The sequence below is a fragment of the Malaya genurostris genome, chromosome 2 (genome assembly GCF_030247185.1).
Source record: "Malaya genurostris strain Urasoe2022 chromosome 2, Malgen_1.1, whole genome shotgun sequence".
Lineage (NCBI taxonomy): Eukaryota > Metazoa > Arthropoda > Insecta > Diptera > Culicidae > Malaya > Malaya genurostris.
The window spans coordinates 156334833-156479011 of NC_080571.1; the positions used below are offsets into that span (position 1 = coordinate 156334833).

The window sequence follows — 144179 nt, forward strand, 5'->3', positions numbered from 1 at the left end:
TGCGTGCGTCTTCAAAAGCTTCTGGATGAATTCGTTACCTGGTGTCGAAGGAACTGGCTTATCGTCAGCATAGCAAAATGTCAGGTCATAACATTCCACCGAATTTTGAATCCATTACTTTTTGACTATAAAATTGACGGACAAACGCTTCAAAGAGTTGATCGTGTTAATGACCTTGGTGTTTTGTTGGATTCCAAACTAACTTTTAATTTACATCGTTCCACATTAATTACAAAAGCGACTCGACAATTAGGATTTATTGCTAAGATCGGACGTGATTTTAAGGATCCACATTGTTTGAAGGCATTATACTGCTCGCTAGTTCGGCCTATACTTGAAAATGTTAGCATAGTTTGGAGTCCGTATCAACTAGCTTGGAGTTTACGAGTTGAACGTGTGCAGAAAAGATTTGTTCGATTCGCTCTAAGGAATCTACCCTGGCAAAATCCGCTAGATCTTCCACCGTATCCCGATCGCTGCCGTCTGATTGGTTTGGACACACTGGAACGGCGCAGAAAAATTCAGCAAGCAATTATTGTTGCGAAAATAGTAAACAGCGATATTGACTCTTCGAAGCTTTTATCGAGTCTTGATTTCCGTGCTTCACAACGATCGCTACGTTCTACTGGTTTACTTCAACCGAGATTTCACCGAACGAATTCTATGAACCGATAACAGCATGCATCAGAACATTTGGGACTGTTGAACATCTCTTCGATTTCGGCGAACCTATACATAAATTTGCGCAGAAAGTGTTACGTTCCACTATTTTATAACTTGACTACATTATATTCATTAAGACCTTTTATTGTCGGATGAATTAGAGAAAAATAAATAAATAAATAAAAATAAATTCAAACGGAAAGGTTGTTTTTCGAGACGAAGACAACTGTAAGCTGCAGGTAAATTGGTTGGTTGGTGCTAATCACAAAGGCTGCTGCAAAGCCAATATTCGGGGCGATTCCAGTTTCATAAGAACCTGGAATAGTGGAACTCACTTCACTGAGCAAGATGGCCTAACCGATCTGAGAACTGTTTCATTCTGTAGGTTACACTAGTTCATGCACTAGCTTTCATGTTTTTCAAAAATCAAACAAAGTTGTTTGAAGAATACCTTTTTTATATAAGAATAAGAGATATGAGAAAGGCATCATTAAACCATTAGGTGGATAAAACAGATTTAACTTGATTTCGTGAGATTTTTCGTGCTAAATTCGTAATTATACTTTTTCTTAATTGGTAAACAAGTATATGATAGATTTTCGAGTGGACTTTACTAATATAAAATTCAAGCAACTTTCGAATTCTAAACACTCCGAAATAATTCTAAGTTTGTGAAATTGAAATTTTTATATTCTATCGATTATAATTAATCTCGTTTAGGATAGCGGAAAATTCAAGATATATGTTTTTGTTCTTAATTGCTTGTTTCTTTTTTTGAAATTCATAGAATTTTACGTTTTATTTCTTATTGTACAAAGCTTTTGAAATTATTTAAAATTTTTGTGTTGTCACAAAATTTATGTTGTTAGTTAATCGGATTGCAATATATGCACTTTGATTTGCAGAAACGTTGGAACGTAATATATATTGGAACCTAAAACAAAACCAGAATTTCAGTAGTTATCAATTGCGTTTGGGTTGTGCATAAAAATTGTTTAGATCTTTTGTCCAATATAAAAATATAATTATTTTTAGAGTTTAGCTATATTTAGCGGTGAAGCAGCTCAGTGATCAGCTGGGCACGTGGAAGAAAAAGAGATAGTAGTGCAAGCACGTATTGGTCGATAGCGACGCACGCGCAAGAATACTTGAAATAACGAGCATGCGCGTGTAGCATTTTTTAGAAGGATCTCTGCGAGAGGTCCAGATTTTCTAGACTAGGAATTAGTATAAAAGACCCAAAATTTGTAAATAAAATCATAAGTTTTCGAAAAGTCAAATCGAGTAGATGTTTGAGGCCGAAATTTTTCATCTCCTTGTCAAAAGTCTTTTCGCTAACACAATTGGCGATCCTCCGAATTAGAAATTTATTTTTTCGCACAGAAGAGACAACTAGCCGTTTTCCGAAATTAAAGGTTGTGGTTAGTGCTAAAAAGACTGCTTTCATCTGGTCAAAAACTATTCCACCACAAAAGCATAGGCTCACATTACGCAAGAGCAACTAGCCTGCGGTCTTGAAGATGTTATTTCCCAGCTGAGAGCTTGTACGCTTGAAAGAAATCAAGGTCACTGAACACGAAGGTGAACGGAGTGTACTATTGTAGTTGCTACGCTCCACCGAGATGGTCAATAGACCAGTTCACCCGGATGGTCGACAGGTTGACCGCAGACCTGGTGGGTCGGAAGCCGGTGGTGATAGCCGGAGACTTCAACGCCTGGGTAACGGCATGGGGCAGCCGCTTTACCAATAGGAGAGGACAGACGCTACTGGAGGCCCTCGCCAAGTTAGACGTCGTGTTAGCGAATGATGGACTGAAAAGTACTTCCAGCGGAACGGTATCGAGTCGTTTAACGACCTGACTTTCTGTAGTTCCGGCCTAGCCGGAGATCTTAATTGGAGAGTTGATGATGGCTACACCTATAGCGATCATCTAGCCATTCGCTACACGATCGGTCACTTGGCGAGAAGCACAAGGAGGAGTAATACTCTCAAAACTCTAGCGTGGAAGGTTGCTAACTTCGACCGCGAAACGTTTTGCGCTGCCATTGAATTGGAGGAGCAAAACGCGAACCTGAGGGGACGAGTTGGTCGCTATCTTGTCACGGGCGTTTAACGCAACCATGCCTAGAAAGGCTCAACCGAGGACCAACAGACCACCGGTCTACTGGTGGAACGAGCCAATTGTACGCTTTCGCGCATCCTGCCTCAGGGCTAGAAGAAGGATGCAAAGAGCTCGATCAACGGAGATGAGGATGAAGAGGAACACGACGTTCAAAACGGCGAAGTTAGCACTAAACAAGGCACTAACGCAACCAAAAGAGCCTGGTTCGACCAGCTATGTGAGGGAGCCAACTCCAACCCATGGGGCGATGCCTACAGGATGGTAATGGACAAACGTAGTCCGGCGAGGTTGAAGGAAATCATAATGGTTCTCTTTCCCCATCACGACACGTCCCCCTGGCAGCCAGCCCCGCTACCAGCGAACGAAGTTGAAAATGTGACGAACGAGGAGTTACTCACTGTGGCGAGATCGCTCGATACAAAGAAAGCCCCGGGGCCAGACCGGCGTATAGACCAATCTGTCTGATCGACACTGTGGGAAAGCTCCTTGAGAAAATCATCCTCAACACGCTATTCCCCTTCATAGAGGAAACAGGAGGACTGTCCAGTCAGCAGTACGGGTTTCGCAGAGGCAGGTCGACGGCGGACGTCATAACATCGGTGGTAACCACGGCGAAAGTAGCAATCCAGCGCAAACGACGAGGAATCCGCTACTGTGCGGTAGTAACGCTAGACCTTAAGAACGCGTTCAATAGTGCTTGTTGGGCTGACATTGCTAATTACCTACTTCGACTGGGAGTACCGGAAGGGCTGTACAAGATTCTGAAAAGCTACTTCCAGAACCTAGTATTGCTCTACGAGACCGAAGAAGGCACACGTAACACTCCAATCACGGCTGAAGCACCACAGGGATCTATCTTGGGCCCGATCCTGTGGAATATAATGTACGATGGTGTACTGAGGTTGAGGCTCCCTCCGGGTGTCAAGATAGTCGGGTTCGCGGACAACGTCACACTGACAGTCTACGGCGAATCCATCGAAGAGGTCGAACTGAGTGCATCATATTCAATTTGCTTGGTGGAGTACTGGCAGGAAACTGCAATTCGCGCACCACAAAACAGAGGTGATGGTGGTAAACAACCGCAAATCGGAATAGGAGGCGTTGTTACATGCCGGAGATTGCGTGATCTCCTCCAAGAGATCACTGAAGCAATTGGGTGTGATGCTTGACGACAAACTCAGCTTTAGTAAGCACGTTGAATACGTCTGCAAGCGCGCATCAATAGCGATCGCGGCGCTCGCACGAATGATGGCCAACAGCTCGCCAGGTACGGCAGCCTGGTATGGGCGTCGGCACTTAATGTGGAACGCAACTGCAATTCGCGCACCACAAAACAGAGGTGATGGTGGTAAACAACCGCAAATCGGAATAGGAGGCGTTGTTACATGCCGGAGATTGCGTGATCTCCTCCAAGAGATCACTGAAACAATTGGATGTGATGCTTGACGACAAACTTAGCTTTAGTAAGCACGTTGAATACGTCTGCAAGCGCGCATCAATAGCGATCGCGGCGCTCTCACGAATGATGGCCAACAGCTCGCCAGGTACGGCAGCCTGGTATGGGCGTCGGCACTTAAAGTGGAACGCAACGCACAGATGCTGGAGAGTACTCATAGACTGATGTGTCGTGATCAGTGCATATTGCACTGTATCGAGGGATGCGGCCTGAGTGGTTGCAAGTATGATGCCTATCGGTATGATAGTGAAGGAAGACGCGGAGTGCTACAGCATGCGAGGAGACAGGAAAGCCCGTAGGGCCTCCAAAGCTGCTTCTTTACGCAGATGGCAACATGAGTGGGACAGCTCAACCAAGGGTAGGTGGACACATCGGCTCATACCTAGAGTCTCGAGTTGGTTAGATAGACCTCACGGAGAAGTGAGCTTCGACCTGACGCAATTCCTCACAGGCCACGGGTGCTTCAGGTGGTACATCCACAGGTTCGGCCACGCGACATCCCTTGTATGTCCTAGCTGCCCAGATGAGATCGAGACGGAAACGGCAGAACACGTATTGTTTGCATGTTCCCGTTTCGCGGCTCAAAGGAGTGAGCTACTGGAGGCATGTGGCATTGACACCACACCGGAGAACCTGATCCAGAGAATGTGCCACTACGTTGAGAACTGAAACGCAGTGTCGACCGCGACATCCCAAATTGCGGGCATATTGCAGCGGAAATGGAGTGCGGAGCAACAACAGGCAGCCGCGACCGATAGTCGCGTGCAACCGTAGTCGGCTCAAGAGGGATCAGCGAACAAACGTCGGACCGGGAGAACCTCCTTCGCCGGGGAGCTCTTCGTCGGAGTAGTCTAGATCCTTCGTCGGGGACTAGACGAGTAGTACGTAAAACTATTAGGATCGTCGGGGCGCCAGTGAACCGGAAGCTATCCTCCAATCGGAATCACTGGATCGTCCCAGGCATCCTCTCGGTCGGACGTTGACGGGTATTGAAAGCGTCGTTTTAGAGTCGTCGAGGCGCCAGCGAATCGGAAGCCATGCTCCATCCGGAATCGCCGGACCGACCTCGGCACTCCTTCGGGTGTTCCGTGTGGTGTAACAGAGGACTCGATGTCGGGAGAACTTCCTTCGCCGGGGAACTCTCTGTCGGAGTAGTCTAGATCCTTCGTCGGAGACTAGACGAGTAGATCGTGGCGTAATACCGCTAGGATCGTCAGGGCGCCAGTGAACCGGAAGCTATCCTCCAACCGGAATCACTGGACCGACCCAGGCATCCTCTCGATCGAGCATTGACGGGCATCGAAAGCGTCAGTTTCGGGAGAGCCTCCTAGTCGTCCTAGTCGCCACAACACCGATTCGAGTCGTCGAGGCTCTAGCGAACCGGAAGCCATGCTCCAACCTGTGGCAGGTTCTTTCTTTCGAGAAGAAAAGGGGTCGTTCTCACTTCAGTCTTGACTTCAGAATGTCCATTTGTTTTTCCGCATTTTAGTTTTATTGAACATACAAATTTTATCTGTGTACGTGTAAGTTCAACGAGAACTCTTGAGACTTGACAATTACATGTATCGAAAAGATTTTGGTGTGTTTTACAATGTTTTGATTTTTCTTCTGTGTTATAATTCCTAGATTTTGATTTTATTATATTATTGTATAATGTCAATAGTGTAATTTGTGTGATATGATGTTATGTGAAGAAATAACAATAAGATAGTTTTGAATGTAACAAGGATTTGTGAAAAATTTCATTTTTATATTCGGTTCCCTGGTCTGTTCGTATAAAAGACGGGGTCCCGTAAATTAGAATGCAGTGTTCGACAAAAGCTTTGGCTATTGTTCCTGCTAGCATGTCTGGAATTGGGTTTGCTATGATATATTTTGATAAATCGCATTGAATTGTTAACGCGTATCTATTTCCTGAATTTGATTTTGTAAATGGTCCTATTGTGTCCATAGATATCGAAGAAAATGATTTTTGTGGTATTGGTGTTTGAATGAAATTTTCTGTTGTTCTAAAGGTATGTTTATTTTCTTTGCATTTTATACAATTATGAATATAGTTTGGATTTTTTCATATTTGGCCATATATAATGACATTTAAGTTTTCGATAAAGTCTGTTAATTCCGATTTCTTCGCGTTTCGCCTTCGGCTCATCAGTGCTTAAAGCAGTTCAAATTAAACCGCCATCTCCGCCTAACATTTCAATTTGAACCGCTAAGCAGACGCAAAGTCCACACTATTTATGTGACCCTTTAAGGATATGACACTAGGTGGGTGTGCTAATTTCGCAAAATTTTCTATGAAGCGATGATAGTAGTTACAAAATGCTACGAATCGTCTGACTTCATCTGCATTAGTAGGGGTAGGATAATTTATGACCGAGCCTCGATGTGACCTACATTTTGGTTCACGTTTGTTCTGGTGCTCTGATTCGTTTTCGCTGTTCCATCTGGCTGATGACCGACATCTTGAGCACCCGATGTCGGCGCTGAATCGTTTTCCGTATACATTACATTTCTGTTTGGATTTGCGTTGCTAAAATTTGTATTGGAGTTATTTCTCCAGTTGTTTTGATATTGTTGTTGGTTCTGTGAATAGAAATTTGTTGTTTAAATTGCCGCCCCTTGCCGTTATTTCTTTGCTGAGTGGCGGTTTTGTTTGTTTGGATTCTTGCGAGCAATACTTTTTCTTCGCAGGCCGGATTCACTTCCAGCACTTTATTTATTGCTGAAGCTAGGTCCGTGTATGTTCCTGCTCGTATAATAATAGTTTTTTTTTTGCCCTCGGTCATGTGTTTAATTGCTTCTTGGGTAGCCATTTCTTTTGCTACCTCGGCCTGATTTTTTTTGCTACGTACGCAGCTTCAAGCTGCGTAGCGAGAGTTTCGATTTCGTTTGTAAAAGTAATTATGTCAGACTTTTGTTGGCATAATTTTAATTTAGATTGCACTGCTCCTACGGAGGCAGGTGCAATTGTTTTTAATTTGTCCACTATGGACTCGACGTTTTCGGGTTTGGCGGCAAATTCGTTTCGAGCTTTGCCTCTTAGTTTTGATAATATGATGCTAATAACTAATTGTTTGTTATCATTTGTGATCATTGTCTTAATAATATCCAGTGCATCAATGACACTGGTGAGGTTTGTTGGATTTCCAGATTAGTCATTTTGGTTTTTGCCTCACGATTTAGCTTAATTAATTTCTTTGTTGCCCGTTTAAATTTAGGGAATAACGATGGTTTGGCGTATGGGAGTTTAGTGTCTATGATATTGTAAATTTTTTCCGAGAGCAATTTTGCTTCTCGGTTGATTAAATTGAATAGGTCTGACTCTAGATTGTTTTCTAGCTCGGCAAGTTTTTCGTTAATTAAATTTTGAGCGGAACTCGCTTCGCTTCTTTTCAATTGTTAAATTTGGCTCGAATAGGTTCTATTCGGAGCTTTCCTAAAATTACTTTCAATTGCCTTTAATGTATTCAAGCTTTTTTCAATTTCGTCCATTCATATTCATTTGCTAGTTAGTTGTTAGTAAAACCGTTGAATTTACATCATATAATATGGGTGTTTAATTTTTTTTAGAGATTATATTGTGCAGGATCAAGGTAAATTCCTTTCCGTGCGAAATATGCCTTGTTTTTTCGAGTTGCTTCTTTTTTGTCAAAGGACGGCCCCTGCTATACTTCTACTTTAACTATTTCAGTTTTCTCTTGCTGCTCAGGAAAGATTTTAATTTCTAATATTAAGGTGTGATGATCTCATACTGTCACTAAAAGTTTTTCTCGTTTTGAGAGCTTTAAAACACTTTTTTTCAACTGGCGGTAGCACTTTCCAGCAAATCTTCCGTCCATGCTGTTCTCTAAAAGATTTTCTCATACTGTTACTGAAAGTTTATCTCGTTTTGAGAGCTTTAAAACACTTTTTTTCAACTGGCTGTAGCACTTTCTAGCAAATCTTCCGTCCATGCTGTTCACTAAAAGATTTTCTCATACTGTCACTGAAAGTTTTTCTCGTTTTGAGAGCTTTAAAACACTTTTTTTCAACTGGCGGTAGCACTTTCCAGCAAATCTTCCGTCCATGCTGTTCACTAAAAGATTTTCTCATACTGTCACTGAAAGTTTTTCTCGTTTTGAGAGCTTTAAAACACTTTTTTTCAACTGGCGGTAGCACTTTCCAGCAAATCTTCCGTCCATGCTGTTCTCTAAAAGATTTTCTCATACTGTCACTAAAAGTTTTTCTCGTTTTGAGAGCTTTAAAACACTTTTTTTTCAACTGGCTGTAGCACTTTCTACTAAGTCCGTTAACTGGGACTGCTATGCTATGCTATTTTTTATATGTTTTTCCGTGTTCACTATTTTCAAGCTAAGTCCCTTCTTAACTGGGACTTAGTCTATCGCGCGGTGAACACTGTCACGGTCTGCCATATGGCAGGTTCTTTCTTTCGATAAGAAAAGGGGTTGTTCTCACTTCAGTCTTGACTTCAGAATGTCCATTTATTTTTCCGCATTTTAGTTATATTGAATATACAAATTTTATCTGTGTACGTGTAAGTTCAACGAAAAGTCTTGAGACTTGACAATTACATGTATCGAAAAGGTGGAGGCGGAAAATCCACGCCAGCGGCGCGCATGGTTTAAAGTGTTTATATTCATTGCGTTACTTTGCTTGTGCGCTGTAAGCAATTCGAGTGTTTAAGATAGGAGGGTCGTTGTTGGTACCGAGCATAATTTCGGTCATCTCGGTCCAACTCATAAAATATTTAATGTTTATGATTTGTAAAGTGCTGATGCATCAAATCATAAGACTGAATGGCTGGTTTCCATACAGAGTATTGTCAAGAAGACGTTTACAGTGTAACTACATTGTGTCGAAATGAAATGTAATATTGAAATTGTTCTGAGGGTTTAACGTGGAAAACTGGGTGGTTTTGTAATTCCGCCACAAACCGGAATCGCCGGACCGACCTCGGCACTCCTTCGGGTGTCCCGTGTGGTGTAAGAGAAGACTCGGTGTCGGAAGAAACTCCTTCGCCGGGGAACTCTCCGTCGGAGTAGTCTAGATCCTTCGTCGGGGATTAGATGAGAAGATCGTCGCATGGTACCGTTAGGATCGTCTGAGCGCCAGTGAACCGGAAGTCACGCTCCAACCGGAATCATTGGATCGACTTAGGCATCCTTTCGGGTCGGGTCGTAGACGTGTACCATAAGCGTCGGTTCGGGAGAACTTCCCTCGTCGGGGAACCCTCCGTCGGTGTACACTAGATCTTTTGGCGGAGACTAGTCGAGTAGTTCCGCGAAGTAGCATCAATTTTGGGTCGTCGAAGCGCCAGTGAACGGGATGTTACCCTCCAACCGGCATCACTGGACCGACCTCGTCATCCAACTGGTCTATCCCTTGAGAGGAGGATGCTGATCCCCATTCTGCATAAATCTGGGGAGGGTGCTGTGAGCACCGATAGCCTTCCACCCCGAAGCAATACCTAGCGGTGGTGCCGGGGAGTTAGGGTTGGAGATCCAAGGTGTTTTAGTGGGTAGTTCCAATTAACAGTTGGTAGAGTCCCACACTCTGTGCGTCAATTGCATTTACCTTGTAAAAAAAGGACCCTGAACACAAGTTCTAAATCTCGTTTTCGTTTCTGTTTTATTGTTTCGCACGAAAACAATGGTACTGCAAACTTAACGCAATGTCGTCGTTGCCAAGGCTTCGGCCATGGAACCTAAAATTGTCATATGGGTATACGGTGTTTGAATTTTGGTAAATCGCATTCGAAAGACGTTTGTCCAATGAATGAAACCACTGATAAATTTTCATGTTCAAATTGCTATGGAAATCATAAATCCAATTATTTTAAATGTCCTGTCAGGGAAAAAATTTAAACGTTTGTTTGCTTAGACAACAAGTCAAATCAACGACCTCAAATTTACAGAACATACCTGAAAATAAAAAAAAACCGTTTCAAATGCCGCGCCTAATTCTTCTAAGGCACTCTTCGAATTTAAAACAAAAAACAGGTACGCCTTTCAATTCGTCTTCTAACGAAAACAATTTATTGACAGGTAGTTCGACCTCGTCATCATCTAATGACAGTTACGCTTTGGTAACAGGTACACAAATACCTCTTAATTCTTCTAATGTAAATAATCAAAACACAGGAACGCCTTCCAGTTCATCTTCTAACGAAAACAATTTATAAATAGGTAGATCGGCCAAATCATCTTCTTCTAATGGCAGTGTAACACAAGTGTAACAGGTAGACATCTACATACCAATATTTCTCCAATGCCATTCGCTTCTTTAAACGAAGTCGATTTAGGCGATATAACGGAAAATAAAATGATCTACCTACTAGATCAACTTTTTCAAATGATCATCCGAATGAATTCGACTTCATCACTTTTTGAAGCATTTCAAATCGGATGGCAATTTGCAAATAATATTATAATGAATGTAAAATTTAACAGTGATGTTAAATAATTATTTGAATATTTTAAATTGGAATGCTCGATCTTTAAAATCGAGTGAAGATTATCTTATATTTTTTTAAAAGTTCACAAAATTTATTTTGCCATTGTGACAGAAACTTTTCTTAAACCATATGTCAAATTGAAAAGCAATCTACATTATGTGGTACATCGATTTGACAGTTTTACTGTAATGGGTAATGGAGTTGCCATTTTTGTCCAACGGTAAATTTAACATCGAATTTTACCTTCTTTCAATACTAAAGTTATTGAAAGCTTAGGAATCGAAGTTGAAACCATTCATGGAATGTATTACATCACTGGAGCATATGTACCGGCGAACAATTAAATTTCTTTGAAGGCGATTTGCAAAAACTCACAAGATATCGACCGAAATTTTTCGTAATAGGGGACTTAAATGCAAAGCATGTCTAGTGGAATTGTAGACAGTAAATAAACAGTAAAATACTTAATAATCAACGCTCAGCTGGTTACTTCACAGTTCTTCATCCTAGTAATCCGACTTGCCTCTCTTCCGTGAAAAATCCCTCTACAATTGATCTGGTTCTAACAGATCAAAATCACATTTGTAGTGAGCCGAATACACATTCCGACTTTCCAACGAAGCTATAATTAATCCAATTAGTTCTATAGTCAACTACCATAGAGTCAATTGGTTGGATTACAAATCTCACATTGAAAATCATGTGCAATAGATAATTTGAATCATTACATTATCGAAGCTAGAAATCTTTCAGTTTCCAAAGCTCAAACTAAATCAAATTCTCCTATCATCGATGACAATCTTCAACTGCTCATTCGGTTGAAGAATGTTCGTCGACGACAATATCAACGTTCTCGTAATCCTGCTATGAAAAACATAGTTAAGGATTTACAAAAAGAAATTAAAAATAGATTTACTCTTTTGCGAAATGAAAATTACGCTAGAGATGTTGAACAAATTAAACCTTATTCTAAACCTTCCACTTCACAATTCCCTTCCATGCTCCTTTTATCCTTCCCTTCCCATCAGGAAATTGATGAGAAGCCACGGCAAGACAGAAATCTCTAAATAACTAGGGGAACACTTGGGCCAATTAGTTCTGATTCCTGAAGCCATAAAGAAATCACTTAAACTCGCTTGATTAACCATATCCGAAACGCTGGAATCTAGGCCGCATAATTGTCTCATATTCTATAGGATGATGACAATTATGAGTAGAACGGTAGTGTATTCGAACATCGTTCGTACGAATGAAAAGTCCCATTCTTGTTTACAGACGAAATGCAGTGAAAGATGATATGCAATCGAATGATAAATTGTTTTTGCCTTTGGGGCTGTCCATAAAAGACGTCACGTCGCAAGGGGGAGGGGGGTGTTTCAGAAAATGTGACCTTCTGTGACAGGGGGAATGGGGTAGGGTTGTTGGAATGTGACGTCCAATATTTTCAATGAGCGCATTTTTGAAATACCTTTTACTGCTTTGCCCTATTTCCTGAAAAAAATTCTCCACAATAAACGTTTGCATTCTATAGAAAAAAGTGTATTTGTTGATGTAAAAGCTTCTTGTAATTTCCGGAATGAATGATGCATTTCTGTTGTGATCAGCAAAAGTGCACGGAGGGGCGAGTAAATAAGCAAAATTAATAAATTTGCCTAATATGAGTAAAAAATAGATGTCTTCAAACGGTTTAACTTAAGTTATGCACTGACAATTTAAGTAAATGTATATGAGTTTGGGTGTACCAATCGCTTGGAATTAGGGATTTTTTAACTTTCGGAAATCTAATGATAGGTAGTAAGCAGATGTGGATTATGAACCACACAAAGAATGAAAGAATTTCAAAAAGTTTGTTTGGTCGGTCGCATCGAAACTTCATGCTTCTTGGTGTATTTAAAATTCATTCAGGCGGAGTAATATTAATCAAACCAGCAAATAACTTTGACATATATGCTGTGATTATCAATAATTATAATGATTATAATTATTATAATTATAGTCAAAAATTGCAAAAAAGCGCGACGTCTTTTATGGACAGCCCCTTTTTTATATAGAAAGGTTATGCAATCACTGTGAAAACCGACCCGGAGGGCCGAGTTTCATATGCCATTTGACTCGGTTCGTCGAGTACGCAAAATGTCTGTGTGTATGTAATGTTTTTTTGCACTAACTTTTCTCAGAGATGGCTGAACCGATTTTCACAAACTTAAATTCAAATGAAAGGTCTTGTGGTCCCTTATAAAATTCCTGTATATTATTCGGATCCGACTACCGGTTCCCGAATTATGGGGTAAAATGTGCAAAAAATTGTGAAAATAAGTGCACCTTTCTCAGAGATGGCTGAATCGATTCTCACAAACTTAAATTGAAATGAAAGGTCTTGTGGTCCGATACAAAATTCCTGAACATTATTTGGATCCGACTTTCGGTTCCGGAGTTATGGGGTAAAATGTGCAAAAAATGAAAATATGTGTTCTAACTTTTCTCATAGATGGCGCGACCGATTTTTACAAACTTAAGTTCAAATGAAAGGTGCTGTGATCCCATACGTAATTCCTGAATTTCATCCGTATCCGACTTTCGGATCCGGAAATATAGGGTAAAGTGTGTTAAAAATATTATACAATCACTGAAAAGGGCGAAACCCCGTTAAGTTTCCTAAATCGACCTCAAATCTTCTGCAATTGAACCAAACAAACCGATATCGGTTATTGTTTTAAGAATCGAAGAAAATTATTTTGAAGAACACTACAGTATTATATATGATAGTATGATTGATATGAGAAAGGCATCATTACACCACTAGGTGGATTAAAACAGATTTTTCAATTAAACCTTTAGAAGCATTGCAGACACAGTAAAATGCTTGTTTTTTCTGACAAGCATATGAATAAATGTCAAATCCTCAATCATACGCGATTGAATGATCTAATCATATGCGATTGAATGATCTCTGCAAGCCAATACACTGAAGTCTTTTTTTTATGCGAGTTTACGTACCGCTTAAAAAAACTGCATAACTCTGAAAATTCGCATAAAAAACCGTATAACTCATAAAATTCGCATAACTCTGAAACTTCGCATAAAAAACCGCATAAAAGAAAACCGCATAACTCTGAAAATTTGCATAAAAAAACCGCATAACTCTGAAACTTCGTCGCATAACTCTGAAAATTCGCATAAAAAAACACATAAAAAATACCTTAGTGTAATAGAATTGTTAGTTCGTCCTTAAGAAAGTCGAAGAAATGCACTATTTCGAAGAGCACGGGGTCGGACGTTGATATTATTTCGCGGAGCAAAGCAGGTACTTTATGGAAAATACATGCTTTATTTTATATTCATTGTATGATTTTGCCAATGTAATAAATATGTAAACTATCGAAAACAGGACAAGAAAAATACATATTTGTTGCTGACACTATACTGATCGGACTGCTATCTTCAATGCTTTTTATTTACTTTCCACGAAGTTTAATTTCAAGATTTTATTCATCGAATTGAAAAAAAATGATCTTTAGTACATTTATTTATTATGTAACATTCGTCACTTCTTTGATGATGAGAATCTTTCTAGATAATTACTTGCGATGACATTACTTCTTTTCCATAGGAATCGCGTTCGTACGCATTCGAGTGAAAACAAGAATGGCATGTTCGTATTCGTTCGAAAGTACGAGGTCTGTTCAAAAAGTACCCGGAATTCTCATTTTTCTAAAAAAATATTTATTTATTCGTCTACATCTATATGGTCCCCTTCAAAGTAATCCCCCCTAGATATAATACACTTATGCCAGCGTTTTTTCCAGTCTTCGAAACACCCCTGATAGTCACTTTTTGTAATGCTCTGTAGCACTCTCAGCGATTCTGCCTTTATCTCTTCAATCGATGAAAAACGCTGTCCTTTCATGGGTCTCTTCAACTTTGGGAACAGGAAAGAAATTTCAAGTAAATTTGGATCGTCGTTGACGTCGTTTAACAGCTCCTGAGCGATGGTAATGCGATTGTTTTTTTGATCAAAATTCAGCAGTTTTGGAACGAATTTTGCTGCCACTCGTTTCATGCCTAAAACATTTGAAAAAATATGATGGCATGAGCCAACTGATATGCCAACTTCATCAGCAACTTCTCTAATAGTGATTCGGCGATCATCCATTATCATTTTTCCCACTTTTCCCACATTTTCATCGATTATTGACGTGCTGGGTCGACCGGAGCGTTCGTCGTCTTCAACGTCTTCGCGGCCATCTTGGAAACGCTTATACCACTCGTAAACACTTGTTTTTTTCATAGCAGACTCACCGTAGGCTCTCTGTAACATTTCGCACACTTGGTTACACTTTATTTCATTTTTAACGCAAAATTTAATACAAATTCTTTGACTCTTCAATTCATCCATTGTTTAAACTAACAAAAATCACCGAGCTCAAAAAAACACGTCCACACCAGCCGCTACGAGACAGAATGTAAACAATGAATACAGCTGAAAATTTCACCACACATTAGGGACATATGTACCAACACAATAAAAAAAAATTTGACCACCGGACTCTCCAGACGCGCGCAATTAAAAAATTCCGGGAACTTTTTGAACAGACCTCGTATGTGTTCATCGAAAGGTGGATACGAACGTAAGCAAGAATGATTACACAAAATTTGCGAAAAAACTAGTGAAATAACGAATGGATCAAACATTTTTCATTACAACTTAAGTCTGTACCAGAGCTGATGTTTTAAAGTTAGATTGGCGCTGGTGTTATATATGTACGATGCTTGAAAGTGCGATTAATTCGAACGTAAACAGTAATACGAATTTGACATACTTTGGAACGTATCGAATAAGAGTGATTGGCTTTATCTATAGTTCGTTAAGTTTAAACTGATTTATTAAGTTGAATTTGGCATGAGATTCATTGTCAAGAGTTTGACGAGAACGTATAATCAACCTATTTTATATTTTTATCCACATATTTATTTAAATTAACCAATCGATCAAGAAAAATACTCACAATATCAAACTAGACGTTCTGTTATATTTCAGCGAAATAAATCGTGTGGATCAAAAGTTTATTTTTCAGCATTTTTTTCTCTATGTGTACTTGCAAAAATCACAGAAAAATAATGTCAATTACTCGGGTTTTAAGCATTGCATTCGGTGTTTTGTGACATTCACAAAGGCCTATCGTACGTTAGGCCCTAATCACATGTTGGTAATGACATTCGCAAGGGCCTATCGTAAGTTGGTAATGTAATGCTCATTGCTCGGGTTCATAGCTTTCCACATGCACAATAATCAATACAATCTTTTTTTTTTTTTTTAAAAACTATTTATTGGAATATGAGTTAAAATTAAATTATTAAGATTTAAATTGGGTGTTCAGCCACAAGTGGTGACTTTTCAGCCCTGTTATATATGATTTGGTTATTACCATGAAGACATCATTTGCTTCCGCAATTCTGAGATTTTTTGTGTAGGGAAAATTCTAAACCTACTTGTATTGTGTAATGAAAAGGAACTTATATACTAACTTACTAACTAATACAGAGAGCGAATCGATTCAATTGAAGATTGCATCGATTTTTGTAGGAATTTGCTTATAATATTATGTGACATTACATCTAATGGTTCTATATTTGTGAGTCTGTGTAACTCATTTGTACAAAACCAGGGAGGACGCTTCAAAATCATTTTCAGAATTTTATTCTGAATCCTTTGAAGCGTTTTCTTCCTGGTGGAACAACAGCTTGACCAAATTGGTACCGCATAAAGCATGGCTGGTCTGAAAATTTGTTTATAAATTAACAATTTGTTTTTTAGACAGAGCTTAGAATTTCTGTTTATAAGAGGATATAAACATTTAATATATTTATTACACTTTGCCTGGATTCCTTCAATGTGATCCTTGAAAGTGAGTTTTTTGTCATACGTTAAACCTAAGTATTTAGCTTGATCAGACCATGTCAATTCCAAGCCATTCAATTTGAGAATGTGATTATTGTTTGGTTTAAGAAAAGAAGCTCTTGGCTTGTGAGGAAATCAATACAATCTTGTAGATGACGGTGGCAGGAGCATTCACGAGAACTCCTACTGCTGCTTTAAAGGCACTACTGTGCATTAAATCCCTACATGTGTTCCTAAAACAAGAAGCATTATCTTGTGCAAACCGTCTTAGGGTTACAGGGCTTTGGAACAGTAACCCTATAGAATATGCTACTAGTACACACTTAAAACAACTTGAAGAACAAATAGTTTGTTATACGGACGGTTCTCTGTTGGATGGTTGTGCTGATGCTGATGTCTACTGTCGTGAAATGAGGATAGATCAATCTTACTCACTTGGTAGATACTGTACTGTGTTCCAAGCAAAAATTTACGCGATTCCAATCAATATTTCAACAGAGAATCGGTGGTAAACGATTTTTTTGTTCCGACATACAGGCAGCTATAAAAGCACTCTGTTCGAATGATTCACGGTCGAATCTAGTGATGCCAAACTCAAATTAAAGACCTCAGCATTTCAAATGCTGTTTCCTTCTTATGGGTAAACGGCGATTCTGGTATTACTGGAAATGAATGGGCTGATGAGTAGGCTAGAGCTGGTGCAACAAATGATTTCGTTGGTTCTGAACGAGCATTACCACTGTCAACTAGTCGGACAAAGCACCAGATTCGTTCTTGGGCTGCATCCAAATGTGGCAGCCTTTGACGTAACCTGCAAACTTGCTCTCAAACAAAAGCATTTTTACCAGATTTGAATCTGAAAATGTCAAAATGTCTACTGCATTTTTCCAAGCATCATTGCTGTATTCTAGTCAGAGCTCTGACTGGACATAGCAAACTTAATTATCACATGGGTACTATTCAGCGTACTGAGTTCGTGTGATTTGTGTGAATGCGATTACTATACTCCATATCATATAATATGCAACTGTTCCGCATTGACGCAACCACGTATCCTGGTTTTTGGTTTTCCGTATATGGTTGAGTCCGTGTATGCGGAGCTAAAATTAAAGGATATTCTATGGTTTCTCACCCAATGTAGTAAGGAGCTATAGTAAGAGGGGTTCATCGTTCTTCCTGAAACGAATCCTTTCTGTATTGACCTTAATGGGTTTTAGCAGATTGTTTGGCATCCCTTAAGGGGTGCCGAATTTACTTCTACTCAAACAAACTGCGAATCGTTCTGCATTTGGAAGTTTTATTAACTGTGCATTTTGGCACCTGCAGATCGTTTAGCATCTTTTCGGGGATGCAGAACGATTTTTTTCTTTATGTTTTGTGCTGTTTTCCCACCTCACCCACTTCACTTTCCATGTTCCTGTTATCCTTCCCTTCCCATCAGGAAATTGACAAAAATCTCCAAATAACTACGGAAAGCCAATTAGATCTGATTCCTGATTCCGGAAGCCATAAAGAAATCAATAACTAATGTATAGTATGCCATGACAAATTGCGGTAGACATCATTGCACCAGGTCAAGCGAGCTGTAAGAGAATTGCTTTGCACATTTCACCACGAACAACCTTACAGGTAAGAAGTGTACCGCTCTGGGTGATTCCGTTTCCGATTAATAGTTATAAAATGCACAATGGCGATCCTGCCAGGAGTTGCAATTCAAATAGCATAGTTATTCAAAACGGAAACGGAATCACCTAAAGCAACAGAAAATTATTCAAATATTTGGCACAAAGATTTTCATTTTCAAATGAAAAAAAAAGAAGCGTCGGTGGAGATTACGTAACGTTGAAAATAACTGGAACAAGCGGATCATTATGGTCGCACATCATAAGCGGACCAGGAAGGTCGCGCATCATAAGCGGACCAAGAAGGTCGCGCATCAAAGCGGACCAGGAAGGTCGCGCATCAAAGCGGACCAAGAAGGTCGCGCAATAAAATACATTTAAAAAAATGTTGACGATTTTTTTTAATTGAAAAAGGCGGATTCATAAAATCGCGCATCACATAGCGGATCTGGAAGGTCGCGCAAATATTTAAATATAAACGAGCGAACCGAAAACGTCGCGCATAAAGGGAGCAGGCAACGTGGCCGTGCAAATGAAAAAAAAAGAAAATTAATGAGCGGATTTTCAATAATCGCGCATCGTAAAGCGGATCGTTAGATCGCGTACATTTCAGTTATAAGTTATCTCACGCATATATTTTTGTGTATAATTCCAGACCACAAAAAGGCGTTAAACTAAAGTAATATGGCAAACGACGGAAAATATGTCCGATTGGGCAACTCAAAATATATGCCAATATTCGGCTACAATCGTACTATCTGGTACGCAGATTTTCTCGTTCAATTGTGAAAAGAAAATGGCCGAAGAGAAAATGAAATGAATGAAAAAGCGGATCACTATGGTCGCGCATTATAAGCGGACCAGGAAGGTTGCGCAATTTTAATAAAAATGGCGGATTCTCGAAATCGCGCATCACAGAGCGGACCAGGAAGGTCGCGCAAATATTTAAATTTAAATAAGCGGACCGGAAACGTCGCGCACAAAAGGAAGCAGGCAACGTGGCCGTGCAAATAAAAAAAAGCGGATTTGAATAATCGTGCATTGCAAAGCGGATTTTGAGATCGCGCACATTTGCTTCGTAAGTAATCTTACGCGCATATTTTTGCGTGCAATTCCAGACCACAAAAAAAGTGTTAAAAGCAAGATATATGGAGAATAACGGAAAATATGTCCGATGGGTCAGCGGTACGAGCAATGCAGAGAATCAGACGACATTTGACGCATCTGTTGATCAGACTGACGAGGAGTCAACGATTTCAGTAACGCCGTGCAATTTGAGCATGTTATGCTTCAGGTAGTGAAATCGAACTCGAAAACATGTTGACAATGATTTAGAAAATGTACAAACAAATAATGTAGGAGTTTCGCTTCGCCATCATGATACACCACACACAAAAAAAAATTGAATTTTACAGGTGTACTCATAAAGACCTGGGAAATTTCATTTGTAATGGCTTAATTTTTTTCCATAAGTACGTTTATTTAATAGGCAATATGCTTGAGTTTTTCTTCGCCGTGGCATCCACAATACATAGTACTTTAAACGTAATACATTTCGAATATCATATTAGTATGTTTTTATCAAGCGATTTACTATTACTGGGACATTGGATAGTCTACCTTGGGTACGCAAGAAATTTATTAGTTGAGATCTGACATCACGATACTCCACGCATGTCCAAACGACATGATCAATATCGCGATAACCTTCGCCATAAGCACAATGATTAGTCTAGGAAAGTCCAATTCGAAGGAGATGTGTAGTGATTGGACATGAGTCTGGATATCACACGAATGAAGTCCCTACTCACATTCAGTCCCCTGAACCATGCCTTTGTCGATATTTTAGGAATAATTGAGTGCATCCACCGACCCAGATAATCTATATCCCAAGAAGCTTGCTGGCAAGTGTTCTTTGGCGGGACGCGCTATATAATTCGTTGAAAGCAATTGGTCTCTCATGAGTTTCACCCTCAAAAGCACCACGTTTGGACAAACTCTTTCATTGCCTAGAATGGAACAATGAACCGGGAGCCAAAACTAAAGTGATTTGATAATTATTATTCAACATGTCGTTCAGACACTGTTTTATTTTGCCCAAGAAAAATGATTAATTTTTGCCAGCAGCGTTTGAGCGAATGGTTTTAATTGCACTCAGACTATCTGTGAAAAGAAAATAATGGTTTGAAGATAATGTGACGATTACACTCAAACTATAATGAACTGCTGCTAACTCTGCTATATAAACAGATGCAGGTTCTTGAAGCCTAAATGAGGCCGAAACATTATTGTTGAACATACCAAACCCTGTCGCTTTTTCAATTCGCGATCCGTCCGTGTAAAACATTTTCTCAGAGTCAATAGGACTGAACTTACTTGAAAATATTTTTGGGATTTCCATCGAGCGTAGATGTTCCGGAATTCCACGCTGCATGGATGTGTCGAAAAATTAAGTTGAGTCAGGGACATTTAGGAGGCTGTGACGGATAGGAATATATCTTGAAGAGTCGATTTCCTGTAACATATGGATAAAATATACTGTCATGAATCTTGTTTGAGATTGAAACTCAACTAGCCTTTCGAAGTTATTAATAACTAAGGGATTCAGTACCTCACATGCTATTAGCAGTCGCGATGAAAGCTCCTAAAAACGATCTTTCAATGGAAGAACTCCCGCCAGAACTTCAAGACTCATTGTATGTGTCGAATGCATCCAGCCTAAGGCAATTCGCAAACAACGGTACTGAATTCGCTCAAGTTTGATAATATGAGAGTTTGCAGGGGAACGAAAACAAACGCATCCATATTCCATCACTGAAAGTATCGTTGTTTGATACAATTTTATTAGATCTTGCGGATGAGCACCCCACCAAAATCCTGTTTTTTCGAAGAAAATTTACTTTTTGTTGGCATTTTGTTATCAGATACCTAATGTGTCATCCCCACGTGCATTTGGAATCAAACCACAATCCGAGGTATTTGAAAGTCAAATCCTGTTGGATAATTCTTCCCATCATATGAAGCTGAATGCAATGGTTTTTGCAGTTGTCTTAGTGTACATGGGGTTAGCTGTCAATGTCATTTACGTAACAATTATAGAGGAGCGGACAGAAGCAAAATCAAATATCCATCTGTTCGAGTATTCCTCACTCTCATGTCCTACGTAACGATTCCTCATTCGACTGGTCGTATTGACAAACCTTCGACAAAATGTCTCCAATAGCTGCATTTCTTGGCTCGAAGTATGTTCTTGTACTTGGTTTCTAAAACAAGAATTTTTCAAAATTCTGAAGAGTTCCTCATCCTCGTTTTAAAAACGTTTTGAAAGCATTTTTTTCGCGTGTGTAGCACCTGAGCACTCTTTGTCCCACCAAGGACTTGGAGGCCTTCTGTTAGACGATGGACCAAGAAATCGTTTGGTTTGGGCTTGTTCTGCGGCCTCCAAATAATGGCTTAATGTTTTACTAGTTTGATTGTAGTGCATGAATTTTACTAGTTTGATTGTAGTGTGCTATTCGGCTAGCGGGTTAGACTGTATGAATACAGATGTGTTCTTCTGTTGCTCAGTCGATCAATGGACGTATTTTGTAATCCGATTATTCTCAGTTCAAGTCACAGCGGTCGCAATCATAACCTTCTTTTTATTTCAATGAATTTCATGTCATGGAATTTTAGGTACAATATTGAATGTTCTTGCACGTAAAATTGCTCCATTTATGTGCATTTGATAAAATATAAAATCACAGGATTTTTTCGAAGTGTGCAGTGTTAATTCTACATCGTGGATCCGAGCGATATACCACTAAGGGATATACTCGATACACCCAGGGATGCCAAGGGTTAAAAAAAAAAATTTGTGCATTGCGAAAAATCTGAAAACTTGAGTGAAACTGTATGATTACACTGAAACGTTATTCCTTCTCTGACATAAGTTCTCGTATATCGACCTATAAGATTATTTTATTTGTTTTTATTTTGATTTATTAGAAGTAAAGCTAAGAGAACTAGTATTTCTTTTTTTTGAGAAGAGGGTGGATGTGTGGGTGCAAACGAGTTTATAATAACTAATGTATAGTATGCCATGACAAATTGCGGTAGACATCATTGCACCAGGTCAAGCGAGCTGTAAGAGAATTGCTTTGCACATTTCACCACGAACAACCTTACAGGTAAGAAGTGTACCGCTCTGGGTGATTCCGTTTCCGATTAATAGTTAAACATTTATACTATCATAATATTTGAGTGTATTGTGATAATTTCATTGTAAATATAATAAAATTTGTATAATTTGTAATTCCTGTTTATATACCGTCAACTTATTTCCGTTCCCTTTATAGACAAATTTTTTTGTGTTAAATAAAATGATATATGATAATAGTTCGTAATTATCATACTGATACACTATACTGATCGGACTGCTATCTTCAATGCTTTTTATTTACTTTGCACGAAGTTTAGAGCAAATTCAGCAGCTGCAAGATTCATATGGGTAGTCTATAATATAACTGAAACTGAAACAAACGTATCCCCAGCAAGCCGTTTTAGTTTTATTTATTCGAATAGTTCTACTGTCAAATTTAAAACTGGTATACGCTGCCGTTCTTTTTTTTTCTATATTTGAAACACAGATAAAACGCTTCTGAGGCTGCCAGTTTATTTTGTTATAATTTCTAGATTTAAATTTTTAAACTGACATAAATTATGCATCTAGAACTAGACCATTACTGGATATACCCTTAGTTTCATAATTTTATTCATCGAATTGAACCAAATTATCTTTGGTAAATTTATTTATTATGTAACGTTCTGGTATTCGGACTTGTTCGTATATTCGGGTGCGAACGAAGCCGACGCTGCTTCGTTGCTCGCACGAAGATCTATTCCTTGCAGTTGTTATTCGCATTGAACATAGCCCCTGAATGGTATTAAATAGTTTTTGATATTCTTTATTTGTAGTGTATGACATATTATTAAATCTTGCAACACTGTAACGAAGTGATTCATTTTCAGTATAAATTTACCGAGCCAACCATCCAATTTTTCTACGAATTACCGGTTTTGAGCTATCGTTGGAGATTTTTTGGTCCGTTCTCCCGAATCATGGTGGAATTTTGAATGGTTCCGGCGATCTGTGAAGTGTTTATTAGCAACGTTTGCTAATATCGGCGCAAGGCCAAAATACGCGTTGATGGTGCTCCGCCACCAGTATGTGCCCGTGGCACGAAAGACTGGACAGTCGCCATCTAGATGAGATATAATATCGACGCAGCTCGATAAATGTGTGCCCGTGACATGAACAACTATCGATCGTCATCTTGGCGTGCACAAATGATGTGATGATTATGTGTCAAAAGTGGATAAATGTCAGCCATTTTGAAAAAGTGAACTTTGTAAACAAAACAAAAAAGATTAATGAGTGAAAGTGCAACACCACGTTTACCGTCGAGCGAAATTCAGCGACGAAACATTCTTGACGCGCTCACTGGATCGCATAGTAAACAAGAAGACGTAGTGGATCGTAACTCGACTGTTGCCCAGCAGAAGGCTTCACAACAAGCATTAATCACCGAGCGCAGAATGGCACAAAGTTTAGAGGTTCTGTTAGATCGGCAAGCGTTGCTAACAGAGAAGTTACTGCGTATGCGTGATACACTTCTGGAGGAAAACATTAGCGTTCATCTTCTTAAACTTCATGTAGAGACACTACATCGGACAGCGGACGAATTTGAACAAGTGTACTCCGAAATAATTCTTTTGCTTGCGAAAGAACGACGTGCAGCAACTCGGATTGAATACTCAAATTTTGAATTAATACATAACGATATATACGTTACGAGATCAGCAATCTAAAGTGCAAGGATGTCGAAATATTCCATCGACTGCTTTTTCATTGGCTCCGGTAGCCCCTGTGTACGTGCAAGCACCTGCTCCTCATTTGCAAGCTCCATTCCCCACGTTTGACGGTACTCTGGACAATTGGTACAGCTTCAAAAGCTTGTTTCAAAGTATCATGGCGAGATACACAAACGAAACTGACGCCATGAAGATCCTTCATTTGCGAAACTCATTGACGGGGGAAGCAAAGGACAAAATAGACCAGGAAGTGGTTAACAACAGTGATTATGCAACAGCGTGGAAGATTCTGGGAGATGCCTATGAAGATAAACGCTTAATTATGGATACCCACATTGACGCTATTTTAGAATGCCAGACAATCACGAAGGATAATCGTAATAAATCGTTATCAAAGATGGTTGATCTTTGCGTGAAACATACGGATGCCTTGAAGGGTCACAGATTTCCAGTCATAGGTTTGGCAGAGCTAATACTTGTGAATGTACTTTATAAAAAGCTCGATAAGGAGACACAGGAGCAATGGGAGACCAGGTTAGGTAACGATAAGCTTCCAGATTTTCATAAATTCATCGATTTTTTGCGTGAACGAGAACGTATTCTACAGCGAACAAGTCGATCCCAACAAGTACTTGGGCATCAAGCAGCAATGTCCAAATAAGTGGCAACCAATGAATCAAAAATCTCACTTGCCTTTTAACTCATTCGTGTAAATAGCAAAGGAGATTTGTCCATGTTGTAAATCGGAGAATTCTATTTACAGATGTGAGAAATTTAAATGGTTACCTCTGTCTGAACGAAAAGCATTTGTGTTCAAGGTAAAATTGTGCTTTAATTGTCTGAAGTCCAAACATCAGGTCAACAAGTGTCCGTCGGAGCAATGTTGTAAGATACAAGGGTGTGGTTGTGGCAGCTTGCTTCATGAAATGACTCTTCCGATACGGCAAACCCAGGAAAGGAAGGAAACGGTTAAATTCATGAAAAAGAGTCTAACGACCAGTCCCAGAAGCAGCAGACGGCTCCGGATAATCGAAATTGTGCAACAAGTCTTTGTGCTAATAGCAGTGGTTTTAGACACCAAGTTATATTGTCGACGGCGGAAGTATTGGTGCATGGACGAGATGATTCACTCGTAAAATGCCGTGCTCTATTGGATTCTGTGTCCGATAGTAACATCATAAGCGAAAAGTTGGCAGCGAAACTAAACCTAAGGATGACATCCGTGGATTTTCCTATCAGCGGTTTGAACAATATCGAGACTCGAGACGAAACTGTTGAGTGTACAGATGGTGGTGGTTATTATATTCCACACCATGCTGTTTATAAAGCTTCGAGTTCAGAGCTGAGAGCTGAGAGCTGAAGTAGATCGCCCGTAGTTGCACTTCGTGATTGACCGAATGAGTGGTGGGGGGGGGGGGGGGGGGGGGGGAGGGGGCGGTAGCTTGGGAGAAGCAAATCATTTTCACTGTACATACCCACTCACTCCTAACTTTTTATTAAATGATCAATAACGACGCTGGCTACGACCAAAGGCTGTGCTACTGAGGGAAAGGAAGGAATGTTAGTCCGATACTCGTTGTTTCTAGAGACCGCTGGTACCACTGTATCTCCACGAGCATCACGGGATAGGAGATTTGTTAGTAGGGAGGGAAAGAGATCCGGATATGTTTTGGTAAACAATACGATCTCAACAAAACCTGATTTTCGATACTCAGGAGAAATATAAGAAAAATATAAAATATCTCCAAGGAACGATCTCACCAGCATCCCTTTTCTCCGGCTAACTCTGCTGCCAGCAACGCGAGATGAAACATGACCACTGAAAGAATAAAACAAAAACACTCGCGAATAGGTCCGCTGCCGACCAACACTAAGCCTTCAGTCTGAATGACACGATCGACTTGTAAACTTTCACATACTCCATAGAAATCCGACAACACCGACAATGACATGCAGACGGCGCTTCGATCGGTTAACAGGTTAACATCGTTGAGTTTTCGAGCGGTAAATTCTCAGTTTCCGCCGCTTGAGCATCTTTAGTTCCGGGATCAATATTATTCAATAAATAGCACTCTCACTATAAAACACACATTTGCTACACCTGCACCATCACTCAAAATAACTATTTCAACCGAATTTATAACTATACGTATCAAACAACACATAGAAATTATACTTTTTTGGGAGCAGCACTAGGACACCGCATCAAACTCCCAGTGATGCCAACTCATAGTGTTTGTAAACAACGTACCGCCATTGTTCGTGTGATCGACGCACTAGCACTTTTTATTGATTTATAGTGGTTTTTATTCGTTTCTATTTCCTGCGTTACTCGTAGTCTCGATAAGAATTGGACAGTTTTTTGTGTCGTGGTGAAGTGAAGATAATTTGTGGTGTTTTTCGGTCAGTTTCGTTGCCGCTCTTTTGCTATCGTATCGCGAAGTGACGCCTATCGAAGATATCGTTTTATCAAGATACTCAGTTTCACGCTCTCTCTTACCCGACCGAAGCGCCATCTGAATTTCACTGTTGGCATCCTGAGATTTGTTCACTATGGCTAATGCTTGTGATCGTTGTGCCAAAACTGTAAAATCGGAGGAAGATTTTGTTGAGTGTTCAGGTTTTTGCCATCATTTGGTACATATGAAATGCGCAAAACTCAACAAGCCGTTTCTGAAAGTTTTGGACGAAAATCCCAACCTGTTTTGGATATGCGATGAGTGTTGTAAACTGATCAAACTTGCTCGTTTCCGCGACTCGGTTTCTTCGTTTGGAAGCGCATTTGCATCTATCGCAGAGAGAACAGAATCGATTTTTGCTGAGCTGAAGGCCGAAATTAAAAAGAATAGCCAGCAAATATCTCGTCTCTCGCGCAAAGTGCCTGTTTCGTCGCCGCTGCCGCCGAAGCCCGACGGATTTGGTCCCAATGCGAAGCGTCGTCGGGAAGATAGTTCTGAGCCAAGTAAAACCTTGGAAGGTTGCCGGAAACCATCGGATAACTGTAATATCGCCACAGTTCCAACGCCCTGCTCCCTCGTATGGATTTACTTGTCACGTTTTCACCCCAGCGTTAGTAAGGAGATGGTTTCGCAGCTAACAAAAGATGGTTTAGAGTGCAGCGAAGATGTCACGGTCATCCCGCTGGTGAAAAGAGATGTCGACGTAAATACTCTGAACTTTGTCTCCTTCAAAGTTGGGATACTGCCCAAATTTCGGGAAGCGGCTCTTAATCCCGACACCTGGCCACAAGGTGTTTTGTTTCGCGAGTTCGAAGACAACAAAAAGCAAAACATCTGGTATCCTCCAATCGATATTTCTCCACCGATTCCCGACGAAAATGGATGCAGCACCGTTATGAATGTAGACGAAGTAACACCCAGCCCGCTCCGTTTGATGAGAACACCGCCCCGGCAAACGTTATGAGAGTACAATGGAACCACACCGGGACGCACTGAAGTTGATATTTTGGAAGCTCTCGAACCCCCCGCCACAGTCGTGCCACAGCAGCCAGCGTTCTCCAGTCGTCCTGGTCCTGTGCGTGGGTGTGGTGAAAGAGTCTTCCAAATGTCTCATCTCGGCAAGTATTTGCATATTCCGTCCTTTCCAAGTGCTGATCTCTCTCGCACTTATAGATGTCCTCCTCTCGCTTTGAATCGGATACCGGGATGCACAGATGTTCGCACCATGGAAGCCCCTGATACGTTCCCCACAGTCGAGCTATTGCAGCCAGCGGTCATCAGTCGTCCCGGCCCTGTGAGTGGGAACGCGGAAGGGGTCTTCCAAACCATCTCAGACGGCAAGTACAATTCAGTCTCAAACGATTCAGGCGTTGATTCACTTCCCGTCGTTTGCAGTTATCCATCGCACGATCAATCTAGTCAACCGCTGCACTTGTACTACCAGAACGTTGGAGGCATGAACATGCACATCACCGACTATTTGCTGGCTTGTTCGGATGATTGCTTCGACATCATCGCTCTTTCGGAGACCTGGCTCAGTGATTGTACGCTCTCCGTTCAAGGTTTTGGATCCAACTACGAAGTCTTCCGTACCGATCGCAGCCCCTTAAATAACTCAAAAACTATTGGAGGCGGGGTGCTTATCGCAGTGCATCGTCGTTTGAAGGCGCAACTGATCGAAACCGCATCTGGTAAATGCGTGGAGCAGGTTTGGGTGCGTTTGAAACTGGTCAATTTTTCCCTCTACCTTTGTGTGATATATCTTCCTCCGGACCGATGCCGCGATCTACCGCTAATCGATGCACACATACAGTCGTTGCAAGAAATTACTTCCACTCATGTACTACCCGTAGATGAAATCTTGATTGTGGGAGACTTCAACTTTTCCAGCATAAAATGGCAAACAAGTTCCGGTGGTTTCTTCTTTCCTGATCCGGCGCTCTCCACTTTCCACATTGGCATTACAACCATGCTCGACGGCTACAACCTCAACCTTCTTCGACAGTCGAATCCTGTCGTTAATGAAAATAACCGGATGTTGGATCTTTGCTTTTCAAGTAGAGAAGATGTTGCACCAAAGATTAGTGCTTCACCGTTCCCTCTGGTCAATTCCGTTCGTCATCATCCTCCACTACATATTGTGCTCGATTCAAATCGCTTACAGAACGCCTGCATTCCAATGGACATCATCTGCTATAATTTTAGTAGAACCGACTACACCAATATGACCGACTTCTTGACGCAAATCGACTGGGATGAAGTTCTCGACAACGATGATGTCAATGCTGCTGTGCAGACGTTTTCTAATGTTATGAGCTACGCAATCGACTACTATGTACCGAAACGATCGAGACGGCAGACCCGGCATCCACCATGGCTGACTGCGGAAGCGAGACATCTGAAAACGACCAAAAGAGCCGCTCTAAAGAGGTATTCTAAACATGGAGGATTTTCCCTGCGTAATCACTACGTGCAGATAAATCAGTTGTACAAGAAAACCGTTAAGCGCTGCCATGCCAACTACTTGAACAACGTACAACGAAAACTGAAATCAAATCCAAGGTATTTCTGGAAACATGTGAATGAGCAAAGGAAAGAATTTGGGTTGCCCTCGTCAATGAGCTTTGGAGATCGTACTGGTTCGTGCACACAGGAAATCTGCCAGATGTTTGCGGAAAAGTTTTCTAGGGTTTTTTCAAATGAAATCCTGACTCAGCAGCAAATTGCTGCCGCAGCACTTAACGTTCCCCTGTCTAATAACTCATTGAACTGCATCAATATTGACGAAGACTCAATACGGACGGCAATTGTAGGAATGAAAGCCTCAAATTCTCCAGGCCCCGATGGAATACCGGCAGTTATTCTTAAAAAGTGCTCGCGTGGAGTAATCGCTCCCCTCTGCAAACTGTTTCGAATGTCTCTCGCTACAGAAGTTTTCCCCAATTTATGGAAAGCTTCCTTTATGTTCCCAGTCCACAAGAAAGGCGATAAAAAGGATATAAACAACTACCGCGGTATCACTTCCCTTAGCGCTATACCAAAGCTGTTCGAAAAGGTTATACTGACACCAATTTTCAATCACTGCAAGCAATATATCGTCGATACTCAACACGGTTTCATGCCTAACCGCTCAACAACCACAAACTTACTATCGTTTTTGTCTTATGTGTTTGATGCAATGTCTAACGGTTTACAAACGGACGTTATCTACACAGATCTTTCCTCCGCTTTCGATATAATCAACCACGACATCACGGTTGCTAAGTTGGACAGACTTGGATTCAGTTCGAACATTCTTCGTTGGTTGCAGTCGTATCTTAGGAATCGTCGTTTAGCAGTTAAAATTGACGATCATACTTCCGGAGAGTTCCTCGCATCATCCGGAATACCACAGGGTAGTCATCTAGGACCGTTAATATTTTTACTGTACTTCAATGATGTCAATTTTGCCTTGGAAGGTCCTCGCTTATTGTTTGCTGATGATGTCAAGATCTATCACATCATCCGCAACTTAGAAGACGTAGCCTTTCTCCAGCGGCAATTGGTAATCTTCGCAGATTGGTGTAAAGTTAACCGTATGATTGTAAATCCAGACAAATGCTCGGCCATTACGTTCACGAGGAGAAAAATGCCATTGCATGTCGAATACTTTCTGGATGGATCCTCGATTGGAAGATCTACTAGCGTTAAGGATCTTGGCGTCCATCTCGATGAGCAACTTACATTCAAGCATCACATCAGTTACATTGTAGCTAAAGCTTCCCGTAGCTTAGGATTCTTAATGAGAATAACTAAGCACTTCACAGACATACACTGTCTAAAATCGCTTTACTGCTCGCTTGTTCGTTCAACTCTCGAATATTGCTCGGCAGTTTGGAACCCATGCTACCTGAACGGTGCTCATAGAATTGAGGGAATACAGCGTAGATTCGTTCGCTTCGCTCTTCGTCGATTGCCGTGGACCGATCCTCATCAACTACCTAGTTATGAAAGTCGCGGGTTATTAATGGGTCTCGACACATTACAAGTGCGACGAGAATTATCACGCGCTTTGATAATAGCAGATATATTCAACGGTAGGATCGACTGTCCCGTTTTGCTCAACGAAATTAATATTAATGTGCGACCCAGAGCTCTCCGCAACAGTGCTTTTCTTCGACTTCCTATACGACGTACCAACTATGGCGCAAACGGTTCTATTATTGGTTTACAGAGATCGTTCAACCGCGTTTCATCTGGGTATGATTTTAATGTGTCACGAAGCAGAATACGTACAAATTTTCTGAATATTATTAGGAATTATCATTAGGACCAAATTGTGTCTGTTGATTGTAAATAAATAAATAAATAAATAAATAAATAAACTCTCCTCTCTGTTTATAAAGCTTCGAGTTCGACGACAAAAACAAGAGTGTTGTTTGATGCATCGGCCAAAACCACCACAGGTTTATCGCTTAACGAAACACTTTTAGTGGAACCCACAGTACAAAACGATATCGTTTCGATCATACTCCGATGAATGATGAATGCAGAATCAGATTGTTCTAAAAGCCGATATTTCAAAAATGTACCGGCAAGTAAGGTTGTATAAAGATGACTGCAAATATTAGCGAATCCTCTGGTGGAATAGTGACGGCCATTTGAAAACGTATGAGTTGCAAACCGTCACAAACGGTGTTGCTTGTTCGCCACATCATGTGACGAGAGTATTGCTTCAACTGGCAGTAGACGAAGGTGCTGATTTGCCACTCGCGGGGAGACTTATCGTAGAAGACAGTTACATTGACGATTTTTTGACCGGTGGTTCGTCAATTGAAGAAGATATTCGCATCTATTCCGAGTTAACTGAGCTGCTACGTCGTGGTGGCTTTTAAGTGCATATGTTTTGCTCAAACAGGGTCGATGTTTTGAACTCTATACCAACGGAGCTTCAAGAAAAACAAGTCAGCTTTGATGAAGCTGGAATAAGCAACAGTATCAAAATTTTGAGATTAATCTGGAAGTTTAGTGGCTAGCAAATCACGTATTGCCCCACTCAAACCAACGACGATTCCACAACTTGAGCTATGTGGCGCCAAGTTGTTGGCAGAGCTGGTTCTAAAGGTGATTTCTGCAATAAAAATTAGATTGTATGATTTTCAACTGTGGTGCGATTCCCAAATAGTGTTATGTTGGTTGAGGATGTCCCCTCATAGTCTCAATCAATTTGTTGCGAATCGCGTTGCTGCGATTGTCGAAATGACACATGGCTACCAGTGGAGTTACATACGATCGGAACACAATCCGGCAGATGTGATATCGCGTGGTCTGCTACCGAATGAACTTTTGCATAATAAACAGTGGTGGTGTGGTGCACCACTATTAAGTGTTTAAGTCCTGTTTTGTATGAACTTGAACCGTTAGATGAATATAATATTCCGGAGGTAAGGTCGAATTCTTCGAGCATGGGTGTATGTCCATAGCTACATTGAACTGAAGGTGTTTAAACGGCAGAAGTTCGGTGACAATACATCTGATGAAATCAGAGAAGTAGAGAGGTCAATTATTTACGTTAAGTGTTTGGCGATGTTCTGTAGGCGTTAAAATCGGATTCTAATCAACGGATTCCATTTCCCAATTTGGCATTGTTCAATAGCGAAGACGGTCTGATTCGAGTTGGTGGCCGCTTGAAACATTCGACGATCCCTTACGACGGTAAGCATCAAATTTTATTGCCACAGAAACACCACATCACAGAAATAATCACCTGCGGATTACACCATGAATATTTCCATGTCGGTCAGAATGGGCTTTTGGCTATCGTTCGGCAACATTACTGGCCAATTCACGCTAAACAAGTCATAAAGAAGATAGTGTTATCGTGTCAAGTGTGCGCACATCAGCGTCCTGTTCTTGGTGTACAGTCCATGGGAAACCTTCCAGAAGTTCGAGTGAACCCATCGCCACCTTTTTCAAGGTGATAATCGACTACGCTGGTCCATTTATGCTGAAATTGGGAGGCCGTAGTACAAAACTCTACAAGGGATACGTTGTTGTATTCGTTTGTATGGTGGTAAAAGTAATTCATTTGGAATTGGTCTCAAATTTGTCGACGAACCAATTCATAGCAGCGCTATATCGTTTTTCTAGTCGCCGTGGATTACCAAGTGATATACATAGCGACAATGCAACTACGTTTGTCGGAGCACATCATGAGCTAGCAGTCCTCCGGCAAATGTTCGAAGACCAACAGCATAAAAAAAATAAGCTTCTTGTAGTTCTAAGGGCATTCGCTGGCATTTCATCCCCCCAAGAAGTCCACACTTTGATGGGATCCCAGCGATTATTCAGTTTTAAAACCATCTCATTTTTTGATTGGCCGATCAGGTGTGGCTTTACCGGTACCGTCTTAAAAGGACGAGAAAGTGGGACGCCTGAATAGATGAATCAACACTTTCGGAGTAAGTGGTCACGCGAATACCTTCACCATTTACAAGGCCATCAAAAATGGAATAAGAAAGATAATCAAAATTATAAGGTTGGCTCTTTGGTCCTGGTGGTAAAGAAAAATCTTCCATCTCAACATTGGAAGAGGACGAATTGTTGTTCTGCATCCGGGCGACGACAACATTGTACGAGTAGTGGTAGTCAAAACAGCGAGTGGTGAATACAAACGAGCAATAACAGAGATTGCTTTGATGCCTTCTGTTGAAACTGAATTATCAACGGGGGGTGAATGAATGGTATTAAATAGTTACGATTTTGATATTCTTTATTTGTAGTGTACGACATATTAAATCTTGCAACACTGTAACGATCGCAAACCAAAATAAAAGCGAACTTTGTATATAACGGAAGTGATTCATTTCATTATAAATTTACCGAGCCAACCATCCAATTTTCCTACCAATTACCAGTTTTGAGCTATCGTTGGACACCACCGAATGACTTAACGCGAATATGGAACGAATATTCATACAGCGATCATCGTCAAAACCTAATTCGCGATGATTGTTCGTGCTGTCTTTGATACAAGCAAATTAAGACTTTTCCCCCTGCATTTTTACCATAGTCTGTTATGTGATGAACCATATCCCAGCACTCTCCCATTGCTGCTACCTCACGAGATATGATGAATTTATTAGATAAAAAATGCTTCGCGAAGAATGGAAACCAACGATCATCGCAGTGACGCTATTAGATTTTGCATGATGACCACTCGAATGAAGTACCGATAAACTGCCGATGAATCAAATTCATCTTTTGACAGCTATCAGTGGTTTGTTTACATATCCATTAACACGCATTCAAATTAGAATGAACGCAATGAACATACAAACAAACCACTGACAGCTGTCAAAATTGATTCATTTTGTTCAGGTTGTGAGGTTATGTCATGTTCGTGCAAAACCTGATTCGAACCAATTCGAAGAGTAAAGTAAATGAACGAATGACAAACGAATGTATAAAACGAACATGCACGATGTATTAGCTTTGAACAATGATAACACAAATGAACTGCCGATCAATCAAGTTTATCTTTGACAGTTGCCGTGTACTTGATTTGTTTTGCGACTGCAAGATAAAAATTGAAAAATGACGAAAAAGTGCCTGTTTAAAACGTATTCCACAGTGAAAATAACTAAAAAGATTGCCCTGTATATGTTCCCAGCATCAAGGAGCGATATATGTATGAATCTGTTGAGTGTGAGGCGACTTGCAATTTTTACATTCGAACGATGAACTTTTAAACGGTAAACAAGTACACGTCGACAGTCAAACAAAGTTCATTCTGTTCATTTTGTGAGGTTATGGCATGTTCGTGCAAAACCTAATACCAGCAGCGAAGAATGTATTAGTATATTTGGGTTCTCTACGATTATTGCTTATTTATTTTCACCGTTCTCTCTTTCATGCAGTGAATAGTTCAACGTTGTTCGCCCGTCTCGTAAGTAATATTTATTTATTTATTTTGAAGCAGGAAAAAGCCCGATGGAGATGAAATTTGGCAATCTCTCTTTCCAGCAGGCATAAAACCTCCTCATCATTTGTATCAACAGATTACAATGATCCAACAGATACATTTGGGCTTAACACTAACAATTAAAACTAAATCTATAACCCTATCTATAACTAGTTGATGACATTAGGCATTGCAGGGCGGTAATAGCGCTCTTGCTTAAAAGGTGAGAGAGAAGAAAAAAGTGAATAGGTAAATGTTATATAAGGGTTGGTGAGGGGGTGGGGTAATTAACGAGAGTGGGCTAACGACGGTGTTAGAACCAGCATGTAGATCTAATTAGTGACCAAAAAGATGGTGGAAGACAGAGAAAACGACGGGGTAGAATCGGCATAAAGATCTGGTTAGTGATCGAAAAACGGATGGTGGATGACAAAGAAAAAGTAGAAGGGACGACCAAGTTACTTTCAACGAGCGAATCTAGTTAGTTTCCAATAGAGATTGTAGAGAGAAGGAGTGGGAAAGATCACAATAATCCAGCAGATACCATGTCATAAACTTATTACTGATAATTAAAACTACCCCTATTACTAACCTTAATACTTAAGAAGTAGAGAAGTAGTTCAGAAATAATTTTTTCACGGTGTTGCGAGATAAGTGAAAATCGAACAAGTGAGAACATCGATTAAATAGACGGCACATACTAGAAAACGGTTCGATATAGTGCGAGCAGATTGAATTCTGAGAAATGGATGAGATCGGAGGTTGCGAAAATTAATAGCTAGGTTAAGTTTATGTAACAATTCGGGGCAATCAGTTTGAGATTGTAACAAATCCGCCACGAAAATAGATTTACAGATGTCTCGGCGTACGGATAACAAGTCTAAATCAATAAGTTTACAGCGCTCACTATAGCTGGGAAGGTTGTTGGGATCCCTCCAAGGAAGACTACGAGGTGCAAACCGAATAAATTTATGCTGAATAGCTTCTATGCGTTGGATGTCGAGTTGATAATAGGGAGCCCAGACTGCAGCATATTCGAGTATAGAGCGAACCAGTGCATATTAGATAGCATATTAGATTTTTTATCGTGACATCACAAATGAACAAGCATTCATCCTTGACAGTTCAGCGGTACTGTTTACAAACAAGCTTGAACAAAAATCTAAGAACACGTCTTAAACAATTATCTTTACACTTTGCAACTAGTCACTTTTATTTAATAAATCTCAAAAACAAACCGTATCCAATCGTGAACAAATGTTTTAAAACTCTATCTAGGCGATATAGACCGTAGGAACTGTCTGAACTGTCAAGGATGAATACTTGTTCATTTGTGTCGTCACGATAAAAAACTTAATTAAGTTTTGACAGTTCAGCGGTACTGTTTACAAACAAGCTTAAACAAGAATCGAAGAGCACATCTAAAACGATTATCTTTACACTTTGCAACTTGTCACTTTTATTTAATAAATATCAAAAACAAACCGTATTCAATCGTGAGCAAATGTTTTAAAACTTTATTTAGGCGATACGGACCGTAGATGGTCTGATCCAATTTGTCAATAAACAAACAAAAGAAATTTCTGTTTACAAACAGTACTGCTGAACTGTCAAAATGTGTTCATCCGATTGAGGTTAGCAGTGACGGTAAAAAACCTAATAACCTCACAAAATGAACAGAATGAACTTATTTTAAAAGTCGACGTGTACTTGTTTACAGTTTAAAAGTTCATCAGAAATTCATCGTTCGAATGTAAAAATTGCAAGTCGCCTCATACTCAACAGATTCATACATATATCGCTCATTGATGCTGGAAACACATACAGGTCAATCTTTTTAGTTATTTTCACTGTGGAATTCGTTTTTAATAGGAACTTTTTCGTCATTTTTCAATTTTTAACTTGCAGTCGCAAAACAAAACAAGTACACGGCAACTGTCACAGATGAACTTGATTCATCGGCAGTTCATTTGTGTCGTCATCGTGCAAAACCTAATTGCGTCATTTCTTTGATGATGAGAATCGTTCTAAAACAACTACCTGCGATGACAATACGATAGTCCCACGACAAAAGGGCCTAACTGCAATTGAGTTTACTTTTTCTTTTGATTATTACGAAGCCATCATTGCAAATTCTCTAAAGTTTCCAATATAAATCGAAATCTTCTAGTTTTACCTTGAAAGTTTTGCTAAGAGTAAAGCGTCAAATATAAAATCTGTTCGGTAAATCGTAAAAGAAAAAGTTAACAAAGAGAAACTGTCATTTGCAGTTAGGCCCTTTTGTCGTGGAACGGTCGAATACTTCTTTTGTATACACCGATAAAAATTTGCACGATCGATTCATATGTAAACAGCACTTCAATTTAATATGCTTTGTCATGTCAATACATAACCAAAGCGATTTGTTTTAAGATTCCATGAGCAAATTCACTAAGATGCAAGATGAGATTATTTTTTACTTAGCTTTGAGATGTTTTTCTTTTGGATGTGATGTGTTTTGCTATTGAATCGAACTACATGTGTTAAACACTTCATTTTCAAGTGAAAATGAGTACAGCGCAAATGAATGTGAAAAACACTTGATTCGGTCAACTGTGTTTCAATTGAAATCTATATGAAAAACAATGTGACATTCGTATGAAATTCATATAGAATCTAAAAGTAACGATATATCTTATCATTTCTATGTGCATTTCAGATAAATGTAACATGATTTCCACTAAATATCAGCATGTTTTACACTCATTTTATGAGTTGAGTGTATGTTTTCATGAATGTCATGTGTTCTACAAGTAGTGATAGTTCAAATGCTTGGCACATGATGCTAGCGTGCTAATTATTTTCAGTGCAGGAATCACGTTCGTACGCATTCGAGTGAAAACAAGAATGACTTGTTCTATGGGGTATAGTTCATGATCATCCCTATCCTGCGCTCTTCGAGTTGTGTGCGCACCTATTCGTTTATTTCCGTGTTCGCTTCCGTCCACCACAGTTGGTGACCCCGACGTGAGTTTGCAAGTATTGTACGAGTGCGCATTTTCGTGATATTTCGATTCCGGAGTGCTCATCGCGGTTCACCGTCGTTTAAAAGCTCAACTGGTTGAGAGCACACCGGGACGTTGTGTCGAGCAGGTGTGGGTTCGTGTTCAACTGGCTGATTTCTCGCTTTTCATTTGCGTGATTTACATTCCTCCGGATCGATGTCGTGATGTGTCGCTGATTACGTCACATATCGAGTCATTGCCCCGCTGCCCATCGACGAAATCCTGGTTGTTGGAGACTTTAACTTCCCTAGTTTGAATTGGTGTGCCACTTCTGATGGATTTTTATTTGCTGATCCCGCACTTTCAGCATTTCACGCTAGCATAACTACCTTGCTCGATGGTTATAATCTCAACTTGCTGCGGCAATTCAACCACATCGTTAATGAGAATGGCCGAATGCTCGACCTTTGCTTCTCCAGTAAAACCGATATCGTACCCAACATTTGCGTTGCGCCGTCTCCTCTAGTGAAATGTGTTCGACATCATCCTCCGCTACACATCGTACTCGAGACTAAACGTTTACCTCATGACAGCGCCCCCTCCAGCATCATCAGCTATAATTTTAATAGAGCTGACTATAATAGCATGACTGCCTTCCTAATGAGTATCGATTGGGATGACATTCTCGACAATGATGATGTTAACGCAGCTGTACAGACCTTCTCCAATGTACTAATCTACGCGATTGATTACTTTGTTCCGAAACGATCCGTCCGACATTCCAAACATCCGCCGTGGCTAACCGCTGAATTGAAACATCTGAAAACATCCAAAAGAGCTGCTCTGACACGATACTCCAAGTATGGAGGTTACGTTTTGCGCAATAATTATATTCAGATAAATAAGTTATACAAGAAAACCGTGAAGCGCTGCCATGCCAATTATTTAAAGAAGGTACAGCATAGGATAAAGTCTAACCCAAAAGCTTTCTGGAAGCACGTGAATGAGCAAAGAAAGGAATTTGGATTACCATCGTTAATGCGATTCGGTGAGCGTACCGGTTCGAGTACTCAAGAAATTTGTCAGCTCTTTTCGGAACAATTCGCTCGTGTTTTCTCTACTGAAACATTATCCCCACAGCAAATCGAACGAGCGGCCATCAACGTTCCGGTATCTAATTGCTTTTTGCACTCCATTGACATAGACGTGAATTCGGTACAGATGACTATCGCTGGATTGAAGTCTTCGAGTTCTGCAGGACCAGATGGCATACCGGCAGTTATTTTGAAGAAATGTTCGGCTGGAATAATATCACCACTTTATCGTTTATTCAGAACCTCATTAACTACAGCAGTGTTTCCGGATTTGTGGAAAGCTTCGTTCATGTATCCGGTTTACAAGAAAGGCGACAAGAGCGATATGAACAACTACCGCGTACCGTATCACTTCTCTTAGCGCAATTCCTAAATTATTCGAAAAAGTCATTCTGACTCAAATTTTTAACCATTGCAAGCAGTACATTGATGATACTCAACACGGGTTTATGCCGAAGCGTTCAACAGCTACTAACCTCGTATCTTTCAGATCTTACATAACAAACGCTATGTCAGACGGGTTGCAGACGGACGTTATCTATACAGATCTCTCTTCTGCTTTCGATAAAATCAATCACGACATCACAATTGCAAAATTAAATCGACTCGGCTTTGGTGCAAACGTCATTCAATGGATACAATCATATCTCAGCAATCGACGTCTTACTATCAAAATTGATGATTGTTTTTCTGAAGAATTTGTTGCAACGTCTGGAATTCCACAGGGAGTCATCTTGGACCTTTGATTTTCTTACTGTACTTCAATGATGTAAATCTTTGTCTGGATGGACCACGAGTCTCTTTCGCTGATGACCTCAAGATCTATAACACCATCCGCAGCTCAGAAGATGCGGCATTCCTTCAACGGCAATTGGAAATCTTTGCGAATTGGTGCAAAACCAATCATATGATAGTGAATCCCGAAAAGTGCTCAATCATTACGTTCACAAGGAAAAAGTTACCGTTCAAATTCGAATATTATCTTGAAGGATTCATGATTAGTAGATCGACATGCGTCAAAGATCTTGGTGTCTTTCTCGATGAGCAGTTATCATTCAAACAGCACATTAACTACATTGTTGCGAAAGCTTCACGCTGTTTAGGATTCATATTTAGAATGGCTAAGCACTTCAATGATATTTATTGCCTGAAGACTCTATACTGTACACTCGTTCGTTCTACTTTGGAATATTGCTCAGTAGTCTGGAACCCTCTTTACCTCAATGGAGCTCATAGAATAGAATCTATACAACGTAGATTCGTACGTTTTGTTCTTCGACGATTACCTTGGAATAATCCACATCAACTGCCGAGCTATGAAAGTCGCGGATTGCTGATTGGTCTTGACACACTACAAGTACGACGAGAGCTGTCGCGTGCTTTGATGATAGCTGATATTTTGAGTGATAGGATTGACTGCCCCGCTTTGCTCCGTGAGGTTAATATTAATGTTCGTCCCCGTGCTCTCCGTAACAACGCCTTTCTTCGACTACCTCTACGTCGCACCAACTATGGAACAAACGGTGCCGTTTTAGGCTTGCAAAGATCGTTCAATCGTGTATCATCTGGATTTGACTTCAACCTTTCACGGAAAACAATTCCAGCAAATTTTTTACTTAGTATTAGAAATTATCATTAGGACTACAATGTGTCTGTTGATTTTTACAATAATAATAATAATAATAATAATAATAATAATAATAATTCCGGTTTTCTTCGGCCCGGTCCGGCAACTTAACCTCACCTCTGTTTCAATCGGCGCGTTCCGGTACCCAATCTTCATTGTTCAACCATGTCAGCTGAGGAAAATGACACTCCTCGCACTGCCGCGGTTTCAGTAAAACTTCCGGAAATCCAGAAATGCGGTTCGCACAGGCGGAAGCGCAGTTTGTTTTAGGCAACGTCACGAAGGATGAAACTAAATTTTACATCATCGCAAAAGTGGACCATTCGGTAATCTGTCATATCGCCGAGTTGGTTGCAAATCCACCACTACAGGAGAAATACAAAGCCATCAAAGATAGGCTTATCGCACGGTTTTCTCTCTCCACAAGCCCGGTTTGAACGGTTACTGTGATCGTCCGATCTCGGTGACATGCGCCCTACACATCTTTTGTCTAAGATGCAGGAACTCGCAAACGGACTAAATGTCAACGACGATCTCCTCAAAATGCTGTTTCTGCAACGGATGCCAGCCCATATTCGACCCGTATTGACCAGCAGCGATGGAACTTTAGCCAAGCTAGCGGAAATAACCGAAACCCCGCAAACAGCTGGGTCACATCACATTCACACAACGGCATGCCATCCTCAGGCAAATGGAATAGTGGAACGTTTTCACCAAACCTTAAAGGCGGCGTTGATGTGCCGGAAAAGAATCAAATGGAGCGAAGAGCTTCCGGTGGTACTTTTGGGACTGAGAAGTGCATATCGCGAGGATTTAAAGTGTTCTACTGCTGAACTAGTTTACGGACAACCATTACGCTTGCCAGGAGTTTTTCGATCCCCCATCTTCAAGTATCGATCGCACGGACTTCGCACAGCAGCTTCATCAATACTTCTCAGGCATGCGGGCACCCAAAACAAATCACCATTCAAAGCCTTCAGTATTCAGACACTGCGCTCAACTCTTGCAGTCATGTATTCTCTGGAAAAAAGCAAACTATTTCAATAGACAGAGTTAAACCAGCGTTTTTGTGCGAGCAGGACATCGGGCATCACCCAGCGGAGGACACTCGTACAGTCGTTACCCGATCCGGACACCGTGTCCGATTTCTGGTGTAACTGGAGGGGCGCCTATGGGGTATAGTTCATGATCATCCCTATCCCTATCTTCGAGTTGTGTGCGCACCTACAGAGAGAGTGAGAGTCTATCGAAGACAGTTACACAATCACTCACAGAGAGAACAACGCACCGCAGTTATATTAACCTCGAGCGGAAAGAAGGACACTTTCCTCACAAACTAAGAAATATATAAAATCAGTTTGAACTCCCGTGAACGGTTCGTTTTATTCCGTGTTCGCTTCCGTCCACCACAGTTCGAATTAATTCGAAAGTATGTGTTCATCGAATGGTGGATACGAACGTAAGCAAGAATGATGGCACAAAATCAGCGAAAAAACTAGTGAAATAACAAATGAGATCAAACATTTTTCATTACAACTGTAGTCTGTATCAGAGCTGATGTTTTAAAGTCAGATTGGCGCTGGTGTTATATATGTACGATGCATGAAAGTGCGATTAATTCGAACGTATACACGTATACAGTAATATGAATTTGACATACTTTGGAACGTATCGCATACGGCCATAAACAAGAATAAGAGTGATTGGCTTTATCTATAGTTCGTTAATTTTAAACTGATTTATTAAGTTGAATTTAGCATGTAATTCATTGTCAAATTAACCAATCGATCAAGGAAAATACTCCCAATATCAAACTGGACGTTCTGTTCTATTTCAGCAAAATAAATCGTGTGAAACCCAAATTTATCTTCACAGTTTTTTTTCTATGTGTACTATACAACCTTTTAAAAATTACAGAAAAATAATGTAAATTACTCGGGTTTTAAGCATTGTATGAGGTATTTTGTGATATTCACAAAGGCCTATCGTACGTTTGGCCCTAATTACATATTGGTAATGACATTCGCAAGGGCCTATCGTAAGTTGGTAATGTAATGCTCATTGCTCGGTTTCATAGTTGCACAATAATCAATACAATCTTGTAGATAGAAGCTCATAAACCCGAGTAATTAGCGTAGATATATTGAAGGAAAAAACATTACTCAAAGTGATTAAAACAGGTGAGGTTTCAAAATAAATTACACACATTACAATAAACAATAAATATACTAAAACTGTAATATGTCCATGTAAACAAGAACACAGTCTTATTTTTCTTCACGTAGGTATATATGTGTATCTCATATTTACTCACTTTCCAACGAAATTTTCCAATACAGAAGATTTTCCAGCCGATTGTCCACCAACCACTGCTATCTGTGGCAAATCTAGTTGCATGTGAACACCCATTTGAGTGAAAGCATCTTGGAGCTTATTTACAATCGGTATCAGTGTCTCCATGTTGCTTCAGTTTTCTTAACTTTTGTAACTGATAACTAAAGTCATTTGGTTTTACGATACTAAATCTAAATTCTCTAAAAGCGTTTGTTTGATGAAAAATATCTATTGCCACTTATCTTACAATATTGATTTACAAGAAGTGTTCACGAATCACGATAAGCTTTGAACTTGACATAAAGACAAGTACCAGAGATGCCAGGTAAAATTTCAAATATCTTCAGACAGGGTTGCAAAAGTCTGTATATACGGAAAAAATCTGCAGTTTGCAAGTATGTCTTGTTGGTTCTATAAAGTATGATACGCTAACCTGACTTGACGAGCAAAAAAATGGTCGCGATAATTTCAAAAGTCTGTAAACTTTTACCGAAAGTCTGCACAACAAAAAATGTTTGCAGCACAATGTCCGAAATCTGCATTTTTACGCACAAATCTGCAGATCTGACATCTCTGAGAAGCACACGCTTAAAAATAGTTATTCGAAAATAAGTAAGATCTCACTTATCTACAGAAAAAGTGGAACAACCGAGAGGGGCGACACTTCTGATTTGCAGCGACTTTTCAGCGAAATCTGCTTGAAATTTTCTTATTCCTTCGAGTTTTTCGTCATTCATGAGAGCTGTCCAAAAATCTAAGAAAATCCTCAATAATTCCATCAAATCCAGAATTTCCAATCTATCTTTGCTCGAATTCTCATAATACTGATTCTAATTTCGAGCGATTTGGCAACCATTAATATGACAATCATTATTTATTTAGATTTGGCAACAATGCTTACGTGTTGTTTTTATTCTATCAAGCACTTACCAGAGCTGCCATTTTAAAATCTGTTTTTCAATTCGAAAAATATGCATAATATCTGCGACGGATATTTTCGTTTCAAATCAGTAAAAATATGTGAGAAACGTTTGAAAAATATGCCAGTTTCATGAGATATCCCTATAAATTTGCGAATTCCTTAAAATTCCGAGATTTGAAACGCAAAATCTGTTCAGTGAAATATAGATAAAAAATCTTTTGCTGTTAAGGGAAAATCTGTGAATATAGTAACCCTGGCACTCACTACTCAAACAGGATTATGTTTATATGGTTTATATAGATTTTTTTTGTTATTATTATGTTTATATTCATGTTTATTTTGATCATAGTAGTATGTGGACTACCTGTGAAGCTCTCAACGTGTGAGCATATTGCTTCGCGAAGAAATTTTGTGTATTTCTCGGGATAGAACGATTTTTCTCGTTCTGGAGTGAATCAGTGTAGCGACGCCGTGAAACTATCATCGGGAATCTATAGTAATTTTAACTGTCGGCTAGAAAAGATTGCGATGCGATAAGATAGCGACAAAATGCCGCAAAGATAGCGAAACTGTCATTCGCATCGATTCAACCCCTTCGAGACCACAAACCAGAAAAAATATTTTTTAAATTGACCGTTACAATGACTAAGTTTTTATTTATTAGTAAGAAAACTTCAGTCATAATGAATTCATATTGATAATGCATATGTGGCAGATTACGGCTACAACTTGCACGGATTTTTTAAGCGTGTGCTATTTATTTGACATAATCGCCCTTATTTTGAATAACGTCGTATCGTTTTTTCCCTCGTATTTCATTTCTATTCCCCATAACGCTAGCAAAATCAAAGGTAGCTATGATTCGATCGAACCACATTCGATCGAAAAATCAATACGTCGTTATTCAGAATAAGGGCGAATGTACGATTCAGACGATCCGCCTCCTTCCGTCACCGTCATCGGAACGTCAGCTTCCGTCAAAATTAGTTTAATACTTTCTTTACCGGAACGTTCACAAGCTTCGTCCGTCAAGACGTTCCGTGACGGTGACGTTACGTGTGAATAGCTCCATAAGAATGCATGTAATTAATGATGACGGTGCCGGTGACGGAGATTGACTGTGACAAAAGAAGACGGATCGTCTGAATCGTACATAATGGTTATTTTGTGCTTAGTATGTTCCCTTTTCATTTATATTTTGTATTAATCGACGCCTTGGATTTCAAAACCTCGTGCTTTATTCGATTGTGCTAAAAAAAGCTACTCTAAAAAGCTGGTCGTCTTTGACAGATATACATTTGTTGATGCTTTCGATGAACAATGAAATAACAATTGTCGCTAAAGAATTTTATCAGTTAAAAATGCAATTGGCCTCAATCCAACAGCCGATTAATTTTTCTTTTGGCTCTAATGCTAGTTATTTTAAAACAACAGACAGCGAAGGGGTTAAAACAACTGTCCAATTTTCTGGCAGCGATGCCAGGTGAAATTTTATGCGTCTGCTTATTAGAAATGGTCCTATGCGACCTCAATATTTAGAAGTATGACGAAAAAACCGAACGAAACCCCTACAGTAATAGCAAAAGTCATTAAAATGGACGATTGTTTATAAAAATTTCGAAAATCTGCAAAAAAGTCGACTTAATTGCAAAGTCTGCTAACAAACGAAATTGCAAATTTACATACCAATCTGCAAACCTGGCATCAGTGGTTCTGACGCTCATTATTTCGCTATCCTGCGACGATTCCGTCGCATTCTATGTCCAGCTGAAAACCACTATATATAAAAAAATGAACAATACATGTAAAAAAATCGCTATCGAAAAGATTTAAATACGAAATAAAACAATAATCAAACAATACACGGGCAAGACGGGTTATCACTGGCCTGAGTGTAGTGGATTATTCTAAAACTGAACACGTAAGTATTTCAAATGAAAGTTAACATGATTCAACAAAGTAATAAAAGTTAGAAACTGAAATGAGTTTGCGGAGAATCAATGGAATTATATCAAACTCTGATCCATACTTACTAGATTTCTCCTTTTCGTCTTTTTGGTTTCTCGCAGACTAATTTCAACTTCCAGTTTGGATTAATTTCTCACTTTTTATCTCTGTCCTAGCAATGTCCAAAAACTACATTTGACTCCTCGACGACAATTTTTTACAATATTCTACGATTTAGCTGTTTTGAAGATGAAGTGTTCGGAAGTAATTCATTCTATATCAACCGATCTGGTGAATTCTTTCTTCAAACGAAATCCTTCGGTAAGTACTAGTTCATTGATCTATAATCATTGAGTGAATATTCCTAAAGATTCAACTGTACAGATATACTGAATTAGTACTACAGTGAGAAATAAATGAATTTTTATCAATGCTTTATACATACATTTCGAAAGCATTTACATTGCCATTTTTACTAAGTTTATTAAAGAGCCATAGCGGCATTTGTTTTTCTATTTTATCTGGTGCATCTCATATAAAAATAACTCTTATTTCAGGACATCAGGTCACAGTACTATTTTTACCTTGACGCGCATTGTTTCGTGGAGCTTACCATGTTGGCACTCTCCTGGATTAATTTTCGAGAGCGAAACGAACAAAGCAGGTGTATCAGCAGCCGATGAATCCAATAGAAAAGGAATAATTATGTTACAAGAAGAACAATATAGGTTTCATTCAAATCATATTTTTATTTATTGTATTAGCAGAAGTCAATAAAAGTGCACGAATGTATTTCGATGTGTTTAATTTATAAAATATGCCATAAGTGTGAGTTTCTGGCTTTTCCAAATGAGAGATATAGTATTTTGTGTCTAGAGTACGTTCGTTGGATTCTTCATCTAATTCTAATACAATATCCTTTTTACAACAAACAATTGCAGCGGATTGAAGTAAATACTTTATTAACCTCACGCACAACTGCTTCATTGACTGCCGATGTTTCTCGAAATCGATAAGAGCGATTGCTGTACAAAAATATTGCAAACAAGTGCAGTTTTTTTTTTAACGGCTGAGCCATAGTAACCACAACATTACGTCCTATGGGATATTGATGAACATCAGCAATGAGTTTTCGAGGGTTAGTAATTTCAAATAAATCACATTGTGGCATTCCGTTGTTGTCTAAAGGAGCTACCAATCCGCAAACTTTATTTCTAGTAGAATCATATTCGAGAGCTCCGTTGATCTTCGTTGCATCTTCACTCATTATTACAATTATTGGTAGATTATTTCTTATTATATATGCCTTAAGCTCCTCAACTCTAACAATGCCTTCTTCGATAGATTTTGATCTTTTCTGTAAGTCACGTTGCAATGTTCTAATGCTTGGGCATGGTGTATTCGCATAGAAGAAATTGTAACCCTCCGGGCCTTGTTGCATGAATTCATATAAAAAATTTCCCTTTCGACGTTACTGTAACGAATGCCGCAGCTGCGTGTCATGTTTCTCCGGCGATTTTGTACTGACTGCAACAGAGATATAAATGGTGAAGACTGGCCAAGTTCTAGTGCATCAGCAGAGGCCACAGGCTGATGCACTATGCATTTAAATTTTCGGTAGAAGTTCTTTCCTCGTCGCTAGCACGAAGAGCCTCTCTCTCTGGTAACTCCAAGTAAGATGATTCCGAATGTTCTGAACGAATAGTGTTATTATCAATACTTTCAATTTGTTCGTATTCTGCTTGTTCGCCTAGCACGTGGTCGCCATCTAAGTAACTGTTATTCTCTTCATTGATGTTGAAATCAAGAGCTTCCCGCGCACTATTTTCCTCAGACATAATGTCATATGACCGCTCAGCTTGATTTGGTTCGATTTCCAATATATAGGAATTTTCTTCACGCACAGCCATTTCGTTCCAGCTAGCTGAAATCTTTTGGCCCACAAATCTATGCACATTTCTTACATGCGATGTAAAATTTGAAATCTTCCATACACCCTTACAATCCGCATTACAGGTTACAATGTTGGCATGTTGGCAAATAGGACACTGAATATTAGAGAGCATTAAGCAAAACTGTTTTATCACACTAGATTCACTATTCCTATGAGAGAAATAAAAACAATGTTGGGAAAATAAAGGTTTGTCATTTTATACCTACGATAATAGTAAATTACATAAATTACCTACGATCATAGTAATCTCTAATTTTAGCGATGATTGAGACTACAACTGACTCATCTGTTGTCCGTGTGTTTAAAGAATGATTTTTTTTTTATACTTCGCGAAGTATATCCAACCTTTTTGTTGAACACTATCAGCAATTTTTTTTATTAATGCTCGTTCTCCAGCCATAAACCGAAATTTGCTTGGATTGGAATTATATGTTCCTCAATATTGTTGTAGCTGTGGAAGATTCGCTGGTAGATTCATCGTCTCCGGCAAGAGACGAATATCGGTTTCGATGCCATTAATTTGTTCATCTGTCAAACTTTCAATCGCAGGGTAAATGAAACCAGATATTTCTAAAGCATTCTTGAGATGCTTTGGGATGGAGCATGCCAAAAATTTTTCGATTTTCTCCCAGAATAAATCCTAGATGTGAAATTAGGGTACGCAGTGAATAGCTATATATATATATATATATATATATATATATATATATATATATATATATTATATATATATATATATATATATATATATATATATATATATATATATATATATATATATATATATATATATATATATATATATATATATCAGTTATATATATATATATATATATATATATATATATATATATATATATATATATATATATATATATATATATATATATATATATATATATATATATATATATAATATATATATATATATATATATATATATATATATATATATATATATATATATATATATTATATATATATATAGATATATATATATTATAATATATATATATATATATATATATATATATATATATATATATATATATATGTGTGTGTAACTCTACCATTGTATTCTTTTAGTTAGACAATATTTGTTTTTCTATATAATAAGGCCATTCAAACATGTTCAAATTATTTTTTAATTTGGGTTGTCAAACACTGCTTGAAATATTGATAGTAAATCAGTCGTATGCATTTCGAGCAGTTTCAATTTTTCAATCGCACTTATTCTACACTATTTCAAATCATTCTTCTGCTTTTTTTAAAACATTCCAATTTAATCCGAATTATTCGAACAACATTTCAAAAAATCCAATAACTAAACTTCAAACTAAAACTATTCTTACATACAATCACGGAGTGTCGTCCCCCTCGGAAACAACTCTAATTTAGGGTAAATCCGAAGTTATATTTGGGTAAAATCTACTCATTTACTGAGTAATACTTTATTTGTACATGTACCAAAAATAGAGTAACTATCACTCAAATTTTGAGTGAAATTTTATTTCACATATACCAAATTTGCAAAAAAAAATCTTCTTTTCTGAGTGTAGTGTTTTAAAATATTAATTAATTGAACTCAATACTATATCAAGTGGTGGTTGCTTGGAGTAGTGTGTCAATCGCAAATTAACATACATCAGGCACAAATCATACACTTATACACACAAAATACACAAAATATACAACCTGTTGCTAAAAATGGTTATTACAACTTTTAGACTGATCTTGCGAATAGTAACAAAAAACGAGTTGTTACGTTAAACTCAAATTTAGAGTAGGAGTTACTCAATATCATTGATGATAACTACTCAATTTTTTACGTTTCCATGTATCATTTGAAAATGAGTAAGTAGTACTCATCACTCAAATAAAAATTCACGTTCGATTCACTTGAAAAATCACGTAAATTGGTTTCAAATGTCGAATTGAATATTTTACGTGACGAAAATGAATGTTATACGAACATCCCCTAAAATGAATAGAGTCATCACATAAGGTTTAAGTGAATTGACCAAACGTCAAACAATCTAAGTGAATTTCCAGTGTGAAAAACTCGATTAGGAAAATGGCGAACAGTGGCTCTCAAATTGTAAGTAGTGTAAATGTTATTTAATTACAATTTTTTACTACATCGAATGGTCCGTCCAGTATGAAAGTTTCCATGTGTTTAACTGGACCGAGTGCCTGCGTGAGTTCGGAAGTTTGCCGCTCCTTCCGAATGCTTCAAACATGTCGTTAGTTCACCGAAAAACGAGTTCAAAATCGGTATGAAGCTAGTGACACTGGAACCATGTATTACGACTTCAACCTGCATCGGTAGTGTTGTGTCTCGACTTCGGCTTCGGTTGGATGGTAGTGACAACACGATTTCTGAAGGCTTGCCGATTCGAGATCCCACGTTATTAGTTGCTTTTTATTTTCAGCCATTAAAATTCTATGCTAATTTTCTGAAATAAATGTTTTATTTTACATTTCCTAGATTTATATAAGAATCTGAAATCTCCCTTTTGACTTTAACCAATATATAAAATAATAATTCTCTGGTATCTAAATTTGATATGAACTGATAGGTAAATGTGATATGAGCAGTACATTACATTTTACCTATGAAACACGTAACTTTTACTGGATTATGCATTAAACAGCTTTTAAATGTCAGTCCATTAAAACCTACGTGAAAAGTAGGGTGGAAAATATTCACATAACTTTTCACGTAACTATAACATGATTATTATTTTGAGTGTTTTCAAATTTCACGACTTACACTCAAAATAATAATCATGTTATAGTTACGTGAAAAGTTATGTGAATATTTTCCACCCTACTTTTCACGTAGGTTTTATTTCCATAAATACGTTTATTTCTTCATGCAGTTTACATAAGTTTTTCTTCGCCGTAGCATCACTTTTACATAAAATTCTTATCCTAATTTAATTCTAACATAGTCACAACGATTTGAATTTATTAAAACATATTCCTCTTATTACTTAAACATCATCTTAGGTAACTCGCCATTATAAAATAAGCTGATATTTTCAGACATTTTGTTGATAATTTCATAAACTGTTTCGAGTTTGTTTGTATCATTACATAATTTTTATTCTAATTTAGCTATTGGTTGAACTCATGGACGCAGCTGGAATCAGAACTAAGTCTTAAGAAGGGCCTTTATTAAATTGAAACTCCAATTTTCTTTATGAAATGATAAATAAGTTTCATGTATGAAAGGTCACGACAAGCAAGAATGTCTCGAACTGGGACATTGGATAGTCTACCTTGGGTACGCAAAGAATTTATTAGTTGAGATCTGACATCACGATACTCCACGCATGTCCAAACGACATGATCAATATCCCGATAACCTTCTCCGCAAGCACAATGATTAGTCTCGGAGAGCCCAATTCGAAGGAGATGTGCATCTAACGTGTACTGATTGGACATGAGTCTGGACATCACACGAATGAAATCCCTACTCACATCCAGTCCCCTGAACCATGCCTTTGTCGATATTTTCGGAATAATTGAGTGCATCCACTGACCCAAATCATCTTTATCCCAAGAAGCTTGCCAGCTGGCAAGTGTTCTTTGGCGAGACGAGCTATAGAATTCGTTGAAAGCAATCGGTCTCTCATAAATTTCACCCTCAATAGCACCACGTTTGGCTAAATTATCGGCTCTTTCATTGCCAGGAATGGAGCAATGAGCCGGGACCCAGACTATAGTGATTAGATAATTATTGTTCAATATGTCGTTCAGGCACTGTTTTATTTTGCCCAGGAAAAACGGTTCAGTCGACGACACGACCTGCCACTCGTCTATCAAAACTGTATCGTAAATTTAACTACCCCTCAGTAACTGGAAATGTCAAATCGGAAACGTTAGTGATTTTTTTTAAACTGGCAGCACAAGTTGATTTATTTATTGATTTTGAATAACAGTCACCATAACCTTGGTTACTGCATATCGAAGGCAAGATGAATGTAAACAAAATAAATTTCAGATAGGTTATTATATTACGGAACATTTTAATGGATTTACCTGACTCGAGCGGAATGTAAAAAATTAGGAGTATGAGTTATGTCTTTTATAAAGCCAAGTTCAAAATTGAGGTCTTGACTTGAAACCGTTGTGTGAGAAAAAAGACATGGAAATGACCGACAACGAGCTGAGCGAGGCTTGTGCTCTGCGGTACCTGCATAACGTACGGTAAAATGATTTCTTTGTGGAATTCCACTAGTAATCCTCGAATAGTGGCCAACAAGGAGAAATACTGTTTCCACTGCTGCGCAGTCAACCGACACAAAACAATTTTGACACCGGCATATTACACCGAATCCTACTGCCCAGAAAAGCTAGCAGTGGAAGTGTACGGATGAATCGCTGGAAGTAGATCATTGTCCTCGTTCGTTGGTTTTGTCCATAGTTTCGATTAAATTCCGAAAATGCATTTCTGCTAAATTTGGACAAAGTTTAACACTAATATTCCACCGCTTTCAAAACATGTTTATTTGTTTTGGGGTTCCTTGGTAACCAGTACATAGCAACTTAAACAGTGTTGCTCGAGAAGATTATTTTTATCATTTACAAGGGGTCGCTAGATTTGTGGTAACTGGCGGTGAATCGTTAGCGAACAGTTTTAATGCTGATTTTTCTTCTGAGTGCCTGGTCGTGTCGTCGGTTCAGTCTTGCCAGTCATGTTTGAGCGAATGGCTTCAATTGCACTCAGACTATCTGTGAAGAGGAAATAATGGTTTGGAGATAATGTGACGATCACACTCAAACTATAATGAACTGCTGCTAGCTCTGCTATATAAACAGATGCAGGTTCTTGAAGCCTAAATGAGGCCGAAACATTATTGTTGAACATACCAAACCCTGTCGCTTCTTCAATTCGCGATCCATCCGTGTAAAACATTTTCTCAGAGTCAATATGCCTGAACTTACTTGAAAATATTTTTGGGATTTTCGCCGAGCGTAGATGATCCGGAATTCCACGCACTTCGCGCTGCATGGATGTATCGAAAAATAAAGTTGAGTCAGGGGCACTTAGGATTCTGACACAGATAGGAATATATCTTGATGGGTTGATTTCCTGTGACATGTGATTAAAATATACTGTCATGAATTTTGTTTGAGATCGAAGCTCGACTAGTCGTTCGAAATTATTAATTACCATGGGATTCAGCACCTCACATCTTATTAGCAGGCGTGATGAAAGCTCCCAAAAACGATCTTTCAATGGAAGAACTCCCGCCAGAACTTCAAGACTCATTGTATGTGTCGAATGCATGCAGCCTAAGGCAATTCGCAAACAACGGTACTGAATTCGCTCAAGTTTGATAATATGAGAGTTTGCAGCGGAACGAAAACAAACGCATCCATATTCCATCACTGAAAGTATCGTTGTCTGATACAATTTTATTAGATCTTGCGGTGAGCACCCTACCAAGATCCTGTTATTGTTCGAAGAAAATTTACTCTTTGTTGGTATTTAGTTATCAGATACCTAATGTGTCCTCCCCACGTGCATTTGGAATCGAACCACACCCCGAGGTATTTAAAAGTTAAAACCTGTTGGATCATTCTTCCCATCATATGGAGCTGAAGCTGCGCGGGATCATGCTTTCTTGAAAAGACGACTAACTCTGTTTTCTCCGCAGAGAATTCGATACCAAGATGAACAGCCCAAACGGACAAGTCATCTAAGGTATCTTGCAATGGTTTATGCAGATCAATAGCTTTGGGTCCAGTAACTGAAACCACGCCATCATCTGCCAATTGTCTTAGTGTACATGGGGTTACAAGACAGCTGTCAATGTCATTCACGTAAAAATTATAGAGAAGCGGACTGAGGCATGAGCCTTGCGGGAGACCCATGTAGCTAATTCTGTATGTTGCCAAAGCGCCATGTGAAAAATGCATGCGTTTCTCTGACAAAAGGTTGTGCAAATAATTATTTATAACCGCTGGGAGTCCATGTTGGTTGAGCTTGTCTGAAAGAACATCAATGGAAACTGAATCAAATGCTCCTTTAATGTCTAAAAATACAGATGCCATTTGTTGCTTTTGAGCGAAGGCAATTTGGATGTCAGACGAAAGTAATGCAAGGCAATCATTCGTCCCTTTATTTCTACGGAAGCCAAACTGTGTATCTGACAACAAACCGTTCGTCTCAACCCAAGTGTCGAGACGTCGCAGAATAATTTTTTCGAACAATTTTCTGATGCAGGACAACATCCCAATGGGTGTATATGAGTTGTGATTGGAAGCTGGTTTCCCCGGCTTTTGAATGGCGATAACTTTCACTTGTCTCCAGTCAGGTGGAACAATAGTTTGCTCAAGAAACTTGTTGAACAATTCCAACAAACGTCTTTTTGCGAGGTCGGGCAGATTCTTCACCAAGTTGAATTTAATTCTGTCCAACCCAGGAGCGTTATTGTTACAAGACAAGAGTGCTATAGAAAATTCCATCATTGAAAATGGGTTATTAATAAAACCATTATTTGGAGGAGATTCCCGTATAATGCTCTGCGTAGGAACAGAATCTGGGCAAACTTTCCTAGCAAAGTCAAATATCCATCGGTTCGAGTATTCATCACTCTCATTGCCCACGTTATGATTCCTCATTCGTCTGGCCGTGTTCCAAAGAGTGCTCATTGAGGTTTCTCTTGACAAACCTTCGACAAAATGTCTCCAATAGCTACATTTTTTGGCTCGAAGTATGCTCTTGTACTTGGTTTCTAACACCATAAGTTTTTCAAAATTCTGAGGAGTTCCTCCTCCCCGTTTTAGAAACGTCTTGCAAGCATTTTGTTTTGCGAGTTTAGCCTCTGAGCACTCTTTGTCCCACCAGGGGTTGGGAAGCCTTCTGTTAGTCGTTGGCCCAGGAAAGAGTTTAGTTTGTGATTGTTCTGCGGCCTCCAGAATCGAACAAACGAGGAAGTTATATTCTTCAAGTGGAGGGAGCTCTTCCATTGAATTCAAAATACTAGAAATACTACTTTGGTATTTAATCCAGTCGATATTTTTTGTCAAATCATATGGAATATTATATGGAGCTGAAGTAGCAATGCAATTGCTACTGCTAATTGAGATGATGATTGGTAAATGATCGCTACCGTGTAAATCAGGCAATATTTTCCAGGTGCAATCTAGTCGAATTGATGTTGAGCAAAGAGATAGATCTAATGCACTTGGGCGTGCAGGAGGTCTTGGGATCCGTGTCATGCTACCCATATTTAATACCGTCATGTTATAATTGTCACAAATGTTTTGTATTAAAGATGATCTGCTATCATTTCAAGCGGAACCCCACATCATTCCGTGCGAATTTAAATCCCCCAGAATCAATCGTGGAGCAGGAAGGGCTTCAACCATTTCATTAAGCTGTTGCTGTCCAACTTGTGCGTTTGGAGGAATATAAACCGAAGCTATGCAAATATCTTTGCCTTTCATATTTATTTGGCAAGCAACAACTTCTATATTAGAAGTTGAAGGGATGTTTAATCTATAAAAGGAATAGCATTTCTTAATTCCCAAAAGCACTCCACCATACGGAGAGTCTCTATCGAGACGTATAATGTTAAAGTCATTATAATTTAAGGCTATGTTTTATGTAAGCCATGTTTCACACAAAGCAAATACATCACATTTTTGACTATGCAACAAAACCTTAAATGAATCAAGTTTTGGCATGATGCTTCGACAATTCCACTGCAGGACAGTGATTGTATCATTTGTGGCGGGTGATAAATTATCCATCAAAAGATACAAAACCTGAGACAATTGGCCATTGAGCTGATTGATAACTGCTTCAAAAAGGTTCTAGCTATTGGAAGGAATGCCATTATGAGGGTCTTTAAGGGTTCTGATATATTGAAAGCTGAGAAAATCCATTCAACAATTTCCGAAAACTTCAGTAATCCTGTTGGTAGCTGTGAAATGGAGCCCACTGGATTATTATCTTTTTCTGTGCTAGATCCTGGATTGGTTTGTGAATTTGACAAACCAGGAGGCACAGTCTTTGGTTTTGACTTTTTTTGTTTAACACGGTGATCTTTTTTTGAAGATGAAATTTTAGGTGTCTTTTTTGGTAATTTGGAGGAAGACTTCTTTCTCTTAACTGACCCTTGGGTAGTGATAAACGAATTACCTTTACTATTTTCGTCTGAGTAAGAGTCCTCTGGTTCCTCTAGATTTGAAAACCCGTTTTCGGTTTCCAAAGGAGGGACATCAATGACCGTTTTAAGCATTTCTGCATATGTGCGCTTATACCGTGCTTTTAAAGAAAGCTTAATTTTGTCTTTGTGCACTTTAAATGCAGTGCATACTGAAATATCATCATGAGGGCTATTCCCACAATAAATACATTTTTCAATTTCCTTGTTGCAATCATTATCTTTATGAGGCCCTTCACACTTAATACATTTTGATTTAATACTTAATACATCAGTAAGTAGCTGTGTGGCCGAATTTTTTGCAGTTCGTACAATTCATTACTTTTGGAACAAAAAGCCGAACAGTGAGACGAATTTTATCGACATAGACATGTGACGGCAACGCAGACCCGGCAAATGTCACTCGAAACGAGTCTGATGGGCGATGAACTTTTTTTCCCTCTTCATGTACTACTGAGTACAGTTGTTTGCACTCCAGTATTTTTACACCCTCAAGCATAGAGTTCTTGAAACGACCAACACCATGCTTGAGTAAATCATCTACCGAAAGACTCGCTTCGGTAACAACACCGTCAATTTCGACATCTTTGGAGGGTATGTAAACTTTATACTCTTTAATGAAATGTTCCGAAGAGACAATATTATTCGCGTGCTTCAAATTATTTATCACAAAACGAATTTTATCATTATTCACTTTTATGATCTCTTTGATTGAGGAGAATCGTGATGTCAAACCTTTAGAAATTTGTAAAATGTTTAATGGTTTTGATATACGTCTAAAAAAGACTATCCAAGGCCCAGAAGAGCTCTCCTGATATTTTTTCGTTCGTGGGGGTATAGGATTCACGCTAGGATTTACGTCCATGGATTCATCCATCACATTAAAATTTTTAATCAAACTTTAATATAAAAAATGAAACCAAAACTACACAGTACTCAATCAAAAGGAAAAAAATAAACTTCTACCTTGAAATTGTTGTCTATCTCTGTTGCACTGCCGTGTTGATCCTCGTTGCTCTAGATGTTCTTGTTGGATGTATCTGGACGTTGATACATTGCTGAAGCTCACTGTAGCGATAGAATGCGATGTGATGCTACTGCTACCTGACATCCAGCACCACACGATTTCCGATACTTTTTTATCTTCACCAGCTGCAACCAGCGCAGGTCACCGGTGTATACCTGCGTGTTGTATGGCAGTGAAAAGACCGAGTTGTCTTGTCTCCTTCTTCCTTGTGCTCCGCACCGATATGCTTCTGCACCGAAGTGCCTTTGCACTCTCCTGCTTCTATGTTCCTTTGCACCCTCCTTCTTCGATGTGCCTTTGCACTCTCCTGCTCAGCACTTGTGGCTGTATATTGTGGCCTGGGTAGAGCTTGGGAAACGCCCTTTGTTGTTTCCTTCACCAGCTTGGCCCAGCACTAGGGCTCTCTTATGCAGCACGACTATACGTTTTAACGGCTGCTGCCAACAGGTCTCTACCTGTAGTTCAACAGTTGTCGTATTTAACGCGTGTAAACCAACCAGCGTTATTAAACTGTACGCTTCTATACACAACCTTCTCGGTTGAACGGCTATTACTGAAATGATTTCACGTAGGTTTTAATGGACTGGCATTTAAAAGCTGTTTAATGTATAATCCAGTAAAAGTTACGTGTTTTCTAGGCAAAATGTATTGTACTGTTCATATCACATTTACCTATCAGTTCATATAAAATTTAGATACCAAAGAATTACTATTTTATATATTGGTTAAAGTCAAAAGGGAGATTTCAGATTTTGATATAAATCTATAAAATGCAAAATACCATGAAAAGTGAAACATTTATTTCAGAAAATTAGCATATAATTTCAATAGCTTAAAAAGCAACTAATAACGTCACAAATCGACAAGCCTCCAGAAACCGTTTTTGTTGTCACTGCCATCCAACCGAAGCCGAAGTCGAGATCCGAGAACTCCCCCAACACTACCGATGCAGTTTGATGTCGTATTACATGGTTCCAGTGTCTCTAGCTTCATGCCGATTTTGAACTCGTTTTTCGGTGGACCAACGGCATTTGAAGCATTCGGCAGTAGCGGGCAACTCAGTCCAGTCTAACACATGGAAACTTTTATACTGGAATGGTCCGGTCGATGTAGTGAAAAATTGTAATTAAATAACATTTCTCACAAATATTTACACTACTTACAATTTGAGAGCCACTGTTCGCCATTTTCAAAATCGAGTTTTTCCCAATGGAAATTCTCGTAGATCGTTTGACATTTGGTCAATTCACGTAAACCTTATGTGATGACTCTATTCATTTTAGGGGATGGTCGTATAACATTCATTTTCGTCACGTATACATTCAATTTGACCTTTAAAACCATTTTACGTGATTTTTCAGTGAATCGAACGTGAATTTTTATTTGAGTGATACTTTCCGGCTACACTAAATTAAAAATCATTTTCATATTCATTGTTTTTTATTTTCCATATTCGTTGGATTTGTCTTATGATTCGGAAGCTGATTCATAAAATTGATGCTACAACTAGAGTTAAGCAGAAACATTGTAATGAATCCAATTAAACTGTCAAAAGTGTCGTTGCTCACCATTAGTGGGTGTGTTGATACCAAATAATGAGTATATGATATTTGAAAGAAACATGACATAATTCACAAAAGCTTTACACTCAGGCAAAATGTGTAGTGAAAATCATAATGCAAATCTTATGAAGCGTCAAAAATCATCATAAACATCATTTCACAGAATTAACATGAAAAATAAACCTCTGCTGTAATGATTTTGACTTTGTACTATGTATCTTGTAGCATGATAATATTGACCCGACTAACCCAAACAAAATACTTTCCCACATTCCATCATTCACACGATCTCTAACCAAACCTTCTCTGATCACAGATCATAAACTAAAACCGAAAATGCTCCAAAATCCCAAACACCTGTCCTTACATCCTCTATCCTTCAAGCACCATGCATCCAAATTAGTAAAAGGTGAAGATCGTTACGATTTACGGCCAACCATATATGGTTCACACGAAGTTCCCATGCTAGCCAGCTGTGTTTATTGTTTATTTAAATTTGTCTTCGATTAAAATAAAATGATAGCACAGACTATTACTATACAACTACTATCATTAACCTAACATCAATATTTTAATTTTAAATGCGTTTTTGTTCATTGTAAAATCAAATAAATGATAAACACTATTGAAGCGATGACAACAAACATCCATAGGATTGTTTTGACCGTACTGTGTGCGATGGACTGATTGTCGAAGAAAGTCTGTTCTCCGCAATGATCTTCCAGGAATATTAAAATGCAATCTCTCCAAAAGCGCTGGGCAGTCGATGTTATTTGAAAGCAAGTCGAAGACAAACAGTCGCTGAAGGAAAATTCGTCTGTTTTGTAGTGTAGGAAGATTAATCAAAGCGCAGCGATTTTCGTAGCTAGGTAATTGAAGGCGGTTTTGCCATGGAAGTCGTCGTAGTGCAAATCGAATGAAACATTTTTGAAGTCCCAAAACTGCGTAAGCCTTTGCCGTAACTAGAGATAATTGTTCGGTGAAACGAAGCTTACGATCAAGGACGATGCCCAAATCTTTGACAGCAGAAACGCGTTGAACTGGAAGAGCCATCATAGAGTATTCAAATACGATCGGAGATTGCGATCGTGAGAAAGTAATTGCACTGCATTTTTTTATGTTTATACTCATACCGTTTCTGTCACACCAGTCAATAACTTTGTCAACGTCCATTTGTAAGGCACAGCAATCCACAAGGCTAGTAATGATGCGATACGATTTGAGATCGTCTGCATACATTACTTTAGGCGACGATAATTCTCTACATAGGTCATTCACGAACAGTACGAAGAGTAGTGGACCTAGACGGCTTCCTTGGGGAACACCTGATATAATGTTGAAAGGATCAGAAAGAATAGATCCTACACGAACTGAGGCTATGCGATTTGTGAGATACGAAAAAATCCAATCTGTCAGCCAGTCGGGGAAGAAAGATGATGATGATGGTCCCACCTCATACCCCTACAAAGGTGTGAGCAGAACGAGTTATCTAAATGATAATTAATATTTTTGCACATATCTTAACCAGTAAACAAAAGAAAACGATCTGATTTATCTAGCAGGTATAGATTCTTCTTCAAAAGAACGACTGACCACAAAAAAGAACATTCAAATATCTCGGATTTACTATCCAGGGTTAATCAAGAAAATTTCCAACCCGGGAAGATCCTTGATCACATCAGGAATCGAACCCGATATCTTTACCAGTATCAGACAGTATTTCACCTGGCCCTTCCCGCCGGACCAGTTCATCGCTACACACATCAGCTACGATGGAGTAACGAGACTGCGGATGAGCAGAGCCAAGCCCAACTCCATCAACAACTGTCGATCCCAATTAGTTTCCCGAATCTATTTCTTAAATTATTATCCAGCCTTGCGATCAAGGTCAATGCTAAGGCTCTTCGGCCAGTCCTGTTCGCTTTCCAAATAGTCACTACCTGCATCGCGCGCGAGGCACCACCATGCCTCAATTTTTCTATTGCGAGCAGATGGGTACACAATCGAAAGCTTTAGAGAAATCAACGTACAACGCATCAACTTGTTGTCGTTTTTCGAGTTTGTCAATCAGTATAGAAACGTAGCTCATCATATTAGTCGTTGTTGATCGTTTTCTGACAAAGCCATGCTGATCAGTGTTGATAATGTGCTTTACTGCGCGATAGAGATACTCCAACAGCGTTCGAAAACTTTTGGTAAGCAACTCAGAATGGAAATGCCTCTGTAGTTATCGACGTCATGAACGTTACCAGCATTATGAATCGGAACGATTAAAGCTTCTTTCCACTTCGCCGGAAAATACCTCTCAGCTAAGGAACGATTGAAAAGTAGTGAAGCCGGCAAAGCTAAGGCAGAAGAGCATTCTTTTATATATGAAGGTGGCAATCCATCCGATCCTGGTCCTTTTGATCCATTGACACGTTGAAGATTAGTATGCACTTCACTTGCCGTGAACGCAATCGCTGGTAAGTTCAGATTATACATCGGTAGGCTATTCAGGTACGATTCTGACAAAGGTGGCGAGCTATTACTTAGCACACTTTGAAAGAAAGACGCGAATAGGTTAGCTGAATCCAAAGCTGCTGAAGACGAGTGATTCCCGTAGAAAACATTTTCGGGAATTCCACGAGAAGACGTTTTATTCCGAAGATAAAACCAAAATTGTTTTGGATCAGATTTGAAGTTACTTTCCAGTCGAGATATATAAATCCGAAAACACGATGCATTGAGTGAATCGAACTGACGTTCCAAATCTCGCACGAGCAATTTATCATTTTCACATTTTGTCCGAAAAAACCGTTTCCGAGCCTTCCTTAGGCGGTTCCGAAGGCTGCGAAGCTCACTGTTCCACCAGGTCGTTTGTTATTTGAGTGACGTATATGTCGTTTCCGAGGAACGAGGTGTTGAAAAATAGAATCTAGCTTACGGTAAAACTTTTCAACTGCTTCATCTAATGTTCCATGCGTCAGTATATCAACCCAATTTATACGTGAAATTTCCGCATTTAATTCATGGTAGTCACACCGATTGAAATCGTAAAGCGTGTCTTCCTCGACATCCACATGCGAAGAAAATGAGATTTCTATTTTTAATACGAAGGGAGGATGATGGCGATCCAATCTCAACAGAGACGAAGAGGGTACAAAAACTTCACAATCACTGGCCCAGCTAACGAATGCAAGGTCAAGCAGTTTACCATTCTGATTTGTCAAATAATTTGTCTGTTGCAAACCAAAACCGACTTCATCGTCGAAGCTCCAGTGTAGCAGCGGAAGATTATAGTCACCCAAAACTATAACCCTATCACGGCCAGCAAATTTTCTAATTATTTCATTCACACAAACTGCATGTTGCTCGTAAAGAGAGATATCCGAGTTTGGTGGAAGATATATTGCACAAATGACGAGAGAAGCTCTCCCGCATGTGATGTGAACAGCTGTTTGCTATAGACGGTATGCTGCAGAAACGGTCACAATACTACTCTGGATGCCTTTTTTGTTTCCTATCAGAACACCGCCACCACGAAGATAACGGCTAGTGAGATTATTACGATCGGTTCGATAGATGGTATACTGGTCGGTTAGTTCTGTATCGAGTATATTCTTATTAAGCCATGTTTCTGTAAATACTATCACGTCATAGTCGGAAGTAGAGAGGGTCGAAAAAAGTTCCATTGTTTTAGTGCGTAGGCCACGGACGTTCTGATAGTATACTGTAAATGATCGGTTCGAGTGATTGTTAGGGTTGCTTGAAGTGATAATATTCTGAGCCAATGGAGAGTGCCGGGTAGTGACGTCTTGTGAGATAGTAGCAGAAAGCGGGGTCGTTATTGTTATTGTATCAGAACCTTCATTATTATGGATGTTGAAATTGAAATGTAGATCTCGGTTGGAAATCAAATTCTCGGAAGATGATTCCTTTTTGCCAGGTAGATGTAAGTAAAGAAATGGTTCTATATTGTAGACCAACACCGACTTTGAAGGAGACAAAAGATAGTTCTTCGAGATGTTTACCTTTGGGAACTAATTTGCGCACCTCAATAGTCTCCTTGGTATCCAGGTTTCTCTGCACTAGTACACGGATATCATCCTCAGTAGCTTTAGGATCAAAGCCAGAAAGGTAGAGCCAAAACAAGTCTTCGCTTAACTTACGTGTAGCCAGTGGGATCGTCACGTTTGGTTCGACATCTTTTGTGCCTTCAGACTTGCTCGAAGAATCATCATCTGTTCGGGGGCGTTTACGGGAGTTATTTGAAATATTCTATATTGCGCTAGAATTTTATTTATTTTCATGGTATTTTGCTCCATCTCACGTCTTAGCTCTAAAAGTGCCTTGTTGTGATCAACACTACTGGCAACTATGGCATTGTTTGTTGAAGAAATTGCCTGGCGGAACATACGCAACATACGCTGCACACAGCAAGTTAAGCAAGCTTCCCACACTATCTGCCTAGGTGACATTTCATTCCCTTGCGTAATGCGCTATAGGTTCAATCGCCTTCTTTGCATTGATGCACCAATCGATACTCTCTCTCTTTCTCCTCTCTCCCGCTAACAATTTATTTAACGAAAGAATTTCAACTGGCTCCTCCCACCTTTATGTAATACATCATAGAGCAGGCAGTAGGTTAGCTTAGGTTTGGAAACCTTTGAATAAAAAAATTGCATTTGAACAACCAAACAATACGGTTGAGTGTTTTAATTTACAAAGAAAAAAACCATATAGAAAAATATAAAACAATCTCATCACTTTAATAATTTTTATATCAACACATGGATTTGACTATATATGAGAAATGTTATGTTAGTTATAGAAATTTCTTTCAAATTTTGTATGAATTTCATAATACGGTCATATGATTCGCATACCTTATTTTTGTGATTAAAAACTATACGATACACGGGAAGAGTCGCTTAACACAAACTATATTGTGCCTTGATTGTCCCTCTAAAAATACACGTGATATACTGTGAGTTTAAGTGTGCCACCGACGACGTGCCACTATGTGCCTCATGAAACAGCTGGAAACACTGTTTTGACACAGCTAGTTTATGCCAAGATATCGAAATATAATTTGTTGACAAAATTTACTCCATTGCGAACCGAGCAACAAGAAGAGAAAAAAATTTAATTCACTTTTGTTTATTGTACCGTTGGCATAACAATGTTCAGCAGTGCATGCAATATGATGAAAACAGCTACTTGTCAAAACTGAGCCCCTTGTGTGCAACAACTGTTCAACTGAATGAATACGAATATACCAATATTGATAAATGCACCAACGCATTGTGTTAATGTGTGATTGACACATTGTTCTGAGCGTCCACCCCTCGATACGATATCATTATGAAATTCCAAATACATTTTACTTGAGTGTATTGCCCTAACTGGATGACCTCTACGGTGAATTATTGATGGTCCCTCTGACGACACGACCTGCCACTCGTCTATCAAAACTGTATCGCAAATTTAAGTACCCCTCAGTAACTGGTAATGTCAAAACGAAATCGCTTAGAAAATTGTTGAAACTGGCAACAAAAGCTTAAAATTGTTGATTCCGAATAACAGTTACCAGAATCTTAGCTACCAATGTTGTTATGTTGAAACCAAACGTGATTGTTACCACCGGAAACAAATCTAACATTATCAGTATTAGAACGAAAGGAATAGTTTTCCAAGAAAATTGAGTGAATAATTTGAGTCGTGAAGATTGAACTACGTTTTTTGTGAAAGTCTTGTGATGATAGCCAGTCATTATAACGATCATTTTTGAGGCTTCTTTCAATCTGAAACAACTGATTCAGGAATATTTCCCCATAAAGCATTTGCTTTTAATCTTACACTCAAATAAAAATTCACTTTCGATTCACTTGAAAAATCACGTAGAATGGTTTCAAATGTCAAATTGAATATTTTACGTGACGAAAATGAATGTTATACGAACATCCCCTAAAATGAATAGAGTCATCACATAAGGTTTACGTGAATTGACCAAACGTCAAACAATCTACGTGAATTTTCAGAGTGAAAAACTCGATTTGGAAAATGGCGAGCAGTGGCCCTCGAAGTGTAAGTAGTGTAAATATTTGTGAGAAAAGTTATTTAATTACAATTTTTTACTCCATCGACCGGACCCGTTCCTGTCGAATGCTTCAAACAGGCCGTCGGTATGAAGCTAAGAGACACTGGAACCATGTAATGCGACTTCAACCTGCATCGGTAGTGTTGTGGGAGTTCTTGGATCTCGACTTCGGCTTCGGTTGGATGGCAGTGACAACAAAAACTATTTCTGGAGGCTTGTCGATTTGAGATACCACGACGTTATTAGTTGCTTTTTAAGCCATTGGAATTAAATGACAATTTTCTGAAATAAATGTTTTATATTTCATGGCATTTTTCACTTTACAGATTTATATCAAAATCTGAAATCTCCACTGAAATGAAAATCTTATTTATATTCGTTAGATTTGTCATATGAATCATATGCAGAATATAATTCATAAAAATTATGTGGAAACTTATAATCTTTATTTAATGTGTACGTCAAATCTAAATGGACGTTATCATAATGAAAGTTAAAAAATATCCCATATAATTTATATGGAAATCCGATGAAAGTCGTGAATAGTTGTGTCCTCGATAGTCATCAACTGCTCCAGACCATTTTTTTCAGGAAGTTTCGAATCTCAATGTAATTTTAAATCGCTGACAAGACAGCTCATCCAACTTCGTTCAAGGATATGCGTTAACGGGCCATGAAATATATATCCGGTATATTTCATTACTCTATCTGTCTAGTAAGATTCATTGTTTTATTTTCAGTCTCGAGATCTCACATCTCTTTCGCAAATATCATGAGGTGCTCCCTTACCGAATGGAATACTAGTATAGCTTGAATCCTCAAAGAAAAGTAGTAGTTGAAAATTATCTGCTATTCGTATGACCTATATTGAAAGTTATATATCTATAAATATATATATATATATATATATATATATATATATATATATATATATATATATATATATATATATATATATATATATATATATATATATATATATATATATATATATATATATATATATATATATATATATATATATATATATATAAATAAATTTTATAAATAAATTCGAAGTGAATATAATATGCGCTTCATAAATTGTTCCAATGTACCCTCTCAGCAGGCCGTTCAATTTTGTTGATTTTTGAGCGCTTGTTGAACGATATATTGCACGAAATATTCGTTCAATTTGCTGGAACGGTTTGTTGTTGTTTTTTCTCTTGCAAAAATAGTGTGAAAATTAAGTGTTACCTTTCCATAGAAAGAAAATTTGTTGTTATTCTACGTGAAGTAGAAGTATTGTGCAGGTATGTATTGTTTGTTTAAACAAATAAGTGGAAAAAACTTCAGAAATTCTGCAGTAAAACTAGTCCAACGGGGCTCCAACTCCTCATGTTCAAAATGGCTCAACAATGGACCTCTGTCTGCCGGGTTTGTTGAACGAAAAAAATGGCATTCGGTTCAACGGTCTGTTTCAAAATCGGCAAACGAAGGTCCCGTGTTGACCTCCCGTTGAACGATTGATTGGACTTTCATTGGACCAATGATCCAACGTATTGGACCAATGAAGGACCACCGTTGAACGTTTTTTTCTAAGTGGGTATGTTGTGCGGATATCTACACTCAAATAAAAATTCACGTTCGATTCACTTGAAAAATCACGTAGAATGGTTTCAAATTTCAAATTGAATATTTTACGTGACGAAAATGAATGTTATACGAACATCCCCTAAAATGAATATAGTCATCACATAAGGTTTACGTGAATTGACCAAACGTCAAACAATCTACGTGAATTTCCAGTGTGAAAAACTCGATTTTGAAAATGGCGAGCAGTGGCCCTCGAAGTGTAAGTAGTGTAAATATTTGCGAGAAAAGTTATTTAATTACAATTTTTTACTCCATCGACCGGACCACTCCAGTATGAAAGTTTCCATGTGTTCAACTGAACCGAGTGCCTGCGTGAGTCCGGAAGATTACCCGCTCCTGTCGAATGCTTCAAACAGGCCGTCGGTATAAAGCTAGAGACACTGGAACCATGTAATGCGACTTCAACCTGCATCGGTAGTGTTGTGGGAGTTCTTGGATCTCGACTTCGACTTCGGTTGGATGGCAGTGACAACAAAAACGATTTCTGGAGGCTTGTCGATTTGAGATACCACGACGATATTAGTTGCTTTTTAAGCGATTGGAATTATAAGAAAATTTTCTGAAATAAATGTTTTATATTTCATGGCATTTTTCATTTAATAGATTTAATTTAATAGATTATCTAGAATCTCCCTTTCGACTTCAACCAATATATAAAATAGTAATTTTTTGGTATCTAAATTTGATATGAACTGATAGATAAATGTGATATGAACAGTACATTACACTTTACCTATGAAACACGTAACTTTTACTGGATTATGCATTAAACAGATTTTAAATGCCAATCCATTAAAACCTACGTGAAAAGTAGGGTGGAAAATATTCACATAACTTTTCACGTAACTATAATATGATTATTATTTTGAGTGTAGCAATGGTTATAAGACGCGCCAATTAATTTGACTCAGACTGGAAATTTCATTCGTTATATGGAAATCCTGTAAAACTAACGTTAAGAAGAGTTTTATGTTTCATAAGATTATCTCATATATTTGACATGATGTTGAACACATCTTGTAACTATGATTGGAAATGCTAATAGTGCAAAATCATTAGAATATCATATAATGTGAAAAAGAAAATTCAGCTCAGTGTCCCTTTTGACTTTATCCAATATATAAAATAGTAATTTTCTGGTATCTAAATTTGATATGAACTGATAGATAAATGCAATATGAACAGTACATTTTATTTTACCTATGAAACACGTAACTTTTACTGGATTATGCATTAAACAGCTTTTAAATGCCAGTCCATTAAAACCTAAGTGAAAAGTAGGGTGGAAAATATTCACATAACTTTTCACGTAACTATAATATGATTATTATTTTGAGTGTAAAGAGGTGATCACCAGAATGTTTGGAATCACCGAAGGTGATCACTTTTACGATTACGATTTTTTTTAAGTATTATATTCACTGGTGATTATAATACTTTAAAATCTTAATTTTTATTCCTATAGTTTTCAATCCTTTTCATTAATTCGAGTCATGTTAATCAATGATGATTTGTATGGATCAAAGAGTAACGTTGAAAAAATTGCCGCGCGAATATGGCAAACTGGGCACAAGCAATAAAAAATTCACTTGTTGGTTCAATTTAGTGCCGATTTTTATTTTTCAATGGAAATCAATGTCACAGTCTGTTCTTTGGGATAAATTTGCTAGCTTTGAAATGACACGAATTGTTAGATCTTCTTGATGTTTCACAACGGATGGCATTCCTCTCGAATGAGGAAGATCCGTTAAATGATTTTGTGTATAGTTTTCATTCACTTTACGATTATGGCATTTCACAGAGCTTTCGAATGCTAGTTCCATTTTGTAAATTTTACCCACCGATACTACGAATATCCACTATGATTGGCAACTAATTGTCCAAAAATATTGCCTTATTTAGTTCAACTCAACAGAAGAAAATTAAGAACGCAGTTTAATCTTTTTTACTCGTTCAGATGAACGAGACTGATATGTCGCTCACTAAGTTACGACCATCTAATTTTACTGAAAATGTTAGCATAGATTTTTTATGTTGTTACGTTATGTGCAACAGGAGATGTCTACATTCATAAACTTATCACTTTTCCAGAAAGCAATTTATCTTTGACTCTACGAATACCCCAATGATATTCCTTTAAATAATAATTACAACATAAATTAATTGATTTGATTGATAAATACTACCGAATTCTATGAATTCTTTAAACTATACAAACTAAGTTACTTTTCATTTTGGTATTTAATTTTGACACAATATCAGTACGAATTTTATTAAAAAATTATCCTCTCCGAACAATTTTGGTAGGTTATGTTTATATCAGTGGCTTAAAATTCACCTAACGGACAATAATTTATAAAGTCACTTCTCAAAAAATCAAACCACTACTAAAAGTTTTAACTAAATTGCTATCACCTCCATTTTGACATGAAGGTGTTTAAATCGTGGTGACTATCATCTTACGTAATGCCAACATTTGATAGTGATTTTAGCCTTTCAGCAGTGGTGACAGAACTTGGTGATTATCACCTTACAATATTCCAAATGTTCAAAAGTGATAATCACTTGGTGATAATCACCTTACATGATTCCACCCCAGACTTTTGCAACCCTGTCTGAAGATATTTGAAATTATTACCTGGCATCTCTTCGTTAGTGACAGCAAAAATTTAGCTATACGTTGAAATTAAGGGAGTCACTACTCCCTTTTAGCAAAAAACGCACAACGGAATTCCATCGTTGGTCCGAAACGTTGAATCGTTGGTCCAAAGATCGTTCAACGATAGTCCAACACGGGACCGAGCCCCGTTAGACTAGTTTTACTGGAGAATTTCAGAACTTTTTTTTAACTTATTTTTTAAACTAACCTGTACAATACTTCTACTTCACATAAAATAACAATAAATTTTCTTTCTATATAAAGGTAACACCTACTTTGCACACTATTTCTGTAGGAGAAAAATCAACAACAAACCATTCCAGCATACTGAACGATTATTTCGTGCAATATGCCGTTCAACAAACGTTCAACGATCAACAAAATATGACCGCTTGCTGAGAGGGCTGTCTATTCGACGACAATTCTCGGTTGATTTTTCATTAGGGCGTATAAGCTAGGGACAGTTTCTCTTTGATCACTCTCTCTTTCGATTATTGTGATGTGATTAAGAAGATTTTCTTTGATATCACTATTGGCAAATTGTCGTCAGAATGACATATAGCGGGCGCTGTTTGTTTAGAGATGATACTTTGAGCAAGAGCTGTCAAATCACAAGAAGAGTTTCTAAAAAGTTGAAACTTTTATCTATAATATACAATAACAAGAAGTTTCAATGGAAAAAACCTTGTAGTGATAAAAGAAAAAAAAATTCCTATAAGATGGTAATGTGTATTTGAATTTGTTGTGCGAAAACTAATGATTTTTTTAGGATCGATATCAAAAATGTATTGTCAACAGCTGTGCGAACATTACACCTGGACCCGTAATGTTTTTCAAATGTCCTGGAAAATCAAGTCAAGTGTTCAGAAAAAGGAAGTCGTTTGTAAATCTTTCTGGTACTCGAGAGGAGAAAATTTGTATAAAACACTTTAAAAGCAGCGATTTTGTTAAAAGTGAGTCTCGAATACCATCCTACCAAAACATTACATAGTTGTATTAGATATTCGCAGACGATTGAAACGACGGGCAGTGCCTACACAAAACCTTCCATTGAGTATCCCGTATGTTACCAGTAGCGGAAGATGCTGTATTTTTGGATGCAGAGCTAAAAAAAATGCACATTTCTTCCGGTTTCCCGAAGGTAACCTGTTACAAATGTGGATAAAAATGCTTCACATGAAGCATCAAGATGTTGATGACTGTCTCAGAGTTTGTGAACGGCATTTTGCAGACTGTGACTTTATAGCAGGTATTATGATTTTTAATAATTTTTCACCATTAGATATTTTCAAACCTTTCTAGTGAAATCAATGTACTTGAAACCGCATGCTATACCCAGTTTAAACGTAAACAGGTTAATTCTTTTCCCTCGACATCGTATGAAAGACACTACTAAGCCATCAGGTGCTATGCGCGATCATAGTTATCATATACGATTGTTTGAACCAAGAAGCAATCGCATGTGCTCTGTTTATGGATGTCATTCACGTGCCGGAAATAATGTTAGCCTACATAGGTATCCAAATAAAATTGAAGAAAGGTATTCAGACTGGATTTGTAACTTAAACCAAGGCAAAAATCTGTCATCCAATATGAAAGTTTGCAGTAAACACTTCGTTAATGCTGATTTCATGCCAGGTTCGTTGCAATAATCCCAAAACAATAATATTTTTATGTGCTAAGGTTTTAGAAATCGTAATCCATTGTTTGTACATTGTGTTTCAACAAAAGTATACAAATAATCTAACAGTGTTTTCGTTTTCAATGGTGGCGCTATGACGGTGTAGAGTATAATAAGATGCTAATTATATTCAAATTGACGCGAGTGTAGTTAGTGCTGCACTACACCATTGCAACGCTGAAAAATGGCAATTGTTCTAATTTGTGCTATTAAATGGAAATTTCAAATGAAACATAATTTCTCTAACGTGTTAGAACAACTGCACTCAACTACTGATATAATTTCAGGTGGCCATAGACTCAAGAATACTGCTGTACCAACACAGAACTTACCTGGTGAATATGACTACGGTTTGATAAAGAAGTACAACGATTATGACAAATTACAAATTGGTCGACCAAAAAAATTAGTATCGCACTCTAGTTCAGAAAGCTGTTTGGAAATGGACATTAATGAACACATAGACCAATTCGATTCGTCGTCTTGTGATGAATTGTCCACTTTGCTCAGCAACACGTCAATTACAGAAACGTCTTCCAATGTTGAATGTAGTTACCAAATGACAAATAACACCGAAGACTTGCCAAATATCTTACAGCTTGATGTGCCAATTATTCCCAAGAAGGACATAGAAAGTCATTTGGATATCACTGAGGGCAATACGATCCATAAAACAGAAGCATTCATTTTGACTGATTTATTACTTTTGAACGATGATGTGAATACGTGGACGGGCATACAAACTTTGGACATGTTACAGGAAATATGTTTAGCTGTGAAAAAACTAGAAGCTGCTGGTTATCCAAAAAAATACAGCTTGCATTGTTCGGATCGTGTTGTTCTAGTAATGACGAAACTCAAGCAAAATTTATCATTTGCTGCACTCGCTACATTATTTAAGATTCATCCTGCTACGGTTTCCAAGTATTTTGGTCACACTGTACAGTTACTATTTCAAATATTATCACCGTTTGTGTACATGCCACCTAAAGAAGAGATAAAGAAAAATATTCCACTTTGCTTCCGCGAAAATTTCAAAAACGTTACTATGGTGCTTGATTGTACGGCGGTATCTATAGTGACTCTAAAATGCCTGAACTGTAGAATTGCAACGTACTCCCAGTACAAATCACGACGGACTGCAAAGTTTTTAATTGGTGTTACTCCAGCTGGATTAATATCATATTGCAGTAAAGCTTACTCAGGAAAAGCTTCCGACAAATTCATCTTCAATGAAGAAAAAATGATTGATAAGTTTTGTCCTTACATAGATGAAATCATGACAGACAAAGGATTTACCATAGAAACAGAGCTATCTCAAAAAGGAATAAAACTACATATTCCACCATTCCTGAGATGTCAGCGGTTAACAGATGAACAAGCCTGCATAAATGAAGCGATCGCCAAAGCAAGAATTCACGTTGAACGAATCATGCAAAGATTGAAAATGTTTGCCATTCTTCAAGGAACCCTTGATGCCTCGATAATTGGTCACATAGATGACATAATGATCGTCATTTGCAGCATTGTTAACCTATCTAGTCCTATTCTTCGTGAAGATAAATTTTAAGAATTTTATTGCTGAAATACTTATATTGAACATGTGAACAATTTTTGTATGATGACTCCTTGATAATGCTAATTTTAGAATAGAACAAGCATTCACTACGAGAACCTGTTTGATTGATTTGTATTAAAACAGCTTTTATTCAAATATAATAAAAATCGCACAAGTTATCGAGAAGTTTTATTTAAGATTTGATAAATTATTCACCTATGAGTACATGGAAGAAGTTTAGCAAGCATGCGACTGAAATATAATGTTTTCAATTTGTTCATTATGTTTTCAGTGTAGGAACAATCAAATTCCACTTCAATTAGCAAAAAATCGTCATTTTGCGATGAATATACAATAAAGTAGCAAAATTTCAAATGAAACATAATTTCTCTAACGTGTTAGAACAACTGCACTCAACTACTGATATAATTTCAGGTGGCCATAGACTCAAGAATACTGCTGTACCAACACAGAACTTACCTGGTGAATATGACTACGGTTTGATAAAGAAGTACAACGATTATGACAAATTACAAATTGGTCGACCAAAAAAATTAGTATCGCACTCTAGTTCAGAAAGCTGTTTGGAAATGGACATTAATGAACACATAGACCAATTCGATTCGTCGTCTTGTGATGAATTGTCCACTTTGCTCAGCAACACGTCAATTACAGAAACGTCTTCCAATGTTGAATGTAGTTACCAAATGACTAATAACACCGAAGGCTTGCCAAATATCTTACAGCTTGATGTGCCAATTATTCCCAAGAAGGACATAGAAAGTCATTTGGATATCACTGAGGGCAATACGATCCATAAAACAGAAGCATTCATTTTGACTGATTTATTACTTTCGAACGATGATGTGAATACGTGGACGGGCATACAAACTTTGGACATGTTACAGGAAATATGTTTAGCTGTGAAAAAACTAGAAGCTGCTGGTTATCCAAAAAAATACAGCTTGCATTGTTCGGATCGTGTTGTTCTAGTAATGACGAAACTCAAGCAAAATTTATCATTTGCTGCACTCGCTACATTATTTAAGATTCATCCTGCTACGGTTTCCAAGTATTTTGGTCACACTGTACAGTTACTATTTCAAATATTATCACCGTTTGTGTACATGCCACCTAAAGAAGAGATAAAGAAAAATATTCCACTTTGCTTCCGCGAAAATTTCAAAAACGTTACTATGGTGCTTGATTGTACGGCGGTATCTATAGTGACTCTAAAATGCCTGAACTGTAGAATTGCAACGTACTCCCAGTACAAATCACGACGGACTGCAAAGTTTTTAATTGGTGTTACTCCAGCTGGATTAATATTGTCGCTGCAGCACTAATCTGCAATTCGCTGGACAGTCCAGCGCAGCGACGTTGCCGAGCGACGTCAGTTGAATTGCCATTTCCTATACATAAACTGATAGAATGATGTTACTTTATACATATTTTGTTGTCTTGTTTATGAACCACGTGCTTCAACATAAATGAATACATTGTCTTGCCTCCACTATCGAAGCACATAACGATGGAATATTACTTTCTGTATGCGCTTAAAGTTGCTAAGGTATGTTTGGGAATCAATGGGTTTGACACTGAACGTTACAAGGGAGTGAATTTTCGTGCAATTATGAATGATTAATATATCGCATGGAAGTCTACATACCATAGGGGCACGGTGAACTTCGCTGGAGCAACATAATCGGGCGAGAGAGACGTCGCTTCCGATTTTTATCTGCATGCACAATATCATATTGCAGTAAAGCTTACTCAGGAAAAGCTTCCGACAAATTCATCTTCAATGAAGAAAAAATGATTGATAAGTTTTGTCCTTACATAGATGAAATCATGACAGACAAAGGATTTACCATAGAAACAGAGCTATCTCAAAAAGGAATAAAACTACATATTCCACCATTCCTGAGATGTCAGCGGTTAACAGATGAACAAGCCTGCATAAATGAAGCGATCGCCAAAGCAAGAATTCACGTTGAACGAATCATGCAAAGATTGAAAATGTTTGCCATTCTTCAAGGAACCCTTGATGCCTCGATAATTGGTCACATAGATGACATAATGATCGTCATTTGCAGCATTGTTAACCTATCTAGTCCTATTCTTCGTGAAGATAAATTTTAAGAATTTTATTGCTGAAATACTTATATTGAACATGTTAACAATTTTTGTATGATGACTCCTTGATAATGCTAATTTTAGAATAGAACAAGCATTCACTACGAGAACCTGTTTGATTGATTTGTATTAAAACAGCTTTTATTCAAATATAATAAAAATCGCACAAGTTATCGAGAAGTTTTATTTAAGATTTGATAAATTATTCACCTATGAGGACATGGAAGAAGTTTAGCAAGCATGCGACTGAAATATAATGTTTTCAATTTGTTTATTATGTTTTCAGTGTAGGAACAATCAAATTCCACTTCAATTAGCAAAAAATCGTCATCCTGCGATGAATATACAATAAAGTAGCATTTTTTGCATTGGAACACCCACATATTTAGTTGAACTTGGCAATAGTATGCATGATGTTTGTTTAACTTTAAGTCACCTGTAATAGGACAACGTTTAAAATATTGTTTAACTGTCTTACATCGTTCCATATCCTTGACACTGCCATTTTTACCCGAAATTGGACATTTAATCTCAAGAACTACGTTACTGAAACAATCAATGCCGTCTGGAGAAGCACCGAACCAATTTTCTTCGTGTTTCACAACCAACCCACATTTCATTATCATTGGGTTTCGATTTCGTTTGTAACATTGGAAAGCTTTAGATTCGTTTTTCTTGCCATATTCCAATGCCTTACTTTTGAATGATTTCATGTTCCAGTACTGTGATATTTTTTTATCCCAATCCGGATTATCATTTTTTAAATAAGTGAATAGTTTATAGCACGAACTAGCGGTAATACGTATAGATCGCTGAATTTTCCAAGAATTTGATGTTTGATTTTGTGTTTCAATGGCAATTTCAATAATTCTTGCCAAACTCACTGCGACATTCTTCTTATAAAACAACTCTTCCCGGTCTGATTGAAACGTAATCTTTGCTACTGGAACGTTGGTGTGTGTGTGCTCTAGTAACATCTGTAGTTCGTTTATTGTACAACACTGATTATCAGTAAATCTTATCACTTTACATTGCAGTAGTCGATTTTGATATGTCATTTTTTCGCCTCGAACAGTCATCGGGCGCGGTTCGCTTTTTCGAGCGCTCCGCAAGTAATTTATATTTATTTATTTTTTGACGCGTAGTCTACGTCGCGCGCGGGCCTTTTTTTTTTTATAGCCTTTCGGACAAATTTTATCTAGAATAATGAAGTGCGGTGTAAAATCGTGTATTAATATTGACGATCGCTTCCTTTGGAAATGCGAATTCTGTGAAAAATCGTACCATTCAGCCTGCATCGGCGTGCAGTGGCATCAAGAAAACTTTATTCTGGCATTTATGGTACCAGTGTGTACCGACTGTCAACATTTAATAAGGACAGGAGCTGAAACTCTAAAACTACTTCATCTACAGGAGCAACTTCTAAAGCATACAAAAAATCAAACGGAAACGTATCACCGGACCACTGCAGACATGAAAACACATTACCTGGAAATATTCGACAGTGTCGAGCGCTTGCTCATCGACGTGAAGCAGTCATTGTCCAGTATCAGCAGAAACGACCACAACATTTGCGGTAAAGTAGGTCAGCGCATGCAGTCATTCGAGGCCTCGCTACACAGTGCCATAAAAAACGTTAGCGATTTTAGTAAAGTAAATGACCAGCATATCAAGGAAATGAGCGAACGGCTTCTTCGCCTCGAAGAAAAATTCCACCGACCTACCAAATCTGAAGTCCCTGCAATAATACCTAACACTATTCTGGAAGAATTGAGAGTTGAAGTCAAAGCAATATCGACTTCAATCTCCAGTATCGGAACCAAAGACCAAAATACCAAACCTAAGTCTCTAGCTGAAGAACTCAAAGAGAAGGAAATTCAAACATGCGACAGTGGCTGGCGCTTCATTGGAGGTAAAAAAATCTGGAAACGAGACTGGAGTGAGTATTACAAGAAACAGCGCACTCGACGGCTGCAAGAAAAACATGCAGAAAAAGCAAACTTCAGACGAAAACATCGGAAGCGGAAACAACAAAATAATACAAATTACAGTATACGCAGTAAAAACAACAACTACACCAACAACAGCAAACACGACAACAACAACAACAACAACAGCAACAACAACAACAATAACAACAACAACAACAACAACAACAACAGCAACAACAACAGCAGCAGCAACAACAACGACAATAATGTGCACTACAACAGCAACTTGAACACTAATAGTAACAATACCTGCCACAACAATAACAATAATATGTCATTACAATATACCTTACCCTTGGACAAAGACTTACTAGCAGCTGCACGGGTTCAATTCTCCGGGAATCCAGGTGCAGATATTGCCTCAAAATTCATAAATTTTCAAAAAGGTGAAACAATCAACCCTTACAAAGGAACAAGAAGTATTCAAAACAACACTACTCCGGTCTTAGGAAGTAATGACATCAAAGCTGCACCACCCACATCTCCAATATCACAGAATATAAATACGTCTGCAATATCACAGGACATGAATACAGACAGCCAATTCGAAATTGATCCAATGCGTCCTCCCATTGTACGTCTTACTTCACAATCTGCAAATGGCGACGAACGCTTCTTGAAAGCAAGACTTCGTGACCCGAAAATAATGCACGTCGTCCGTCTGTATTTGTCATACATGAAAAATCAACAACCTACAGTATGCATCGAGGGTATGACATCAACTAGTATAAAAATGCTATTAGCATCAGAAGGTCTTCCAACAACACCTGACCACCTCCTACGAATCTTCATCGAAGTGCATCAGGAATATGGAATGAAACCTAAGGAAGCGCTGGCCGACCTGGACTCTTATGGGAAATTTTTGACAAGTGAACGTATCCGCCGACTCCAACTAATCCGGGAAGCCGAACACAATTTTACAAGGCCGAATTTTCGGAAATAACGACGCCTCTTGACGAAGGAATAGACACAGAAATTAGTAATGTAAGTATTCCAGAATTCTCAAAAACTTCTTCGCTTCATAGACAAAATGTGACTGAAATTTTGGTCTATTGCCAAAATTTCAACCGCATGAAAAGCCCAGCCAAAATGAAAGAAATTCATCAAAATTTAATAACCTCCTCTTTCGACGTAATACTTGGAACTGAAAGCAGCTGGGATGAAAGTGTTAGAAGCGAAGAAGTCTTTGGAAATAATTTCAACGTATTCCGGCACGACCGAAATTTATCTCTCTGTCAGAAAAAATCTGGAGGTGGAGTCCTCATAGCCATAAACTCTTGCTTTACTTCTGAAGAAATTATTACTCCTAAATATAAAGAATTTGAGCATGTATGGGCCAAAGTCTCAATATTGGGAGAAGAACATATTTACTGCTCTGTCTACTTCCCACCCGAAAATGCGAACAAATTCGCTTTTGAATTATTCTTTCAATCTTTAGACACAATTATTTCGAATATGGAACTTGAAGTAAAGCTTCATATTTTTGGCGACTTCAATCAACGTAACGCGGACTTCATTTCTGACATTGAAAATGAATCAATCTTACTTCCAGTCGTAGGAGAAAACGCAACATTGCATTATTTTTTCGACAAAATTTCTAATTTTGGCCTGCATCAAGTAAACTCCGTAAAAAATCAACAAAATGCATATTTAGACCTTCTTTTCACAAATTGCACAGAAGACTTTTGTGTGAACGCATCAAACCTGCCATTATGGAAAAATGAAGCGTTTCACACTGCAATTGAATATTCATTATTTACACACAATGCATCCCTTCCCTACGACTTGGAATATGAGGAAGTGCCGGAATACAATAAAATTGACTTTGAAGAAGTCAAGTGTAGACTAAGTATAATAAATTGGCGGAACATACTGAGTACAGAAGGAAATGTCGACGTCGAAGTAAACAAATTTTATCACATTATAAACAAAATATTAGCCGAAACTTTGCCCATGAAAAGAAGAAGAAAAAATCATAACAGCAAATTACCTGTATGGTTCAATTCACAATTAAAACATTTGAAAAATAGGAAACAAAAAGCACACAAAACTTACAAACAAGAAAAAAGTGACGTTCATCTTCAAAATTACTTAAATCTATGCAATCAGCTCAAAATAGCCATTAACACAGCACACGAAGAATACAACCGCAAAATTGAAAACGAAATAAAGACTTGCCCTAAGAACTTTTTTAACTACACACAAACTAAACTAAAAAGCAACAATTTTCCATCTCAAATGCACCTCGACGAACATGTAGGGACAAATAGTACAGAAATCTGCAATCACTTTGCAAATTTTTTCCAAGAAGTATATACATCTTATTCAGAAACTGACCGTGACCGTGAATACTTCTCTTTCATACCAGCATTTTCCAACTCCATCTCTGTAAACTATCTATCAGAACATGACATTTCGACAGCACTGAAAAACTTAGACGCATCAAAAGGGCCTGGACCTGACAGTATACCACCAATATTTTTAAAAAATCTTGCTGAAGAACTTACACTACCACTACAACTACTTTTTAACTTATCACTTAATAAATGTACTTTTCCTAAAGCATGGAAATCTTCTTTTCTTGTACCAATATTTAAATCTGGTGCAAAATCTAACATTCGGAACTACCGTGGAATAGCCATTATCTCATGCATTCCAAAATTATTTGAAAAAATTGTAAACGAAAAACTTTTTCATCAACTTAAAAATGTAATAACAAACAAACAACATGGTTTTTTTAAAGGCCGCTCAACTACAACAAATCTCTTAGAATTTATGACATTCACACTGAATGCAATGGACGCCGGCAACTACGTAGAAACGCTTTACACTGACTTTAGCAAAGCCTTCGACCGTATTGACATACCTTTACTTCTACACAAACTACAAAAATATGGCATAGAACATACTCTTCTTGAATGGCTCAAATCATACTTAACGAATCGTGTACAGGTAGTCCGCTTCCAAAACATTCTGTCTGAACCAATTAATGTAACTTCTGGCGTACCTCAGGGTTCTCACTTAGGGCCTCTCCTTTTCATTTTACATATAAACGACATTTCCTTCATACTCAAAAATCTGAATGTGCTTATATATGCAGACGACATGAAACTGTTCATGGAAATTAAAAATATCAACGACGCTGTAATATTCCAGAACGAAATCAATCTATTCCACATTTGGTGCTGCAAAAGTCTACTCCAACTCAATGTAAAAAAATGTAACTCAATAACTTTCAGTAGGAAAAATGAAACTATATCTACAAACATACATCTAGGAAATCAACTTGTAGAAAAATGTAAAATTGTAAGAGATTTAGGCGTAATCTTAGACTCCAAGCTCACTTTTGTGGAACACTACAATACCATAATCAATAAAGCTAATAGCATGCTGGGCTTTATTAAACGCTTCAGTCATAACTTTCAGGACCCATATACAATTAAATTATTATACACTACATATGTCAGACCTATTTTGGAATATTGCAGCCTAGTATGGAATCCATACAATATTATTCACGAAGAACGCATCGAATCTATTCAAAAACAATTTCTTTTATATGCACTTCGAAAATTAAACTGGACAACATTCCCTCTACCATCATATGAAGCACGCTGCATGCTCATCAATATACAAACACTTAAAGAACGCCGTGACTTTGCAATGCTTTATTTTATCAGCGACATTATTTCTCAACGCATTCAATCAGCTCCATTATTATCGCAATTAAATTTTTATATTCCTAGCCGTCAACTACGTTCCAGGAAATTATTTTTAGAAAAACAAGCTAGAACAAATTATGCAAAATACAGTCCAGTCAATCGAATAATGCGCCATTACAATCAGTACAGCGAACATCTTGACCTTACTATGTCAAAAAATCAAATCAAATCTCAGCTATGTCGTAGAAATAATGCGTAGTATGTAAGTGAACATTGTAAACAATTTATATGTAGTCTACATTTGCTTGACGAAATAAATAAATTAAAAAATTAATTCATTCATTTCTCGCCCGCTTTGATTCGCGATTGAAGAATTTGTTGCAACTGGAATTTAGATAAAAACCAGGATTAGTATAATTTACAATTTTAAACTTTGAATTTATACCTTTGAGAATTTTTTCAAAAGATTCGGCAATAATCTGATCTTTCATATTGACATTCTCGGGATTTAAACGAGTGTAATGTTTTATACAACAAAGCTCACATATTCGCTTTGCCTCCCACTTGAATTTCTCGCTTTTAGTTGCACCCCATGCTTGACAGTAGTACACGAGAGATATTCGCATGTATCCGTACTGAAAAACAATTGATACGGTTATATCTGGAAACGTCAAAATAACGGTCACTTACCGATTAAGTTCTAGCAAACAAGCAACTATATGCTTACAGCGAGCAATTTATAGCCCGCTTTGCACGAGCAATTTATAGCCCACTGAGATACATTATTTGTTAGTTTTAAAACTACTTTATGCGGAAGTTCTCTCGGATGAGATGATTGTCTTACGAATCCTGTTATTATCAGATAATCCGATGATTTTTCTGTGTAGCCTATACAAATAACATGTTTAGATTCGAAAACAGCACATCCTTCGCGAATTGGTCGCACCGAATCACCAACATAATCTAGGATATCAATCAGATTTACATTTATGTTAACATCACATCGGTTGTTATCTGAAAAACAGTAGCCGATCAGAAACTAACCTAAAACTAATTTTCTCAGTTTCTGATGTTTTTCTTATATTCAAACACTGTTCACACTAGAAAAAGTAGTACTATTCGATCTCAAATTTAATTTCTTACCCTCTGAGTCCATTGTTGTTGCTGATATCTTTTTGTATTATGGAAAATACGAAGAAATGTACACAAATCACGACCTCCGATATGAAAATATTTAGAAGAATCCTCCTTTTCTTAGTTCCATTTTTCATTGGCAGGTGTCGCTACCGGTAATTCAGTTTTGCGACAATTTGCCAATGAAACACGTAACTTTTACTGGATTATGCATTAAACAGCTTTTAAATGCCAGTCCATTAAAACCTGCGTGAAAAGTAGGGTGGAAAATATTCACATAACTTTTCACGTAACTATAATATGATTATTATTTTGAGTGTATGAAATGATACCCAAAACTTTCGACTTTCAAACAGAATTGGCAAATTGTCGCAAAACTGAATTACCGGTAGCAACACCTGCCAATGAAAAATGGAACTAAGAAAAGGAGGATTCTTCTAAATATTTTCATATCGGAGGTCGTGATTTGTGTACATTTCTTCGTATTTTCCATAATACAAAAAGATATCAGCAACAACAATGCACGCTCATTGAACATAACTCAAAACTGAGTACCCATCCACTCAATTTCATAAAAAGTGCACGTAGTCAAAACTTGAGTTTCTTCATGTTTACTCAATTTTGAGTAGAGGAATAAAGATGTCAAAATTTGAGTAATAACAAATCAAAACAGAAAAATGTGTACAAACTCAAAATTTGAGTAAATCTAACTCAAACTTTGAGTTCTTCGAACTCTAATTTTATTAACGTATTTTCACTCATATTTGAGTACATTCTACTAAACATTGAGTTCTTCAACCTCAAAATATTCTGTTCCACAATTTGTATTAGAATAGACCAAAATTGTTCAATTTTTGTCTCATAACAGTCCGTGTGTAAAGACTTATTGGACGTTGGACCAAAATGTTCCAACAACCCATAATGAAGTGACCTGTATGGGACTAAAATTAAATGGTTTTGAAACCTGTTTGACTTCTTACTGGATGTACCTGTAACCTAGAACACCCATAAGAATCGTATATATGACTAAAATGGTGAACAATATCAGGAAACGGTCTTTGAATCGTCTTTGAAGCAAATTTAAACAATATGTTCAGGACAAGTGTTTGTATTTAAATTAAATCCCTGCTCTTTCCCCATCCTCCGCAGTAATTACTTTTTTAAATGCAGCTGCGAGACGGTTGACGCATGCTCTAGAGCTGTGAGGTATAGTTTTGTATACCACACAAGACATAAAATCATAAAGCATATACAACTCAGGAGGAATGTCAACTCCGAAAACCTTAAATGATTTAAAAAAAGCATCTATCGATTCTACAGAGTTTCTCGGTTCGAATATCAATTCATTTCCCACAATTAGGAAATATTTTCCTCGTTTCATTGGAGTGCCCAAACATGCTATGAATGATGCTTGCTGTGTATTGTTGTTCAAATATTGCTGTATTGCGTTGATTGAATTATCTTGTGGCTACAAAGAAAAATTTTCGTTATAGAATAACATTTCAGTTTTTTGTAATATATACTACATTAATCCATCGTATCACAGGAGATGCAATTTGCTCCTCGCTAATAGAGACTTTTCCATCAAGTTTACGTTTGATTCCTCGAGATGGTAATTTTGCCATTATGCGAAGGCATCCTCGGATGTAATCTGAAAATATTTAGGGATATTTTTCATTTAATAGCGAGTAGATAGAATTAAACTAATTTCGATAAATAATAATTTTAACAGCCCACAGAACCTTCGGCTTTCTACTATTCGATCCAATGTAGGGAGAATTTTTAATTCGAATTTCATGTCCCCTTCCAAAAGCTCTCGAACGTCGTTAGCCAAAGTGTCATCTTTAGTGTTTGACTCTTGGCGATCTACACCAGGTGTATTTGCGTTTATATGGTTTATAATATCTCTTAAAATCATCTGAGGACCTTTCTCAATTATCCCTATTTCTTGTAGATCAGCATCACTCATCAGAGATAAGGAGTTGTCGTTGATTTTTTGAGCTGTGCACATTTTTAAATAGGTTATTTTAAATAAATTAATAAAGCAAAACTCACCTTTCAATTTGTTAAATGTTTCAGTATCCAATTTGATTGCAGCTTGATCCATTTTCTTCTACTGATATTTGATTTTCTTGCAAGACCACAAATAAGAACACACCTGAACAACACGACGGCTAGATTTTTTTCACTCAAATATTTGAAAACTCAACGCTTACTCTATAACGCATGAGTAAATGTAAAAGAACTCATAGCTTGAGTTAATTTTAATCAAATAAGAAATCAAATTTTGACAGATTGCATCAGTTTATGAATTTGAGTACCCGGAACTCAAACTTTGAGTTATGTCCAATGAGCGTGTGGACTCAGAGGGTAAGAAATTAAATTTGAGATCGAATAGTACTACTTTTTCTAGTGTGAACAGTGTTTGAATATAAGAAAAACATCAGAAACTGAGAAAATTAGTTTTAGGTTAGTTTCTAATCGGCTACTGTTTTTCAGATAACAACCGATGTGATGTTAACATAAATGTAAATCTGATTGATATCCTAGATTATGTTGGTGATTCGGTGCGACCAATTCGCGAAGGATGTGCTGTTTTCGAAGCTAAACATGTTATTTGTATAGGCTACACAGAAAAATCATCGGATTATCTGATAATAACAGGATTCGTAAGACAATCATCTCATCCGAGAGAACTTCCGCATAAAGTAGTTTTAAAAATAACAAATAATGTATCTCAGTGGGCTATAAATTGCTCGTGCAAAGCGGGCTATAAATTGCTCGCTGTAAGCATATAGTTGCTTGTTTGCTAGAACTTAATCGGTAAGTGACCGTTATTTTGACGTTTCCAGATATAACCGTATCAATTGTTTTTCAGTACGGATACATGCGAATATCTCTCGTGTACTACTGTCAAGCATGGGGTGCAACTAAAAGCGAGAAATTCAAGTGGGAGGCAAAGCGAATATGTGAGCTTTGTTGTATAAAACATTACACTCGTTTAAATCCCGAGAATGTCAATATGAAAGATCAGATTATTGCCGAATCTTTTGAAAAAATTCTCAAAGGTATAAATTCAAAGTTTAAAATTGTAAATTATACTAATCCTGGTTTTTATCTAAATTCCAGTTGCAACAAATTCTTCAATCGCGAATCAAAGCGGGCGAGAAATGAATGAATTAATGACATATCAAAATCGACTACTGCAATGTAAAGTGATAAGATTTACTGATAATCAGTGTTGTACAATAAACGAACTACAGATGTTACTAGAGCACACACACACCAACGTTCCAGTAGCAAAGATTACGTTTCAATCAGACCGGGAAGAGTTGTTTTATAAGAAGAATGTCGCAGTGAGTTTGGCAAGAATTATTGAAATTGCCATTGAAACACAAAATCAAACATCAAATTCTTGGAAAATTCAGCGATCTATACGTATTACCGCTAGTTCGTGCTATAAACTATTCACTTATTTAAAAAATGATAATCCGGATTGGGATAAAAAAATATCACAGTACTGGAACATGAAATCATTCAAAAGTAAGGCATTGGAATATGGCAAGAAAAACGAATCTAAAGCTTTCCAATGTTACAAACGAAATCGAAACCCAATGATAATGAAATGTGGGTTGGTTGTGAAGCACGAAGAAAATTGGTTCGGTGCTTCACCAGACGGCATTGATTGTTTCAGTAACGTAGTTCTTGAGATGAAATGTCCAATTTCGGGTAAAAATGGCAGTGTCAAGGATATGGAACGATGTAAGACAGTTAAACAATATTTTAAACGTTGTCCTATTACAGGTGACTTAAAGTTAAACAAACATCATGCATACTATTGCCAAGTTCAACTAAATATGTGGGTGTTCCAATGCAAAAAATGCTACTTTATTGTATATTCATCGCAGGATGACGATTTTTTGCTAATTGAAGTGGAATTTGATTGTTCCTACACTGAAAACATAATAAACAAATTGAAAACATTATATTTCAGTCGCATGCTTGCTAAACTTCTTCCATGTACTCATAGGTGAATAATTTATCAAATCTTAAATAAAACTTCTCGATAACTTGTGCGATTTTTATTATATTTGAATAAAAGCTGTTTTAATACAAATCAATCAAACAGGTTCTCGTAGTGAATGCTTGTTGTATTCTAAAATTAGCATTATCAAGGAGTCATCATACAAAAATTGTTCACATGTTCAATATAAGTATTTCAGCAATAAAATTCTTAAAATTTATCTTCACGAAGAATAGGACTAGATAGGTTAACAATGCTGCAAATGACGATCATTATGTCATCTATGTGACCAATTATCGAGGCATCAAGGGTTCCTTGAAGAATGGCAAACATTTTCAATCTTTGCATGATTCGTTCAACGTGAATTCTTGCTTTGGCGATCGCTTCATTTATGCAGGCTTGTTCATCTGTTAACCGCTGACATCTCAGGAATGGTGGAATATGTAGTTTTATTCCTTTTTGAGATAGGTCTGTTTCTATGGTAATGTAGCGAGTGCAGCAAATGATAAATTTTGCTTGAGTTTCGTCATTACTAGAACAACACGATCCGAACAATGCAAGCTGTATTTTTTTGGATAACCAGCAGCTTCTAGTTTTTTCACAGCTAAACATATTTCCTGTAACATGTCCAAAGTTTGTATGCCCGTCCACGTATTCACATCATCGTTCGAAAGTAATAAATCAGTCAAAATGAATGCTTCTGTTTTATGGATCGTATTGCCCTCAGTGATATCCAAATGACTTTCTATGTCCTTCTTGGGAATAATTGGCATATCAAGCTGTAAGATATTTGGCAAGTCTTCGGTGTTATTTGTCATTTGGTAACTACATTCAACATTGGAAGACGTTTCTGTAATTGACGTGTTGCTGAGCAAAGTGGACAATTCATCACAAGACGACGAATCGAATTGGTCTATGTGTTCATTAATGTCCATTTCCAAACAGCTTTCTGAACTAGAGTGCGATACTAATTTTTTTGGTCGACCAATTTGTAATTTGTCATAATCGTTGTACTTCTTTATCAAACCGTAGTCATATTCACCAGGTAAGTTCTGTGTTGGTACAGAAGTATTCTTGAGTCTATGGCCACCTGAAATTATATCAGTAGTTGAGTGCAGTTGTTCTAACACGTTAGAGAAATTATGTTTCATTTGAAATTTCCATTTAATAGCACAAATTAGAACAATTGCCATTTTTCAGCGTTGCAATGGTGTAGTGCAGCACTAACTACACTCGCGTCAATTTGAATATAATTAGCATCTTATTATACTCTACACCGTCATAGCGCCACCATTGAAAACGAAAACACTGTTAGATTATTTGTATACTTTTGTTGAAACACAATGTACAAACAATGGATTACGATTTCTAAAACCTTAGCACATAAAAATATTATTGTTTTGGGATTATTGCAACGATCCTGGCATGAAATCAGCATTAACGAAGTGTTTACTGCAAACTTTCATATTGGATGACAGATTTTTGCCTTGGTTTAAGTTACAAATCCAGTCTGAATACCTTTCTTCAATTTTATTTGGATACCTATGTAGGCTAACATTATTTCCGGCACGTGAATGACATCCATAAACAGAGCACATGCGATTGCTTCTTGGTTCAAACAATCGTATATGATAACTATGATCGCGCATAGCACCTGATGGCTTAGTAGTGTCTTTCATACGATGTCGAGGGAAAAGAATTAACCTGTTTACGTTTAAACTGGGTATAGCATGCGGTTTCAAGTACATTGATTTCACTAGAAAGGTTTGAAAATATCTAATGGTGAAAAATTATTAAAAATCATAATACCTGCTATAAAGTCACAGTCTGCAAAATGCCGTTCACAAACTCTGAGACAGTCATCAACATCTTGATGCTTCATGTGAAGCATTTTTATCCACATTTGTAACAGGTTACCTTCGGGAAACCGGAAGAAATGTGCATTTTTTTTAGCTCTGCATCCAAAAATACAGCATCTTCCGCTACTGGTAACATACGGGATACTCAATGGAAGGTTTTGTGTAGGCACTGCGTGTCGTTTCAATCGTCTGCGAATATCTAATACAACTATGTAATGTTTTGGTAGGATGGTATTCGAGACTCACTTTTAACAAAATCGCTGCTTTTAAAGTGTTTTATACAAATTTCCTCCTCTCGAGTACCAGAAAGATTTACAAACGACTTCCATTTTCTGAACACTTGACTTGATTTTCCAGGACATTTGAAAAACATTACGGTCCAGGTGTAATGTTCGCACAGCTGTTGACAATACATTTTTGATATCGATCCTAAAAAAATCATTAGTTTTCGCACAACAAATTCAAATACACATTACCATCTTATAGGAAATTTTTTTTCTTTTATCACTACAAGGTTTTTTCCATTGAAACTTCTTGTTATTAATAGGAATAGATAAAAGTTTCAACTTTTTAGAAACTCTTCTTGTGATTTGACAGCTCTTGCTCAAAGTATCATCTCTAAACAAACAGCGCCCGCTATATGTCATTGTGACGACAATTTGCCATAAACAAAAAAATTTTAGCGGGCTTCCTTTTTCAGTGAGCAAAGAAGAAAAAAAGGTCTTCCCACCTATCGTATCTGGCTAAAGATCTGGTTGGTTTGAGTTTTCATAACAAATCGTTGTTTTCTTATCGATTTGACAGCTCTTGCTGAAAGTATCATCTCAAAACAAGGATAAGTAAATTATTCAATTTTGACTCCAAACCGGTCAAAAGGAAATGGTTTTGAATCACTTTTTGCGCTTCCAGCTTTGACTAGAAATCTATGTATATAAACTTTAACGAAGAAGAATTTCTTTATTTTAAGGTAGCGCTTCGCCGTGGTCACAGGAGTTCGCTGCCTATCCCGGGGTTTCACGCACTTTACCCAAAATTGTGAGAAAACGCAAAAGAAAACGGAAATTCCAAGAACATACGATTCTAGATAATAAATTTTTCTATCGATTCGTATATAAATTGTGCCTGATAAACGTTTTTATCGAAAGATTTCGTGCGAGTTATAAAAATAAATGAGTTTTTCCTTATTCTTTCGCACGCACACAATGTCAACGCATGCATTGGGGTGTTCAAAATGCCACATGCGGTAGACGCTAACAACATTTCTTTTGTTTTCGTTTTCCGTTCTCTCTGCGTAAACGTTGAATATAGATGAGTAGAAAATGTAAGTAAGTGTTACTACTTTGTAAAATAATTACTATTCATGTTTCAATAGAACGAGAAATCAGTAATGATTTTCATCGTTACTAGCTTTGACGCTTTGTTGAAAGCGTAGCACATCCCTACATATGCGAGTTGTTTATAGCGAGAAAAGGAAAAAATGAAACAAAATGTTTAACAAAACTCGCACGAAATCTCGCGAAAGAAAAGTTTTCTAACTGATATTTTTCGCCAAATGCATAGTAAAATCATTTACCTACAATTGTGTTTTTGAATTTTCGTGAATCGGGTTAGTATTGGAGAAATTTGCAATTTAGGAAGCAGTGAGTTGTCTCGCTTCGACCTGACAGCGGCGAAGCGCTACCTTAAGGTAGCGCTTCGCCGTGGTCACGGGAGTACGCTGCCTATCCCGGGGTTTCACGCACTTTACCCAAAATTGTGAGAAAACGGGGAAGAAAACGGAAATTCCAAGAACATACGATTCTAGATAATCCCTACATATGCGAGTTGTTTATAGCGAGAAAAGGAAAAAAGAAAACCAAATTTTTACAAAACTCGCACGAAATCTCGCGAAAGAAAAGTTTTCTAACTGATATTTTTCGCCAAATGCATAGTAAAATCATTTACCTACAATCGTATGTTTTAGATTTTTCGTGAATCGGGTTAGTATTTTAGAAATTTGCAATTTAGGGTGAAATTTCGGCGACAAAGCAAGAGGAAGCAGTGAGTTGTCTTGCTTCAACCTGACCACGGCGAAGCGCTACCTTAAGTGTAAGAAAAAATAGCTCGCTCAAATTAAAAAATATACACTCTCATTGAACATAACTCAAAACTGAGTGACACATCACTCAAATTCATAAAAAGTGCATGCACTCTAAACTTGAGTTACCAACTATCTACTCATTTTTGCATTAAGGGACGAAATTGTCAAAACTTGAGTAATTTTTACTCAAAATAAGAAAAAAAATATTTTGTTCAAAATTTGAGTAAGTTCAACTCAAAATTTGAGTTCCTTGCTCTTTTTTTTCTTGCTCGAAATTTTTCATCGTTAATTTTCACATACAAAGTTATTCCACAGACTAACAGACAGGACAATCAAATTAGATTCTTCAATCATTTTAACGGTCATTTCGAATATTCCTTTACTTGGGACAGTACTCACATGTGTCATGATGGCGCCACGTTACCCTACACAGCAAATAAAATTGTAATTACCAGTCTCGTAATACACTGCGACGTTCAAACAAAATCGACGTAATTTAATTGAAGATGTGGAATCACAGATTTTTGTTTATATATTTAAAGCCATAGCGTAATATTATGCATAAAAGATGTACTCAAATAAAAACGTCGAAAGAGCAAAATTTTATATTTCGTTCCGTGTAATATCCCAACGAAAAGAATGCACATAAACCGCGTTGAAATTTTACCAGAATATTACATAGTTGTTTTGTGATATATTATCGATACAGTGTACATATACACAAAAGTGTGTAATATTCACACAAAAGTGACGCAGAGCTCTTATGTGTGCATTGTTTTTCATTTCATGGCGTCAGTTATGTGAATTTGTTTATCTGCGTGTTCTTGTGCAAATATAAATTGGTAAGTAACAGTACAAACATTGTGATTTGTTGATTCGATTCAATGCAGCAATTTACACTAGAAAATGTTATTAAGCGGGTTGATAAACTTCCATTAATTTTTGTAGCTTTCGTTGGTAGTCTCAAACTAAATCTTTTTCCCGTGATACTAGTGGAATATGCAGTACGACATTATGCCTGGTCTGTACCGGTACTAATTGAACGGTACCCGTATGAACGATTTTCAATGTGCAAAAAAGGATGTCGCCTATATTGTGTACATAAAATCTGGGAAACGAATATTTTGGTAACATGATGACTTTGATGCACGCAAAAAAGTATCAATTTGGACGAAACAGCTAAAATCATAATTTGAATTGAATTACTCCAAATCACACGAGCTTTGCGATTGATTGAATTGTAATAGCTATTCTATGTATGTATATATGTATGTTATGTTATTAATTTGTCGGCAATACTTAAAAATGATTCTTATCAATATCACATTTAAATTTCAGACAACTGAAATGGACATAGTTTGCTCAATATGCGGTTCATATTTTGAGCAGGTGGAAATTTATAAAAATCATATTAAAATACATCGCTTCAACAATAATTTTGCATGTAATTTGAACGGTTGTAATCTCACATTTAAAAATTATACAACTTTTTCGATTCATCTGGGGAGATCGCATTTGATTCCTTGTGATGATACATATAATGAACTGCAATGTACGGCAAATGGGTGTTCATTCGTTCACAACTGTTTCAAAACGATGACTAAACATCTCAAGGATCATTTATCGCAAGGAACCTTTGTATACTGTCCTTTGCGTTGTAGGGTAAAACCATTTAGCACGGCCAATAGCCTTACCATTCATAACATGTACTACCACTCTCATAGCAATAAGAACCTCATACCACCGATGGATGATTCGAATGAATTATTCGGTGATTCAAATTCAAATAAAACTGAATGTAACAACAGTGTGTCATATCAAGGAATATGTACCGGGCAGAATCTACTTAATGCAACCAAATCAGTCGGAATCATGATGCTTAGTTTACTCTCAAAACATCATGTTCCCAATAGAGCCGTTCAACAAATAGTTCAAAATTTGAGTGAAATATCTCTCTATCAGGAGAATAATAACCAGCAAAGTATAATCGAGTTGTCAATGAAATTTCAACTGACTGATTACGAGAGAAATGAAGTTTTCAAGCATTTGAAAACTGAAAATCTTCTTTACATGTTGTTTAACGGAAGTCATGGTATATTTCGTACTGAATATATGCGCAAGAAACATTTCAATGAAAATTTCTCTTATATAGAACCGGTTAAAATTGAATTACATAATGCTCATATGAAATCTTTCTTTTACTATGTACCAATTCTGAGTACTTTGAAATCAATACTTAAAGTCGAAACAAACTTCTCGGATATATTCGAATCTCGTCAAGCAGTTCCAGGATATCTTACAAGTTACATCGATGGAAAGGTTTATAAATGTAATGAATTCTACCACAGGAATAACGTTTTACATATTATTCTCTATCAAGACGCCTTTGGCACAGTAAATCCATTGGGAGATGCTAAAACCAGACATAAAGTAGTTGGAGTTTACTTTTCAATTGGAAATATGAAATCTTCCGTTCGTGCTTCAACAGAAAATACTTTTCTGGCTCTGTTATGTTTAGAAAAAGATCTCAAGGTATTTTCGACAGCAAACGTATTTAAGGAACTATTTCGAGATTTGGCCATTTTGGAAACGGAAGGATTTACTGTTGAACAAAATATTTCTACAATTCAAGTTCGTGGAACCTTACTTTGTCTTCTTGGAGATAACCTCGGTTCACATCAAATGGCTGGGCTATCAGAGAATTTTTCAACACAACAATATTTTTCTCGTTACTGCTACACTACTCTTAAAGATTTCAAGTTGAACCCGTTCAAGCGATGCACAATGCGCAATCAACGAGAATACGAATATGACATAAAAAAGATGGAACTAAGTGGCAAACCGTATAAAGGAATTAAACAAAAATCAGTGTTCAACAGCCTGTCGCATTTCAATCTGTTTGATTTTGGAATGCCACCATGTATTGCCCATGATTTGTTCCTAGGTTGCTTTAACTATGACCTGATGCTGATTTTTCGTGGCCTCACCAAAAGAAAGTTAATCGGCGAAACTTACTTAAAAAATCGAATAAATTTTCTTATGAAAAAACTTGGCCTTAATTCACAAATAACTTTGAATTTCAAGAAAAAGGCTATCTCAAGTAAAGCTATAGATGTTTGGCATTTAATCCGGATAGTACCCTTCATTTTTCTGAAAATACCGTATCTATATAAAAGCAAATTATTTCAGCTAGTGCTGCTTTTAAAGAAAATAACAGACTTGATTACTGCTCCGACCATTTCACCTCAACAAATTGGAAGTTTGAAGTTGTGTATTGAACATTACTTAGAAAATAGATCTAGTATGTTCAATAGTCCTCTGAAACCTAAACACCATTATTTGTGGCACTATCCCCACTTGATCTTACAGTTTGGACCTCTTTTACCATTTTCCACACTAACTGGGGAAAGAAAACACTCATATTTCAAGACAGCGCTACGACACGCCTCCAATTTCAAAAATATTTTGAAATTGTGTGCTGAACGGCATCAATATTTTCAGGCCCTCATTAGTGAAATTAATCCAAAACGTTTCCAAGAGAGCATTATTTGTAATAGCGGTGTTGCCACTTGTGAACATCTGAAAGACAGCGATAAAAAACATTTGGAATCATTCGGCATGATTAATCATGCACTGAAATACACTAAATCTATCACATTTCGAGGTGACTGTTACAATGTAGGAGATTTCCTTTTCGTTGCGTATGATAAATCGGGAGAGCAATTCTATGTGATTGAATTGAAAGGGTTTATACTGGGAGCTGATATACACGAGTTATATATCTATGGCAGCTATATCCTGGTTGAACCAATAATCGAGCGAGGAATAAATATTTTAGATAAGGAAAAGGACAAATTTGAATGCATGTTGTTAAATTCTTTGCCAGACATCACTCCGCTGAAAATCTATGAATGCGACGGAAAAAGATATCTGTTCCAAAAACATGCATTTCCTTGGCAATAAAGTTAAGCTATCTAATACTATTATCTTGTAATAGTTAAAATTACTAGGTAATAATGATGATAGTTCATGAAAATCATTAAAATATGTTTATTTTGAATGCATCTTCTAGATCCCAATATGAATCTGCCGGAGTCTAGAGTTATTCGAATATGCGACGTGTCAAGGAGGAAATCCATCATAAAAGTTATTGCTTCTTGTGAAAGCGTTTTGAACAAAGGTATGTATCGATAAATAATATAGGGTAGTTAAAGTCGAAAGAGGTTTCTCACTTTTTTCTAAATTAAGATGAAATGAACAGGGAGTAACAAACCGTTACTGTGAATATTCTTAATTGAAAAATCAACAACTGTGAATGTATTTTTGTTTTTGTTAACCATTTTCACAAAATATTGGATCGAAATGAAATATATTCAACTGTTCTTTTTTTACACTTTCACCTTCGTTTCATATTGGGAAGGAAATCTACATTCACACTGACGCTTAGGCATTGAATAAATTCACACTCACCGCAATTCACCCTAATTACTAGTTGTTGATCGATTTCACTTGTACATAATTAGTCCATCGTGCCTAAAACTAAAATTATCTAGAACAAAAGAAAACTAAATTGTTATGCATATAAAAATCCTCTCCTCTCAATTACACAGGAGGAAAGTATTACGAAAAGGAACTAACGAAAATAGTATTAGAAGCAGATGGTTCGAGAATAATGGAAGACGACGTCTTAGAAGCATGTTTAAACGACGGATTTATGTTAATGTTATTAAATGCAGAGGAAGAGTGGAAGCCAGCCGATGTAATTGAAATTCCAATTGATTCCAATGCTTGCCACTCATCAGCTACAGTTTCAAAACAGGTGAGTTATAAAAAATTTTTTACCTTCCTCACTAAGAAGGTTATGCAATCTCTGTGAAAATCGACTTACCAACCGAGGCCATGTTTGACCCCCGTACTATTTGCTCAGTTCGTCGAGGTCACAAAATGTAGGTATGTGCATTCGCAATTTTGACAAACAGATTCAAATGAAATGTAATATAGTCTGTCTGAATTTTATCTGAATCTGGTGGAGCAAGGGAATTTGAAGGAAAGTGATAAAAAAAAACCATAACACAATTAATTTTAATTTGGTGTGTGTTACGCAATCAGCTGTATGCATAAACGACTGGCATTTCCAGATGTGAAATTCCACACACAAACATTTTGCAGTTATCACGCGTTTTGATAGAAACAAACTCAGAATGAATTTTAATGAAATTTTGAATTTAAAACATTTAATTGTAAAGATCGTGTTCATTACAACGCCTCTACGTAGATTGATAAGGGTTTTTGTTTTTACTAGTAGTTTTAATTATATATATTTCGCAGGATACGGCGGACAACGAATTAGACGTTCTAAGATACCAATCTGTTGAATATCTAAACTCCAGCACTTCCGTGTTATCCGCCGAGAGTGATGTCGTAAAAAAGATCGATGAAATGTTCATACCCGAATCATTTGAAAATGACGAATCGGAGGTTCCGATTCTACCTTCTGACATGACCATAGAATACACTCAAATGTCACAAGTCACTGTTCCAAACTATCCACTGAAGGAACTAGTACCGGATTCACTGAAATTAGCTAAATTCGAAGTTAACTTTTCAAAAATTCCAGAAGATCTGTTCGCCATCTTCGAAGGAAGTCAAACGAATGCAATCAAAGTATCGGAAACAGATTATAATCGGTTAGTCGATAACTTGGTTGGACAAGTGCGAACAATTTCTTGTAAAATACCCTTTTCCGTATTCAGACGTGTTGCTATAAATGTTAGTAGTAAATACAAAATATTGATGGATGTAGATGATGATGGAGAAATTATCGGTGACGGATCAGGAAGTTTGGCAGATAAGCTGAGAAATCATAACACGTATTTAAATAGATCTCATAGAACTGGCAGGTCTGCACTGAAAGAAAAATTTGGCCAAAATCAATACAGACAGTGCCGCGTAGGAGTTGTCGAGAAATACTATTCTTGTGGAGAGCCATATTGCTCAAAAGAAGATTTGATAGTTCTTCATCGGAACGAGGCATATGGAGAAACGTTTTTGAGACAAACTGAATCATACATTCGTTTTAAAATAGATAATTCCAACTTGCCAAACTTGATTGAAAATTTACCATTTATCAAACAAATCACTGTACTAAAATATCACTTTGAACGTGCAACTGGGATAAATCCCACACGCTTTATTGAAAATTATTTGTCTAAGCGGAAAAGACTTATTCAAGTTTCGAGAACGTACATCGATAAAAAACTGCACATTAACGACACTGCAACAGACTTGGAAATTTTTGTTGGTGTTTCAAAAATATTGAAGGAAGATTTTTCTACAGTCTTGATCAGTTTTGATGTAAGTAATGGAATATTAAAAATAATGATACTATTTAAATTGATATAGTGTTTATATGCCCTTAGGGCATATTTAGTAGTCTTCTTGTTCTTGATGCATAATTTGTGTCAGTTTTAATTTTTTAATTTTAATGCAAACTTTTTTTTTACTATACACAGAATGATGCTACCGTCTTGGATACAACTACTTCATCTCCTATTCTCGCATTAGTTGGTATGATTTAAAGTACGTCAAAAGTCGTATGTTCTAACTTTCATGTTTATGTTACAGGTCGCAATATGTACTATGTCCACACTGAAGGCACGATTGTGACAGAAGGCGTAGACAATATCGTGGAAGCTGTATTGAATTTCCTCATGTTTTTTTTTGTATATTTTTACAAATATCCTGCTTCAGTTTCAAAAACTTTAGAGTTTTTTCAGTTATATTTACTGAAACTTAAGCCTGATAAAGGCACCAGATCAGTTGCAACAATAGTAGGTAAACAACAGCGACAAGTTCGAACACTTTTAATCAAACTAGCTAAAATTCAATAGATTTTTTCTTTTACTTGTATTCAAACCAAAACTTGCCATTTATGCTTTCGTAGGGACCGGTTTGTTAACATTATTAAAAAAAGTCTTCGCCGACTGTTCTTCAACGCAACGTCAAAAAATGTTTAATTCTACTAATTTATATAAGAAGACAAAATCGTTTCAGTAAGTAACTCGAATGCCAAAGCTTTGCTTTATTAAAAGATTTAAATAATGAGTAATCTAATAAAGTATGTATATGTATATATATATATATATATATATATATATATATATATATATATATATATATATATATATATATATATATATATATATATATATATATATATATATATATATATATATATTATATATATATATATATATATATATATATATAGTATATATATATATATATATATACATATATATATATATATATATATATATATATATATATATATATATATATATATATATATATATATATATATATATATATATATATATATATATATATATATATATATATATATATATATATATATATATATATATATATATATATATATATATATATATATATATATATATATATATATATATATATATATATACATATACATACTTTATTAGATTACTCATTATTTAAATCTTTTAATAAAGCAAAGCTTTGGCATTCGAGTTACTTACTGAAACGATTTTGTCTTCTTATATAAATTAGTAGAATTAAACATTTTTTGACGTTGCGTTGAAGAACAGTCGGCGAAGACTTTTTTTAATAATGTTAACAAACCGGTCCCTACGAAAGCATAAATGGCAAGTTTTGGTTTGAATACAAGTAAAAGAAAAAATCTATTGAATTTTAGCTAGTTTGATTAAAAGTGTTCGAACTTGTCGCTGTTGTTTACCTACTATTGTTGCAACTGATCTGGTGCCTTTATCAGGCTTAAGTTTCAGTAAATATAACTGAAAAAACTCTAAAGTTTTTGAAACTGAAGCAGGATATTTGTAAAAATATACAAAAAAAAACATGAGGAAATTCAATACAGCTTCCACGATATTGTCTACGCCTTCTGTCACAATCGTGCCTTCAGTGTGGACATAGTACATATTGCGACCTGTAACATAAACATGAAAGTTAGAACATACGACTTTTGACGTACTTTAAATCATACCAACTAATGCGAGAATAGGAGATGAAGTAGTTGTATCCAAGACGGTAGCATCATTCTGTGTATAGTAAAAAAAAAGTTTGCATTAAAATTAAAAAATTAAAACTGACACAAATTATGCATCAAGAACAAGAAGACTACTAAATATGCCCTAAGGGCATATAAACACTATATCAATTTAAATAGTATCATTATTTTTAATATTCCATTACTTACATCAAAACTGATCAAGGACTGTAGAAAAATCTTCCTTCAATATTTTTGAAACACCAACAAAAATTTCCAAGTCTGTTGCAGTGTCGTTAATGTGCAGTTTTTTATCGATGTACGTTCTCGAAACTTGAATAAGTCTTTTCCGCTTAGACAAATAATTTTCAATAAAGCGTGTGGGATTTATCCCAGTTGCACGTTCAAAGTGATATTTTAGTACAGTGATTTGTTTGATAAATGGTAAATTTTCAATCAAGTTTGGCAAGTTGGAATTATCTATTTTAAAACGAATGTATGATTCAGTTTGTCTCAAAAACGTTTCTCCATATAGAAGAACTATCAAATCTTCTTTTGAGCAATATGGCTCTCCACAAGAATAGTATTTCTCGACAACTCCTACGCGGCACTGTCTGTATTGATTTTGGCCAAATTTTTCTTTCAGTGCAGACCTGCCAGTTCTATGAGATCTATTTAAATACGTGTTATGATTTCTCAGCTTATCTGCCAAACTTCCTGATCCGTCACCGATAATTTCTCCATCATCATCTACATCCATCAATATTTTGTATTTACTACTAACATTTATAGCAACACGTCTGAATACGGAAAAGGGTATTTTACAAGAAATTGTTCGCACTTGTCCAACCAAGTTATCGACTAACCGATTATAATCTGTTTCCGATACTTTGATTGCATTCGTTTGACTTCCTTCGAAGATGGCGAACAGATCTTCTGGAATTTTTGAAAAGTTAACTTCGAATTTAGCTAATTTCAGTGAATCCGGTACTAGTTCCTTCAGTGGATAGTTTGGAACAGTGACTTGTGACATTTGAGTGTATTCTATGGTCATGTCAGAAGGTAGAATCGGAACCTCCGATTCGTCATTTTCAAATGATTCGGGTATGAACATTTCATCGATCTTTTTTACGACATCACTCTCGGCGGATAACACGGAAGTGCTGGAGTTTAGATATTCAACAGATTGGTATCTTAGAACGTCTAATTCGTTGTCCGCCGTATCCTGCGAAATATATATAATTAAAACTACTAGTAAAAACAAAAACCCTTATCAATCTACGTAGATCATCTCCTATTCTCGCATTAGTTGGTATGATTTAAAGTACGTCAAAAGTCGTATGTTCTAACTTTCATGTTTATGTTACAGGTCGCAATATGTACTATGTCCACACTGAAGGCACGATTGTGACAGAAGGCGTAGACAATATCGTGGAAGCTGTATTGAATTTCCTCATGTTTTTTTTTGTATATTTTTACAAATATCCTGCTTCAGTTTCAAAAACTTTAGAGTTTTTTCAGTTATATTTACTGAAACTTAAGCCTGATAAAGGCACCAGATCAGTTGCAACAATAGTAGGTAAACAACAGCGACAAGTTCGAACACTTTTAATCAAACTAGCTAAAATTCAATAGATTTTTTCTTTTACTTGTATTCAAACCAAAACTTGCCATTTATGCTTTCGTAGGGACCGGTTTGTTAACATTATTAAAAAAAGTCTTCGCCGACTGTTCTTCAACGCAACGTCAAAAAATGTTTAATTCTACTAATTTATATAAGAAGACAAAATCGTTTCAGTAAGTAACTCGAATGCCAAAGCTTTGCTTTATTAAAAGATTTAAATAATGAGTAATCTAATAAAGTATGTATATGTATATATATATATATATATATATATATATATATATATATATATATATATATATATATATATATATATATATATATATATATATATATATATATATATATATATATATATATATATATATATATATATATATATATATATATATATATATATATATATATATATATATATATATATATATATATATATATATATATATATATATATATATATATATATATATATATATATATATATATATATATATATATATATATATATATATATATATACTTGTATAGATAATGAAAAATTGAAAATTATGTTTACAACTAGAAGGAGAACGGTACAATAAAATGTAGTTAAATTACTATTGAAATGGTACCAACGACTGATTATAGAGCATTAAATTAATAAATAAAAAATTAATACCCAAACAATAACCGTATTTTCATTTCGTATCAACATGCTATGAATTCTTTCGGATTACATCGTTCTGAATTACGTATTTTTTATTACGTTGTTCCGCATTCCGTTGCTATTTGTTACTTTGCTCAGCTTTGTGTTTTTTTTTAGTACGCAAGTCTCTAATACGTCGATCTTGGATTAAAACGTATACAAGAGTACATCGTTATCGTGTAACGTGAAATCAATGTAATTGTACGCAACATTTCAAACCTAGTTTATGTGCATACTTTCCGATGTGAAATTACAAGATTTTTTTTGCTGTGTATCAAAAACATCCTGTCTGTCATCTAGACTGTGTTTATTTTTTTCATTTACCGACAGAGTTGCCATTCATACAGAATTACCTGTAATGTATTGATTTGTATACGTCCATGCGAATTTCATGCAGGATACAGATTTAATACATATTGCCAAAACTATATACATAATTGTGCCTATTTCTCATCCTCCAACTCTAGACAAAATCGAACCCGTTTTGTTACAATATTTACTTGCTTCTGGTCTGCCGCCACCTAATTTCTGGTGAAAACTACCAACACAATAAAAAATAGTCTAGATGAACAACGTTGAGTCAAATAAATGGTTTCCTTCCAACATCGCGAAAAAGTTAAATATTTTATCAAGGTAATCCAATAATTTATTGTGACGATTCATTTTCAAATATTTTGATGAAATCAGGCATCCCTGCAAGCAGCTGATCGGTGTTGACAAACGAGGGGAAACCAACTAGTAAAAAAACTTTTACATAACACAAGGGGTGTATAGATAGTAAATAGTTCGCGCAGTACAATATAGGTGGAGCTAGTGCATCACGAAAAATTATTGTTTATAAGAATTTACTCATACTGTCATGTCTGTTAGTCTGTGGTTATTCTTCTTGCTTTTGAATGCGCAAAGTAGTGATTCAAAACCAAATTCCTTTGGAACGGTTTCTAGTACAAATTGAATTGTTTTGATATCCTTATGTTGCGCTTTTCTCTAAGCATAATTGAAACCTCAAAACATCTATGATTGACGTTGATTCGTGTTTTTAAATCCGGATCTAGAAACGGCAATGAAAAACGACATATTCTTGCATTCTTTATTTCGATAAAAATATTCCGAGAATGAAAACGCACTGAACTTCAAGAAGTATTTTTTTCACTCAAATGTTTAAAAACTCAACGATTACTCTAATGTATGATTAAATGCGAGATAACTCATGTCAACGAGTTTATTTTACTCAATTCCATACTCAAATTTTGACATATTGTTCCTGTTTATGAATTTGAGTAATCGCAACTCAAACCATGAGTTATGTTCAAAGAGCGTGTATATTCTTGTTTTGGGTAATAATTACTCAAATTTTGGCAGCTCTTCCTTAACTCAAAATTCTCGGTAAACAAAGAGAAATTGTCACTTGCTTATACGCCATTTTGAAAAATCAACCGAGAATTAAGTAGACCCACTTGTACGCAGCGGGCAAATTTTCCCCAAGACGGCTGGCTATGTCTGCCAGCCATTTTTGACGGAGTTTTGCCAGAATTCCGGCAAAAGTCTGGCAACAATGCTACAGCCGTTTCCGGCAGAGAATTTCGCCTAGCGGTTATTATAAGTTCTGTTTCTTTCGGATTCTTGCCATACAAGATTGGCAGAACCGTTTTGAATCGTTTCTACATTTTTAAAATCATGGTTTTATTTTTTTCAATAAAAAGTACATATGAAAGACAATCAGTTATTGCCCTTCATATATAATAATTATATAAAATGTTATTGCTAATAACATTGCTTTCTCACTACCAAACATACCTCGTCTCAAGATTCGTTTTTTGTATGGACATGCGGGATTTACGAACACGCTTAGAAAAAGTTACTCAGAGTTTGAGTACTAGTTATTCATTTTCAAATGATACATGGAAACGTCAAAAATTGAGTAGTTACCATCAATAATAATGAGCAACTCTTATTCTAAATTTGAGTTTAACGTAAAAACTCGTTTTTATGTTACTATTCGCAAGATCAGTCTTAAAGTTGTAATAGCCATTTGTAGCAACAGGTTCTATTTTTTGTTAGTGAGATCGCGTATTTCAAGAGTGAGTCGCTTAACACAAACGGTGTTGTGTCTGCAAAAACCACAATTTTTAGACTGTCCTCTTGGTTGTACCATCGACGCAGTTATTGTGTCCAGACGTGATCCGTACTGTGCTTCAGAATGGGAACAAATATGCTCAAGTGTGACATTTACGAGGAACAAGTGTCTGATTGGTTTCTGAGCAGTACTGACATGTGTGTTAAGCTACGATTGACACACTAACAGTTCGGCTGAAAAGTTCGTATCGTTTAATAGAAACACACATTTTTTTGCCAAAATTCGTTTTTATTATTCAACATAATTGCTATCAGAGGCGATACAGCGATTATAGCGATCTTCCAACTTTTCAATACCATTTTTGTAGAACGATTTGTCCTTTGCCTCAAAATAGGCCTCAGTTTCAGCGATTATCTCTTCATTGCTTCTAAATTTTTTTACCAGCGAGCATTCTCTCGAGGAAAAAGTCACTGGGGGCCAAATCTGGAGAATACGGTGTATGAGGGAGCAATTCGAAGCCCAATTCGATCAATTTCAGCATGGTTTTCATCGACTTGTGACACGATGCATTGTCTTGATGAAACAAAACTTTTTTCTTCTTCAAATGAGGCCGTTTTTTTTTAATTTCGTCCTTCAAGCGCTCTAATAACGCTATATAATAGTCACTGTTGATGGTTTTTCCCTTTTCAAGGTAGTCGATGAAAAGTATACCATGCGAATCCCAAAATACAGACGCCATAACCTTACCGGTCGATTGTTGAGTCTTTCCACGCTTTGGGTTCGGTTCATCGCGTCCACTCAGCTGACTGTCTGAGCTCACAAATCGGTTTTATATCGATATAACAGCTCAAAACACTGCTCAGAATCATCAATTCGTTGTTGTTTTTGATCGATTGTGAGCTCACGCGGCACCCATTTTGCACAAAGCTTTCTCATATCCAAATATTCGTGAATAATATGTCCAACACGTTCCTTTGATATCTTCAGGGTGTCAGCTATCTCGATCAACTTCACTTTACGGTCATTGAAAATCATTTTGTGGATTTTTTTCACGTTTTCATTTGTAACAGCTTCTTTTGGACGTCCACTGCGTTCATCGTCTTCGGTGCTCCAATGACCAGTACGAAATTTTGCAAACTACTTACGAATTGTTGCTTCGCCCGGTGCAGAGTCTGGATAACACTGAAGCCATTTTTTGTTATCGGCGGCACTTTTTTTCATCAAAAGGTAGTGTTTCATCAACACACGAAATTCCTTTTTTTCCATTTTTGTTTCACAATAACAAAAGTAGCTTCACTCAAAATACAAAATCTCACAAACTAATAATCAGACAGCTGTCAAAATTATACACGAATCTTTTGAAGGTTGGTACTAACTGAAAATGGTATGGATTTAATTCTAGCGGCGCCCTCTCATAGAAACAATACGAACTTTTCAGCCGATCTGTTACTCCAAGCGATCGCCACTTGATATGATATATCGAAGTTAGAAATCAATTGTAAACGGAATAATAAATAAACACAGTATGATTATTTTTTGTATTGCGTGTCAATAACTTAATATATTAATACAATACAATTAAAAAAAGGAGCAATTTGGTATATGTGGAATAAATTTTCATTCAGAATTTAACTAATTACTCTATTTTCGGTACATGGGCAAATAAAGCATTAATCAGTAAATGAGTAGATTTTACCCAAAAATCGTTTCCAGTGGAAGAACTCAAATTTGAGTAACTAAGGAGTTACTCTAAATTAGAGTAGTTCCACTTTTTCTATAGATGAGTGGAATCCTACTCATTTTTGAAAAACTAATTTTAAGCGTGAATATCAAATGAAGTCGAATAAAAAGAAGAAAAAAGAAGGAAGAGAGGAATAAACAAGACACGTGCGGCGAGGTAATGACGTAATTTCGCCTGGACAATGTTAACAGCTGCCGGAATGCAGCCAGCCTCCTGACGGATGTTAGAATTCCTCACAAGCGGGGATAGGTGTAAACAGAGTTGTCAGGTTATTTTATAAAAAAAATTTCAAAAGTCAAAATTTTATCGGGATTTATCTGGGTCTACTATATTTTGCCGGGCTTCATTTTCAGTGAGCAAAGAAAAAGAAAAAAAAGGTCTTCCCACCTATCGTATAGAGGCCAAACCCGTAAAGATCTGGCGAGATCTGACAAAATCTAGGAAAATTTGGAAAATCTGGAAAAAATTGGAAAATCTGGTAAAAGATCTGGTTAGTTTGAGTGTCTGGCGAAGCGAGAAAAATCTTGCATTTGCAGACAAATCTCTCATTTGCCAGACAAATCTGGCAACGCTGGGTGGCAAATCCAAACACGTTCTTTGAACATAACTCATGCCCACTCAGGAGGCCGTTCAATTTTGTTGATTTTTGAGCGCTTGTTGAACGACATATTGCACGAAACATTCGTTAAATTTGCTGGAACGGTTTGTTGTTGTTTTTTCTCTTACAAAAATAGTGTAAAAATTAAGTGTTACCTTTACATAGAAAGAAAACTTGTTGTTATTCTACGAGAAGTAGAAGTATTGTGCAGGTATGTAGTGTTAGTTTAAACAGATAATTGGAAAAAACTTCAGAAATTCTGCAGTAAAGTTAGTCCAACGGGGCTCTAACTCCTCATGTAAAAAATGGACCTCTGTCTGCCGGGTTTGTTGAACGAAAAAAATGGCATTCGGTTCAACGGTCTGTTTCAAAATCGGCAAACGAAGGTCCCGTGTTGAACGATTGATTGGACTTTTATTGGACCAATGATCCAACGTATTGGACCAATGAAGGACCACCGTTGAACGTTTGAGTTGCGATTACTCAAATTCATAAACCTTAACGATATTCGATGACAACTTTTCATAAGGGCACATAAACCAAATGTAAACAAATTCAATTAATGCATAACCACTAAACAATCTATTGATTCACTTAAAATGAGCTAATGTTTGTTTGAAAAATTCCTCTGGAATCGAAATCTTCAAAATGTTACATCAACAAAATAATTGTAATGATCAAATTTTGTTTGTGTCACCTTTTATATTTATATGATAAACATGGGAGCATATGCATCCAAAATCAAAACAAGCCTTTTCGTGCATGTGCCGTTTCAGTTTGAGTTTATTCAAATGTTTACTCATAATTTATATAATAACGCAGGTTGTAACGAATGTTGAATCCTTTAAATCAAATAAGAAAATTTCGAAGGTAAATTTATGGAAATACATGGTAATTTAATTATTTTCAAGTCGGCTACAAATTGGAATGGTACTATAAATTTTTCAGTGTGGAAAAGGTTGTATGTTCTTCAATTGGAAAAGGGCTTTTAAAAATTTTCTCGTTTTCTAGTGTGCTTGCGATTAAGACCGTTTTGTTTGAATCGTTGAAAAAAAACAAAATTGAATTATTTTTCAAGTTAAGCGCTTCGACTATTTTAATGGAAAACTCTAACGGGTTTCATTTACTGCTAGGTACAAATGTTCAAAAGGAGAAATATCACAGCAAATAAGTAGACTCTTTTTCAGATGCTGCAGCAATGATCGAGAACGATGAAGAGGAGAATGTTGCGCTTTTCAGTAATCCGTCAGTAGCATAATATGAAGAGGTCGGAAATAGTTCCGTACCAAATATATCGAAATGCTTCGCAAACAGCACAATCGGAAGTCCAAGTTTATCTTTTACAAATATTGTTTCGTCTACACCGCTACACAATAAGTCTTTGTTGTGTCAACCGGGATTAGAAAGAGATCAATTAAGCAGTGAGTCTTTGCTAATTCGTACAATGGATTATCCGTTGTTTTATACTCCGCCCAACGAACCTACTTGTAATATGCTTATACGGACTGCAGACGAAGGATACATTTGGTCTCTTAGAGACAAGACGCCACAAAAATTTCAAAAACAGCCTATGTTAAATGCAACACGCCATCCTTGCCGTAATCTTGCCAATACAACTAATTTTACCCACGAACCAATGTTGAAACGTTTATCAAGAGATTCTGATTCAACAAGGATCTCACCACTTCATAACGATAGCCTTGGATCATCAACGGGCAGTCGCACTATCTCTGTTGCTGGAACAATGAAACACCGCGTTTTTCGAAATCATTCTGTGCGGACATCAAGAAGCGATCGTAGCCTTGAAGAACCTTCAATAGATCGAATTTTGAAACATCGAGCACTACAAACTTCTTGTAGCCGCATTCATTCACGATCCATAAACGAACGCTCCTATCAGTCATCATTTGCTACAACGTTTGGTCTTCATACTCCTCAGCAGTCTAGTAATACAACATTTTCAATTCCCGTAATGAAAACATCACACACGCATTGTGAGGCATCCCCGAAGTCTCCTCAAAATACCTCAAGCAAATATTGTGCTCGGATCGTTGAAAGTACATCGATGTTTTCTAACTGTAATTTTTAGGTATGAGTGTTAGTTCAATTATTAAATTAATCTATAATCAAACAGATCATTTGCCATGTGATTCAATCATTGATCAAGAAGGTCGCGAAAAACAGTCTGGTTTGATAAGCACACGCCATCCTTGCCGACAAGATCAAGCAATGACGGAACACAACTGCAATGAGAGTTGTGACTCAGATTCTGATGTCAGCGAGGGTGAAGAAGATGCGGGAAATACCGCAATGTTGAACGACTTATCCATATTTGAATATTTTCAACCTTTCCATAATAATACATTAATTAATGAGGATGACTCAACGGATGCGGAATCTGGTGAGTCTTTATGTGTAAGGAAAGATTAATTATCATTTAGTTCAGAACAATATCAGTATTAGTTCAGCAATGTCACTAAAAGATGGTACGTTCAACATGCCAAATGTATCCCTCACTTGTACGCAGTGTTGTTCCGATTTCCCGCATTGGAGCAGTTAGCAGGTTTGAGTTCTTTCTCTGGATATAATTTTGGCAATTTTTCTCTTTTGCTATTTTTCATTGGACAGTCCTTTTTCCATTCTTGCCTTCACGAAACATTTCCGAGTAATGCCGGGTTATTCAGCTAGTATTTTATATAAATGAACATATCCTTAATAATGCATGGATATAGTTCGGGTATTACATATCATTACAAGTTTTTCCATTTTAGTAGATTATTCATAATATGAAATAGTGTGTTCTTTAGCATCGCACGTTAAGAGAGGACTCGATTGGGTAACAAGCTTACGTTTAGCGGAATTCTTGCATCATGCCTATCACATCGCATTGCTTATAATTGTAAATTATTAATATTGTCTGTTAATTTTGCCCCTTTTTTAACTATTCTCGGTCGTTCACCGGGAATTGTAAATCGAACCCAGGCATAGACTCACCCATCACGCTATACCCTTCCCCCCATCGATTTAGTTACTTTTCTGGTCTTTTATACGTAACGTTTATATGCGCGGTGATTGAATTACATCTACCATAATAAATTTTCTTTCCTTACGCGTTTTTTCCTATGATTTAGAAAATTTCTCAGTCACTAGTAGTAACAAGTGTTGAACTCACATTTCTTCCCTTCCTACAATGACCGGCATGGACATGATCATCTACGATTCTTATGCTTTCACATTGAAATCAGTTTTTGATTGCACTTTTTGTATGATGTGCTATCCCATGTTTCCTGCATTTGATTTAATATGCAATTTCAGTTTTTCGTTTATGTTTCGTTCATAAAATCTGAAAGCTGAAGATTTTGTCTACAGTGCTTCCAATTAATCACTTCATTGTAGCACATACATGTGATATCTACCTTTGCGGATTTTCAGAACAAACACCAAAGACAGCGACGATATCGTCATATTCTAATATAAGTATATATATATATATATATTTTTTCCAGATGAGTTGGATATTAAGAGCTTCGAAAAACCAACTCGAAAATCAAAAGACGTGAATTTGAACAGGAAAGAATTAAAGGAACGCGGCATGGAGTATACAAACTCTAGTGGCAAAAAAGTACCAGCTCGAAAAATCATGGAGTCATGCAAATGTGCAAGAATGAGTTGTAGTTCTAAGTACACTGAAGAAATGCGTGAAAAACTGTTGTTCAGTTTACTACGACTCAAATCATCAGGACAGAATCAGTTCTTGAGCTCGCATATTGATGTGAAATATGCAGCGAGACATCGAGTAAGTGTTTTGAAAGTCAGTGTTTGTGTGGTATAATATCACGTTTTATTTGTTTTCTAGGTTTTAAATTCCAAAAGAAAATTTACATTTCTATACTTCTTACCTGGCGTAGGAGGTAGAGTTCGAGTGTGTAAAAAAATGTTTCTAGCCACATTTGACATTGGATGCAAAAAGGCTAGAGTTCTTGCTGAAAAGGTCCTACGTGGTTCGGGTATTTGCGCCGAAGACAACATAATTATGTTTTCAAACCGAATAACTATTAACCAAGAAAGTCGATTTTATATCGAGAATCATATTAAGTCGTTTCCCTCATATCGATCACACTACTGTCGGGATTCAAACACTCGAATGTACTTATCTTCAGACTTGAATATTCGTAAAATGTTTGACTTATACGTCGACAAATGTAAAGCTGAAAATAAGGAAATAGTTCACTATAATACTTATCGCATAATATTCAGATCATTTAATTTGAGCTTTAAAAAGCCACAGAAGAACTGCTGCAATGATTGCGACAAATTTAAAATCGCAATAAAGGTAGCGTCTGACCCTACCATAATGAACGATATTCTACAGGCTCATAAAAAAACATCAAGAAGCATCCAATTACGTATACCAGATTAAACGAGAGGATGTCGCAAAAGCTAAAAGGGACAAGACTGTTTGCACGGCCAGCTTTGATTTATAGAAATGCTTAGCAACTCCATATCTACGCTGCGGGATCGCTTTTTATAAACGCCAACTTTATACATACAATTTAACCGACGACACGACCTGCCACTCGCTTTTAAAACTGTATCGTACATTTAACTACCCCTCAGTAACTCGTAATGTCAAAATGAGATCTTGGTAAATATGTTTGAAACTGGCAACCCAGGTTGATAAACTGTTGATTTTAGAATAACAATATCCTTGGTTACGTTTGCGATACAAACGCCCTAAATGTGACGACAAGAACGATACTTTAAAATTCAAACCGATTGTATCGTTTGAATACAACTCTTTCAAACCGGGAGTAGTGAGTTTCAAAACATGCCACCACGATGAATACACTACTTTCACTTTGGCAGAGCCATACGATCTAGAAAATTCGTCCATTCCAGAGCTAGAACGACTATATGACAGCCCAATAAAAATACAGCAAACCAAGCTCAACGATCTGAGAGAGCTCATAGCTTACGTTTCTAATAATGAATATTATGAGACTATGTTAAAAAATATTGCTCCTTTGAAACGTGGACGAAAGCCAAAAGATATGGAGGATATAGGAATCGATTGTAACACTGATTAAATAAAAACTGTTTTTCCTCTCCCTTCATCTATCCAATACTTTAACTCTTGTCCATGCCACATTTCCTTCAATTTGATCTACTGGTGCTGTATCCAGAGATTGCCATCTGATACAACTACCATGCTACGGGCCATCCGCCGGAAATTCCATTCTGGGGATGTTTTTCCCGCGGCCCTCCGAAATTCTTTTCTCAGCTGCCGCGAAATCACTCGATCCACTGAATGCAGATCAAATGTTCGTTGAACCAGCACAAGAATAATACTGACGAACCCTCCACGTCTACATCGTGGGCCATCCGCCGGAGGATTCTCTTCTGGGGATGTTTACCACGGCCCCAAGAAACGATCATCACTCGCCGGACCAGCCTGCTAGACAAACAGAAGCTCTACGATGAAGGATAAGACAGCCGGAATCCGAAACACCAGCAAATTTTTTTTTTCGAAACACCAGTTTCGTAATCCTTCTTTTTTCTTAATTTATAATAAACAGTTTTATTTGTACACCTATTTATAACATTTATTTTCATTTTCGTCCGGGTCGGATTGTTCAAGGTTCAAGACATCGTTCAATATATTTTCATATTCATTAGGTTCTTATAAAGGAACAGTATATCATTAAATTTTGCAAAAATTGTTAGACTTGCTGCTAGATTATATGCATATCAAGCTACGTTTTTCTATTGCACACATTTTTTCGAAGAGAAATCGTATAGCTGTACCTCTTAGACGGTATTTTTCTGCATAGATTCCATAAAAACTAACGGTTTAACACTTTTATCAAGACTCATCATTCACGTTTCCCGTTGAACATATTTCCACCATAGCTACTGATTTTCACTAAGGTTTGATTAGAATCGCTGGTGGTACACCTGCAACCGGCTGGTTGATAAAGCTTTGATTTTGAGTTCGATAAACTGTACCATTTCCATACACACTCCGATGTCTTGATGCAATTGCCTGCAATACTATGAATTACTATACAAAATTCACTTAGCATCGACACATACCTTTTGTCTAAATATATTGCACAACTTTAAAATACATTTCCGAATGATTATTGACTATTGTTGTCTAAACAGACAAACGAATTACTTAATTTACCTAACCCATATTGAAAAAAGGGTCTAAAAACAAGTCACAGAACGAAATGGGTTTAAAGACAAACGTCACAAGTTGTTTTGATTAAAAGAAAAGGCCTAATAGCAGGGTGTATGAACAATATTTTGCCGAAAAGGTGTTTCAATGAATGGCATAAAAACAACGTTGCCTTTTGAAAGATACCAAAACATTTTTTGGTTAATTTTCTTGTTAAATATTATACATAAATTAAAACCACGATTTGTTTGAGTTTTTTGTAAATGCTTACAACATATTTTAATGCAAGACACAAATTATGTGTTCAAATAGTTAAATAGGAATTAAAAATGCTAACTCATTTTTCAAAGTTGATTATCCTATATGTATCTGTTTGTTCTTAGCACCTTATGAAATGTTGTCATCGATATGTCAAAATTTGAGTAATGTAAACTCGTTGCCATGAGTTCTCTCGCATTTATTCATACATTAGAGTTAGCCAAGGTTGCTGATCCTATCAATGAAACATTACTCGTGAACTATTCTCTTCACCGGCGATGCTCTACCCGTGCGGCGAGCAGTTTGTATATATTCCGTGTCTGCTTTATTCATTCTTTCCTTCCACTCAGAGAATTGAACCGCTTGGCAAAGCAAGCAAGCATCTTATATGCACTCTGTTGACTCACAGTGAGTTCGTTTCGAAGCATTTAGGTAGAAAGCTATTCGGTGGTGCTGATGACTCGCGTTGAGTCGAATTTTCTACTCATGGTGATTCGTTCTCTGCGACGTATGGCGGTACAACTGAATGACCGCCCAGGATAAAATTTTATTCCTGTATAAAGCTTATAAGAAAGATGTCGAATCTTTTTGAATTGTCTTCACTGCACATTTCTTCGGTGTTTGCTATACTTCAATCGTGATTTGTAGCGTTAGGGACAACTTTGATACCTGCCAGAATATGTTATTGATTAATCATCAAACTGTAAAGGGTTATTAATGGAGCGTTTTTGTGTGTCGTAAATATGTAACTTTCACTCCTATTCCGTAGTTCTATAATAAATTCATTTTGTGTTTCGATCGAGTTCGACTTTTCCAAACAAATTATACCTCATTCGAAATGCCAAATTGGTATTTTTCATTCGGTCGAATGTAGGGTTGTTTATTATGCCTGAGAAGTAATAGTCCCAAGTTTTTGTCAATTATTATTGTTTCTCATGATCGTGAAACTATTTATATACCGATTACAAAGCCATTCGACGATCGTTTCCTTAATAATTATAAACATATGTGATGATTGCTTTTAATTCCATGTTAATCATTCATAATAAACTAATAGTATTTGTATTGACTTCGAGACAAGTTGTGTCGAACCAAGTCAACTACCAAAAACTACAAGGATCAACCATATGGGGTTGTTCGAGCCGTTGATGTGGAACAAGGCAATCAAAATTTCTAATGATCTACAATCAAAAAGTTCAAACAATCCGAACCAATACCGAACATCATTTCTCTTGATTTGCATTTGTTTTATGACCGACGAAATCACACCATTATCCGAAATGCATGCAATTATATCTTTGTACATACTTGCGATTTCGATAATTAAGCCTCTCTTCGCCAAGCTTGTGTTCAAGTTTTTTATGCAAGCAGTTTTTTTAGCGTTAAGTTTCTCTACCATTCTGCGATTTCGGTTGAAGCGATAAACTATTTCTCATTATCAATCGAGTTCATGTAATATAAATTAGAAATTAATCTTAAGCACTCAAAATTTATCCAGGGGTAGTTGTCAATTTCTCATGGGGAAACGACATAACATGGAATTCCGAGCTTGCATGACACAAGATCAGAGCATACCAATTAAGGGCTGACGCAAGTGTGTTTTAGTGCGTTTTGAAGGGCTGTTTTCACGCTTCAAATCTGATTTTCTCAGAAACGGTGACGAATATAAAAAACCCAACAGACAATCTCTAAGAAATTTAGTTTAGATTATTTTATGAAAATTTCAGAATGATTGTTTGACTTTAGCGGTCGGGAAAGTCTTTTTTCTGAACTAAGAGTTGCATAGCTGAAAACGGCAACTTTCAACTTGTTCATTGAATATCTCACCTTCAAAAGCATGGATCAAAAATCTATCCTGACAATGTCTAGATAATTTAGTTTAGATGCGATTAGTGCATAAAAACATATATGTTGTCGCGATAAAAATTAAGGAAATGTTATTTTTCTAATGGCAAGTACGTTTCTATGGCGGCACCATTTCTGCTTGGTAACGTAACGAAACATGAGAGAGGAATAAAATCGGCTCAGCAAGGCTGCCAAACAAGCGGTAGATTTATTGGATTTTATGTGATGCAATCAAACTTGTAACCGAAAATATCAAAACTTTCTTGGCCACCCGGCCACATCGTGAGTCTTTTTACACATCTACGAGAGAGCATGGAGAGAAATGTAATACGCATAGCGAGCTTTTAAAGTTTCAAATCGTTTTATGGTGTTTCTCTCTTGCTGTCTAGTAGCAACCTACCTCTAGCTTGCTACGAGAGGGACTGAAACGTTAGCTTTAATTGCGCTTCTATTTATAGATTCGCGTGCTTCCAGCAGCTTCGCTTTTGCATCGATTGACCAATCAGAGCGATGCTCTCTTTTTGATACATCGCTTACTCCTTTAAAACCGTCGACTATGGCAGGGAAATCCGGTATGCTGGAGATTTTTTGCAGACAAATTAGGACACTGCTAGCTATTAATCAACATTTCAATGATATACAATTCAAAATACATGGCTTTGAACATTCAAATCAATACGTAGAAATATTTTCTATCAAATGATGAAATAATATTAATAATTGATACAAAACAGACTGAGCTGTAAGTGTTTAAAACCTGACCACATTTCTACGTGTAGTTTGTGATTTGCACCCCTAATAAAGATGTGTTCCACATCAAAAAGTTGAGACCAACTTTGATGATAAACACTATCAGTTCGTACAAATACTAGAAGAACCATAAACAGCAAATAATTCCGTCACATTCAATATACAGGGCGTTAGAGCTACAATATAATAGATTTGTATAAGGCACTAATTTGGAGGCCAACATAAGATTTTACTGAAGAATGATATTTCTATTATTATCAAAAACAAACAAACTCTCTACAGTTACTTGTTGGAAACTGTGCCATGGATAATCGTGCAATGAAGACCTTCCGCAGTTTCCAATAACGAAATAAATATCTAAAAATCAAGTATCATACAATCAAACACAACAAAATTATCTGTCTCGTGACATTAGTGACGTTAAATAAAGTGGAATTAAATGCATTTTTTTTTCTTGATCCTATATCCTCCTACTATCTCCTGATTATGTGATAACAGAATTATATTTCATTTGGACTCTTTGTATGTGATCCTTGGAGTATTCACGTAAAAATTTTGCTCAACACAGTTTTAAGGTAAATAATACAATGAGTAGTTTCAAAACTGAATGTGTGATATGAGTAACAAAAATTCTAAATCGCACTATCTGACAAATCGATAAACCACGCGGATTGTGTTATTTTTCAAATTGAAATCGTTTCCTCTGTAATATGAATATTGTAAAATGTTATGAAATTGAATTTACAATTTCTTCTAGCGGGTGTTCTTTTTTTAAAAAAAAGCTAAACCGATCACTTCGGGAGTCAATTGTAGAACATTTTATTTTCAATACATTTTTGACAGCAATATCAGATTGTAATCTTAATTTGATTTCAGCTCATCAATTTCTCAACTGATATCACATTACGTTATTATTTTGCTGTTTGCTTTTGGAAGAAAAACTTACGAGGCAATAGTTTTGTGAAACTCCAAAAATGATAATATTAAATGCAAAAATTTAATGAATGCATTAAAATAGGACTAAGTTAATAAGGCGATACAAAAATTCAAAAGTAAATTTCAATGGAACATCTATTCCTCCAATTTTATGTTGCGTTTTACAAAATGCTTCGACATCCTGTGGCAGTTGGCCGGAACCACAACGTCTTAATTTCCTGATCGTAGTACAGTTATTCTAATCGATAATTTGCGTAGATGTATGGTAAAAGATGCTGAATGAGTATTTAGTTAGTAATGACTATTTCTTTGTTAGCCATTCTTCTTAATTGCTTTGATTTTTGCAGAGCAAGCAGTTACATGGCGTCTCAGTAGGTTCAAACGTTGTGGAAAACCCTGCACTCCTATTACTTCTATAAATCAAATATATGCGAAGAAGCGTTAAATTGTGTTTAATATAATAAAAACATGAGAAAATAAATCATCCCTGGAATTAAAAGATTAGACTTGCCTCTATAATCAATATTCAGAATATATTTTTGTCACTCTATTTGCATTGCATATTGATATTGCGTATTGGACTTGATCATTCATAATCATATGTGATTTTAAAAAATATCACTGTAGATATTTCAGTCCATTTTCAAAATCATAAATAAAATAAATATCAAACCAACCCGAAAGAGAATCAAAAGTGTTGCTACAGTTATATGTGGAAAATAATTCCTTTTATTTTATTTCTTATATAAGCCATATAAACTGCAAAATTTTCACTTTACAAAAGTGATTGCCCTCAGGTGATTCAACTCCAGCTTTTTTAAAATCTATCTGCCATTACTTGCCGCAAAATTTCAACAGCACGGAGTACGAACGTGAGAATAGTATTCGGTGAAATTTGAATAAACTGTTTCATTAGTTTTATTGCAGTAGGAAGTACATTATATGTACATTAGTATACGATTTTAAACGATGTTTTGAAGTGGACTATCAGTTTTATTTATCAGTTTAATTTTTATCCAACCCAATCGTTTCGCCATCTTCCAATAATAAGTAATGATATTACGTTTAAAGTTTTCCAAGCTAATTTGTGATGTTCAACGCACACTTTTTATCAGGGCAATATCTACGAGACAATTAAACTAAGCAAAATAAAAAATTGCTTCCATCGCATCGCTAATTTTTGTCTTCAATTTTTTTCGTACACTTGCATTCATGATTGCTGACATTTTGACTCGCAGTGAGTCAAAAATTGACTCAATGTAAGCGCTACTCGTGCCTGATGATACCTGCTCTTGAAATGGTAGAGAATGGCTCACGGCGGAATAGCAACAAGCATGAAAAAGCAAGATCTCTTCTCTCTTGCGAGTCGCTCAGGCAGTCACATATTGAGCATAGCTTTTGCCTCGTCCGGCATTACATGCTTTGCTGTCTCCGTTCTTGAATCGTTCGCAGGCGATGAACGTTAATGAGTTGTGTGAGGCGAATTTCAGCAACCCTGGAGTTAGCGTTGAGTTTTTAAACATTTGAGTGAAAAAAAGGCGGGTGAGTAATGTCAGAGACATAACTGGATGTCGTGAATACGAAAAAACTAACACGCTCCCATCACTTTTCCGAATATCAGTTAGTTGATTGATTGTATGAATTGTGCAAGCTTTCCTCTTTTTCACTAATAGAATTTGAAGCGATACATCTACATTAAAGTACAGATTAGTTACATTAAACAGCTACTATTCTACAACTACATATTTCAAACTTGAAACAATTCCTTTTTAATTTGCTAATATAGGAGGCTAGGTACGACAAATTTGTAGTTTATTTTTATTGAAGCTATGAAGTTCGAAGATATCTGATTCTTCTCGAAATTTCAGTACGAGACAATTGCAATGGCCTGGTCTGAAATGTATCGACGATCTTCGGTACGTACGTTCAGAGTAGCTGCTTTAACTCAAATGACGCTATTTCTCACGTCACATTTCATTTTATACCTGCTAGTGGTAGCGGTGGATGGACGTCCTCTTTGTTAGAATTCCTTTCCTATACGCAGAACGGGAAACAGTGAAACGATATAACAGAGAGAGTTAGCAGAGCGGCAGCCAGTAATACTGAATTGGCTGTCGAGCTGTTAACAGCATCTTGTGGAATTTTTACGCAGAAACACGCACACAGGAGGAACAGCTATGGGCAAGGCAAAGTCCCGCTCAAACCGTGCTGGTCTGAAGTTCCCAGTTGGCGGCAGATTCCATCGTTTGCCTCGGAAGGGGAACTACGGCGAGCGTGTCGGTGCTGGTGCATCGGTCTATCTGGCGGCAGTGATGGAGTACTTGGTTGCCGAAGTGTTGGAATTGGCCGGTAACGCTGCCCGTGACAACAAGAAACCGAAAATCATCTCTCGCCATCTGCAGCTGGCCATCCGTAACGACATCCGTTGAAAACCCCGTCCTTTTCAGGATGACCACATCACTGTGATAAAGAAATATTTAGGATTGCTTTAAGTTTAGCCAGTTCTGATACGCCTGGAAAGTAGAATGCGCAAATCAAAGGGAAACATTTGTTCTAACAATTTTTGTTTTCGGCCGCATACTAAAGTAATTACGACAAAAATACATATTGATGTGTATACTCTGTTTTGCACGGCATATTTGTATACTAGTATAAAGATGTGTTCATCATCATCACTTCCACTTTCGCATTACCGTTCGTAATTGAATGTGTTAGTGATGGTGCAAATTATTTTAACTCCCATCTTGATGAATCTTCTGGTAGGAAATATTGAGATCTGAGATGGTTCTCGTGTGTGTGTCTTGTTTCGGCAATGGGCCTTGCTGGACTTTTTGGCTACCTTTCTACCGATTTTCGGTGTCGTGCTGACAGTGTCTCGTGCATTCATATCGGGAAACAGTGAGACGACAGGCCTTCGATGTTGCTCTCGTGTGTCTTGTTTCGGGAAGAGTTGCTCAGCAAATGGTAGGAAAAATGAACCATTCAACTTTTATATGGATGCTCTTGTATAGATGCAGACATCTCGCGTTCTGATTGGCTGGTGCTGTCATGGGTTAAATCAAACAGGTTTTTCAATAGTGTACTATTGAAAAACTTCAATATTGTTGTAATACACGTTCAAGTTGAAAATTTTCGATTCTATTGGTAGTTAGATTATATAAATCCTTCTACAGATCACTGAGTTATGAGCTTTCAAAATACGAGAAAGGCAAACGCGCCTTATGAATTATCTTCCTTGATACTCGTTTATACCAAACATTTCAGAAAAGTTTAATTTTGAACTATTTGAGAATATGTCACACAACTGAAAGTTTTATCATAAAATTGTGATCATATTTTCGATTGCATGTAGCAAGAATTATGTTGATTCATTAGATATAACAGGAGATATTCACGATCAAAAACTTATCACTCTCTCAGAGGGTAAATTTTGAAAAGGCGCCCCATAGTAAAGTAAGTCGTATTCACGACAAAAAAATTTCTTGCAGTTCAGAGCGTTTTCATTCTCTGAATATTCTTATCGAAATAAAGAATACAAGAATACGTCGTTTTCCATTGCCATATCAAAATCCGGTTTTGAAAACATGAATCAGTGTCAATCATCGATGTTTTGTGGTTTCAGGTATGCTTAGTGAAGAGCCCAACATAAGGATATCAAAATAATTCAATTTTGATTCCAACCGGTCAAAAGGAAAAGGTTTTGAATTTCTATTTTGCGCATTCAAAAGAAAGAAGAATAACTTTGTATATGAAAATAACGAAGAAAAGTTTCTTCATTTTGAGAGCAAGGAACTCAAATTTTGAGTTGAATTTACTCAAAGCTTGAAAGAAATATTTTTTTGTTATTTTGAGTAAATATTACTCAAGTTTTGACAATTTCGTCCCTTAACTCAAAAATGAGTTGATAGATGGTAACTCAAGTTTAGAGTACGTGCACTTTAAATGAATTTGAGTGATGCGTCACTCAATTTTGAGTTATGTTCAATGAGGGTGATGATAAAATAGAGTAGTCTGCGATTTCATGTGTATCAATTGAATAGGACCCCTCGATGAGCTCGGTTCACTGTCAGTTTCAGTATTTTTAAGCAAAACAACAAGCGTCTGATCGCTACATTCTCATTAAACATAACTCAAAATTGAGTGACACATCACTCATATTCACAAAAAGTGCACGCACTCTAAACTTGAGTTACCACCTATCTACTCATTTTTGTGTTAAGGGACGAAATTGTCAAAACTTGAGTAATTTTTACTTAAAATAAGAAAAAAATATTTTGTTCAAAATTTGAGTAAGTTCAACTCAAAATTTGAGGGCCTTGCTCTCAAAATGAAAAAATTTTTCTTCGTTTTTTTTTGTTAAATAACAATTTATTTGAATATGAATTAAAATTAAATTATTAAGATTTAAATTGGGTGTTCAGCCACAAGTGGTGACTTTTCAGCCCTATTATATATGTATATATGATTTGGTTATTACTATGAGGACATTATTTGCTTCCGCAATTCTGAGATTTTTCGTGTAGGGAAAATTCTAGACCTACTTGTATTGTATAATGGGGAAAAGAAACTTATATACTAACTTACTAACTAATACAGAGAGCGAATCGATTCAATTGAAGATTGTATCGATTTTTGTCGGAATTTGCTTATAATATTATGCGACATTACATATAATGGTTCTATATTTGTGAGTCTGTGTAACTCATTTGAACTAAATCAGGGAGGACGCTTCAAAATCATTTTCAGAATTTTATTCTGAATCTTTTGAAGCGTTTTCTTCCTGGTGGAACAACAACTTGACCAAATTGGCACTGCATAAAGCATGGCTGGTCTGAAAATTTGTTTATAAATTAACAATTTGTTTTTAGACAGAGCTTAGAATTTCTGTTTATAAGAGGATATAAACATTTAATATATTTTTACACTTTGCCTGGATTCCTTCAATGTGATCCTTGAAAGTGAGTTTTTTGTCATACGTTAAACCTAAGTATTTAGCTTGATCAGACCATGTCAATTCCAAGCCATTCAATTTGAGAATGTGATTATTGTTTGGTTTAAGAAAAGAAGCTCTTGGCTTATGAGTAAAGATAATTAATTGCGTTTTTTCTGCATTTGGTTTAATTTTCCATTTTGACAGATAATCACTGAAAATATTTAAAACTTCTTTGTAGGCGACTGCAGATCACTCTTAGATTTCTACCTGTGGCTAACAGACTTGTGTCCTCACAGAATAGCGATTTCTGACAACCAACGGGTAGATTTGGAAGATCAGAAGTGAAAATATTATACAAGATTGGAGCTACGCTCGAACCCTGCGGAACACCGGCTCGTACGGGTAGCAATTCTGATAGCTAACCTGAAGAGTACGATCAGTTAAATAATTTTGAATCATTTTGATCAAATAAATAGGAAACTGGAAATCAGATATTTTTGCTATTAAATCTTTGTGCCAAACACTGTCGAATGCTTTTTCTATGTCTAGAAGAGCAACTCCAGTGGATAACTCAGAAGATTTATTTGCTTCTATCATGTTCGTTACTCTGACAAGTTGATGAGTAGTTGAATGTTCTTGACGAAATCCAAACAGCTCTGGTAGAAAAATTGATCATTTTTTCAAAAAGTTTACTGATAGAAGAATGTAAGCTAATTGGTCGATAACATGATGTTTCTGCTGGATTTTTATCAGGTTTCAGGATAGGAATTACTTAGCGTTTTTCCATCTTTTTGGGAAGAATATTAAAAATTCCATCATTACCAGGAGCCTTCATGTTTTTGAGTTTCCTAATAATTGATTTAATTTCATCAAAATTCGTCTCAATAATGTCATCGTGTGATAACACTTGGGTTGAAATATGCTCATATTTCAGTGAGACTTCATTTTCAATAGGACTCACAACGTTCAAATTAAAATTGTGTACACTCTCGAACTGCTGAGCAAGTTTTTGAGCTTTTTCACCATTTGTAAGAAGTATTTGATTTCCTTCCTTGAGAGCAGGAATTGGTTCAGTTTTTGCAATGACTGAGCGGAAACATATCTTGGAGAAGCCAAGTGAAAGAAAAACTAACAGAAAAGATGAATTTTTGGAAAAAGATACGCTCAGAGACAGGACTCGAACCTGCGTTCTTATGCATTCAGTGCATACGCGCTACCATTTGGCCACTCTGATCTTGCTTTAACCACTCTAAAACTCGAAACAGACGTAGTAGCAACGTACATCGAACATGGTCTACATCCTGGCCGTCACCCGACCGATACCTTACATCCAAACATCTCCTCTGTCCATCAAACACTAGACCTATTTATCCGATCAAGCATTGAGTAGGAGAGTGTATTTATAATCGCTTGTCACCTTCTTTAATGGTGCCAGTCGCTGACTGGACATCGTCAGCGACAGACCCCTATGAAGGTTGTATTGATTGTCTGTCCTTTCCTACCAGAAGCAGATTGTTACGGAAAATCAAACCGCAATTGTTTTTAACGATTTATTAATTTTTAGTTTGACATAAAGCCGCCATGACTAAGTTCAGTTTTTGCAATGACTGAGCGGAAATATATATTGGAGAAGCCAAGTGAAAGAAAAACTAACAGAAAAGATGAATTTTTGGAAAAAGATACGCTCAGAGACAGGACTCGAACCTGCGTTCTTATGCATTCCGTGCATACGCGCTACCATTTCGCCACTCTGATCTTGCTTTAACCACTATAAAACTCGAAATAGACGTATTAGCAACGTACATCGAACATGGTCTACATCCTGGCCGTCACCCGACCGATACCTTACATCCAAACATCTCCTCTGTCCATCAAACACTAGGAATTGGTTTCTGAGGTTTCTTAAGAACCTTAGAAAGTTTCCAGAAAGGTTTAGAATATGGTTTAATTTGTTCAACTTCTTTAGCGAAATTTTCATTTCGCAAAAGAGTAAATCTATGTTTAATTTCTTTTTGTAAATCCTTAACTATGTTTTTCATAGCAGGATCACGAGAACGTTGATATTGTCGTCGACGAACATTCTTCAACCGAATGAGCAGTTGGAGATTGTCATCGATGATAAGAGAATTTAATTTAGTTTGAGCTTTGGGAACTGAAAGATTTCTTGCTTCGATAATGTAATGATTCAAATTATCAATTGCTGTGTCGATGTCCGCAGAACTTTCTAAAATAGTTTCATGATCCACATGATTTTCAATGTGAGATCTGTAATCCAACCAATTAGCTCTATGATAGTTGAATATAGAACTAATTGGATTAATCATAGCTTCGTTGGAAAGTCTGAATGTTACAGGAAGATGATCTGAGTCAAAGTCAGCATGTGTAATCGGTTCACTACAAATGTGACTTTGATCCGTTAGAACCAGATCAATTGTAGACGGGTTTTTCACAGAAGAAAAACAAGTAGGATTACTGGGATGAAGAACTGTGAGTTGATTATGAAGTATTTTACAATTGCTGTTATTTTGCCTACAATTCCACTGGACATGCTTAGCATTTAAGTCCCCTATTACAAAAAATTTCGGTCGATATCTTGTGAGTTTTTGCAAATCGCCTTTAAAGAAATTTAATTGTTCGCCGGTGCATTGGAATGGCAAATATGCTCCAGCGATGAAATAAATTCCATGAATGGTTTCAACTTCGATTCCCAAACTTTCAATAACTTTAGTATTGAAAGAAGGTAAAATTCGATGTTTAATTTGCCGTTGGACAGTAATGGCAACTCCACCACCCATTCCAGTAAACCTGTCAAATCGATGAACCACATAATGTGGATTACTTTTCAATTTGACATTTGGTTTATGAAAAGTTTCTGTCACAATGGCAATATGAATTTTGTGAACTTTGAGAAAATTATAAAATTCATCTTCACTCGATTTCAAAGATCGAGCATTCCAATTAAATTTTAAATTCATTATAATATTATTTGCAAATTTCCATCCGATTTGAAATGCTTCAAAAAGTGATGAAGTCGAATTCATTTGGATGATCATTTGAAAAAGTTGATCTTGTAGGTAGATCATTTTATTTTCAGTGATATCGCCTAAATCGACTTCATTTAAAGAAGTGAATGGCATTGAAGAAATATTTGTAGATTTGTAGGATTTGGCCGGTCTACCTATTAATAAATTGTTTTCGTTAGAAGATGAACTGCAAGGCGGTCCTGTGTTTTGATTATTTACATTAGAAGAAATAGGTGATAGATTTCTACCTAATATACCAGCATAACTGACATTAGAAGAAGATGATGACGAGGTCGATCTACCTGTCAATAAATTGTTTTCGTTAGAAGACGAATTTGCAGGCGTACCTGTTTTTTGTTTTAAATTCGAAGAAATAGGTGCCTTAGAAGAATTAGGCGTAGCATTTGTAACGGTTTTTTGATTTTCAGATATGTTCTGTAAATTTAAGGTCGTTGATTTGACTTGTTGTCTAAGCGAACGAGCGTTTAAAATTTTTTCCCTGACAGGACATTTCAAAAAATTGGATTTATGATTTCCATCGCAATTTGAACATGAAAATTTATCAGTGGTTTCATTCATTGGACAAACGACTTTCGTGACGGAACCGGCGGTAGAGTCAGGACAATGTTGTGGAATTTCAGCGTACGGATTCGGACCAATTAGTGGAAATAAAACACACACTGAGCTAAATTTTCTTTTTCACATTATATGATATTCTAATGATTTTGCACTATTAGCATTTCCAATCATAGTTACAAGATGTGTTCAACATCATGTCAAATATATGAGATAATCTTATGAAACATAAAACTCTTCTTAACGTTATTTTTACAGAATTTCCATATAACGAATGAAATTTCCAGTCTGAGTCAAATTTATTGGCGCGTCTTATAACCATTACTAGATATCCGCACAACATACATTGGAACAATTTATGAAGCGCATATTATATTTACTTCGATTTTATTTAGATAGGTTCATATATACCATATGACTAGTTTTATAAAATTTATATACATATATATATATATATATATATATATATATATATATATATATATATATATATATATATATATATATATATATATATATATATATATATAGATATATATATATATATATATATATATATATATATATATATATATATATATATATATATATATATATATATATATATATATATATATATATATATATATATAACTTTCAATGGAGGTCATACGAATAGCAGATAATTGCCAACTACTACTTTTCTTTGAGGATTCAAGCTATACTAGTATTTCATTCGGTAAGGGAACACCTCATGATATTTGCGAAAGAGAAGTGAGATCCCGAGACTGAAAATAAAACAAAGAATCTTACTAGACAGATAGAGTAATGAAATGTACCGGATATATATTTCATGGTCCGTTAACGCATATCCTTGAACGAAGTTGGATGAGCTGTCTTGTCAGCGATTTAAAATTACATTGAGATGCGAAACTTCCTGAAAAAAATGGTCTGGAGCAGTTGATGACTATCGAGGACACAACACTATTCACGACTTTCATCGGATTTCCATATAAATTATATGGGATATTTTTTTAACTTTCATTATGATAACGTCCATTTAGATTTGACGTACACATTAAATAAAGATTATAAGTTTCCATATAATTTCTATGAATTATATTCAGCATATGATTCATATGACAAATCTAATGAATATAAATAAGATTTTCATTTCAGTGCACGCGAGAAATAGCTTTTAAATACATTTAATTCCCGAGTGTATAACAATACGACTCAACGCGGTAGCAGATACTAATGGAATATATGATGACGTTAGTTTTCTCTTCTCGTACTTTGAGTGGTCCAAAGTAAAAGGGATGTACAGATACACGCTTATAACAAAAGGGTGATTGAAGTGGTAATCGTTGTACCGTTCCACACTCCTCCTCAACGCTTTGCCACTTCACTGTTCCGTTCCTAGAACTAGCATCTTCGTGAAATGCCCATGTTTTTCAGGACCTGTCTGCAATCATGATATCTGTTGGACAGTATTCCAAAACGACGTCTCCTTTCTCACACAGCTCCTGTATAAACATTTCTTTCGTGCTTATGTGTTTAGATCGCCGGCTTGTTCTCTCCGTTTTGACAAAAGCTAGACAACCTTGATTGTCTTCTTTCAACACTGTCGGAGTTCCTTGTGGTTCACCAAAATCCAATAGCAACCGTCGTAGCCACACTATCTCCTGGCAGGCTTCAGATAAAGCAACGTATTCAGCCTCCATCGAAGAGAGCGTTACACACTGTTAACGTCAACTCGACCACGAAATTAAACCACCACGATAATAAACTACAGATCCTGACGTTGACCTGCGGCTAGCGGGATCGCCCGCCCAATCGGCATCTGAATATCCAACTAATCCTTCATTCGAATCGCCGCCCAATCGTAGATATAAATCCTTCGTAGCTTTTAGATATCGTAAAACACGTTTGGCAGCGGTCCAATCCGCTTCGCTGGGCGCCGAAAAACTCCTTCCGAGAATCGCTGTGCACGCGGCAATGTCGGGTCGAGCTATTACTGATAAGTACAATAACCCGCCGACAAGATTCCGATATTTGGTCGCATCCTCAAACTTTTCACACTTCATTTCCAGTTTTAGGTATCCTGGATCCATCGGACATCTAACAGTTTTAGCGTCTTCCATGCCGTTCGTTGTAATCAATTGTTCTATAAAACTCTTCAACCGAATCCGGTAGAAACCTTCACATTGTCGCACTTCGACACCCAAAAATTGACGAACTTCACCGAGATCAATTAATTCGAATTCTTCACACAAACTATTTATTATTTTCTTCACATCTGCTTCCGAGGGTCCGGCCAACAACATATCGTCCACGTATATAAGCAAAAACACTTTTTGCCCATTGACCGTGTTCACAAACAAACACTGATCTGCAGCAGACAATTTGAACACAAGTTTTGTGAGAACACTCTTCAACTTCACGTTCCAGCATCTTGCTGATTGACGAAGACCATAAATGCTTCGCTTTAGGCGGCATACTAACTCCTCCTGTCCTTGAGCTATATAACCTGGTGGCTGCCGCATATAAATCTCCTCCTTCAAAACTCCATTAAGATATGCGGTTTTTACATCAAGATGCCTGACCACCAACTTTTGGCTCATAGCAACAGTGAGAAACATTCGCAGACTGGCTTGACGTGTAACCGGAGCATAAACTTAATCGAAGTCTACTCCAAACTGCTGAGTGAAGCCCTGCGCTACAATCCTGGCTTTGAATTTGACTACCTTGTTCTCCTCGTTGCGCTTAACCTTAGAAACCGGTCCTTTTGGCAGTGATACCAAATCCCAGGTTTCATTTCGATGGTGAGAATCTAATTCTTCCTGCATCGCATCACGCCACTCTTCGGTCTTCATGGCATCCCTGTATTTCAACGGTTCCTGTACTGCGCAGGCCGCTATTCCGACGACATAATCTTCTAGATGGCGTGGTTTTGCTCCTTTGTTTCCCTCTTAGATCTGCGGAATTCCATAGATTCAACACTTTCTTGATCTGATGCATCAAAATATTATTCCTCGTGAGGATTTTCATTATCATTTTCTCCATCCTCCTTTAATAATAAGTACGCACGGTTTCAAACATAATCATAATCATAATCTGTCTTCTTTATTTAAATATCATCCTTTTATAGTCTATTCTCTCCTAACTTTGTTAAATTAAAATTTCCAGTATGGATTGCTATAAATCCGGGGGGAGGAGTTAGAACGCGTAGCTTAAGTCTGATTTAACCAATGACGTGTCTCGGTCATTGTAATCTATTTGAGTAAGAGAGAGAGTGAGTAATGTTTCTAGACAAGTGTGTGAGTGTGATGCGGAGAGGGGAGGTTGAGAGTAGTCAGGTTTAACTCTCGTGAGTGTCGGTTCGAGTCAGTGTCTTTTCCTGGGTTACCGTTATTCTAGGTCATGCCATATGGCACTGTTTGAGAGAGGTGTAGAGGTGTGGAAAGTGGAGAAGCGGGGAAATGACATAACTGAATTGTTTTTAGTTGATATTTGATGCTCAAGTTTCCGTGTTTACGTTTGTTGTATAAATGCGATATTTTTCGTTGGGTTGAAGTAAGTGCTGACAATTTAATTGTCTTATGTAGGTGAAGTTTATATTTCAAGTGGGTTTCTGGGCTTCGTGACTTGGTGTCAAATGGAAATTTGTCGAGTACGTGTTTTATGGAAATTTGTCAAGTGCGTGTGGTCTGAAGTGTGGGAAAGATTTACTTTTGAATATTTTACATGGTCTGGGATGTGTGAAAGATTTAATGTTACATGGTCTGGGATGTGTGAAAGGTTTAATGTTACATGGTCATATTACATCATCCCCCTTTTGGAAGAATGATGTAACGAAGGGAAATCATTCTGTAGTGTTTTAAGGGATTAGTTTACTGTTGCGTTCGAACTCCCTAACAATTTTAATATATATTACAGTGTTTTCTTATATCTAAAATAACCGAATTTTACAGTTTTTCTCAGAGAAGCTGAGTAAAACTTCACTTACATCCACGGCAATTATTTTTTGATTTTTCTCTCTTTTTTTTTTTGTTTTACGTGGTGTTAAGCTCGGTATCTAAATCTTAATTCTAAAAGTTTGATGTTACAATTTTGTATTTTATGCTTTGATGAGTCTATTTTTGTGAACAATGGTTTTTTCTTTTGACTGTAAATTTTGTATTTCACAATTTGAATCTTGAAGTTGTGTAACTTTAAATCGACCAATATAAAATGGATCTAGCTTGCGTCTATTTTCGTTTTGTAGATATACTATGTCGTTTAATTGTATTTCTATCGGATTGCACAGGTGATCTGTTGTCGATTTTCTGAATTCTTTTTGGTGTATTAAGTGTTTGCTTGCTATTTCGTGTGATCTGTGTAGTCTGTATTGTAATTCTTTATTGTACATGTCGAAATTATATATTGGTTCAATTTTGTCTGAATAAATTTCTTGTGGTAGTCTGGCTTTTACGCCGAAAACTAATTCGTAGGGTGTATACCCATGATCTGAGTGTGGTGTTGTGTTATATGAAAATGCATAGTATTGTAACCAATCATCCCAGTCGGATTGATGTTCGTTGATAAAAGATCGCAGAAACTCGTTGAGGCATCTGTGATTTCTTTCCAAAGAACCAATTGTCTGAGGATGATAAGCTGTCGAAAATGTTTGTTTAATTTTTAAAAATTTGCAAATTTGTTCTAGAACCTCGTTTTTATATTCGGTTCCTCTGTCGGTTTTTAACTCAAGAAATTTACCGTAAGTTAAAATGAAATTTTCTACTAACGCTTTAGCTACGATGTTAGCTTCTTTGGTTGGAATAGGTATATATACAACGTATTTGGTTAATTCACACTGTATGCTTACAGCGTATCTATTATTATGGATTGTTTTGGGTAATGGTCCAACCGTATCGATTGCCACTACTTCAAATGGTTTGTTAGGTGTATTAGTAATTTGTAATTTTTCTTTAGTATGTTTAATAATTTTGTTCTTTTTGCAAATTTCACAGGCCTTGATGAAATTAGCAATTGAACTTTTCATAAATTTCCATGTGTATATTTCTCTTAATTTGAGGTACAATCTGTTTTGTCCGATGTGTCCTCCTGTTGGTAATTCATGGTGATTTTTTAATATTGTTTGTATTTCCTGAGGTTTACTAATAAACTTCGGTGGTTTGTAGATAATAATTTGTAATGTTTTAATTGTTTTTAGGGCGAGACCTTTAAACATTTCCATAGGTACCATTTCAAATATTTTATCATTGCAAGAGATTGCTACTCTGCTAACTTTTAATTTTCTCATTTCTTCATCATATTTGGAGATTGCAAACACGAGTGTTTGTCTGATATCTCTTATTTCTGTAATTACACGATGCATCGGTTTTTGTTTTTGTATCCCTTGGTATGTATCAATTATGATGTGGTTGTTTTCGAAAAAACACCTCATTTTCAATAAGTTTCTTACTTCGCTAGGAGTTTCCGTTGAATAAACAGAGAGTTGATCAGGCTCACTGTTGATGCAAGGATTATTACTTAAATTATTATTATAGTTAGTATTTTTGGTATTATTTAATTTATCTTGTTCTTTTTTCTTTTTTATCAGTTCTTGTTTTTTTGACATTGACCTTGTATTAACCATCAAAATACTATTTGCCTTTAATTCATCGGAAGACATTATTATGCGTGATAACGCATCGGCTGCAACATTACTTTTACCTTGAATATATTCTATATTAAATTCAAATTCCTCTAAATCTAACCTCATTCTAGTTAATTTGGAGGTTGGGTTTTTCATATTAAATAGAAATACTAACGGTCTGTGATCCGTTCGTATAGTAAATTTACGTCCATATAGGTAGGACTTAAAGTAATTAATTGACCAGTGTATTGCTGTCAATTCTTTCAAAATTACTGATTTATTTTTTTCTCCGGGTGTAAAGCTTTTGCTGGCGAATGCTATTGGTAGGTCATTGCCATTAATTATTTGTGATAAAACTGCACCACATCCCACGTCTGAGGCGTCTGTGGTTAAAATAAATTGTTCATTAAAATCTGGGTATTGTAGAAGTTTTGGTGACATTAAGAAGGATTTTAAGGTTACAAAAGCATGCTGACATTCTAATGTCCATGAAAATTTCTGGTTTTTCTTTAGTAGCTGATTTAATGGGTAGGCTATGGTTGCGAAATTTGGGACGAACTTTCTGTAATAGTTGCAAAAGGCAACGAATCTTCGTACGTCGTCGCTACTTGTTGGCGTAGGATAATTTTTTATTGCTTCGTATTTATTACTATCCGGTAGTATTCCTTTGTCTGTAATTTTGTGACCTAAATATGTTACTTCTGTATTAAAAAATTTACACTTGTTGAGGTTTAATTTGAGATTGTACTTCCTAATGCGTTCAAAAACTTTCTCTAAATTCTGAAGGTGGTGTTGAATTGAACATCCAACTACTATAATATCATCTATATATACAAAAGCATGTTCAGGTGTTAATCCTGACATTGCGATTGTCATCATTCTTTGAAAACTGTTTGGGCTGATATTTAAACCAAACGGTAATCTTTTAAATTGAAAGTGACCGGATTGGGTTGAAAATGCTGTAAATTTCCTGGAGTTTACTTCTAAGGGTATTTGATGGAATCCTGACATTAAATCCAGAGTTGTAAAATATTTTGCTCTACCAAGCTGATCTAGGATAGCATCAATTCTTGGCAGTGGGAATTTATCGGCTAATATTTTTTTGTTAAGTTGCCTGAAATCAACTACTAATCTCCATTTTGTATTATTGTTTTCTGATTTTTTCGGGACTAGTAAAATTGGATTGTTATATGGTGATATGGATGGTTCGATAATATCATCTCTCAACATTTTGTTTACTTGTGTTGCAATTTCGTTGCTTTGTGAGTGAATCGTTTTGTAGTTTGGAATGTATACTGGGACTCTATCGCTCAGTTCGATATTTTGTGAATAAAAATTGTTTGACGAAACTGGTTCGTCTGGTAAGCAAAATATATCAGAATAATTTGAAATTAATTTTTCCAGGCTGTTTTTAGCGTATATGGGTACATTGCTTAAATCGAGTTCAGTTAGAACTTTGTTTTTTCTAGTGTTATTTTTGTACATGTTGTTTTTCAAAATTGTGTACTTACTTAAAGGTTCTAAAATTGGCTTGAATTCTGATTGGCTGACAGTTATAGGTTTGTCAGTAGTATTCATAAATTTTACGAATTGATTTTGAGGTGAAATAATTGCGCTTGCGCAAAATAACCCTTGTTTAATTTCCTGTGAGTGTAGTACCATGTCCTCACTGATATTTAAATTTTGCATTATTCTGATAACTTCGCATCTTCCTGGTATAATGTAATTTTTATCGATTGTATCTTGAATCGGTATTGCTATTGGAATATTGTTAATTGTAAAGTTTAATATCCAACATTCATAATCTATTAGGCATTTATGAGCCGATAGGAAATCTCTACCCAAGATGCCATCTGTAGAAATAGGAAAATTTGGGCTTACTAGGTGGAATCTATGTTTAATAGAAACTTCGTTGTTAAATATTAATTCTGTTTCTGTCGATGCGATGGTTTCTATCTCACCATCGGTAATTCCGGTAAGTTTAATTTTATTATTTATATTGATTGGTTGTTGTGGAGATATTTTGTTTGCTTTAAATACTGATATATCTGCACCTGAATCAATAATAAATGTGCATATTGAATTTGTCATTCTTATACCTACTTTGATAAAATTAGCGGCGTGTATATTCATGGTATACAAGGTCTTTCTTAAAAATTTTGGTTCGTTGGGTATTGGTTAATAAAGGGTGATTTTTTAAGAGCTTGAGAACTTTTTTAAACAATAAAACGCATAAAATTTGCAAAATCTCATCGGTTCTTTATTTTAAACGTTAGATTGGTACATGACATTTACTTTTTGAAGATAATTTCATTTAAATGTTGACCGCGGCTGCGTCTTAGGTGGTCCATTCGGAAAGTCCAATTTTGGGCAACTTTTTCGAGCATTTCGGCCGGAATAGCCCGAATTTCTTCGGAAATGTTGTCTTCCAAAGCTGGAATAGTTACTGGCTTATTTCTGTAGACTTTAGACTTGACGTAGCCCCACAAAAAATAGTCTAAAGGCGTCAAATCGCATGATCTTGGTGGCCAACTTACCGGTCCATTTCTTGAGATGAATTGTTCTCCGAAGTTTTCCCTCAAAATGGCCATAGAATCGCGAGCTGTGTGGCATGTAGCGCCATCTTGTTGAAACCACATGTCAACCAAGTTCAGTTCTTCCATTTTTGGCAACAAAAAGTTTGTTAGCATCGAACGATAGCGATCGCCATTCACTGTAACGTTGCGTCCAACAGCATCTTTGAAAAAATACGGTCCAATGATTCCACCAGCGTACAAACCACACCAAACAGTGCATTTTTCGGGATGCATGGGCAGTTCTTGAACGGCTTCTGGTTGCTCTTCACTCCAAATGCGGCAATTTTGCTTATTTACGTAGCCATTCAACCAGAAATGAGCCTCATCGCTGAACAAAATTTGTCGATAAAAAAGCGGACTTTCCGAATGGACCACCTAAGACGCAGCCGCGGTCAACATTTAAATGAAATTATCTTCAAAAAGTAAATGTCATGTACCAATCTAACGTTTAAAATAAAGAACCGATGAGATTTTGCAAATTTTATGCGTTTTATTGTTTAAAAAAGTTCTCAAGCTCTTAAAAAATCACCCTGTATTTTGTACTTGTTCGTACTGACTTGGTATTACATTAAATGTTTCATTTTGTGAGGCATTTTCCATCTGTTCCTCGTTGGTTAATAATATTCTGTTATTTCCGTTCCTTCGGAAATTTTCGTGGTATTGACCTTCTCTGCGGGGTCTTCCACGGTAATTTGTTGTATTCCGCATATTACCTTCATACCGGAATTCTTGATTATTTGCATTAAAATTGTTATGGTTGAAATTATTATTAAAATTATTATGATTATAATTATTTCTATTATTATGAAATAATTGTTTTTGTGGATACCTATTGTATTGCACTGGATATCTGGGTGCATTATATTGTCTTGCCCCTCTATTAAAATTATTCACACGTTGTTGGTGCTGTTGAACAAAACGTGTGTGCATTATTTGGGAGTGGGTTATTTCATCTGTACCCGATTCTTGTGCTTTCTGGTTTGCTTCTCTTATGTTGCTGAAATTACCAGCTTTGAGAATTATTTTTAATTCGGCGTTGTTACACCCTTTTATTAGAGCGTTTACCCCTATCTTAGTGCTCATTGATTTTGCCACTGGTAGTGGGATATTTTGCTCGACATAGGTATTTTCTAGTTTTGTGCAGAGGGTTTCAATTTCATCGCAAAAACTATTTATTGAGTTTTTTTGCTTTAATGTGTTTATTTTTGCTATGATACTTTCGGGGGTGGTCGTGATTTTACACCTTTCCTCGACTAGTTGTATCAAATTATCGATTGTGTTGACTGTTTCAGGAATGCCTTGTCTGGCTTTTCCGGACAGTCTGGTTTTTAGAAATTTTATTGCCATGGCCATGTGGTCTGGCAGAACTAACTCATTCAGCAATCTAGCTGAGTCGATAAACGTGTATAAGTTCTCAGGAGAACCATCGTAAGGTTGTATAAGAGCCGTCGCCTGACGTAAGTCGAACGGGGTTGTTGTTTGGGTCATTGTGTCGTTTTTGGTTGCTTTAATACATGCGAGTTTAAATTTTATTATTTCGCAAATTTCGTCAGTCCACAGTCTCGTATTTTTTACTAAGTTGTGGAAAGTTTTGTCGTCGATAATTTCTTGTTCTTTTGTAAAAAATTTTTCAAGGTCTGTTTTTAATTCTTGGCATCTATTCAATTTTTCGTCGAGTAATTTTTCTGATAGTTTCGTGTTTATAGACTTTTTTACATAAATGTGGAGTTTTTCTAGCTCCTTATAATTTTGCATTTCATTTTTGCTTGGATATATATAACGTTTATATAAAAATTTATCGTATTTTAAGTGGACATTATATTATTTTTATCGTTATGTAAAATTTTTTTTTTTTTTTTTTGTTAAAAGAAAAAATCATTCCTTTCGCAATTATAAGATATAGTGTGTAGTCTTCTGGACATGAATATACATGCATAACCACATTTGTGTTTTTCAGGAATCGCCTGTTTGCGTTTTTCCTCTACACGAATTTTAATTTCATTAAGTTTCTCTTTGACCGTTAAAGGCCATTTGTCGTTATAAGAATTTTCCATTGTCGCCTAAAAATGTTTGTGTACGTAGTCTAAATTTAAACGTTGGTCAGTTGTACCTGACGTGCGGCCTTGACTGCTATCTTTTCCGTATATTGTTTGTGTAATTTTAGTAGGCCTTTCAGTAGCAGATAGCCTATTACTATCCCTACCAACGCGCAGAGTGCGATGCCTTCCGTTTCCCTCGTCGGGGAGGCTATTGTGTTATTGATGGTTTCGTCTGACGAAAACCAACCCATAATCCTATTCACAAATGTTGTTTTGTCTCAACTCGATATATTCCTAGCTAGTTGTCCCTAATTCCTAAATTAAGCACAGTACCTTAGTTTTACTCCCTTTTCGTCCTCATGTTGCCGGTACTCCTGTGTGAGCGTTGTCGTCGTCTCTCCGTGTTGTAGCGGATCCTTCCTTGGTGACACACGGTTTTGTTTTAATTCTGTTTACACACAGAATTTCTCCGGTAGTTCATAGTTAGCGTCGCACGATGTTTTCTGGTTATTCACTGCTATCAAACGAGCACCAATTACCGAAAGTCGAACAAACTAACGATAATAACGATCGTCACTTGCATCTTTTCATCATTAAACACTCGTTTATCAGTTATTGCATTCTGTTTATTGTTAGCCACTAAAGCCGAATTGCACACTTCACCAAATCACCAATAATTGGAATTTGTTGCCATCACTGTGGGATGCCAGGAACACTTTTTACGGGCATGCAACTATTTCATAAGTCAATTTCTTTGAAGCAGTAGTAACTTCCTTTGGAAAAATATAGGCACTTTTGCACTGTTCCGAATTTTGAATCCTGATCATTGTTAGAGTTTATTTCTTCGAATTTTTTTTTTCTTGCCTTATCACTTGCACTTATAAAACAGTTAATAGTACTTTAACTGAAACCGAATTGTTTCACAAGTTCAATTCCCGAGAATCGTTAAGAAATTCCATCACTTGCACGTATAGAACAGTCAATAGTACTTTAACTGAAACCGAATTGTTTCACAAGTTCAATTCCCGCGAATCGTTAAGAAATTCTATCACTTGCACACCACGGAATCGCTGGTCGGAAAAACACTCGGTCGCCATTTAATAATAAGTACGCACGGTTTCAAACATAATCATAATCATAATCTGTCTTCTTTATTTAAATATCATCCTTTTATAGTCTATTCTCTCCTAACTTTGTTAAATTAAAATTTCCAGTATGGATTGCTATAAATCCGGGGGGAGGAGTTAGAACGCGTAGCTTAAGTCTGATTTAACCAATGACGTGTCTCGGTCATTGTAATCTATTTGAGTAAGAGAGAGAGTGAGTAATGTTTCTAGACAAGTGTGTGAGTGTGATGCGGAGAGGGGAGGTTGAGAGTAGTCAGGTTTAACTCTCGTGAGTGTCGGTTCGAGTCAGTGTCTTTTCCTGGGTTACCGTTATTCTAGGTCATGCCATATGGCACTGTTTGAGAGAGGTGTAGAGGTGTGGAAAGTGGAGAAGCGGGGAAATGACATAACTGAATTGTTTTTAGTTGATATTTGATGCTCAAGTTTCCGTGTTTACGTTTGTTGTATAAATGCGATATTTTTCGTTGGGTTGAAGTAAGTGCTGACAATTTAATTGTCTTATGTAGGTGAAGTTTATATTTCAAGTGGGTTTCTGGGCTTCGTGACTTGGTGTCAAATGGAAATTTGTCGAGTACGTGTTTTATGGAAATTTGTCAAGTGCGTGTGGTCTGAAGTGTGGGAAAGATTTACTTTTGAATATTTTACATGGTCTGGGATGTGTGAAAGATTTAATGTTACATGGTCTGGGATGTGTGAAAGGTTTAATGTTACATGGTCATATTACACTCCTTGAATGGTCGCAATTGTATTTCGTCGTCAGTTTTCTTTTTCTCAGTGAATAACGGGAAATTTACCGACGATGTTCCATTTCCGAGTTCTACAAAGCGAGCATCTCTGCTGCTCGCTGCAGTTTCAGGATCAACAAACCTGTACCCCTTATGATTCATGGAGTACCCTACGAATATCAGCTTTTGCGCTTTACGGTCTAGCTTGCTCCTTTTTGCGTCCGGAATATGCACATACGTAACGCTTCCAAAAACTTTCAGGTGTCCCAGATCTTGTTTTCTCCCCCACCATAGTTCAAAGGGAGTTCTCGGCACAGTTCGTGATGGTAATCGGTTTTGAAGATACGTTGCGGTAAGAACAGCTTCGCCCCAATATCTTTTCGCTAGACCTGAATCGAGGAGCATGCACGTTGCCATTTCCGTTATCGATCTGTTCTTTCTTTCAGCAATGCCGTTACACTGCGGTGAATATGCAGTTGTATACTGGGGAGTTATGCCTTCCTGTTTGTAGAAGTTACGAAGTCGCTTATTGTCGAACTCTCCTCCACCGTCAGACCGCACAACCTTAGGTTTGCGTCCAAAATTTGTCTCTGACCACCGCACATAGTCAATAATATTCTGAGTAGCTTCTGACTTGTGCTTTAGTAGATATATAACCTTGTCATGTCTTGAATCTGTAATAAATATTCATTCTTCATTAACAAAGCAAATAGGCCACACGTGTTTTTCTTTATATATTCTCTCAGGTTCTGGGCCCAGCCTGAACCCTAACCTTAAAAGTTTCGAGTGCGCGAATAAGTCCGGTTGTGATGGAAGAGGACAGAAAAATCTACCTCTTCGATGGTTCCAATTATGCGAACTGGAGCTATCGTATGGAAGTCCACCTGGAGGAGTTAAATATGCTCGAATGCATCCAGGAATAAGCAGACGAGATGGCAAAATACCAACCGCAGATAACCGATTCTGCTGATGAGAATCGAGCGAAGGTGGTGTTGTTGGCAGATAGGAGGAAATTGGATGTGAAATGTAAATCCGTACTTATTCGCAACATCGCTGATTCCCAGCTAGAGTGCATCAAAGGGAAACGGTCGCCGATGCAAATTTGGATGACGTTGCAAAACACGTTCGCTCGGAAAGGAATCTCTGGTCAATTTTATCTCTTAAAGAAGCTATCATCGATGAAATTTGAGGAATCCGGATCGATGCAGACACATTTGATGAATTTTGATCGAATGGTGAGTGATCTCGACTCAGCAGGAATCAATTGGTGATATTTTACTTACTTCAAACGATGCCCTCCTCCTACAGTCAGCTAGTGACAGTGTTGGAAACTCTCTCCGCGGAGCAGTGCACACTATGATTCGTTCGGGCACGGTTGCTGAATGAAAGTGTAAAACGTGAAAACACCCACGGAATTGAACATTGTGGAGAATCGACAGCGTTCGCAGGAAAAGCTGGCAAAACCAATAAAAAGATAAAATGTTTTTCTTGTGGAAAGATTGGACACAAACGATTCGAATGTCCGTCGCGCAAAGATGAGGAATCGGGAAAAGATTCAATGAAAAATCTAAAGAAGAAGAAACAAAATGCTCACTGCAGTGAAACAGAAGTGACATTTGTTAGTGATTCTCTTTGCGAATTCGATATAGACAATGCAAAACGTAGATGGATTCTAGATTTCGGAGCATCTGACCATATGGTCTGTGCGAAAGATTGGTTACGTGATGTCCAGAAGCTCGAAGAGCCAGTGACCATTAGAGTTGCATCCGGCCAGACAGTGCAGTGCCGTTTTTTCGGAAAAGTGAATATGCTTGCGGTGAACGAAAGCTGAAATGCACAGTGGAAAAAGTGCTTTATGTTCCAGAGTTGAGTTACAACCTGTTTCCCATTCGACGTATAAGTCAGTTGAACATGCAGGTGATTTTCAACAATGATAAAGCGTTCATCAAACGCAATGGCCTTGTCGTCTGTACCGGTAGTCGACATGATCGGTTGTACGAACTTGATGTGGAGATTCAAAAAGTTTCTAATTCGGAGATGTTTGTGGTTGAAACGAACATGAGTGGTGAAGAACTATGGCACCGAAGGTTTGGTCACATCGGCAGTACCGGATTAAAGAAGATACTGAGTAATAATATGGTTAAAGGGCTTGATCTGGATTTGAAAGCATTGCGTGGTGATCAGGTATGTGAACCATGTATGAAAGGGAAACAGACTCGCGCTCCTTTCATTGAAATGTCACTACCAAGAAGTTCTCGGCCACTTGAACTCATCCATAGTGACGTCTGCGGAGCTTTGACACCAACTGCTTGGAACGGTAAGCGATATTTTCTTACTTTCACGGATGATTATACACATTTTTCGGTGGTGTATTTTCTGAGTACTTATTACGAAGTACTGGATATGTTCAAAACTTACGTTGCTATGGCAGAAAATCATTTTGATAGCCATATATCGCGTTTTCGCTGTGATGATGGCGGAGAGTACATCAGTAAGAGTTTTAGAGATTTTTGTGAGATCAAAGGAATTCAGATTGAATTCACAGTCCCATACACACCACAACAAAATGGGATTAGCGAAAGGTTGAACCGTACCGTTATGAATAAAGCTCGAGCAATGATTGCAGACGCCCTTATGAGTAAGACGATGTGGTGTGAGGCAGTTCTCACGTCGATTTATTTGATCAATCGTAGTCCTACGTCAGCTCTAACAGAAAATCGAACTCCATATGATATGTGGTATGGGTATAAACCAGATGTTTCGAAATTGCGAATCTTCGGTAGTAAAGCTTCTAGTTTCGTTCCAAAGGAAAAACGAAACAAGTTGGATGCTCGTAGTAAGGTTTGTTTTTTTGTTGGATACGGTGTAAATGGGTATCGCTTATGGAATGGTCGAAAGGTTATCATTGCGAGAGATGTGGTGATCGCAGAAGTAGCATTTTTTTTTTTTTTTTTTTTTAATAAACTATTTATTAGAATATGAGTTGAAATTAAATTATTGAGATTTAAATTGGGTGTTCAGCCACAAGTGGTGACTTTTCAGCCCTATTATATATATGATTTGGTTATTACCATGAGGACATTATTTGCTTCCGCAATTCTGAGATTTTTGTGTAGGGAAAATTCTAAACCTACTTGTATTGTGTAATGGGGAAAAGGAACTTATATACTGACTTACGAACTAATACAGAGAGCGAATCGATTCAATTGAAGATTGCATCGATTTTTGTCGGAATTTGCTTATAATATTATGTGACATTACATCTCATGGTTCTATATTTGTGAGTCTGTGTAACTCATTTGTACTAAACCAGGGAGGACGCTTCAAAATCATTTTCAGAATTTTATTCTGAATCCTTTGAAGCGTTTTCTTCCTGGTGGAACAACAGCTTGACCAAATTGGTACCGCATAACGCATGGCTGGTCTGAAAATTTGTTTATAAATTAACAATTTGTTTTTTAGACAGAGCTTAGAATTTCTGTTTATAAGAGGATATAAACATTTAATATATTTATTACACTTTGCTTGGATTCCTTCAATGTGATCCTTGAAAGTGAGTTTTTTGTCATACGTTAAACCTAAGTATTTAGCTTGATCAGACCATGTCAATTCCAAGCCATTCAATTTTAGAATGTGATTATTGTTTGGTTTAAGAAAAGAAGCTCTTGGCTTATGAGGAAAGATAATTAATTGCGTTTTTGCTGCATTTGGTTTAATTTTCCATTTTGACAGATAATCACTGAAAATATTTAAACTTCTTTGTAGGCGACTGCAGATCACTCTTAGATTTCTACCTGTGGCTAACAGACTTGTGTCGTCACAGAATAGCGATTTCTGACAACCAACGGGTAGATTTGGAAGATCAGAAGTGAAAATATTATACAAGATTGGAGCTACGCTCGAACCCTGCGGAACACCGGCTCGTACGGGTAGCAATTCAGATTTACAATTCTGATAGCTAACCTGAAGAGTACGATCAGTTAAATAATTTTGAATCATTTTGATCAAATAAATAGGAAACTGGAAATCAGACATTTTTGCTATTAAACCTTTGTGCCAAACACTGTCGAATGCTTTTTCTATGTCTAGAAGAGCAACTCCAGTGGATAACCCAGAAGATTTATTTGATTTTATCATGTTCGTTACTCTGACAAGTTGATGAGTAGTTGAATGTTCATGACGAAATCCAAACTGCTCTGGTAAAAAAATTGAATTCTCATTTATATGAGTCATCATTCTCAACAAGATATTTTTTTCAAAAAGTTTACTGATAGAAGAAAGTAAGCTAATTGGTCGATAACTTGATGTTTCTGCTGGGTTTTTATCAGGTTTCAGGATAGGAATTACGTTAGCGTTTTTCCATCTTTTTGGGAAGTAAGCTAATGAAAAACACTTGTTGAAAATTTTAACCAGGAGTCTGAAGGCAACATCGGGAAGATTTTTAATAAGAATATTAAAAATTCCATCATTACCAGGAGCCTTCATGTTTTTGAGTTTCCTAATAATTGATTTAATTTCATCAAAATTCGTCTCAATAATGTCATCTTGTAATAACAATTGGGTTGAAATATGATCATATTTCAGTGAGACTTCATTTTCAATAGAACTCACAACGTTCAAATTAAAATTGTGGACACTCTCGAACTGCTGAGCAAGTTTTTGAGCTTTTTCGCCATTTGTAAGAAGTATTTGATTTCCTTCCTTGAGAGCAGGAATTGGTTTCTGAGGTTTCTTAAGAACCTTAGAAAGTTTCCAGAAAGGTTTAGAATATGGTTTAATTTGTTCAACTTCTTTAGCGAAATTTTCATTTCGCAAAAGAGTAAATCTATGTTTAATTTCTTTTTGTAAATCCTTAACTATGTTTTTCATAGCAGGATCACGAGAACGTTGATATTGTCGGCGACGAACATTCTTCAACCGAATGAGCAGTTGAAGATTGTCATCGATGATAGGAGAATTTAATTTAGTTTGAGCTTTGGGAACTGAAAGATTTCTAGCTTCGATAATATAATGATTCAAATTATCAATTGCTGTGTCGATGTCCGCAGAATTTTCTAAAATAGTTTCATGATCCACATGATTTTCAATGTGAGATCTGTAATCCAACCAATTAGCTCTATGATAGTTGAAAATAGAACTAATTGGATTAATTATAGCTTCGTTGGAAAGTCTGAATGTTACTGGAAGATGATCTGAGTCAAAGTCAGCATGTGTAATCGGTTCACTACAAATGTGACTTTGATCTGTTAGAACCAGATCAATTGTAGACGGGTTTTTCACTGAAGAGAAACAAGTCGGATTACTGGGATGAAGAACAGTGAAGTAACCAGCTGAGAGTTGATTATGAAGTATTTTACCATTACTGTTATTTTGCCTACAATTCCACTGGACATGCTTAGCATTTAAGTCCCCTATTACGAAAAATTTCGATCGATATCTGGTAAGTTTTTGCGAATCGCCTTTAAAGAAATTTAATTGTTCGCCGGTGCATTGGAATGGCAAATATGCTCCAGCGATGAAATAAATTCCATGAATGGTTTCAACTTCGACTCCCAAGCTTTCAATAACTTTAGTATTGAAAGAAGGTAAAATTCGATGTTTAATTTGCCGTTGGACAAAAATGGCAACTCCACCACCCATTCCAGTAAACCTGTCAAATCGATGAACCACATAATGTGGATTACTTTTCAATTTGACATTTGGTTTAAGAAAAGTTTCTGTCACAATGGCAATATGGATTTTGTGAACTTCGAGAAAATTATAAAATTCATCTTCACTCGATTTCAAAGATCGAGCATTCCAATTTAAAATATTCAAATATTTATTTAACCTCACTGTTAAATTTTAAATTCATTATAATATTATTTGCAAATTTCCATCCGATTTGAAATGCTTCAAAAAGAGATGAAGTCGAATTCATTTGGATGATCATTTGAAAAAGTTGATCTTGTAGGTAGATCATTTTATTTTCAGTTATATCGCCTAAATCGACTTCATTTAAAGAAGCGAATGGCATTGAAGGAATATTGGTAGGTAGACTGCCATTAGAAGAAGGTGATTTGGCCGGTCTACCTATCAATACATTGTTTTCGTTAGAATTATTTACATTAGAAGAAATAGGTGGTAGTTTTCTACCTAATATACCAGCATAACTGACATTAGAAGAAGATGATGACGAGGTCGATCTACCTGTCAATAAATTGTTTTCGTTAGAAGACGAATTGGCAGGCGTACCTGTTTTTTGTTTTAAATTGGAAGAAATCAGTGCCTTAGAAGAAGTAGGCGTGACATTTGTAACGGTTTTTTGATTTTCAGGTATGTTCTGTAAATTTAAGGTCGTTGATTTGACTTGTTGTCTAAGCGAACGAGCGTTTAAAAATTTTTCCCTGACAGGACATTTCAAATAATTGGATTTATGATTTCCATTGCAATTTGAACATGAAAAATTATCAGTGGTTTCATTCATTGGACAAACGTCTTTCGAATGTGATTTACCACAATTCAAACACCGTATATCCATATGACAATTTTTGGTTCCATGACCGAAGCCTTGGCAACGACGACATTGCGTTAAGTTTGCAATACGATTATGCCGTTTATAATGTTCCCAATGAATTTTAATGTGGGAAATGAAACGTACTTTTTCTAAAGTTTTCAAATTGTTTACATCACTTCGATTGAAGTGTATTAGGTAAAGTTCATGGGAAATTCCAGAGCGTGGTTTAGAAGTACCATTCGATCTTTTTTTCATAAGTATTACTTGGGAAGGGGCAAAACCAAGCAATTCTTTTAGTTCATTTTTAATTTCATCAATACTTTGATCATTTGATAATCCTTTCAAGACAGCCTTGAAGGGTCTGTCTGATTTTATATCATATGAATAAAATTTATGAAGTTTCTCGGACAAATATCGAATAAGACGTTCGTAATCTTCCAATCCATCCACCAAGACTCGACATTCACCTCTTCGTCCGATTTGAAATGAGACTTTTACTTCCGGGAGAAAAGTAGAAAGCTCAGTACGGAATGCTTTGAAGTCGGAAATCATCACCGTCACTGGTGGCATAGATTGATGTTTCTTCCCAGAACGACAAGCGTCCATTTTGGGAATTTTGGAAGAATTTTCTTCTATGTCGCTACAATCGGATTCAGGAAGAATCTCGTAAATATTGTTAGACGGCATAGGATCAGCGGAAGGGAAATCCGTCCGTTGTCTTTTATTTTTACATTCAGATTCTATAAGATCGTGAATGTTATTAGAAAAATGTTGAATAACGGATTGTGATTTATTCCGTATTGAATTATTTTTAGCCTTAGGCTTGTTGCCTTTCCGGTTGGACGCAGGCATTTTTTAAATGAATGAAATTTTAAATTAAATTAACTAGGCTAAATTAGTCTTCGATTAGACTCCTAGCTAGCCTTAAAAAAGGCTGATTAATTTCTTAGCCACTCTAATATCACTCTTTGAATCACTTAGTCACTCTAATATCACTCTTTGTATCACTTAGTCACTTAGTTAGTGATTCAGGTAGTCTTGAAAAAGACTGAATCCTTGAATCAATGAAACTCTAGGTAGCCAGAAAAAAATTCCAGGAGCCAAGAGCTATACGCGTGCGGTGCGAACGACTGTTCAACACCGACTGCAGAAGTAGCATGGCAGTCGTCAACAGGTGGCCTAAATGATGTTTTTAATCCAGAACAACAGAACGCAGACTGTCGTCAATTAGCGGGGCCAATAACTAACAATCTAGTACAGGAGTCGCATCAGTATAATTCACATACGGAATGCAAAGATGACGATGCATCGACAAGTTCACAAGTTGTTTCACGCAGTCAGCGCGTTCGGAAACCTCCTGTTAGACTTAGTGATTATTTATGCGTGGCATATGCTCTAAACACAGAGAGCTTCGTTGAGGAAGTTCCGGATAATATTGATGAGCTGAAAAGGTTAGAAGATTGGCCAGAATGGAAGATAGCCATTGAAGAAGAACTCCGATCACTAGGGGAAAATAACACGTGGCAGTTGGTTGACCTTCCTGAAGGTAGGAAGATCGTGGATAATAAGTGGGTATTTCGGCTGAAGCTTAATCCCGACGGAACTATTCAGAAGCGGAAGGCACGATTAGTTGCCAGAGGTTTCACTCAGCGATACGGTTTCGACTATTATGAAACATATTCTCCTGTTGTAAAGATGTCGACTGTCAGGATGATGTTAGCTTTCGCCAACCAACACAATTATGCTGTTCATCAAATGGATGTTACTGCAGCTTTCCTTAACGGTAATCTGTCCGAAGATATATACATGCGTCAACCTAAAGGGTTTGAAGAGGGGGATAGGGTATGCAAACTTAACAAATCCCTTTATGGACTAAAACAAGCGTCTAAATCATGGAACGATCGATTCAACGTCTTCACTGCAAGGATTGGTTTTCGTCGTTGTGTAGAAGACACATGTTTGTACGTAAGAAATGAAAAATTCGGGCCTGTATATTTGCTGCTATATGTTGACGACGTGCTTATTATCGCAAAGAATGTTCGTGAAATTGAAGTTGTTAAAATAATGTTGCAGCAGGAATTCAAAATGCAAGATCTTGGAGAAGCACAGATTTTCCTTGGTTTGCGAATAGAACGTGATAAGGCAGCTGGTGTTATGAAGCTTAGTCAGCAAGGATACGTTGAAGCTATATTGAAGCGGTTTGGTATGGTAGCGTGCAAACCTGCTTCCACTCCCATGAAAACTGGTCTACAATTGCAGAAAGGAATAGAAATAAATGTTCTGGATAAGCCTTACAAAGAGTTGATTGGTTGTTTAACCTATTTGATGATAACATCACGCCCCGATCTTAGTGCCGCTGTATCGTATTTCAGTCAGTTCCAGTGCAATCCCGCTGAAGAACATTGGGTTTACACAAAACGTATTTTACGTTATTTGCGTGGTACAACGTCTCATGGATTAGTGTATAGAAAAAGTGAAATAGTTGATAAGCAGATTATGGTTCCGTATCCGGGTACCTATTTCGGATTTACAACGCTACAACCTCTTGGACTTCCAGAAAGCAGCGGACGATTGCTTTGTCGTCAACTGAAGCTGAGTGCTCGGCTCTTGCGGATTGTATCTGTGAAGCTGTTTGGATATGCAAGTTATTTGATGAACTCGATATACGCGATCAATACACAGTTGAAATCTACGAGGATAACCAATCGGCTATCGTTTTAGTTGAATCGGATGTTTCTTCGAAGAAGATGAAACATACAGATGTGAAATTGAAATTCATTAAAGAGTGCATTGATAATAACAAAATAGTCGTGAAATACATTGCTACAGCAGATCAGCCAGCCGACATGCTCACGAAGGGCCTTCCACCAATTACTTTTAAGAAGCATTGTATCAATTTAGGAATACGAGAGTGATCAGCTTAAGGGGGTGTGCTGACAATAAACTGATCATTTTGTATTCAGTGTGTATTAACAACAATGTTTTCCCACCTTGTCATGTCTTGAATCTGTAATAAATATTCATTCTTCATTAACAAAGCAAATAGGCCACACGTGTTTTTCTTTATTCGTTCTCTCAGATCCAAGATTGACATGTTTCTCCAGACACTACGAACGCAATTCTTTTTTTTTTTTGCACTTTGCGCCGTTTTAGCTTTCACTTTTTCATTTTTCGTTTCCTTTAAGGCACTTTCTTCTTCTTTCTTAAACAGTCGGCAATTTCTTCGAAGATGCCCCGGCTTTTTGCAATAATGGCAAATCCGAGTCTCCTTTGGACCACTCGAATCACTACTCGATTTATATACGGCGGAACGCATCGCCTTTTCCGATCGGACTGAAGCACCTTCACGTTCGACCCGTCGCTGGTGCTCATCGATGATTTTCGATTTCATTACATCGATTCTTACATTATCCCCGTCGCGACTATCAAGAGCGGTAACTAATCCATCGAACGATGGTGGTAAACTACGCATAAGTAAACAAATTTTCGTATCGCCGTCAAGTTCCATACCGGCCGCGTCAAGACGATCGAACAACTCGTCAATTTCCACTAAGTGCTGCTCGATATCACCTCCTTCTGACAAATTTGTCGAGCAAAGCTTTTTCAACAGCGAAACGCGCACTGAACGAGACGACTTTTGATGATAATTCTTTCACTCGTTTTCCAGTCTGCCGTACGATCGCCGTCATTCGGGGGATCATCTACAA

At 36.9% G+C, this 144179-nt stretch overlaps 6 protein-coding genes, 1 long non-coding RNA gene and 1 pseudogene across 11 annotated transcripts in view; 6 read left to right on the top strand and 2 right to left on the bottom strand.

The window, feature by feature from the left end:
• LOC131429748 (dynamin) overlaps positions 1-42799 on the bottom strand; it is a 1035717-nt gene extending 992918 nt beyond the window's left edge. For 2 of the 4 annotated variants that reach the window (XM_058594080.1, XM_058594078.1), the window contains exon 1: positions 42494-42799. In XM_058594080.1, coding sequence (XP_058450063.1) covers positions 42494-42639 — 146 coding nt within the window. In that variant the 5' untranslated portion in view covers positions 42640-42799. The remainder of the gene's footprint in view (positions 1-42493) is intronic. The other 2 variants (XM_058594079.1, XM_058594081.1) reach the window with 1 other exon arrangement.
• A 2109-nt stretch (positions 42800-44908) lies between these two features.
• On the top strand, positions 44909-46165 carry LOC131429907 (uncharacterized). The gene is made up of 3 exons (XR_009229471.1): positions 44909-45356; positions 45559-45703; positions 45940-46165. It is a non-coding gene; the product is annotated as an uncharacterized LOC131429907 (long non-coding RNA).
• A 22837-nt stretch (positions 46166-69002) lies between these two features.
• Positions 69003-70164, top strand: LOC131430034 (uncharacterized). Of its 2 annotated transcripts, XM_058594645.1 has the most exons (4): positions 69003-69209; positions 69257-69440; positions 69488-69736; positions 69790-70164. In XM_058594645.1, the coding sequence occupies exons 1-4, from the start codon at positions 69039-69041 to the stop codon at positions 70137-70139; spliced, it is 954 nt and encodes a 317-aa protein (XP_058450628.1). In that variant the 5' UTR covers positions 69003-69038; the 3' UTR covers positions 70140-70164. The 2 variants fall into 2 exon arrangements, with proteins under 2 accessions (XP_058450628.1, XP_058450629.1); XM_058594646.1 differs by having other exon boundaries at positions 69003-69440.
• Positions 70165-72100: 1936 nt separating this feature from the next.
• On the top strand, positions 72101-73309 carry LOC131430033 (uncharacterized). The gene has a single exon (XM_058594644.1). The coding sequence runs from the start codon at positions 72101-72103 to the stop codon at positions 73070-73072; it is 972 nt and encodes a 323-aa protein (XP_058450627.1). The 3' UTR covers positions 73073-73309.
• A 5297-nt stretch (positions 73310-78606) lies between these two features.
• On the bottom strand, positions 78607-80730 carry LOC131431792 (uncharacterized). Its single transcript, XM_058597681.1, is given in 6 exon segments — positions 78607-79899; positions 79961-80116; positions 80119-80150; positions 80206-80246; positions 80249-80529; positions 80659-80730. Coding segments are annotated over 6 exon segments (585 nt in total). The 5' UTR covers positions 80672-80730; the 3' UTR covers positions 78607-79837.
• Positions 80731-82894: 2164 nt separating this feature from the next.
• On the top strand, positions 82895-84745 carry LOC131432491 (uncharacterized; annotated as a pseudogene).
• Positions 84746-91294: 6549 nt separating this feature from the next.
• Positions 91295-92575, top strand: LOC131428918 (uncharacterized). Its single transcript, XM_058592978.1, has one exon. The coding sequence runs from the start codon at positions 91295-91297 to the stop codon at positions 92573-92575; it is 1281 nt and encodes a 426-aa protein (XP_058448961.1).
• Positions 92576-93142: 567 nt separating this feature from the next.
• LOC131430973 (uncharacterized) lies at positions 93143-95709 on the top strand. The gene is made up of 4 exons (XM_058596304.1): positions 93143-93431; positions 93941-94966; positions 95125-95179; positions 95237-95709. Exons 1-4 carry the CDS (start codon positions 93285-93287, stop codon positions 95500-95502), a joined length of 1494 nt encoding a protein of 497 aa, XP_058452287.1. The 5' UTR covers positions 93143-93284; the 3' UTR covers positions 95503-95709.
• Positions 95710-144179: the final 48470 nt, after the last annotated feature.

What these genes read in the sequence shown, in the direction of transcription:
- LOC131428918 (XM_058592978.1), top strand. Translation starts at nt 91,295, where the DNA reads ATGGCTGGGCTATCAGAGAATTTTTCAACACAACAATATTTTTCTCGT.
- LOC131430033 (XM_058594644.1), top strand. Translation starts at nt 72,101, where the DNA reads ATGAAACATAATTTCTCTAACGTGTTAGAACAACTGCACTCAACTACT.
- LOC131430973 (XM_058596304.1), top strand. Translation starts at nt 93,285, where the DNA reads ATGGAAGACGACGTCTTAGAAGCATGTTTAAACGACGGATTTATGTTA. An exon ending in CAGTCTTGATCAGTTTTGAT is followed by an intron (nt 94,967 to 95,124) that starts GTAAGTAATGGA and finishes TACTATACACAG; the next exon opens with AATGATGCTACCGTCTTGGA. An exon ending in TCCTATTCTCGCATTAGTTG is followed by an intron (nt 95,180 to 95,236) that starts GTATGATTTAAA and finishes TTTATGTTACAG; the next exon opens with GTCGCAATATGTACTATGTC.
- LOC131430034 (XM_058594645.1), top strand. Translation starts at nt 69,039, where the DNA reads ATGACATATAGCGGGCGCTGTTTGTTTAGAGATGATACTTTGAGCAAG. An exon ending in AAGCAGCGATTTTGTTAAAA is followed by an intron (nt 69,441 to 69,487) that starts GTGAGTCTCGAA and finishes TAGTTGTATTAG; the next exon opens with ATATTCGCAGACGATTGAAA. An exon ending in AGACTGTGACTTTATAGCAG is followed by an intron (nt 69,737 to 69,789) that starts GTATTATGATTT and finishes AAACCTTTCTAG; the next exon opens with TGAAATCAATGTACTTGAAA.